This window comes from Heterocephalus glaber, unplaced genomic scaffold (assembly GCF_053883595.1).
Source record: "Heterocephalus glaber isolate CG9 unplaced genomic scaffold, H.glaber_assembly_v1.0 deba00000331, whole genome shotgun sequence".
Lineage (NCBI taxonomy): Eukaryota > Metazoa > Chordata > Mammalia > Rodentia > Bathyergidae > Heterocephalus > Heterocephalus glaber.
In genome coordinates, this window is record NW_028258142.1 from 8,491,369 (window position 1) to 8,635,547 (window position 144,179).

The 144,179-nt window shown below is 34.8% G+C and overlaps 1 long non-coding RNA gene and 1 pseudogene across 1 annotated transcript; both read left to right on the forward strand.

Moving 5' to 3' along the window:
• The first annotated feature begins 815 nt into the window (after positions 1-815).
• LOC147830022 (uncharacterized) lies at positions 816-82,491 on the forward strand. The gene is made up of 3 exons (XR_015442552.1): positions 816-884; positions 1,034-1,104; positions 82,355-82,491. It is a non-coding gene; the product is annotated as an uncharacterized LOC147830022 (long non-coding RNA).
• On the forward strand, positions 47,404-48,411 carry LOC101714947 (L-lactate dehydrogenase A chain pseudogene; annotated as a pseudogene).
• Positions 82,492-144,179: the final 61,688 nt, after the last annotated feature.

Below are 144,179 nucleotides of genomic sequence, written 5' to 3' on the forward strand. Positions count from 1 at the left end.
CAGTTTGAGGTGGTCATGTTCCAAGTTCTGAACAGCAAGATGAAATTTCTGCATGTTGTCTCAAATTCTAATGGTGCATGGTGGTATCTGAGGAAGTTATGTCTTGCTACCCCCTCTTCTGTGTTACTTTCTTTCATATTCTACCATCTGATCCATGAATGGGAAAATGGATAATATGCTATTGAATGTTACTATTTCTAGGACACTAATCCATCTTCTGCACATCTTTGTGAGGCCTAAAACCTATACTGTACTCTTCCAATATTATTGCTGAATGCATATGTATAGGGATCAAGTACAACATTATTAGTTGGGAAATTCTCTATTAATTGTATTTGAATAACAAAAGTTTTCCTGAACATTAAAGGTGGATACCTTACAGGAATGTAATGGATACCACTGAAAACTCTTCCCTCTCAATATCATAGATATTATAAAGCTAAACTAATCACTTTATGATTTGTGCGTAACCACTCTGAGTTTGCACAGTTTTTAAAGACCCTACTCATAGATGACATGGGGTGTTATTCAGAAGCTGGACTGCAATCACCACTGCAATTTTTAAATACACCATATTTCTATGTTTGCAAGATCAGTTCCAAAGGTGGCCAGTATCTATTTCTTTCCTCCTTGTATGTGGAATTTATCTCTCTTTCCCTTGAACTTGAAGTGGCCTTGTGATTTGGTTCTGCCAATGCACTGCATTGGAAATATTGATCTCCTTATTTTTATCTGTTAAGAGGTCTGAGTGCTTCCTTCTTATGAGAAGCCATCTACAATTAAAGAAATCCAAATACCTGGTGATGTTTATGCTATGAGGAAGTCCAAGTTTTCCCTTTGAAGGAAAAACCAGAGTATGAAGGAAAAGCAGCAGAAACAAGAAGGTGAGCAAAAGCATGAGTAGCTTGGGAAATACAACCATTTCTGTAGGGCGGGGGCATTTCTGCCAGCAGAGTGACCAGAGATAAAGCTGAAAATGACAGCAGTGGAGAATTTGAAATGAGTTATAAAATCATACTAATTGTCTCAACAGATCCTTATTGGATTTCAGGAGCTGTAGAAAATATTGAAGTTATGACCTGATAATGCAGGTTTCCTTTTCTTGTGAGTATAAAGTAAAGATAACATATGAGGTTTTATAGCCCAAACTGTTAAACATAAAAATATCCTATGCCTTATGATATGACTATGGCTATGTATACTGTTGACATTTCCATTCTGGGCACAGAATGTTGGTTTAGAGTGTAAATATTATTCATTTTCTCATGTAATGCATATAAAATGATAATAGTGAATTATCTATGCAATGCTGTGGTAGAGAGTCTTATTTTTTCTGTAAGTCATTAAAGGGGAAAATCATATCTTTAATATGATAAAAAAATTTACATGTGCCTTCACTTTCTTAAGAAAAGACTATGATTACTAATTGCAATCATGTTTTTGTGCCAATCATTATTTTTTCTTCTTTGATAGTAGAAAGAGATGCAAGGACTACACACTAAGGCACACTTGTCCCAGATAATAACCAATGATGTGATTTTCACTGAAGCACTTATTCCCTGATATGGTAAAAGTTATTTGTCATGTGCTAAAACACTGTCCTGCATTTGCATATGATTCTATATCCATGACTGATAACTTCCATGGTAAATAGCAAACTGGGCTAAAAGCACCATTTGTCAGACTCAACATGGTTCACATTATCCTTGTTTCTTTTTCTACTTTTTGACTTTAGAAATAACAGCATCATTTTTATAAGCTTCCACATTAACCTCAATATAAATGTCTTCATTAAGTGAGGAAACAAAAGGCACTGTACAGTACTTGAATCACACTGTGATCTAGTAATGTTGGCAATATTACTTATGTTCTTTTCAAAAGCTCTCATTTTTTTCAACTTTTTACTAATGTCAGCAAGAGAACAGTAAAATTAGACAACTTAGAAATTCAGATTCATCTTAGCCTAATAGAGTTTTTGATTAAGAACCATTACATAGAAAGATATATTTCTTCCCCTGAAAGAAGAAAGTTTGTACTTGATTCACATAAGCCCTTAAAAGAGAAATACTGTCCAACTTAGTTTTCATTTCTCTGTTATATTTCACAGCATTTTCTCAATTGATTTTCCTATTGATTACTTACCTAACCTTTAAAATTCATTGTGGAGTAGAATTTTTCCATAATACCATATATTTTTGTCGTTTGACATAAATGTAAGCTGCTTGATGCTTAACTTGGTCATCTTCATTTATAAATACTTAGGTCTATTTAAATATGCATTTAAAACTTTATGCAAATAGTAATTTTCCATTTATATTTAAGAATTCAGGCATTTTGTTTCTCTCATTTTGCCATATTAATAAGGTCATATTTCTCACAGAAAAATCAAAGTCTTTATATATTTATACAGCACAGTTTTTATAGGGGCATATTGATGCTACTCTGATAATTTTATAAATATTTTATGTTTGCAAGTGTTGTATAATTTAGAAAATATTTAAAGTGATACTAAGTTGTGATTCCAAGCTATACAAAATAATATTAATACTAAAATTCAAAATAGAATACATTTATAAAACTATAAAAGATTTTAATAGTGCAGTGAATTGCAATATTATTTCAATCATATGTATCTGCTAAATTGATAATTCCAAAAAGTTGTACACCTCTATCAGATCTATGGCTGATTAAGAAAAATTAGAAACTGTCTAAAACATAATACAGTATTAACATAAAAATACTCCACATAAAACATCAATAATGAATCAAATTTGCAATATGCCTCAAACTCTGAAGCACACTTGATAAGAATCCATCCCTGTATTTTCATCCCAGACCTCTCATGGGGCACACTAAACAACCTTGCAAAGCAAATCTAATAACAATACTTAGGGCTTATTAAAATTCTCATTGAAATTCACTGATTTTCCACAAAGAATATATGCTAACAGAAAAGATAGTATGATATATTCAGACATTATTTGTAAAATAATGAAAAGACAAAGCAAGCTATATTTTAGCATGGAAGGCTAAGGAGCTCTAGATATTTTAATTTCAATGAACAAAAAATGTGTTATTATTGAAGATATTTGAAGATTTAGTAATGTAAGATTATTGCTTTACCTTATATAACAATAATACTGTGGCTGACAATGCAAATATTATAATAGTAAAAGCAGTTATTATAATATCACATTAATAAATAATACCAATGTGTTGGACACTGCATACAACAAAATTATGAGCATACTTTCAGGGGAGGAATTTTTGTTCTAAGTAAAAATAGCTAAATGTTTGTAGGCAAGATGCTATTCTAAGGCTTATACACCTAATCTTGTTTCTTTGTCACAACTCATTTTACATGTGAATAATCCAAAGATATAATAAATGATTTGCTTTGAGTTACATGCCTAATAAGTGGCCAGTAAGAGATGCAATCTTGGGGCAGTGTGGAGTCATCATAATCAGATAAAGAAAATGGCAAAGTAACACCCAATAAAGAAGAAATGGCAAAACAGTGTAAGATTAATGAGTATTATATGGCATTTTGTCTACTTATTAATTACATTAAAAGGTTCTAATTGTCTTAATGAAAAATCTTTGTGAAGCAATAAAGTCAAGTACGTATCAGATGAAAATCTTATATACTACCATATATATGTACATATATATTATATACAGTGTATATGTTACATATGCCCCAACTCACCAGACAATTCTACTCTAGGCTATATGTCACTGCAGATAATAAGCTCCTTTATTTTAACACAATTTAAAAAGCATTTTTTGTTATTTGTAGCCAACAAGCTTCTACTGGATTAAAAAGAAAAAGCTCATAGGATTTGGATCAAGTAAGATATTTTTATATAAGTAAATGAAAAGCAGGCAACAGTTATTAGATGTTCATCTTGTAGAAGGAAGTCAGGGAGGAAGCAGTCTAACACTGGTGGTCGGTGCTGTCACCAGGGTCCTGGGCTTCTCTGCCTTTCTTTCCCACTCACAGCACAAAATCCTGGCTGCTGTCAACTCAAGCCTTGGCCCCTGTATTTATGAGAAAAATAGAGAAGTGAGAACAACCTCTCTGCTTGAGGCTTGATATTTTTGTTAAGGAAGGAAAAACCTTTCCCAGAAGAATTCTCATTATATTTCTTATAGCTCAGGTTGGTCACAGCTTACTCTTTAGAGCTATCTCTGGGAATTAACTACTATACCAGTCTGGGCACAGTCTAGTCATGCTCTGCTAATGACCCTCCCTGGAATCAAAGGATCACCTTTTGCTATGAGAAGAAATTGAACCTTGCTTATCAGGGAAGCAGATGATATATTCTTGCTGGTGGACTACACTGGGGTTGCTTACCAGGGCAACAAAGTACTGGAGAACAGATTTCCTTATAAGAAACAATGGTCTCCACTCGCTATAGGCTTCTTGTAGGATTTTATTTATTTGTGGACAACTCTTAGCACTGTCATATATATATATATATATATATATATATATATATATATATATATGTATGTATGTATATATATGTGTGTGTGTATCTGTGTGTGTATGTGTGATCAGCATCACCATTTACTATGATCACAATCTTAGTATATTCTCAATACTATGATTACCAGGATAATGTATTCTTTCTTTTATTATTTTTTTCCATTAAGTTTATTGGTACATTTTTTTTAACTCAGTGGTTCTGCCACCTGCCTCACAAGCACAAGGTCCCAAGTTTGATCCCCCGTACCAAAAAAGAAAAAAGTAATCCCAATGATGAATGTAACTGTATGATATATTCTTTGATTAATAAAATGAGGCCAATCCTGCTGTCTCCCACTATATTACCTGTTTTCACCTTCATATTGGGATAGTGTGTCTTTCTCTTTTAATTCTACAGAAACTCAAGTAAATGTAACTTTTGCCATTTTTCATAGCTGCTTCCTACCCATGCCTAACTCATTTGGACAATACCTGTTGTAGTTGCCTTTTTGTTGCTGTGACAAAATATCTACGAAAATCTACTTAAAGGAAGTAAAAATTAGTTTGGCCCAAGGGTTCAGAGATTTTAATCCATGATCACTTGAATCCATTGATTTGGGGTCTTTTGTGGGCAGAACTAATTATGGTGGGGAGCACATGGTAGAGCAAAGCTGTTCACCTCATGGTGCCAAGAAGCAGGGAAGTGGAGGGTCCCCATATACCTTTCTCAGGCATGCAAGGAATGCCTGAGTGGATCCCACCTCCTAAATTTTCTACTGATTCCCAAGAATCTCATCAGCTAACAACCAAGTATTCAACACATGAGTTCTTTGGAGACATTTAAGATCCAAATCATAATATACTATTGGCTGGCCCACACCAATATTATTCCAAAAAGGCCAAACAACCTTCTCCAGACAGAGACCTTCTCCTTGTGCAAATGTCCTTATTTCTGGGTCTGTCCTCAAAATGCCATTGGATATATCCAGACTATCTGATTGGAAATTTAGGGTGAGCTGAACTGTGGTTTGCTTGAATATATAAGAAATGTCTTATTATCATGTGTATTTTTTGATAAAGGGGACACAAGCATCTAAGGTGTTTTCACTGTGAAAAATGAATATAGACATGATCCAGTTAATCAGTACTTTAATGTGGGTTACCTTACTGGAACAGTATTGGTACTTTGTCTGGTACAACAATTGCATTTTGCTGGCAGAGGGGAGGCAGAAGCACTTATGGGTTGTGAGCCAATGCAGACTGCTGTGCTGGAGAGCCCTCCATGGCCAAAGGTACACAATCAGAGGACGTGGTCTCTTGCATAGGAGGGATCATGCCACTTGGGATTTTTTTTTTTAATAAATTTTGAAAAAAAATTGTTATCACAGATTTTCCTCTAAAATACTTTTTTCACTTTATGTTGGTTGGTAACTCTCCAATTCATTCCATTTTACTTTGAATAATGGGATTCAGAGATCCTCACAATTCTAAAATGAAATTCATCTAAGGCTGCCCGCTACGGGGATGAATCATGAAAAGGCTTCTGAAACTTTTGAAATGGAAAATGGGGGAAAAAACCTTTGCAGATCAAAATGCACTTTATGTTCAAATTTTCCAAAGAAACAGACTTCCTGAAACTACTTTTCATAAGTTAGTTTTAGATTTTAATTGGTCAGTATAGGGTAATAGAATCAAACAATATAGTGGTTATTGCAGGTTTCAAAAAAGTTATTCTTATCCCAAGAGTTCTAAAATTGTAATCAGCCTTCTGTTGTTATATATTCAATGTGAACTTCATTTAATTTCTCAGTGTTTGAAAGTTAACTATCATTAGTTTGTTTTTGCACACTTCTAAATACACAAGTAATATTTCAAATTATAAAATTAAATGAGATGGTGAAAACAGTATTGTATAAATATGATGAATAGTGTTATGTGTCATCTCAGTTGGTTTATGGAGCAAAGATATGTAATATAGAAAAGCAGTATTATGGATGTTTCTGGAAGGAGGGATTTTGGTTGAGGTTAACGTTTATGTTGGTGCCTTCAGAGGGCGATCACCATGATGTGGGCTGTGCCCGCTAGTCCGTTGAAGGTCTGACTGGATTGAAAGACAGACCTCGTAGAGCAAGAGGCACTTCTGCAGCAGATGCCTTCAGACTTGAACTTCAGGATATGCTCTTTCCCAAGCCTCCAGCCTGATAGCTTCAGACTTGATCTATACACTTTGGACTTGTCAGCCCCTCTGCAATTGCATAACCCAATTCCTTAAAATAAGTTTTTCTGCAATGAAATACACAGACCATGTTTTATATATCTCTGGTAAACCCTGACTAAATATATATGTATGTATATCTGGCTTTGATCTGTACAAGCAAAAAAGGGTTATATTTAGAAACACACATTATTCCTCACATAAAATTGGAACTCAGTTGCATTCATATCTAATACTTGAACTAAAATAATACTTTTTATTTATCAAATTGCTGTATCTCATAAATATATAGACCAGGCATATACCTGAAGGGAATATAAGTTGATAAAATATTCTGGTAGGCCTGTTGCCAATAAGTATTAACATAAAATAACTAAAATTTTTTAACATTTTACTAGGAATTTATATCTAAGAATTTACCTAAGCAAATTTTTAAATTAAGGAAAATTAAGGAATATTACATATTTTTATTATATATTTCCTTATTCAGATGAGTGAAGAAAATGTAATTACTGATTATAGAGTGAGAAAATTTATACAAGTAATAATTGCCATTCTATTTTACTAAAGATAAGCATTTATCAATTAACTGCTAAAATATATTATGAAACAAAATATCTATTTGTAAGGAGCAATTACTTTTGTGTAGTTGAGGTAATGTTTTAGAGTGCTATTTTTCAAGCCACAGTAGTTTTTTCAAACTGGTCTTTAAGCCAAATTGTTTTTTTCTTTTTTTGGAGGCAAAAATAATATTCTGAACATAAAGGATTTTGCTCAGAAATTTTGGTTATACAAATGTTAATTAATCACCAATCATCTTGGTGGAATTTTTACTTAGTAAAAGAATCCTAATTCAACAGTCTGTAATATGATATAAAGTGTCCTATTTTGGAGTCCACTTCAATGCAGCTCAATTAAAAATCTTTTGGTATAGTGCTTTGTATAAGCAAACAACACAGGAAGGTCCAGGAGAAATAAAATGGTTCCAGAGAGTTTTAAAGAGTTTGTTTTATTGTGTTGCCAGGTAGTCAACAATCAGTTACCCAAGAAGTTACTGAATTATGATTTGAGCAACTGTATGAATGGAAGGTTTACAATTGCTGTGAAAATTTGTAAAATGTGGTTGTGGAGGGAGATATTCCTGGAATGATCTACTAGGTCCTAAAGTCAAGAGTTATCTAAACAAAAAGATGGGACATAGCACATTGAAAATCAAGAAATGAGACAAGAGTATAGAGAAAATGGAAAGAGACAGAGCTCAAAAGTCCATTACAGGTCAAATCACACAAAATTAGTCTAATAATTTGGGAAAGTCATTCAAAATCATATTTTAAATCTTTTTCTGATTGTTATATGAAGATAAATGTAAAAAGATCCCGATCTAGTACCTCAAGAGTAAGTTCATTGGTGTGTGTTCAATGTTCATCAACTTTCATTTTATTTATTTCCTTACTTATTGTAGTAAGGATATATAATCGTATATACACACTCTTCACAAATTTTAAAGTGTTTTAAATTTTAATAACAATAAGCAGTATTGTTTGCAGCAGATCTCTAGAACCTAACCATCTTTAATAACTTTATACTGGTTGTGTGGCAAGGGGTTGCAAAGAAGGGGAAATGAGAACCTCTCAGGTCCTTCTGTCCACCATTCTATTTTCTGCTTTTAAAATGTTTTCAGATGAATGGATAAAGAAAGTGTAGTACATACATATAATGGAGTATTATTCATCTTTATAGAAGAAGAAAATCTTGCCATATGCAACATCATTGATAATTCTTGAAGACCTTATGCTATGTGAAGTAAACCAGGCACAGAAGAACAAATAAAAGTAAAATTGACCTTTTCAGTACACTGGGCTATGGATATTGGAAAAACAGTAGATTGACATCCACACAACCAGGATTCAGAACTGCTTCATCTCAAAATGCAGTATTCCCTTTCATTCTCACTTTGTTGTCCCACCATCTCCCATTTTCTAACCTCTGTCAACTACTTGTCCATTTTACTTCATTGTCGTTTTACTTTTTGAGTGTCATCAAAATTGAATGATGTAATATGCAACATTTCAAGATTGGTTTCATTCATTCAGCATAATTATTTGAAGATCCATCCATGTAATATGTGTATCTACAAGCCATTCCTATTTTTGTTGGTTAGTATTATATTATATGGATGTACTGCAGTACTGTTATCCATTCCCTTGTTGAAGAACATTTAAGTTGATTTCAAATTTGGTGGTGATAAATGGATCTGCTATAAAGAATTGTGTACAAGTATTTTTTTTTCTTTTTTTATAGCACAACATGTATTGGTACATTTTAGGCATACATAATGATAACAATTGTGTACAAGTTTTTGTGTGAGCACAAGTTTTGAATTCACTTGTAAATATGCCTGGTTACAGGAACTGATGATTTATATGGTAGTTTATGCTATTTTTATTTTTAAAAAACCTGCTGAGCGATTTTTCAGAGTGGGTATAATATTCTGCATTCTGATCACTACTACAAGAAAGTCTCTTTTGTACCATATCACTGTAGATTTCTTAGTTATTTTAGCCAGTTTAATAGGTTTGTAGAAGTATCTCATCACGATTTTAACTTGCATGTTCTTATTTGTCATCCATACCATCTTTGTTAAAAGGTCAGTTTAAGTCTTTGTCCATATTTAATGCTGCCACTTTCTTAAAATTGAGGTTTTAGTTTATATTTTATGCAAATGCTTTTTTGTTATGTGGTCTGTAAATATTCTTTTCTCAATCTATAGCTCACACTTTCATTCTCTAGTAGTGCCTTTTATAGATCAAAGGTTTTTAATTTTAATGAAATCCCATTTATATTTTTTTCTCTTTTTGGATCACACATTTGTTGTTACATATAAAAATATTTTGCCTAAATTAAGTCTACAATGTTTTATTCTAAAAGTTATACAGTTTTACTCCTATTTTAGGAACTCATTTTGAGATAATTTTTGCCTAAAATGTGTCATTTAGATTGAAGTTATCATTTGTAGGTAGATGACTAATTTTTCTTTTGTGTAACTTAAGTTGAAATATCTGTCTGTTCTTCATTGAAATACTTTTGTCAAATTTCCAGGAGCCTATTGGCCATATTTGTATGGGTCTATTTTGCACTCTATTCTTTTCTATTGATCTATGTGTTCTGTCCTTCACCATTATCACACAAGTTTGATTACAATAGATTCATAAGAAGTGTTCACATTGGGTGATGTGAGCCTGCAAATTAATTCTTCTTTTGAAAATTATTTTGGCTACTTTAATTTCCTTTCCTGCTCTTACAAAATTTAGAAAGAGCATATTTATAGCTACAGAAAAAGCACTCTGATGGAATCATACTTGCAATTGATTAAATCTATCATTTTTGAGGGTGGCTTATATATTTTCTGTTTTGAATCTTAAAATTCATGAATATTGTAGGTTTCACCAATTACATAGATATTCTTATATTTCTTGTATTAGTGTTTTACAGCTTTCTCAACTACAGATCCTGCCCATGATTTATAAGTATGCTGCCTAATTATGCCATTTCTTTTGAAGTATTTGTAAATGATATTGCTTCAAATAATTCGATTTTAAGGACTTATTCCTAATATATAATTGTACAACTGATTTTCTAATTACTGATTTTGTGTCATGCAACCTTGCCAAACTCACTTATTAGTTTCACCATATTTTTATAGATTTCTTATGGTAGTTTATATAAATAATCATGTTGCCTGTGAGTTGGGACAATTTTAATGCTTCCTTTATATGTAATACATCTTCTTTTTTATGCCTTCCTGCTGTAGTTAGGACTTCTATCTAAGGTGGATAGAAATGAAGAGTGAATGAACTTGCCTTACCTGAAGTTCAGGCAAAGCCATCAGCCATTCCTTGTTAAATATTAGACCAGCTGGAGGTTTTGTGATGGGTGCCTGTATTAGTTTGAAGTATTTCTCTTTTGTTCTTTTCTGCTGAAACTGTTATCATTAATAGATACACAATATTCTAAAATCTAATTTTTGATCAATTAATAAGATCATTTACATTTTACTATTAATAAGATAGATCAAATAGATTAATTTTTGAATATTAAATAAGCCTGCATTTCTGAAGTAAACTAATTTATTATGATATATTATTTTCTTAAGTATTGATAGATTTCATTTGTTACTCTATTGAGTTTTTTTGTGTGTTCATGAATTATGTTGGTCTATAGTTTTTCTTTTTTCTCTTTTTTTCTGTAGTTTGTATCACCATATGATTTTTATGTGTGAACTTCATAGGGCTAAAGGATCCCCAGAGATCTGGTAAGACATTATTTCTGTGTGTGTCTTTGAAGATATTTCAGGAAAATATTAGCATTTGCATTGGTAGACTGAGTAAAGAAGATTGATCCTTACCAACAGGACTGGGAATCATCTAAAACTTTGAGAGCCTGAATAAAGAAAAGGTGGACAAAAGACAACTTTTGTCTTCCTAAGCTGGAGCATCCATCTTCTATACTCAGACCATGGAGCTCCTTGTCACCGGTCCTGTGAACTTGGACCGCAGTACAGTCCTGGCTTTCCTGGTTCTCCGTCTAGCAGAGTACGCATGGTGGAGCAGTTCAGTCTCCATATTACATAGTCTATTTTTATTATAAAGCATATATATATCTCCTGTTTTTTTTGAAAATGCTGACTGATATAGAGAATAATGCTCTCTTAGGAAGTGAATTGGGAAATAGTGTATACCCTGTTATCTAGAAGAGATTGCTTAGAGCTGGTAATATTCTTTAAATATTTGCTAGAATTTGCTGGTGGAATTACATAGCTCTGGAGAATTATATTTTGTTTTTTAAATTAATGTTTTGGTACAGTTTAGATATACATAATGATACCTTTCATTATATGGACTCTGTACCTGCACATGATATATCTTAATTATTATTTTTTCCATTCCTCTCCTCTTTTTTCAACCTTTCTTCCCCTCCTTATTTACAAAAACTTTATTTCTATAGCATTTTTCTATTCTCATTTTTCCCTTTTCCTTTACTTCCTTTCCCCTCCCCCTCCCTACTGCCCCTTTTCATTTGAACTTTTTCTTCCTATATCACATTATCTAATATACATTTTAATCCTTTTTTCCACTTTCAGTTTCTCACACCAGAGAAACAATGTAATATTTACACACGTGTGTCCAATTTATTTCACTTACGAGTATAGTCTTTAGGTCCTCCATTTAGCCATAAATGTCTCAAGTTTATCATTCTTTATGGCTGAGTAGTACTCCATTGTACAAAAAAACACATCTTCTTTATCCATTCATTAGTTGATGAACATTTGGATTGTTTCCAAGATTTAGGTATTACAAACTGTGCTACTATGAACATTGGTGTACATATATCACCGTGGCATGATGCTTTTAATTCTTTTGGGAAGATGCCAAGAAAGGAGATAGCTAGATCAAATGGAACCCATAGTCCTCATTTTTTGAGAAATCTCCACACTGATTTTCACAATAGTTGCAACCAAGCTACACTCCCACCAACAATGAAAAAGGGTTCCTTTTTACCACAGCCCACCAGAATCTGTTATTGGTTGATTTCCTGATAATAGCCATTCTTTCTGGAGTGAGACACAATATCAGCATTGTTTTACTTTGGATCTCTTGAATAACCCGAAGTGTTGAACATTTTTTCATATATTTATTTTCCATTTGTACTTCATCTGAGGAGAATATATTCATCTCAGATGCCCATTGTTGGATTGGGTCTTTAACTTTGAGGGGGTTAAATTTTTCAATTCTTTATTCTACATATAAGTCTTTTGTCTGAGGAACAGCTGGCAAAATTTTTTTCACATTCCGTTGGTTTTCTCTTCACCTTGTTAGTGATTTCTTTTGCTGTGCAAAAGATTTTTAATAAGATGAGATCCCAGTTGTTGATTCCTTGCAGTATTTCCCATGGGATTGGGGTTTTGTTCATAAAGTCTTTGGCTATAATTATATCTTCAATAGTTCTACCTATTAGCTCTTTCAGCAGATTTAGAGTTTCTGTTTTAATATTTATTTATCTTTTAATAAATTTTATTTTTATATTTAGATTGTTGATCCATTTTGATTTTAGTTTAGTGCATAGTAAAAGACATAGGTTTAGCTTTAGACTTCAGCATGTGGAAAGCCAGTTTTCCAGCACTAATTATTAAACAGGCTTTTTCCAGTGAAGATAGTTGGCCCCTTTGTCAAAGATAAGGTGGCTGGCTGCTTGTGGAATTGCTTTTGCATATTCTAATCTGTTCCACTGATCCTTAGATCTGGTTTTGTTTTTGTTTCTTTGTTTTTGCCAATACCATGCTGGGCTTTTTTTGTTTTTTTTTAAATCACAGTAGCTCATCACAGTATAATCTCAAGTCAGGGATTCTGATGTCCCTGCCTTACCTTTGTTACCCAGGAATGTTTCTCATTATTTGCAAAATGTACACAGGTAAGTATTTCTCCAAACTGGATCTCAGCTGTTGTTGGCTTCTTCTCTGAATTTGCAATGTGCCAGCGTGGCAGCATCTTACCAGAGGAGGATCAGCTTGCTGTTCCCTCCATGACCACAGGGAAGGTTGACCAAGCCTTGATCCTTATGTTGTTTCCCACAATGACGGGATGCAGAAATTGTTTTGAAAAAGACTTCTCAGGTGCTACTGTGTACAGAACAATATGGCTACATCAGATGGGGTCTGAGGACATCTCTCAAGAGAGGGTACACTGGTACCCAGATTAACTCAGCCCAGGCAGGTTCTTGTTATATCACAGAGAAGCATTTCAGTATTTATCAGAGAGAGGCATAAGCAGATTTATTAGTCAGAGTTAGAAAGTAAGAGGAAATGGGAAAGGAATGTCAGCTTGAGAAGCTGAAGCCGGCACAAGTCTGATGAAAATCAGATTGGTCTCTAATCACCTGATTTTTGTCATTGGCTCTGTTGATACGGTGTATGACATTTATTGATTTGTGTGTGTTGAACCTTGCTTGCCTCAGTGGGATGAATCATACTTGGTGGTGGTATGTAGACTTCACGATTTGCTGCATTCTGTTTGCCAGTGTATTATTGAGGATTTTTACATCTATGTTCACTAGAAGATTGGCCTGTAGTACTTTTTTTGATTGGGTCCTTCTCTAGTTTTGGGATCAGGTTAATGCTTGCTTTCAGGAATGACTTTGGGATATTGCTTCCCTTTTAATTTCATTAAAGAGTTTGAGGAGTAGTGGCACTAGATCTTCTCTAAATGTCTTATAGAATTCAGCAGTGAATCCATCAGAACTTGGGCTTTTCTTTGTTAGTAGGTTTTAAATTATATCTTCAACTCCATTCCAATATTAGGTTATTTAGCATTGTTATATCTTCTTGATTCAGCTTTGGTAATTCATATGTATCCATGAACTTGTCCATTTCTTCTGTGTTTTCCCTCTAATAAGAATAAGTTTTCTCAAAGTGGGTATTGATGATCTTCTGGATTTCTGCAGGATCTGTTGCAATTTCATCACTTTTGTTCCTAATAGCATGGATTTGAGTCTTTTCTTTCCTTTTTTGACAAGTTTGACTAAAGATTTATCAGTTTTATTTAGTCTTTCCAAGAACTCCTAGATTCATTGATTCTTTGTATTGTTTTCTTAGTCATAACTCCATTAATTTATACTATGATCTTTATGATTTCTTCCCCCATATGAGTTGTGGGGTTCACTTGTTCTTCTTTTTCTAGGAGTTTGAGATTAAACACTAGGTTGTTTATTTGAGTTTGCTCTTTTTTCCTGATGTGAAAATTCACCACTACCAATTTCCCTCATAGGATTGTGTTATGGCTTGTGTCTAGATATCCCCTCAAATTCTCATGTGGTCATAGTTATTGGAGGTAGTTGGATCTAGAATGTAGAATGCTGGAATCGGTTCATAGAACAATGCTAGGCCCAAGGCCACTAGGCTTAAGAGCGTGAGTGTTATCTGCCCTAAGTTTTCTGAATAAAAGTTTAAAAAGGAGCAGAAAGATGCGGTTAAATTCTCTTTTTGCTTTGATACTCTCTGTCCCATATGAACTATTGTCTCTCTGCCACCCTCCCTTGGAGCCAGCTGATTATGGACTAAAACCTCTGCAAACTGTAAGCCAAATTAACCTTTCTCCCTTTAACTTTGGGTGTTGGGTATTTTCTCTCAGCAATGAGAGAGAAGTTACTAAGACAGACTGCTTTTGTTTCATCCCATAAGTTCCAGTATGTTGTATTGGTATTATCATTTAATTGTACAAACTAAATTCTTCCTCCATTTCATCTGTGACTCATTTGTTGTTGAGGAGGGTATTATTTAATCCCCATGTGTTTACATAGTTTTTGTTTTTTGTTTTATTTTTGCTATTGATTTCCAATCTCATTGCACTATTGCCTGATAATATAACTGGGATTATTTCTATCTGTTTACATTTGCTTAATCATGTTTTATGAACTAGTATGTAGTCAATACTGGAGACCATCCCACATGGAGCTGAGAAGAATGAGTATTCTGATGCTGTGGGAGTGAAAGACTCTGTACACATCTACTAAGCCAATTCATTCTCAGGTTTGGTTCAGTTCTGTTATTTCTTTAATTTTTTGTCTAATTGATCTGTCGGTTTGTGATAGAGGAGTACTTAGCTTCCTGATAACAATTGTGTTAGTACTAATTTGATTTTTCATTTTTGTTAACATTGATTTTTTATAGTTAGGTGCACAAGTATGTGGTACATATATATTTATGATTGTTTTTCACTAAGTTTGTTGGTACATTTTAGGGTATATAATAGAGTTATATTCAACATTTGGATGTTCTACCTTCACATGATATATCTTGGTTCTTATTTTTTCCCCATTCTCCCACCCTCAATTCACCCCCCCCCTTCCAGATTTTCAAAGATTTTGTTTCCATTTTTTTCTTTTCTTGTAATATTTCTTTTCCCTTCTTTTCTTTCCCCTACCCTTCCCACTTCCCCTACTCCTTTAGACCTTTTCTTCCTATTTCACAATGTCAATTATATATTTTGATCCTTATTTACACTTTTAGTTTTTCACACCAGAGAAACTATTTGGTATTCACACATGTGTGCCCTATTTATTTCACTGAAGAGTATGGCCTCAATGTGCATCCACTTAGGTATAAATGTCTCTAGTTTCTCATTCTTTATGCCTGAGTAGTACTCCATTTTATAGAAAAACCATATCTTCTTTATTGAATCTCCAGTTGATGGGCATGTGGGCTGTTTCTAAGTTATTTTTTTTAATTTTATTTTATTGGTACATTTTAGGTATACAATATAATGACATTCATCATTGGAAATTTGCACATTTACATAATCTCTCTTGGTATTTATGTTTTCCCCCTTCCCCTGCCCTCCCTTCAATCCCTCCATCCCTCCCTATGTAAAAAGGCTTTGTTTCCATTTTTTCATTTTCTCATACTAATTGGATTCCCTTCTTTCATTTCCCCTACCCCTCCCACTTCCCTTTCCCTTTTGCCCCTTTTCTTCCCATTTCACATTATCTATTATACCTTTTAGTCCTTATTTACACTTTCAGTTTCTCACACTAGAGAAACTATTCAGTATTTGCACATGTGGGTCCTACTTATTTCACTTAAGAGTATTGCCTTAATGTGCATCCATTTAGCAATAAATGTCTTTAATTTCTCATTTTTCATGGTTGAGTAGTACTCCATTTTATTAAAAAACCACATTTTCTTGATCCAGTCTCCAGTTGATGGGCATTTGGGCTGTTTCCAAGTTTTAGCTATTACAAACTGTGCTGCTATGAACATGGGTGCACATATATCACTGTGGTATGAATCTTTTAATTCTTTGGGGAAGATCACCAGCAGTGGAATAGCTGGGTCAAACAGGACTTCTAGTCCTAGTTCTTTGAGATCTCTCCATACTGATTTCTACAGTGGTTACATGAGTCTATAATCCCACCAGCAGTGGAGCAGTGTTCCTCTTTCCTCATAGCCCTGCCAGCATTTGTTATTGGTTGATTTCTTGAAAGTAGCCATTCTTTCTGGGGTGAGTTGGAATCTCAGCATTGTTTTCATTTGCATCTCTCAAATGACCAGGGATGTTGTACATGTTTTCATATGTTTATTTGCTATTTCTACTTCTTTGTCTGAGAAACCTCTGTTCATTTCAGATGCCCATTTTTGGATTGAGTCTTTAAATTTGGGTCTGATTTTTTAAAGTTTTTTATAGATTCGAGATAGTAGACCTTTGTCTGAGGGATAGCTGCTGAAAATTTTTTCCCACATTTTAGATTGTCTCTTCACACTGTTGGTTTCTCTTGCTGTACAGAAGCTTTTTAATAAGAAGAGATCCCACTTGTTGATTGTGCTAGTTCATGGGCAACTGAGGTTTTGCTCATAAAATCTTTTCCTACACCAATGTCTTCAAGAGTTCTTCCTAAACTTTCATCCACCCAGTTTAGTTTTTCTGTTTTAATATTTAGATCTTTAATCTATTTAGATTTTAGTTTAGTGCATGTTGAAAGATATAGGTCTAGTTTTAGTCTTTGGCAAGGTGAAACCCAATTTTTCCAACACTATTTATTAAAGAGCCTATCTTTCCTCCAGTGAGAGTGTTTGGCTCCTTTGTTGAAGATGAGGGGCTGAGTATGTCTGGAGTTGTTTCTGCATCTTCTAATCTGTTCCACTGGTCCTCAGGTCTGTTTCTTTACCAGTACCATGCTGTTTTTATCAGAGTATCTTTGTGGCATAGTTTCAAATTGGGAGTTGTGATACCCCCTGCCATGTGTCTGTTAACTAGAATTGCTTTTGCTATTCTGGGTCTCTTCTTGTTCCAAATGAATTTTTGGATTGTTTGCTCAAGGTCCATGAAGTATGCTGTTGGGATTTCAATTGGGATTGCCTTGAATCTACTCAGCAGTTTTGAAAGTACGGCCATTTTCATATGTTGATCCTTTCTACCCAAGAACAGGGGATGGCTTTCAATTTTCTGATAGCATCTTCAATCTCTCTTTTCAGAGTCCTATAGTATTCAGAGAAGCGGTCTTTGATTTCTTTTGTTAGGTTGATTCCTAGGTATTTCAGGTTTTTGGATGCTATTGTGAAAGTAATTGTTTGCCCTATTTCTGTCTCAGTGAGTCTGTTATTCTTGTAGAGGAAATCTGGATTTTTGTGTATTGACCTTGTATGCAGCTACTCTACTGAATTTAGTTATTAAGTCTAGAAGAATTTTGGTGGCATTCTTGGAGTCTTCTATGTAGATTATCATGTCATCTGCAAATAATGACAATTTGACTTCTTCATTTCCTATCTTTATTCCTTTTATTTCTTTCTCTTGTCTAACTGCTGTGGCTAATGTTTCCAAAACTATGTTGTACAAGGGTGGTGATAGTGGACATCTTTGTCTTGTTCCTCATTCTAGTGTGAAGGATTTTAGTTTTTGACCATTTAGTATGATAATAGCCATTGGTTTTTCATAGATGGCTTTTATCAGATTGAGGTAGTGACCATCTTTTCCAATTTTTTGTAGGGTTTTTATTATAAATGAGTGTTGTATTTTGTCAAATGGTTTTTCTAAATCTATGGAGATAATCATATGGTTTTTCTTTTTGGCTTTATTAGTATAGTGTATTGCATTGATTGATTTGTGTATGTTGAACCATCCCTGGATCCCTGGGATGAATCCCACTTGGTCAGTGTGTATGATCTTCTTGATGATCTTCTGCATTCTGTTTGCCATTATCTTATTAAGGATTTTTGCATCTATGTTCATTAGTGAGATTGGCCTATAGTTCTCTTTTTCAGTTGGGTCTTTCTCTGCTTTGGGGATCAAGGTGATGCTTGCTTCCAGGAATGTATTTGGGACTATTGCTTCCCTTTCAATTTCATTGAAGAGTTTGAACAGTAGTGGGAGTAGTTCCTCTCTAAATGTCTTGTAGAATTCAGTGGTGAAGCCATCAGGACCTGGGCTTTTCTTAGTTGGCAAGTTTTTAATTATGTTTTCAATTTCATTGGTTGATATTGGGTTGTTTAGACTTTTTAAGTGTTCTTTGTTAAACTTTGGTAATTCATACATATCTAGGACTCTGTCCATTTCTTCTGTGTTTTCCATCTTATTAGAATATAGGTTCTTGAAGTAGGTATTGATGATCCTCTGGATTTTGGCTGGGTCTGTTATGATTTTACCCTTCTCATTCCTAATTGCATGGATTTGGGCCTTTTCTTTCCTTTTTCTGATAAGGTTGGCTAAGGTTTTTTCAATTTTGTTTATTGTTTCGAAGAACCACCTCTTGGCTTCATTAATTTTTTGTATCATTCTCTTAGTCTCCATTGAATTGATTTTTGCTCTGATCTTTATAATTTCCTCCCTTGTATGAGCTTTGGGTTTTTCCTGCTCTTCTTTTTCTAGAAGCTTGAGATTCAGCATCAGGTTGTTTGATTGGACTCCTTCTGTTTTCCTAATATGCGTATTCAGTGCTATGAACTGCCCTTGTAAGACTGCTTTCATTGTGTCCCATAGATTCCGATATGTTGTATTGTCTTTGTCATTTAATTGAAGGAACTGTCTAATTTCTGCTTTAATTTCCTCTATGACTCATTGATTATTCAGAAGTGAGTTGTTCAATTTCCATGTGTTTATGAAATTCTTGTGGTTTCTTTTGCTATTGATCTCCAATTCCATCACACTACGGTCTGATAATGTACAGGGGATAACTTCAATTCCTTTGCACTTACTTAAACATGTTCTATGTGTGAGTATGTGGTCTGTTTTGGAGAACAACCCATGTTCAGCTCAAAAGAATGTGTATTCTCATTTTGTGGGGTGGAACACTCTGTAAACATCTGTTAAGTTCATTTATTCAAGAGTTCGATTGAGTTTTAGTATTTCATTACTTAGTGAAGGTCCATGAAGTATGCTGCTGGAATTTCAATTGAGATTGCATTGAATTTATATAGCAGTTTTGGAAGTATGGCCATTTTCACTATGCTGATCTTTCCTACACAGTAGCAAGGGATGTCTTTCCATTTTCTGATATCCCCTTCAATATCTTTTTTCAAAGTGCTATAGTTTTCAGAGAAGATGTCTTTGATTTCTTTTGATATTTTATGGATTCCATTTGTTTCCTGTGTTGAGATTCCATCATGTTCCTCAGCTCCTCTATTTTTTTATCTGTGTCCTCTCTAGATTTATTAATCATGTCTTGCACTATGGGCACAATCTCTGCTGTTATGTGAGAAATTATTTCTGATTTCATTTTTTCCAGGTCCTCTTTTGTTGGTATTTCAGGGAGTTCAGTTGGTTGAGTATCAGAGTGTTCCATCTCATTTCCCTTTGGGGTTGCTGTAGGTGATCTGGTAGTCTGGGTCTGAGGCTTATGTAGGTATCTTTACATTTCTACAGGACGGTGGGAGATACTGCTGGCACCCACATGGCTCACCAATTCTTTGCTGGGAGCGGTGGTAGGTTGGCCCAGAAGCCTCCCACTCTGCACTGGGAGGTGTGGCATTTTGATCTAGAAGCTTTCTCCTATGCACTTGGAGCTGTAGCACATTGACCCAGAAGTTTCTTCTCTGCTCGGAGTGGTGGTAGATTGACCCTGGACCCTCCTATTCTCTCCAAGTTTTAGCTGTTACAAACTGTGCCACTATAAAAATGGGTGAGCATATATCACTGTGGTATGATTCTTTTAATTCTTTTGGGAAGATACCTAGTAGAGGAATAATTGGGTCAAGTGGGATCTCTAATCCTAGTTCTTTGAGGTATCTCCATATTGATTTCCACATTGGGTGCACCAGTTTGCAATCTCACCAACAATGAAGAAGGGTTTCTTTCTCCCCACAACCTTGCCAACACTTGTTATTGGCTGATTTCTTGATAGCAGCCATTCTTTCTGGGATGAGGTGGAATTTCAGCGTTGCTTTCAACTGCATCTCTCAAATACCAATGATTTTGAACATTTTTTTCATACGTTTATTTGCTGCTCTTCTTTTTTGGGGGAATGTCTGTTCATTTCAGATGCTCATTTTTGAATTGGGTCTTTATATTTGTGGGGTCTGATTTTTTTGAGTTTTTTTAATATATTCTAGATAGTAGACCTCTGTCTGAGGAACAGCTGGTAAAATTTTTTTCCCACATTGTAGTTTGTCCTTAGCTCTGTTGGTGGTTTCTGTTGCAGTGCAGAAGCTTTTTCATAAGAGGAGATCCCAATTGTTGAATCTTTGTGGTAGTTCCTGTGCAACTGATGATTTGTTCATAAAGTTTTTTCCTATGCCAATGTCTTCAAGAGTTCTACCTAACTTGTTTTCCAGAAAGTTTAGTGTTTCCATTTTAATATTTAGATTTTTAATGCATTTTGATTTTAGTTTAGTGCATAGTGCATTAGGGTTCTAGTTTTAATCTTTTTGGTGAGTTGAAATCCAGTTTTTCCAACAGCATTTATTAAAGAGGCCATATTTCCTCCAGTGAGGATGGTTGAATCCTATGTCAAAGATGAGGTTGCTGGAGCTGTTTCTGTATCTTCTGGTCTATTTCACTGATCATACGGTTTGTTTCTTTGCCAGTACCATACTGTTTTTATCACAGTGGCTTTGTAATTTGGTTTCAAGCTGGGGACTGTGATATCCCCTGCCATGTCTCTGTTGGCCAGAATTACTTTTTCTATTCTACATCTCTTCTGGTTCCAAATGAATTTTTGGATTATTTTCTCTAGATCTGTGAAATATACTGTTGCTATTTCAATCAGGATTGCATTGAATCTGTATAACAGCTTTGTAAGTATGGCCATTTTCACTATACTGGTTCTTCCTACCCAGGAACAGGGGATGTCTTTCCATTTTCTTATATCCTCTTCTATCTCTTTTTTCAGAGTGCTGTAGTTTTCTTTATAGAGGTCTTTTGCTTCCTTTGTTAGATTGATTCCTAGATATTTCATTTTTTGTGATGGTATTGTAAAAGAAGTTTTTCCCTAATTTCTCTCTCAGTGAGTCTTTTGTGTACAAGAAGGCTATTTTTTTTGTTTGATCTTGTAGCCAGCTCCTCTACTGAATCTGTCAATTAAGTCTAGAAGTCTTTTGGCAGAGTTTTTTGGGTCCTCTATATAAAGTGTCATATCGTCAGTTAATGACAGTTTAACTTCTTCCTTTCCGATCTTTGTTCCTTTTATTTCTTTCTCTTGTCTAGGTCCTGTGGCTAATATTTCCAAAACTCTATTGAACAGGAGTGATGATAGTGGACATCCTTGTCTTGTTCCTGATTTTAGTGTGAAGGTTTTCAGTTTTTGACCATTTAGTATGATGTTTGTTGTTGGTTTTTCATAGATAGTCTTAATCAGGTTGAGAAAAAGACCTTCTATTCCAATTTTCTGCAGGGTTTTTATCATGAATAGGTATTGGATTTTGTTGAATGCCTTTTCTGTGTCTATTGAGATGATCATATGTTTTTTTGTCATTGACTCTGTTAATATAATATATTACATTTATTGATTTACATATGTTGAACCATCCTTACATCCCTGGGATAAATTTGACTTGGTCACGGTGTATGATCTTCTTGATGACCCTTTGTATTCTGTTTGCCAGTATCTTATTGAGGATTTTTGCATCAATTTTCATTAGTGAGATTGGCCTGTAGTTCTTTTTTTTGGTTGGATCTTTCTCTTGTTTTGGAAACAAAGCAAAACTTGCTTCCAGGAATGAATTTGGAACAATCGCTTTCCTTTCAATTTCATTGATGAGTTTAAAGAATAATGGCAATAATTCTTCATTAAATATCTTGCAGAATTCAGCAGTGAAGCCATCAGGACCTGAGCTTTTCTTTGTTGGTATAGTTTTAATTACATTTTCAATTTTACTCACTGTAATTGGGATGACTAGAATTTCTGGAACTTCTTCATTTAACTTTGGCAATTCATATGTATCTAGGAATCTGTCCATTTCTTATGTGTTTTCCATTTTATTAGAGTACACATTCTTGAATTACGTATTGATGATCCTCTGGATTTCTACTGGATATGTTGTAACTTTACCTTTTTCATTCTTTATTGCATGCATTTGGGCCTTTTCTTTCCTTTTTTTTTGATAAGGTTGGCTAAGGGTTTATCAATTTTATTTATTCTTCAAAAAAAAGCCAGGTCTTTGATTCGTTGATTTTTTTGTATCATTCTCTTGGTCTCCATTCCACTGATTTTTGCTCTGATCTTTTAAATTTCCTCCCTTGTATGAGCTTTGGCTTTGTCTTGCTCTTCTTTTTGTTGGAGCATAAGATTCAGCATTAGATTATTGATTTGAACTCACTCTGTTTTCCTAGTGTGGACATTCACTGCTATGAATTTCCCTCATAGAACTGCTTTCATTGTGTCCCATAAATTCCTGAATGTTGTACTGGCATTATTACTTATTTGTAAAAACTGTATAATTTCTTCTTTAATTTCCTCTGTGAACCATTGATTGTTCAGGAGAGTGTTATTCAATTTCCATGTGTTTGTGAAGTTCTTGTGGTTTCTTATGCTATTGATCTCCAATTTAATTGCACTATGATCTGATAATATAGACGGGAAAACTTCAATTCCTTTGCATTTACTTAAACATGTTCTATGAACTAGTATGTGCTCTATTTTAGAGAATGACCCATGTACAGCTGAAAAAAATGTGTATTCTGATTTTGTAGGGCGGAACACTCTGTAAACATCTATTAAGTCCATTAGTTCAATAGCTTGGTTCAGTTCTAGAATTTTGTTGCTGATTTTTGTCTAGATCTTCTGTCTGTTTGTGGCATGGGGTATTGAGGTCCCTCACTACAATTGTATTAGTGCTTATTTGGATTTTCATGTCCCTTAATATTTGTTATTTATAGTTGGGGTCATTAGTATTTGGTGGATATATATTTATGATTGTCATCTCTTCCTCTTGGATTGTTCCCTTTGCAAGGATGTAATGACCTTCTTTGTCTCTCTTAATTAGTTTTGGTTTGAAATTTACTTTGTCTGTAAATAAGATAGCTACCCCTGCTTTTTTTCGGGTTCCTGTTGCATGGAAAAGTAATTTGCATGCTTTTACTTTCAGTCTATGAGTTTCTTTTTGAACTAGGTGCATTTCTTGTATACAACATATTGTTGAATTTTGCTTCTTAATCCATTCTGCCAGTCTGTTTCTTTTGATTGGTTAGTTTAGGCCATTAACATGATGGGTATAACTGATATGTATTAACTTATCATTGTCATGTTATTTTCCAGTTGTTGGCTCTTTTTTACTTTTTCTCCCTCTCCCTTTAATGTCTTGCCTTGCCTGATGGATTTACTCTCTTAGGCTTCATGGAGTTGTGACCTTCCTTGTCTTTTTCTAGGATATTGTTTAGAACTGTTTGTAGTGCTGTTTTGGTATTCATGAATTTTCTCCGGTGTTCTTTGTCATGGAAGTATCCTATTCCCCCATCAATTTTGAAATATAATTTTGCAGGATACATCAGTTTAGGTTGGAGGTTGTTTCTGTTTAGGGCTTGAAATATCTCACCCCAGGCTCTCCTTGATTTGAGGGTTTATGTTAAAAGTCTGCTGTGATTTTGATGGGTTTCCTGTGCATGTGATTTGTTTCTTTTCTCTAACTGCTTGTAGTATTTTGTTGTTCCTCTGTGTTTTCACGATCTTGATTATTATATGTCTAGGTGTAGATACTTTTTGATCATGGCTATTTGGAGTCCTATATGCCTCAATTATCTGTATGTTAACTTCTTTTGCTCTTTTTGGGAAATCTTTTGTCATTAATTCTGTAAACAGTTTTTTTATCTCATTCGTATTTTCTCTAGCTTTTTTTCTGGACTCCTATCAGTCTTATATTATTCTTTTTTGCATTATCAAGGAGCTGTTGGATTGATTTCTCATGGTTTGTTACTAGTTTAAAGTGATCTCTCATTTTATGGTCACTGACTGCCATCCTGTCTTCTATATCTGATATTCTGTCTTCAGGTTTACTATCTTTTGTGTTTTAATCTCCTGGATATCTGTTTGCATCTGTTTCATGGATTCCATTTCTTTTTTCTTTTGGGTGTTCATGATTTCCATTTCTTACCTATGCTAGGCATTCATGGTTTCCATCATGGTCCTGAACTCATCTATTTTTTTAAATCTGTTTCTGATCTAGTCTCTAATCTTTTCTTTCATTCTTCTCACCATCTCTGTAGGTATCTGGGAAATTATTTCTGCTTTGAATTTTTCTAGAGCCTCATTCATCTGTTTTGTTACTTCCTATGCTATCAGTTCACAGTTTCCAGGAGGTTGATTATCAGACTTTTCTACCTCATTCCCCCCCAGAATTTGCCTTTGGTGAGCTGGAAGTCTGGGATTGTGCCTTACTTAAACATCATCTCACTTCTATTTTTGTTGTTGGTACTTTCCTTTAGTTCCTGGGTTGATACTTTGATATTGCTTATTGTAGGTATCTTTGATGCTTGTGTTTAGAACCCTTATGGAGTGGTTGCTTCTCAGAGGTGTCTTCCAGGTATAGCTGCTGTTAAGGTTTTAAGTTTTTAATGACTTAGGCAATCTCATTTTCATTATACCAGAAGGATAACTGATTAGATCAATAACACCTTAGCCCGAGTGATATAATTAGCAATAACAATATTATAAAGTTTAGCTTTGAAAATGACAATTTGTGGTAGTTATTAATCCATCACCTTTAACCATGTAAATTAAATCAAAATGGAATACCAGCCCAAAATATGTTTATAGTGAATAAACTCTTCTATGTAGCATCTTTACCCTTCAGAGTGGGGACCTAGAAGAATTTGAGCGGGAGGGATAGATAGGTAGAAGGATAAGGAAAGGTTAGAAGTGAGGCTAGAGGACACAGGAAGATCACATAAACTCTAGGGACTTGTCGATGATAAGAGGAAAACACAGAATAAAAGAACAAAGACAAGAACAGAACAACCTATCAGGAATAGGGAAGCTAGAAACTGTATTCCCTTTCCTTTGAAACTAATGACAATCAGGAGATGGAAAAAGAGAGAAGAAAAGAAAAAGGAAGAAGAAATTTGAATTAGGGTAGATGAAGGGAGATGAAGAACAATGTGAGAGAGTGAGAGTGAGAGAAAGAGAGAAAGAAAACAACAAAAAGAGAAAGAAGAAAGAAAAAATTTGAAAAGAATATAAAAAAACAACTAAAAATTAAACATAAGAGGAAAAAATAATTTTAAAAATAAAAAATAAAACTGAAAGGCCTCTTTTAGGGTATGCCTCTGCTGTCACAGTAGTCAGTTAAAATTTTTTTGATTATATTAGAGATCTCTGCCCTTGGTTTCCCGCCGAGGGTACTATTGATGAGAAGAGATGGAAAAGAGTAGGGGAGGCCCTTAAAGATTACTATGCTACTTGTGGACCAGAAAAGGTCCCGATCACTGCATTTTCTTATTGGAATCTTATTAATGACATTATCTCTCAAAAAACCAAAGATCCGGTGGTGGCTCAAGCCATCCAGGTCGGGGAGATAGCTCTCCAATCGGAGGAAGGGTCGATCACTCTCCCTCAGAGTGAGGAGTTTGTAAATACCCTGCAGGATGCCAAGATGGCGCCGAGGCCCGAGCCCCTGCGGGACGGGACTCCCTCAAAGCATGAAGGAGAAGACTTGATGTCTTTTGATAGCGACGATGACTTAGACAAGAAAAAACAAAATGTTACTGATGAGGGCTTACAGGCGGGCTCTGCCTCTTCCAAGCCTTTTAAAGAAAAGCTTCGGCGCTCCTCAGCTTCCGCCTCCGCTCTTTCAGCCCCTGCCTCTGACCCCGCCCTGCCTGTTAAGGAGGTACCAGCCTTGTATCCTTCCCTCCGACATTTCAGAAACCCCCCCTTTTCACAGAACGGTCCGGGGGAGGCTGACTGGGCCAACCTCGAGGAGGAGGCAACCAGATATCGCAATCCTGATTGGCCACCCGTAGTTCAATGTCCCCCTCCTTATCTTCCAGAACCCAACACTCCCATTGCGCCCGCTCTAGCATGCCCTGTTGTTGATCCCCAAAAGGAACTCCAGGACAAAATAGAATTTCTAAAAGAACAGATAAGGTTAGAAAAGGAACATCAAGAACTTATTACCCAGCTTGAAGGCTTAAGAACAGGCAAAGCCCATGAAAATGTCCGTAGAGAAGACAAATTTAAGCCACGACCCCCCATTAGAGGGGCGGCCCCTAGGGTGCCATCCGGGTCGGGAGTATCCCTGAAACTTAAAAATGCGGAAGCCTTTCCCGTAACTAAAACTACTGATGCACAGGGATAGGCGTGGAGACACCACAGTGGTTTCGATTTTAAGGTCATTAAAAAATTTAAAACGGCCGCACCTCAATAAGGGGCCACTGCACCTTACACAATGGCCATTTTAGAATCGGTGGCAGAAAATTGGCTCAGCCCAATTGATTGGCAGACTCTGGCCCGCGCCACCCTTACAGGAGGTGATTATTTATTATGGAAATCTGAATATGTTGAAAATTGCCGAGATACTGCTAGACGCAAAGCTCAGGCGGGTAATGGTTGGATACTTGATATGCTTCTAGGGGATGGGGCCTATGCTACCAGTGATCAGCAGATGCAATTTGATGCGGGGTTATATGCCCAGATTCAGACCGCAGCCACTAGAGCCTGGAGAAAGCTCCCTTCTAAAGGGGATGTGAGTGCTTCTCTCACCAATATCCCACAGGGGCCTGATGAGCCCTTCGCGGATTTTGTTCACCGCCTGCTCACAGCAGCGGGTCGGATTTTTGGGAGCGCAGAAACCGGGACAGATTTTGTTAAACAGCTTGCTTTTGAAAATGCAAATGCTGCTTGCCAGGCCTCCATCCGCCCTTATAAAAAGAAAACTGATCTCTCAGGTTACATTCGCCTTTGCTCAGAAATTGGGACCTCCTACCAACAGGGACTTGCTATGGCTGCTGCCATGCAGGGTTACACGGTCAAACAGTTTTTGTTGCGCCGCCCAGGCAACAAGTGTTTCCGGTGCGGGACAACGGGTCATTTTGCCAAGGAATGTCAGGCCCCTAGGGCGTTGGCCCCTGGGGCCTCACTTCCGGGGCCTTGCCCTCGATGCATTAGAGGAAGACATTGGGAGAGAGAATGTAGGTACAAGACGGACGCTCAGGGCCGGCCCCTCCTGCTTGTCCATAACCCGGATCAGGGAAATGGGAGAGGGGGCCAGCCCCAGGCCCCTGCACCCAGACAAATTTATGGGGCGCTCAATTTTGCTCCAACAAACAACAATCCATTTCAGACCTCTTCAGAACAACAACGGGAAGTGCCGGACTGGACCTCAGTTCCACCGCCCACACAGTATTGACTCCAAAAATGGGGGTACAGGCCCTTTCAACAGGGGTCTTTGGACCCCTGCCTAAGGAGACCTTTGGGCTTGTAATAGACAGAAACAGCAGCACTATGGATGGGCTGCTGATCTACCCGGGGGTGATTGATAGTGATTATTCCGGAGAGATTAAAGTTATGGTTTCTTCCCCCAAAGTCATTAACACCATTCAATCAGGCCAGAGATTTGCTCAATTGTTACTCCTTCCCCTTCTCCCTACCTCTAATAAGGCTCTTAACAATGCCCAAGGCAGCCAGGGATTCGGCTCATCTGATGTCTACTGGTCGGAGATGCTTTCAGCCCAAAAGCCTCTCATGACCTTGTGGTTGGATGGGAGACAATTTTCTGGATTGGTAGACACTGGTGCTGATGTAACTGTCATCAAGGGAAAAAATTGGCCTCAGGCGTGGCCATTAAAAGACACCCTCACCCATCTCAGGGGTATAGGTCAGAGTCAAAATCCTAAACAAAGTGCCAAAGGTCTGACCTGGAGAGACCAAGATGGTAATCAGGGCACCATTCAACCTTATATCATCTCAGGGTTACCCATTAATCTATGGGGGAGAGACCTATTATCACAAATGGGGATGATTATTTCTAGCCCTAATAAAATTGTCACTATACAGATGTTTAAAAATGGGTACATTCCAGGCAAAGGGCTAGGTAAACACTCTACAGGTATTGTACAGCCCATTGAGCCAGTCCTTTGTAGCTTCAGCTATTCAGGCCGTACGTAAATCTTGGGCCCAAATGTATGTTATACACTATATGGATGTCACACATTACCCTAAATTTGGAAATCTTAAATATATACATGTCAACATTAATACATATAGTGGATTTATATTTGCCACCCTACAGTCCGGGGAAGCTACTAAACATGTAATTGCCCACCTTCTAGTTGCCTTCTCAGTACTTGGATGTCCACAGCAAATTAAGACAGACAATGGTCCAGGCTATGCCAGTTCTGGCTTCTCAAAGTTTTGCAAGCAATTAGAAATAACACACATAATGGGAATCCCATATACTCCACAGGGACAAGGCATTATAGAAAGAGCCAACCTCACACTCAAAATTACATTAGATAAAATAAAAAGAGGGGAATGGTACCCTATCAAGGGGTCACCTAGAAACCTGATATCACATGCACTATTTATTCTTAACTTCTTAAATTTGGATGCCAAAGGTTTATCTGCAGCCAACCGTTTCTGGCAACCAGAGATGCAAAAACAATTTGCCTCTGATGTGGAGAGACCCCCTGGACCACTCATGGCATGGGCCTGACCCCGTACTTGTCTGGGGCCGAGGGTCAGTGTGTGTTTACTCCAAGGAAATGAAGTCAGCCAGGTGGCTTCCAGAACGCTTAGTAAAACAAGTTGATAAGCGTGTTGATGATGCCGATGATCCAACATTGTCCAATTTCAACCAGTTAACAATGGCGTCTACAATTACAATCTAATAATCATAAAGAGAATAGTATAATTCAATTTGGCTAGTTATATTTGGGTGCACCCTAATTTATACACTGTATCATATGTTTGTCTATTGTCTGTTGTTTGTGTTCGTACAGTTGAGCTCAATATGTTCCTTCCTCTTCAAAGGATATTTGCCTATTGTTAAATTGACTTATAGATAAATATTATTAAACTAAAGACATGCTTTTCTTCCCAGGTTGTTAATTGATCTAAGTACCACTGAAATTTATTTTATGAAAGTGACGTGCATTGTCACCCACATGCAACAATCAAATTGCAATTAACAGTTACAAAATAAAAAGATATATATTCTTAATTGTTTGTCAAAACGATTATAGATGGGAACTCCCTTTGATGAATATAGAAGTGGCCACCCAGAAAATGATTATTCTGGTCTTAATTCATTAAAGGGACCCCCTAGTAAATTTTATATTATATAATCTTATGGGAGACATATCACAATGAATATTATCTAAATATGTTATAAATTGATTGTATTGGTTGTCCTTGATATTTAAGCACTGAATATGTTGTTACAAAATGTTTACATTGGTTAAGTTCTGAATATGTTATTGTAATATGTCCACATTGGTTATCTTCAAAAGCTTAATCAGGTTAGCCTAACTCTCTTATCTACAGCCCAGCCTTGTTTACATCGCAGGACGAAATTTTGCTTACAGGTTAAAAAGATGACATCCCTGAATCTGTTGCATGGTCTATTGCTGTTCCTGGCATCGACAACAAAAAGTGGATTTCAACCAGTTAACAAAAAACAATTGCTCATTGCCCTGTATGGTAACCCCTGTGACTGTGCTGGGGTTCTGGCAGGGCTGCACCCACAAGTTACACTCGTAGTACTGATTGCAGTGACAAGATTGCCTACTTAGTTTATGAGGCCGCATTAGTGGGAGGATATAACCAAAACTGGAAATGTGTCACTAAGCCTAAAATCATACCAACTGTCAATGGCAAACCAGGGCCATGCCCTGCCAGTTGTGTCATGGCCTCAGAGATGCATTCTACCTGTTACACTGAAGCCCAACAATGTACATAGTCCAATGGAAAAATATATTTAATTGCTGTTCTACAAAGAACTTACAGGGGCTCCGTCGGAGGTGACTGGGATTTTCCCAGCCCCACTGGATATTCTAAATTTGGCCAAGCCTCTTGCAATGGCGGTCTCGGCAAAGATGTCTGCTGGCCGCCACAGGCCCCAACCCATATATCTGATGGTGGTGGGCCTTCAGATCAGCTCAGGGAAGAGCGAGTGCAAAAACAACTTGAGACTATCATCCAAGAGATGTATCCCTCCCTAAATTATCATCCACTGGTCCTTCCCAAACCTCGAGGCCCAGACCCTGACGCCCAAACCCTGAGTGTCCTAGAGGCCACTTATCATTTGATCAATACATCCAACCCAGCCTTTGCTGCGGATTGTTGGCTATGCTTGACTCTTGACACACCCCTGCCCCTCGCCTTGCCAGTTGTCGACCAAACTAACTATGCCAACAGTTCTAGTTATAATTGCAGTTTTTCTCTGCCCTTCAGGGTCCAGCCAGTACAGTTCAATGCCTCAGTTTGCTATCTAAATACGGGCCACAACAATAGTTTTGATATACGTGTTGGAGTCCAAAATTTCTCTCTGCTCGGTAGTGCTTAATGGCCCTGCCGCCATTTGCCCTGCCCTGGGTCACGTGCTCGTCTGTGGAGGGAGCTTGGCATTCACCTCCCTCCCTACTAATTGGACTGGGCTGTGCGTGGTGGCGACTGTCCTCCCGGACATCTCCCTTATTCCTGGAGATGAGCCAGTGCCCTTGCCCAGCTTTGACTATATCGCTGGGTGACATAAAAGGGCCGTCTCACTGGTCCCCTTGCTCATGGGGCTAGGGGTGTCCGGCGCCCTTGCCACTGGCTCTGCTGGCGTCGGAGTGGCGTTACATTCCTATGCCAAATTATCCAACCAATTGATTAATGATGTTCAAGCTCTCTCCAACACTCTTACAGATATACAAGATCAGATTGATTCTCTGGCTGAGGTGGTCCTTCAAAATAGAAGGGGTCTGGACCTCCTCACGGCAAAACAAGGAGGGATTTGCATAGCCCTAAATGAACATTGTTGTTTCTATGCCAATAAATCTGGGATCATCAGGGGAAAAATTCACGAACTTCAGGAAGATTTAAACAGATGACGACAAAAATTCACTCAAAATCCCCTCTGGATTGGCCTCAATGGTTTCCTCCCTTATCTCCTCCCTTTGCTGGGACCCTTATTGGGTCTACTCTTGCTCATTTCTTTAGGGCCCATACTTTATAACAAAATCATGGCCTTTCTTAGAGCCCAGATAGAGGCAATAAAAACAGCGCCCATACAGGTCTACTATAATAGATTGGCAATGGCTGACCAGGACGAATGTCGGACCATCGATTAGGTCCTTGCTGTGGCGAAGTGTTCTCGCCCCACCTGGTGAGTGGGCTGGCAAGCCAATGACGGGCAACTGAGCAAGCATGCCATGCAATGAGAGAGCCCTTGTGTGCTGCCTAAGACAGGTGCCAGAGCCTTGATTCTCTGGTTAACCGATGACAGGTAAGGTGCACGGTGCAGACATGTATGTTGCTCTGACCCAAGACAGGCTCAGCCCCCGCAGGCTTGGCTCTCCTGACGCCTTTCTTATAATTATAATTTTAAAGGGAGGACCTGTGGGGGGCCTTGCCCCCCCGCTAGAACTCTTGAGTGCCTTTTACGGACATATCCGGGCCTGCTGCAAATCTACCCGGCAACAAGGAAGTAGCCCCAGTACCCTCCTCTTGCTCCTCCCCTCTAGCCCTACGGTATATATGTTGTAGCAGCTTCCGCAATAAACGAGACTTGATCAGAAACCTGTCTTGTCTCCATCTCTCGTGTCCCCTGTCCTTTGTCATTCTCACCCCCCCTCTAGGGTCTCCGTTGACTTACCCGCGGGCTGGGACACATTATCTCTTTCTAAAATAACTTTCAGAGGATTTTGTAGAGCTGTTTTTGTGGTCATGAATTTCTTCAGTTGTTCTTTGTCATGGAAGTACTTTATTTCCCCATTGATTTTGAAAGATAGTTTTGCCAGATAAATCAATCTGGGTTGGAAGTTATTTTCTTTCAGGACTTGAAATACTTCACTCCAAATTCTTCTTGCCTTAAGGGTTTTTGTTGTGAAGTCTGTTGTGATTCCGATGGGCTTTGCTTTATAGGTGATTTGTTTCTTTTCTATAACAGCTTTTAATATTCTGTCCTTGTGGTGAATTTCTGGTATCTTGATTATTATATACCTTAGTACAGATTTACTTTGGTCATGGCTAATTGGAATTCTATATGCTTCATTCATTTTTATGTCAAATTCATTTTCCATGTTTGGAAGGTTTACTGCCATTACTTCTGAGAACAGATTTTTTATGGTGATTGCTTTGTCCTCTGTTTTCTCATTCACTTCAATCTTATGTTCTTTTTTGCATCATCTTGCAGCTGTTGGGTTGATTTTTCATGGTTCCTTGCCATTTTTAGGAAATCTTTCTTTCTGTGGTCATTAACCATAATTCTGTCTTCTAGATCGGATTTTCTGTCCTCACATTGGTTCACTCTGCTGGATATACTTTCAGTATAATTTTTAATCTCCTGGATATCTGTTTCAATCTTCTTCATGGATTCCATTTCTTTCCTATTTTGGGTATTCATGGTTTCCCTTATTCTCCTAAGCTCCTCTTTTTTTATCTTTGTTTACTGTATGTTCACTGAGCAAATCCTTCATTTTGATTGCCATCTCTTTTTTTTTTTTTACTTGAGAAATTATTTCTGATCTGATTTTCTCTTTAGCCTCATGCATCTGATTTTGTTACTTCTGTTGCTATCATTTGAGAAAATTTAGGTAGTTGACTTCTGATTTCCTCTATCTTCTTGTGCCTCGGACTTGTCCTAGGTGGGGTGGAGGTCTGGATATTGCATTTTGGTTCTGCATCTTGTCATTTTCTATTTTTTTATTTTAATGTGTTTTCTGTTTTGATGCTTGTAAATTTCTTATAGTAGATATCTTTATCACTAATATAGAGGTTTCCATAGGAAATGTCTATTCCTCAGAGATATCTTCTTGGTGTAGCTGGCTCTTGGTATTTGTGTCTGTCCCATGATTCTACCTTCCCAATTTATTAGAAATGAGAAGTTGCTATTTGGCTCAGCACCCAGTCCTTTGATGTTGATGGTTATGACTCCAGAGAATCACTGTGTTGTCATACAAGGGAGAATAACTGATTACAACAGGCATGGTATCCTGGTTAAAGTAGTGCAATTAACAATAACAATAGGATGGAGCACAGCCTAGAAACTGACACACTGTGGTATCTATTAATTTGGAGCAAGATCTACAGTTGTATAAAAAATCCAACATAAACCAGGAACTTGTATGCAGTGAGTTTCCTTTTAGTAGAGTAATTTTACCCTGTTGGTGGGGATCTAAGAGAGATAGAGGATAAAACAGAGATAGATAAATAGACTGTCATACAAGCAAGGTTGAAAGACAAAGGATGATCACCCAAGCTTTGGAACATGGGAGAAGAGGACAGTAGAGAAAGAATGAAACAGAAAGCAAAAGAATATCAAAGCAAACCAGAAAGACTAGAGACAATGTTCACTCACATTAAAATATCAAAAAATCAAGGAAGATAATTAAGGAAATAGACAAGATGAACAAAACAAAACAAGCAATAAAAGTAAAAACAGACAACCAAAAAAACCAAAACCAAACCAGACAGATAAATGAAAATGAAGCAAAGAAAGAAAGGAAGGAAGGAAGAAGGAAAGAAAAAAAAGAAAGAAGAAAAAAGAAATCCTTTGGTGTCCACAGTCCTGTGGTTGTGTTTGAGTCAGAGCCCAAGTCTGTGCTGGGAAGTCTGTAGTAGGATTAGTGCAGTAGGGGCTGGTCTTGGCCTCCTGACGTGGAGGCTGGGGCCAGTCTTCTGCCAGCAGCTTTTTGGATGTACCTGGCAGCCCGCCCATGTCTTCTTACCCTGTTTGTCTCTGCATGGCTTTCCTCAGCCACAGAAAGCCCAAGGCTGCTCCTCCTTCTGTGTACAGTAGCACCTCCGGGAGCTTGTGCAGCCTCTTCTCTTCTACTTCATTGGCTCCTTTCGCACTGCTTATACAGGATGGGGAAGTGCTACCTTCTTGCTTGTTGTGTTGTGGGTGGCCCAAGGCTGCTGGAATCCCACTTCTATTCTCCCTATCCTTCTCTAGGGCTGCTGATCACAGGGCGGGATGGGTGTACTCTTCTACTTACTACCCTTGTGGTCCCTAACCTTCTCTTGTCACTAGAGGTTCCAGTTAGCCACTATGTCCCATTACAAAACAATAAAATAAAGTAAAATAAAAACTGGTGGCCCACCAGGGAAGGAGCAGCTTCACGATCACTTGCCTCTGTGTGTGCCAGCAGAATTTGTTGCCAGGATGCAGTGTCTTCTGTTTATAAGAAGGTAAAAAGGTTGAGGGACCTTATATCCCAGATCTATCCTGTGTGATTTGAATTTGCCACACTTCAGCATTTTTTTTTTTGGAAACATCCAGAAGGGTGATTCTTGTTCTGCACATTGCATGCAGGTGGCAGCTCTGCTGGCAGCCCTGTGGGCTGGTACACAGTTTTATGAAGTCCTGTGACTATGTATTTTTGATTTACAAGTCTCTTATTTAAGATTTATTTTGGCATCAGGATGTATGTCCCTCCCTTTCTTCCAATCACCTGTGTTTTTAGTTGATTTTCTCTGAGTAGCTCTAATGTCGCTCCTCCTCTATTCAGCCATGTTCTCCCTGGAGATTTATGCTTTGGAAGATTTTAAACTATGAGTTCAATTTTATTAATAGCTTTAAGACTATTCAAGTTATACACTTAACTTATGTAAATTTTGGGAGTTTGTAGATTTTAAGTTATTGACCTATTGTATGGCCATTGACTATTGAAATTTCTGTACCAGGAATTATTTGTAATGGTTGTTCATTCACTTCTGACTGTAAAATCTTTAGTGAAGCCCTCTGTTTCCTAATATTTAGGTTTTATGTTCTCTGTATTATTCTAAAAAGAGATCTTCCTAATATTTATTAATATTTAAAAATATATTTTCAAAGAACAAACTTTTTATTTATTTTGTCAAATTTTTGCTTTCAGTGATATTTCTTTTAGGTTCTATCTTTATTGCTTTCTTCTATACACTCAGTTTTCACTTTTTACTTTCTTAAGATGAAAGCTTCTACAGTGATGTGAAACCTTTTGTGTTGTCTAATACAAACATTTTGTTTTATATAATTCCCCTGTCAGCTATGCTATGACTTCATTAATATTCATTTATTTCTAATATTGGGCATTGAACTCAGAGACTCACACATGCAGGACAAATGCTCTACCCCTGAGTTATACTATCATGTTTTAAATCACAATTTTTATATGCTGTGTTGTTAAAATTAATTTCCTTGAAACTATCATATAATTCCATTTGTGACTTCTCCTTTGACCTAGGCATTATTCAGAAGGCTAATGTTTAGTGTATAAGTATGTGGAGAATTTTCTTGGTCTCCTAATATTTCAGATTTCCAATTTATTTTCTGTATCACTTGCTCTGGGAGACACTCAAATCTGACATCTTTTCATAACACTTGGTATATGGGCTAGAAAGTTATTCCTGGATGTGTCATATCTTGCTCTCCAAAGCACAGAAAAGCATTACTTTTTCTTGGGCTTGAGGTGCAAGACATAGTAATTTCAGTAATTTCTATTTCACTTGGCAATTATGTTTCAGTCAATGATTAATTGCTGAAATAAAAACTTATGAAAATGACAAGCTATTGAATCTTTGTAGTGCTTAATTCCTACCTTCTAAATGATACAGAACCTTTTAGGGATGAGTTCCCAAACTGTAACCCAAAACCTACTTATTTGATGTAAAATACTAACACTGCAATTAAACCTGAATACTAAGATTTTAGTTTAGAAAAAATAACTTATACATTAACTCATTAATAACATGGGTGCCATAAGTTCACCACCACTGTTCTAGAACATAGGCATCTTACCAAGATCTTTAGTATGCAAGCTGTCTCCTGATTTTCTAATTCAGTACTAATTCAGTATAATGTCCTCAAGATATTGTATCAATATTTGCTTTTTTATTGCAATCTATATGGTAGATGAGAATCAATTTTTATAGATATATAATGGACAACAAAATATATAACCATTTTTTATCTCTTTTGATGAAATTTATCATATGGAAAAACTTTAAGTGTATATTATTTTCTATCCCATGTTTATGCTAATTATTACTGATCACTTCTCATATAGGAGTGTTCAGAATGTATTATTCACGCAATGACCACAAATTTTATGCCTGAGTTCATATTGTTCTGCTTTAGTCAAAATGTCAGATCTGAATAGCAGCTGCAAATCCTGCCTGGATTTGCTTGTATTTGAGCTTGGGTCCATCTATAATTATACAGGAAAACTCATTCAGTTTTCTACAGGCACCAGAATGCTGAATTATTTGAGAGATCTAGACCATTTTTGCAGTCACAAAAGGTTCATGAGAGTACAGGAGCTAAACTGATTGGATATCTGTCCCTCAAATCATAGCCCCTTATTTTTCCAACCAGAGTTCTACATTTGCCATAATAAATTTGATTTGTCAGGGTGTGTAAGGTTCCTCAAGTTCAGTCAATAGTACTAACACCTGGGCTTTGTTTGCTCTTGGCTCTCTTTGCTGTACCCCTATAGGAGATAAGAACTCTAAAAAATGCATCCTCTGGCTTTCAGCACTACTTAACAATTCTTATATTTTTCTCTTTGCCTTTCTTTTATTTATGAAGATTATTACTGATATTTACTGAGAGGAGCCTAAGTCCATTATTTTACATCTACTGTTTTCTTCTTAAAGTTTAAAATCCCTACATAAAACACCTGCTACACAGTTGTTTCTATAGGCATGTCTTCCCAACTCACCATATGTAAGGTTTGAACAGTGGGACTGCTATTCTGGTCTCTGGGAATTTGTGTCCTCTCTACCTCTGGTAAGGATACTCCTCCCTGGTGAGCTTGGCCTCCAGGGATCCAGCCCCAAATTTCAGCCTATAGCTTCTTTCGCAGCCCATGTCAGGTAAATACTGTTGCATTTGGGTTTTTCATAATTAGACATTAAAATTTTGGGATACAATATTTTTATTGTATCAATATTTGTGAGAAGAAAGGAAAGGATACAGGATTAAGGAAAGGCTAAGTCAAACTGCTATGGAATCCTACCCATCTTCTGACACTTTAGAGGGAGCTCTGGACACAAGATTGAATCAAAATGGTGGAATTTTTCCATGGTTGTTTCTCAGAAGATATAACTACACTTGGAAAAGTATTGCTTTGGGCATTCATCTGTCTGCAGCTGATGCTAGTCAGGAATAAACCAAAAAGTAGACAGTACTATGTCTGCTGACTACCGTCTGTGACAGGAGTAAGCTCTTTCTTTAAGGGGATGTGGATGGTACCTTTGTGCTTCAATCAAGATGAGTTATTTTTCAGACATCATAAATGAATAAATTCTTGTTATAAAATCACATAAATTAGATCACCATTATTTTCTATTACTATCATTATTTTTGTTACTATTATTATAGTAAAATGTTCGTATTTAGTATATGGTTTATGCTATTTCTTCACCATTTTTCTTGCACACAGACATTCTGTCAAGATATTTTCCTCTGTGCAAAAATATAATCTTTATAAATTCCTTTCATAAAAAATGCAATTGAAGTAAACTTTCTCAATTTCTCTTCTGGAATTTCTTTATTTCATCTTAACTTTGTAAAGATACTTTCCCTGGTTGAGCAGTTCTAGGTCAGCAGTTGTTTATCTCCCAGATTTTGATGATATCATAACATTTCCATTTGGATTTTATTGCTGTTGCCAAGAAGTGTGTGGTAAACTATTTTTTTCAATGATATTTTTCTCTGATTTCTTTAGAGTTCTTTTTTATATCTTTGGTATTTTATAATTCTGTCACAATATGCTTATGTATATATATTTTTACATATCTGTCCTACTTCAAAATCACTAGCCTTACTAGCCTGTGGATTCTTATGTTCAGGAATTGTTCTAGAACAATTTATTATAATTTCAAGTATTGCTACCCCTCAATCTATATTATCTGTACATTAGAACACTGCTTAACCTCACTTTAGTATTTTACTCATTCTGGAAACATTTTCAGACCTCTTTTGCAGTTCCTTTATTTATTGTTTAACCTATTATTGAACAAATCTACTTTTGAAGTTGCCAATATTATTGTCAGTGTATTTTTTCAATTGCTAGTGTTTTTTATGTTCTTAAATCAGGCTGATAATTTTTCAAACTTACCTTTTTTCTTTACTGTTTTAATTCCAAACATTGGCTATATAGCTATTTATTAACATATATGTGTAGTAATACCCATTTCTATTGTCTTTGTTATATCTTAGTATATTTATAATACAAAAATATTATGTGTTCTTTTGACTTTGTCCATTATAGACTTCTTCCTTATGTTTTTCATAAAGATACATTACAAATTCATATTGATTTTCTTTCAATTTGTGAAATCCTGGAGGCAGAAATAAGGGATGTTTCCATCTAGAAAGGATTTGTGAATATGAATATCCCAAACTACAGGGGGACACCAGCTTGCAGACACTCATGCTTCATGATGAGCGGGGACCTCCATTTATCCAAACAACAGGAAACCTACAAAGCCATCCTCATCGTCACTAAACATTCTTCCCCCTCGTTATCATCCATGGTTCTTCTCAAGATTGTGTGCTTATTGTCAAACTTGATCTCAAGCAGAATTCTTCACCCACACTAGGTCTTTATGCATTGTTGTTCTGTGTATGTCCTTTAATATAAAAATTTTTCTTTTGACAATTTGTATTTGCCAGTCTTTCAGCTCACAATTTTTCTGTAGTGTCTCCTATTGAAAGAAAGATAAGAAAGAAAGAAAGAAAGAGAGAAAGAGAGAAAGAAAGAAAGAGAAAGTCAGTCTCCACTGTACAGCCATTTGGTAACAACATATTGGTTCAATTGTATCTGGCTCCTGTTCTTGCTGACCAAAACTTCACATGTCCATTATTACCAATAAAGCTGTTTTAAGTGCAACACAGACACATTTTTTTCCCCAAAAGATGAGTCCTCATTTCCCTTAATCTTTCAGTGTAGGTCTTAGTTGAGAAGGGCAAACTAACAATTCTCTTTCTTGACACCCTTGATTTGCGTGGTTTCCTTGGGGGACACAGTCACTTGAATATTTCCCCCTGCTATGAATTCTTCTTCACACATTATCTTACTCTACAGACCACACATTCTAAAGAAACTAAGGCCTCCATTGTAGACATCTCCTCTTTTTTAAAATTTCAACGTATTTGAATATATCCATTCTCAGAAGTAACACAAGCCTTTGTGCTCTAGAATAGTCCCCTGGATGACATTCTCTAAGTTTTGATTTAGCACATATCACTGTTGTCTCGTCACCATTTCCATCACAGACTTGGTCAACCTGGCATATACAACCTGCTCCAACTACACGACTTTATAGCTGTTCTGCAAAAGTATGCTCCAACTCAATAAAAGGTATTATTAAAATTTTGGGAGTTTTTGCTCCAAAAAAAAAAAAAATCTAAGAATCATTTTTACTTCATCATTCTAAGCACTATATCCAAATTGCTAAATCCTACAGCTTTCTTCATAAATATGAATAAAAACTTTGTGCTTTGCTTCCTCTCTGTTAGACCACTGTTAATATATTGATTTTTGTTTTGTCTTTTATTTTTACAACTTTACTCTGTATTGTGATTGTTAAAAATGTGTGCTTAATCACGTTTCTTTCCTCTTTAAGACCCTCTAAGGTTTCTAATTCCTGGTAGATGTAATTCATAATTGTAAGCATACCCGAGGCCCTGGTTGAACTTCTCCCTTAGACACCCGAGTTCATTTCATGCTATTCTTTGCTAATCATTTTGCATCTTCACTTAACTATCATATCTTCAGAGATATCTTTTTTCTAGATTGTCTATGTAGCCCAGTTTCCCTAATTTGGATTAATATTTCTTAACCTGGGCACTACTGTTAGTGCGGACTAGATACAGACATTGTTGGGAGGGAGGGGCGCCCTGCATTGCATGATATTGCACAGCATCTCTGGTCTCTGTCCACTAGATGGCACTAGTACCTCCATATCCCCTCCACCTCTGGGCACTCAAACTCCACACACAGCCATTGGGTATCTGGGGAGCCAAATTATCCCTGCTGGGGAACCACTGTCAGATTTTAGCACTGTTCATATTTTCTTCATCAGTACTGCAATAGTTTTACTTATATATCTGTGTGTTAATTTGTTAGAATCTTTGGTGATATGATTTATAAAAGTGTGTGTCATATTTTATTCCATTATTTACTGAGTACGATGACTCTCACATAGAGACAGAGAAAAATATCCTTTTTAGTAAATTCATAAAAGGAAGTACCATTTCGCTAAATACTGAGATGGAAAATCGTCTCAAAATGCTACACAACAGTTAAATGTAATGTTAACAGAACGATTGTAGGCAACAAAAAATGATAGTAGCCCTACTGATTAAATTAAAACAGAAAATGTGCCCATAAGACGGCATGGCGGTAGAGACATGGAGCTAAGGAAAACAGAACTGAAACATAGAGTGTTAATTCAATGTTAAAATGATGATTTTCTATTTGTAAAAGCATTTATATTTCAAATCATTTATTTTAACTTATAATTTAAAATATGACTAAACAATAAAGTACCTCTTCAATTGTTGTAATGATTAATAATATTTTTTGAATGTATGATGCACTCAAATAAGTATCATCGTATATATTTGCTTTTTATGTATCATTATTAACAATATTAAAGAATTAAAACATTAAGATGCTAAAAGCATATGGCATATAAAAGAATATCATTTCAATATTATCATTGTAGAGTAACTAATACCAATATGTCAGTCTTTTTTATTTGTTTATTTATCTATTTATTTATTTATTGGTACCAGGGATTGAACTCGGGTCCTTGCTCTTGCAAGGCAGGCGGTGGAACCACTGAGCTAAATCCCCTGCCCCATGTCAGTCTTTTTTAGCATTTATCTTTAATTGATATTCAATTGTGCCCATTTCATTTCTCTTCCTAATTGTATCTGATAAATCCAAGTTAGTTGCTTTTGTATTAATGATGTCCGTAGAAAGTTGGCAAACATTAAGAGTCAGGATAAAGAGAAAAAGTATTTTTCTTGCAAAACATAAGATAAACACGGTTCTATTTGTCAGTTTTAAACTTTATGGTTTTCTTTCATGTTTTTTTACTGGAATGAATGCTTACCCCACAAAGAAAATAGAATTGTGAATAATTTCAAGAATTTACTAAATTTGGACCTTTTCTTCCTATTTCACATTATCTATTATATATTTTGATCCCCATTTACACTTTCACACCAGAGAAACTAGGGAAGTGGGAGGGGTAGGGGAAAGGAAAGTAAAAAATATGAGAAAAAGAAAAAACAGAAACAAAGTCTTTATAAATAGGGAGAGGAGGAGGGGTTGAAGGGAGGGGAGGGGAATGGGAAAAAAATAAGAACCAGGGCATATCATGTAAAAGTACAAATTCCTAATGACGAATGTCAATATATTGTATACCTAAAATGTACCAATAAACTCACTGATTAGAAAAAGAATTTACTATTTTAATAGAAACATATATTCAGTGTTTTGAATATCCACATATATGTGTTAATCATAAGATTTTTCTGGAATACATATACAATATTATCATTGGATGAATATATCTGCCTTTCTTTGTTTTCTTCCTTTGATTTATTTTTTTAAATAGATGATATTGAAAACTAAAAATGTAGAAAAAACAGTTTAAGACTTTTGTTTGAGCTTTGATAATTCCTGTGATTATAAATCTAATCTCCAATTCCAAATAAATAACTAACATGGTAGGTTGTAGATTTGCTTCAGATTTAAAATGAAACTTAGTGTTTCATTAGGTTGCAATGTCATATTGTTTTCCCAGTAAGTGTAGTTGTTATATAATAGGTTTAGTTATTTTGAAAAGTTCTTTCTAGTGCTAAACATAATGTAGCATACATAGCATACACACACTCATGCACATAAGTATATATGTATGTGAATTATTCAATGAATTTATAAGAAGAGTTTGATTAGAAAACTGTACTATTGGTCTGAGACTAATCACTACAAGTGTTTGGTGTAATCCCACTCCTTTCTAACTACTTCCTTATTATTTCTTGTTATTGTTGTTTGTTACCACTTTCCTGTAGAATTACAAAGGAACAGATTTGCAGTGGTTCTGTAAAATGTTCTCTGCTTCCCCAAAGATGCCTGTGGATGTAGCCTTTTGTGGCCTTAAGCAGATCTCTCATAAATATGTTTATTCCAGCAGTTTAGCTGCTGGAATATAACTGAACAAATCATGTGCTAAATATACTTAGTTTTCACTTTAAAATATTTCTAGGAAAATATGCTTATTCAGTCTGGATTGATTAGTATAAATAAATTTGACTTTTGTGGATTTATGGGGTATAAGTATCAGAAGAAATGACTCTATATGTATAATCTGTAGCTACCCAGCTATTAAGTTATAAAACCATAAAGACCCCCAAATTAAGTCACTTCTTTGTACCAACCTCTGCTCTGAAAAAGTAATTTTAGAAAACTGCAACTGATATTTTCAGAGTGTACATCTTCACTGTTCTTTACCTTCATTAATAAATTTTACTCTTGGATGAGAACTATAGCCTGATATGATTAGTCTGGCAATGTGGGCCTTTGTAGTAGTGCAAAACTACTTTTAAATATTAATCCAAGAATGATACCTTAGAAAGAACACAGACACACACAGATACACACACACACACACACACACACACACAGTTGTTGGGTGTAGAATTTGATCTCTACCAGCATGGAGCTTTCTTTTTTTATGAACCACATTCTATAATATCAATAACATCAGTATCAATAATACAGCCTCTTATTTTTCATCAGGAATATTAAACTTTTTGGTAATTGAGGAAAGAAATGTGAGCATCCTTGTTTTAGGTTTATTTCCTAGTATTTTTTATTATTTCCTACTTGAATCTATTGTTGAACACATTATTGGATAGTAATGAGTAGGAGTCTATATTTTGCTACAGTTATTAAACTTACACCATTCCATTATCAGTTATTGAATATTATATTTTAGATCCATCAATAATCACAATAACACTGGGAAATATGAGAATATTGTCTTGCAAAAGAGAATAATAATGACAGTTTTCAGCTGTGTTAGCACTTTTCTCTAAATTGCTGTTGTATTTTACTTTTTAATATTCTTAAATTAAATATTGTTATGTGAAGAAGCAGCATTTAATCTTTAGCAGTAATAAACATAATGAAAGCAGAATTATTCTGGGTATGTGAAATGAAGTTGTAAGTGGTTTTGTTTATGAAGGTAAACATTTCCTTATATTCTCTGGTATTAATAGATTAAAAATATTTTCTTCTTGAACAAAAATGACACAAGTTAATTAAAACTGTACAGTCCTACACTTTATTACTTAATGGTGGTAAGTAACATTCTTATTTCTGATGAAAAAATGATGTTAGTTCTATGTGTGATTTTGTCATACTGGTTAGAATCTTGTGGTAAATGCCAATAATCAAGTATGTAATTTAAAAGTATTACATACTAGAGTCCCATATGTCTTAGAATTAGGCATAATTTCTTCAGAAAAGTTTTGACATTTAATGTGAGCATTAAAGAACAATCATAAGTTCACCATATATAAATAGAGTGAGATTTCTAGAGATAGTGGGTAGAAGTTTTAAATTTACAAGTGGCTTCTGAGGATAATCCATTTTTGGAAAGATTTTTGCTTTGCAATATGAACAAAACCACATTTTTAACAAGAAAGAAATGCAGTATAATGCATAAACAAAAATTTTTACAAGATTTCTGGGTCTTATTCTTAGCTGTACAACTCCTATATAAGATATCTCTTAAGCATATGTCTTTTTCAAAAGTTGTTGTTTGTTCTTGCTCAAGGGTATTGGTGAAAAGTGCTATTTAGGTACAAAGGAAAGAGTCAGAATCATATAAAATATATTTTTCATAAAGTACAAAAGATAGACCAGAGAAAGTAGTTTAACCATTTAAAAATAGAATGGTTCTTTCTGTCATTGAGTATAGGTGAAACTACTGTGTAATTCTGTGTAAAATAAGAGAAAATATTACTATGGAATGTCTTTAAATTCTCTCCTCCAACAGTGTTCATGTACTAAAATGATCCATGAAAACTTAGGTGCCATTATGTCTTTCCTTGAAAATAGTTCAGTCCATTTCCATAAGTATTTGACTAGGTTGATAAATTTGAATTCTAGCACCAGTGGAACATTTGCATCTTCACTGGCCCCTCTAACATGCTGCTCAGTTGCTCTTTTATTGTGAGTCACAAATGTGGGTACATGCATGTGAGATTTGTATTCTTATAAGGTACATTCTCCAATTCTGTTAAATAATTACTGAAAACAAATGAAAAATATAAATGAAAATGACCACTGTATTATTACAAAGAGAAAATTGATGCAAACTATAAACACTTTGCAGCCACCATATGTAATATTTTTGACATTTTGATTTCATTTCTAAATTTATTCTATCTTTGTACAATTTTTAACTTTAGTTATAATACATATCCTACCTACTACTAAGATGGATGGAATGTATATGACTATATGTGTATATATTTGTATGGAAGTTCAAGTATCAAAATATGTGGCTCAATAAAAACTATGCAAAAATATTTTAAATGACTAAAGAGACTTCCAAATATACATTGTTTCTTTATCATCTTGACCGCAATATTCAAAAAGTAATATTCTTAGACTATGTATCTTTCATTGAAAGATATGCCATGTCTTGAAGAGAACAAAATTTACTTTTGGCACCGAATTCTAGAAAAGATTGAGCATATATATCCTTATGTTGTAGAAAACACACTATGACAAAACTCTTTAAAATCCTAATAAGCTTTTGGTTTTGGCATTTGGCAAACTAATTCTAAAATGTATGCTTAAAGACAAATAATTTGGAATAGCCAGTGCAATACTGTAAAAAATTGGAGAACTGTTAGTACATAGTTTCTAGCCTTACTACAAGGCTACAGAAAACACATGGCAGATATTGGGGAAAGAATGGCACAGAAATCTGTGGGTCAGAATACACAGCCCACATGCATATGTATAATCAGCTGATATTTGACAGAGGCACAGGCAGTTCAATAAAAACACAGTCTTTTGAGCAAATTCTGCTGATGTAATTGGAAGTTTACATGCAAAATAAATAAATAAACTTAGCAGGGGCATTACACCTTCCACAAATCTTGAAAAGATCTATATTTAAATATAATACAGCCTTAGTAATGATAAAAGTTCTAAAAAGAAACCAAAAACAATATATATGACCTTCAAATATCTGATGAGTTAGATACCATAGAAAAATCATGTTGCAAGAAAAAGAAAATAGTGGTAATTTGGAAGGTATTAATATGAAAAAATCTCTCTGAAATTTCCTCTTAAGAGCATGGAAGGATAAGTTACAGATTAAGAGGTAAAGTAAAAAAAAAAAACATGATAAAATATTTGAATTGGAAATATATAAAGAATTTTTTAACTCAATGGTAAAAACAAGTAACAGTACTTAAAAATAAGCAAAAACAGACATTTTACCAGTGAGATGCATTGTTTAAAAATATGCTTATGAAAGGTGTTCAGAGTATTTGTCGTTTTAGTAAAATCATATTAGAGTAAGGGTGAGTTATCACTATACACATGCTGAAATGGCTATATTTAAAAAAATGGCCATACCAATCACTGGAGAGTTGTAGGGTAATAGGAACATCCCTTAACTGCCGATGGGAATGGAAAATAGTGCAGGAACTTTGGAGCAGAGTTTGGAGGTTTCATATAAAACTGAATACAACATTTATTCCACTACTCAAAACAGACCAGCAGTCATGTTAATATGTGTTCACCCATCTAACTTGTAAAAGGCTCACATACCGACTAGTATGCAAATATTTATAATAGTTTTATTCATAATTGACAAAACTTGAAGTAATCGATGTGCCCTTCAATAAATGAATAAACAAATTATTGTACATCCATAAAATCAATGCTATTCCATGAGCTGTCTCCTGACACAGACATGGGAATCTTAAATGTTTGTTGTTAAGTGAAAATGCCAGTCTGAAAGGCTACACCATTTCATTTTGATGATATTCTAATAAGGTGACACTGCAGCAATGACAGAACAATGGGAGCCAGGGATTCAGGGATAGAGGAGCAGAATGTGGACAGATACAGGACAGGGCAGGTGAAACTCTTCTGTAGGGTACTGTGACAATAGGTATGTGATACTGTGAAAATATCAAAGCATATAGAACAAAGCCAGGTGTGGAAGTGCACACCTGTAATCGCAGTACTCTGAAAGGCTGAGGCAAGAGAATCACAAATTCAGACACAGCCTGGGAAACTTAGTAACTTACGGAGACCCTGTCTCAAACAAACAAACAAAAAAAATTAAAAAGGGTTAAAAAAACGTGGGTTCGTGTGCATACTCTTATTTCTTGCTCTTTCAGCTAAGGTCTACAGGCAATGAATAGCACTCCAAAAGTGATTTGCACTCTCAGTCTAGACTTTGTTTTCTAGTTGTATTCTTCGGTGGAGTGCTCTCGAGCTGCTGCCACAGAGTCCAGACCTTGCAACAACATCCCCTGACATGCGCCCAAGGTGCACTCCCGGTTCCTTTTGGTTCTAAGTCCAAGATGGCCAGTCTCAAAGGTCAGGTGACTGTGAATCTCCTTAAGGAAGAGCAGGTCCCCCAGAATAAGATTACAGTTGTTGGAGTTGGTGCTGTGGCCATGGCATGCGCCATCAGTATCTTAATGAAAGACTTGCCAGATGAACTTGCTTTTGTTGATGTTATGGAAGACAAATTGAAGGGAGAGATGATGGATCTCCAACGCAGCAGCCTTTGCCTTAGAACACCAAAAATTTACTCTGGCAAAGACTATAATGTAACTGCCAACTCCAAGCTGGTTATTATCACAGCTGGGGTATGTCAGCAAGAGGGAAAAAGCTGTCTTAATTTGGTCCAGCGTAGTGTGAACATCTTTAAGTTCATCATTGCTAATGTTGTAAAGAGCAGCTCAAATTGCAAGTTGCTAGTTGTTTCCAATCCAGTGGATGGCTTAACCTATGTGGCTTGGAAGATAAGTGGGTTTCCCAAAAAGCATGTCGGAAGTGGTTGCAATCTGCATTCAGCCTGGTTCCATTACCTGATGGAGAAAGGCTGGGAGTTCACCCACTAAGCTGCCATGGATGAATCCTCTGGGAGCATGGAGACTGCAGTGTGCCTGTGTGGAGTGGAGTGAGTATCACTGTCATCTCCCTGAAGAATCTGCACCCTGAGTTAGGAACTGATGGGGATCTGAGCATTGGAAAGAAGTTCACAAATGGGGTTGACAGTGCTTATGAAGCAATCAAACTCAGGCTACACATCCTGGGTCATTGGACTGTCTGTGGCAGATTTGGCAGAAAGTATAATGAAGAATCTCAGGAGAGTGCTTCCAATTTCTACGATGATTAAGGGTCTCTATGGAATAAAGGATGATGTCTTCCTTAGTGTTCCTTGTGTCTTGGGACAAAATGGGGTCTCAGATGTTGTGAAGGTGACCCTGACTCCTGAGGAAGAGGCCCATTTGAAGAAGAGTGCAGATACCCTTTGGGTGATCCCTAAAGACATGCAGTTTTAGTCTTCCAGTGTCACACCACTTTGCTGTCTGTGCTACAAGATGATTTAGTTAGAGGTTGTGCATGTTGTCCTTTTCATCTGTTCTGTGGTTGAATCAGTGGTATTAAGATGGCTTGGGAAAAACATCAGTTTCCCTAAGTCATAAGTAGAAATGGTTCAGAAAACCCCAGAGTTCTATCATGATGCTGGATTGTATAGTCCTAACCTGGTTAATATAAAGTAGCCCCAATGTCTCTAAGATACTACACCCAATATTACAAAGGCTCCAATTGCCCTTGCTCTGTTATATAACTTCACCAACCAGGCCTAGTCTTTCTTCCCAGTTGGTCATGCCCTGGGATGCAGTGTACAAATCCAACACTGCATGTCTTATGCATAACTTTTAAAGGATTTTATTTTGTTTATTATATATATGTCTCAATAGTGTACATTGCCATATAATGTAAAAAGGAAAGATCTACCTGTGAGCAATGTAACCAATTGTCAAACCAACTGTAATGCCAAATAAACCTTGAACAGTAAAAAAAAAATTATATTCTGTGGTGAAAGCAACCAGGATTATTGGAAACATGGCTGATTTTTGGCTTAAGGCAGGAAATATGCTAGACAAACTTGGGGCATCTTGTAATCTTTCATTGTCTAAAAGTTAAGATACTAAAAATATTGGAGGAGGTTTTGAACAAATTCAGGAGATAGGTGAAGCTGTTCCAAATGACCACACCTGAAAAATGTTAAAGAACAAAATAAATAAAGTAGTACTGGATTATAATTAAAAGCATAAACCTAATAACCCTGTGCATATACTGTTATAAATAAGCTATTGAGTAAATTAAGAAATGAAGAGTAACAGGCAAATATCCTGTTAAAGGAATTGCAAATAATTAACATAAATTACCTTCCCTCAAGGACATGGAACACACAACTTTTGAGGGAGAGAAGGTTACTGGGGATGGAACCCAGGGCCTTCACATTGAGCTCCATCCCTAGTCCTTTTTAATTTTTTTAAATTTTGAGACAAGATCTGTTGCTAAGTCACTACATTTCCCAGGCTGTGCTTGACTTGCCGTCCTCCTGTCTCAGACTCCCAGAGTGCTGTGAGTACAGCTGTGCACAACCGTGCCCAGCTACTTTCGTACTCCTTAACCATGAGTTGCTCACAGTGATAGTTTTCTAAGGAGTACAGTCTGGAAGAAGAGGACAATACAAGTTTACTACTCACAAATGAAAAACTCTGAGTCTGGTGACAGAGGTGACCTGGTGGCGACCATGTGTACCCTTGTTATGCTGTGCTGAAAATGGCAAATTTCCTCTGCCCACTTACCCTGGACAACCCATAATAGGAGCAAATATCAAAGAAATCTCAACTGAGAGACATTACCCAAAATAATAGGTGCTTTTCAAAACTGTCAACATTATTAAAAATATCTTCTTAACACAAAAGTGATGAGTATGTGAGGGAATATTAGATTCATTTTACATACAAATACTTCAAAAATCATTCTGTGCATAACAAATGTATACAACTTTATAGCAATTTCAATAATAATGATAATGGTAATAAAGATTGTCCAGAACAAGGAACATCTCAGAAGCATTCATAGTCATATTTTGGGTTTCTTATGTAAGAAACTGTGCAATATTTAAACTTGTGTGTCTGATTTATTTCACTTAATATTACAGTCTCAAGGTGCATCCATTTTCCTAAAAGTGACTCAAGTTTATCCTTCTGTATGGCAGAGTAGTGCTCCATTGTGCATCAATACCACATTTTATTCATCCATGTATCTGTTGATGGAGACTAGGGAGGGGAGAGGAAGGGGATAAAAATGACTGAGATGTGTTACATACCTGTACCACCTCCACATGAGGGATGGGATCATCATGCAATGCAAATGTACTCATAAAAAATTAAATTTAAAAAACAAGGTACAGTCATTGTCTAAATGAGCCTAAGAAATATGAGAATTAAATAACATGTGGTAGAGGACTGTGATATTGATTGTGCTCAAAGGAAGCTGTAAAGAGTTAACCCCACAGTTGGCTTGTTTATAGAAGTGAGCCTGGCTGAAGCCTACATGCCAAGGTCAAAGTAACTCACACCCAAATTCCATTGCCACAAGTAAAACCTTCTGACTAGAAGGACAATGTTCTAATTACAACCGTATATTTTGTCTATTCTGTTCCTAATTCAAGAACGCTTTTTCTTGTCCTTTCTGAGCCTTGTTTGTGTTAATTTCCATAGAAACCACATGTAGCTTGCCTTTACCCCAAATGATTACCAATAAAAATCAGTGCTTGGGACTGGTCAGTGCCTTTGCTAGCTGCATGGGCACTTGGTCATCCTGGCACCATGCTTTCTCTCTTTGAATTTTGTCTCTTAGTGTATTTTTTTCTCAGGTCTGTGTTGTATACTGGGCAGGGTACTGGAACCTAACTGCAGGGGTTTCCAGTAAAAACATGTAATATCAGAATGGAAACCTGAAGGCAAAAAGGATGTTAAATGAAAAACAAAGATAATTTGAAAAGAAACTAGGAGCTTTAGTTGATAGCAGTCTATCATTACTGATTCATTTATTTGACAAAAATATACTAATGCAAGATGTTGACAACAAATCAAACTCCACATATAAAATTCTAGGATCTCTGAAAATTTTAATAATGTAAATCTTATTTTGTCAAAATATTAAGCAGAAATGTTATTGTACTAAATAATAAAATGATAAATTTGTTGAATGGCATTAACATATTTGGTATATTATTTTGTAAGTCCCTGTGAGAGGAGTAGGTAGATAATACTAAAATTAAGAAACCTCTCTATTGTTCGTTCACATTAAGCAAAGTTTGTTTTTGTGTGGTAATAATGTAAAAACTGTAAGAAAATCTCAAGCTTTTACATTTTTAATGAGTTTGAAAAAGAATACCAAAATATGCATTAGACTACATGGCCTGTACATCCTAAAATATTTATTTTTTGACCTATAACAGCAACTGTGTACCCTTAACCTGGAGACTTGTTTTCATTTTGCTCATAAAGAACTGTAAATTCAGGGACATTAAAAATAAAACTGGGCTTGTTAGTTACTTTTCTGTCATTGCTGAGACAAAATACCTGACATACAAAGTCAAAGGGGAAAAGTTAGCTCACAGTTTGTAGAAGTTTCAGTCTATAACCTGTTGGCTCCAAGGCAGGGTGGCATCTCAGAGGAGAAACGGTTCATGGGAGCAGAAGACAGCAAAAGCAAGCAAACAAGGGAACTTAGCAGTGTCTTTCTGCCCCTTTTATCTTATCCAGACTACTTAGGGTGGGTACCACTCATATCCTTACACCTTTAATCCTAGTCCCCTCGAGCCTAGAGCCTAGCGTTGCACTGTGAATCAATCACACACTCTAAATTTAGCCACCTCTGAAAAAGCCCCACCTATGGCCGCATGAGTGAGGCTTTGGGGGGACATCTAGACAACAAGCCATAACACTGGGTATAGTTTAAGGTGATAAATTCATAAAGGACATTCATTGGGTGTTGTTGTTTAGATCTCAAATTTCCCCCCAAAGTTCATGTGTGAAGGGTGTGTGGTACTAAATGTGTCCACTGGTTGGAATTAGCATAGTTCTGGGTGTGGATAATGGGAAGGACCATCATGGGTGTGGGTGGAACTACCCAAAATGATTGTAGCCTGGTTGAGATAAAAAGGAACAGGAGGCTTGTTGCTTGGTACCTCCACCTGCTCTGCCATCAACTATTTTTCCTGTGTGATGCCCCTCTGCCATGCCACCCTGCCTTGGAACCAGCTGACTATGAACTGAAACCTCTAAAAACTGTGACCTGAAGTAAAACTTTCCTCCTTTAACCTGTGTGTGTCCAGTATTTTGTCTCAGCAATGAGAAAGCTAAGACACATGGTGTGGCATGGATAAATTTTGAAAATATTATGTTGAGTAAAATAAATCAGATAAAAACTTATTCTACTATTACTTTTATATGAAATGTCCAGAAAAGGCAAATCTATAAAACAAAACATTGATTTATAGTTGCCTAGAGTTTTCAGGGGGCATGGGGATTAGAAAGGGGCAGGCATGTTTGAAGTTAGAAAACTAGAGGCATTGCTAAAATGTAGTTTTTCTTTTCTGGATGATGAAATGTTCCACAGTTGATTGTGGTAATGACTGTACTACTCTTTGAATATACTAAACATCACTGGACTGGACATGAAATGCATTAATTGTATGGTATGTGATTTATATTTCATTAAAAACATTAAACAATAATTACTAGTGGAAATTTTGTGGACTCTTTGAAAAACCAAGACCAAAAAGTGTATTCTGGTTTTATTAGGAGCTAGAACTTGGTTAGGCTGAGTTAGAATACTAACTTGAATCTATAAAATTTATATCTAGTCATTATGAAGAACCAGGGTACTTTAACGATATTCTTTTCTTTTGTGTATTTCATTGTTTTCAAATTGGCTTTCTTTGCTTGCGTCAAACTTGGCTTAACAACCTTCTGCATTTCAGCTACTTCAAGTGCAATCAGAGACCAACCATAATAATATCTATCATGTGAGTTCCAATTTTCTGGAAAGAGGAACTAATTAGAACATATAAGAGTTTCTTTGAACTAATTCACCGTTAGTCAAGGAACAAGATTATAATTTACATTGCTTATTTCAGTTGGACTAACTGAAAAAGGGTGAGTATATGATAGATTCATTGGGTAGTGTATGTAATCTATATCATCTGTATCTCTACCTATCCCAAAGTAGATGGGGAGATTTGTGTGTGTGTGTGTGTTGTGACAGGCACTAACATCAGTTTTGGATTCAGTCTTTGTGATTGACATGAGTTACTTGGTTTAAGATGCTTGCTCTACAAATTTAGGTGCTCTATGTTCTGCAAAGTATTACTCAAGATCACCTTATGAAGAGGATTGGAATTCATCACTCTCCAAAATTTTGTCGTAGAACACTAGGTATTTTCATATTAGCATTGGGTTTCAGGAGGATTTTAGCTCTGCAATTTTGTGAAGGATGATTTGAGTCGGCCGTAGAGCACTGGTATCCAGTTCAGAATGGTATGATTTCTGCACAAGCATAAGGGATTGCCCAACAGTTTCTCTTAGGACTATTTGGAACATTCTAGATTCAGAAAGGAAAAGTATGCAACAAGCATGATATGTTACTATTTAGTAACCTCTAGAAAACAAATATACAAAATTTAAAGCACCTCTATCAGGAAAACCATTAGAACCAGAGATTCATTTTATTATTAATTTTATTTTTAACAACTACATAAAAACATAGAAAGTGTACCTTTGAGGTTCTTTGTGATATTATGAAGTTGTTCCTCCAAGTGGTGAGCTACAACAACAGGGAAGGAGCCATGGCACACTGGGTGCATTAGAAAGAGTGACACGGAGAGCAGACCAGTGATTTCACAGAAGTCAGAGTGGAAGCAGGAGATGGAGGTGGGAGGAAGAAGGTCCTTCTATTTTTAGATAAATTTTAATTAATTAATTTAACATGTTTGCTTAATTCAATTTGTGGTCCTTGGTTAACCAAGGTAAATCTACTTTTGAAATCAGGTCAAAAATATAAGAAAAATAAAGTTTAAGTCAAAATTTAATTCAATAGTAAATCTTAACATATATCTTAAATACTGTTACAGTTACTGTGAGACTTAGGGAACAAAATAATTTTACAAGTTCTCAAATTTTGCTTTCTGATAGGGAAATACACTTATATTGGGTCAGACTTGTCATTCAATATTTTTAAGAAAATATTGACTCTAAAACAGATGAGCAGTAACAAATTTCAAAAGATATGTAATGAGAGAAAATTCATGAATTGGAGTACAGGATGAAAATAATATGAAAAAATTAAAGCACAAAGGATTCTTTGGATAAATCATAATCAGTCTTTTTTGAAATAAATGGTACTGTTCTTCCTCAAGTACAGGGATAAAGAAATAATCCTCTAAGTTTTTAATCATATAAAGGATGGAATTTTTAAAAATCACACCTGAGACTTCTTTTAAATATTAAACAAAGTTACAAAGTTGAAGGAACACATTTGTAATCCAATAAAGATTTGATCATTAGAATCATCATACAGAGGGAATAGTTCAGGGGCATTATTACCCATATTAAGATGATATACCCAGTCATGAGCACATTATCCTATTTTCTCCCTCAAAAAATGTTTTCTTTTAAATTTTATGTATACATTGATAACTTTATTATCTTATATATTTAGAATTTAAATTTCTGTAACATATGATGAGATAAAAATTCATTTTCTGATAACTTCAGTACCATTTACTAAAAATTTCTTTTCTCCAATTGAATATTATGTCAGTCTTGGTAAAAAATTAAATATCTATTCCTGAACTTCCCATTCTGTTACTTTGTTCCTCCTGGTTATCCTCATGCTATTACATTTGTTCATAAATACCATACCTTTGTCATAAATATTAGAATTATGTATTTTTTTACATTTTTTGTTTTTTAAGATTATCTGGTTCTTATTCATTTTACATAACATGCCAATTTTAGAGTAATGTTATTAATTTCAACAACTCTTGGGATTTTAACTAGAATTAGATCAAATCTATAAATCAATTTGATCCTCTTCAATTTAAACTACAATGAGAATGAACAAATGGTAACTATAAACAACACATGGATGAATCTTTTAAACCTATCATTGAATACAATCTGTCAGATACAAAAGGGTACATGCTCTTTTTATAGGTCAGTTGAGGGGTTCTTATTTGGACAAAGGTAAAGAGGTTAAACAGATGAATTGATTTAATTTAGCCAGGGATGTAGCTAAGGGGCAATGCTTCTGCCTTGCAAGTGCAAGGTCCTGAGTTTGTTTCCTGTTACCACCTCTTCCCCTGAGTGCACAAGTAAATTTCATTTAGATGCATTTTTGTGTAGCCACTTTTGTACGCTTACTAACCTTAAAAAACTTTTAATTTAAAGAAAGATTTTCTTAAAGGCTTTGAAAGTCTGACAACCATATTTTCTTCTGAATGAGACAAAAAAAAAAGCAAAACACTGAAAAAAATTATGTAGCTAATATACAGGGTGTAACTTTTATTCTTTTACATTTACTTAGACATGTCCTATGAGCTAGCATATGGTCTATTCTGGAGAATGACCCGTGTGCAGCTGAAGAATGTGTATTCTGATTTTGTGGGGTGGAACACTCTGTACACATCTATTAAGTCCATTTGTTCAATAGCTTGGTTCAGTTCTAGAATTTCCTTGTTAACTTTTTGTCTAGATGATCTATCTATTTGTGATAGTGGGGTATTGAGGTCCCTCACTACAACTGTGTGTTTATTTGGTTTTTCATGTCTATTAATATTTGTTTTGTATAGTTGGGGGCATTCATATTTGGTGCATATATATTTAAGATTGTCATCTCTTCCTCTTGGATTGGTCCCTTCACAAGGATGTAGTGACCATCTTTGTCTCTCTTAATTAGTTTTGGTTTGAAATCTACTTTGTCTGCAAATAAGATTGCTACCCTTGCTTTCTTCTGGGTTCCTGTGGTGTGGAGAACTGTTTTCCATCCTTTTACTTTCAGACTATGAGTTTCTTTTTGAGTTAGGTGTGTTTCTTGTATACAGTATATTGTTGCATTTTCCTTTTTAATCCATTCTGCCACTCTATTTCTTTTGATTGGTGAATTGAGGCCATTAATTGAGGGTTATAATTGATAGATATTGATTTATCCTTGTCATGATGTTTTACTTTTGCTGGTTCTTTTATTTCTTATTTTTCCCCCTTTCCCTTTAGTGTCTTACCTTGCCCCATGGCTTCCCTCTGTTGGGACTCATGGAGTTGTGGCCTTCATTGCTTTTTTCTAGGATATTGTTTAGAATTGCTTGTAGTGCTGGTTTGGTGTTCATGTAATTTGTCAAGTGTTCTTTATCGTGGAAGTATCTAATTTCCCCATTGATTTTGAAAGATAATTTTGTGTAAGTAGGGAAGGGCACACAGATAATAGGGAAAAAATAAGAACCAAGATATATCATGTACAGGTACAAGCACCCAATGATAAATGTAAACGAATTATATACCTGAAATGTACCAATAAAATGTACCAATAAGATTAATTTAAAAATAAAAAAGAAATAATGTAGAAACAAAGGAAGGGGGTCAAGAGTTGGAGGACAGAGAGGGAAAGAGCTGAAAAAAGGGAACTGAAATGTGTTATGTATGTGTACCAGCTTCCCACAACATTGTCAACATTGTGCACTACACACATGTACTAACAAACTAAATGAAAATAAGAGGAAAAAAAAGAAATTACTCCAGGTAATCAATTTTATATGAAATTACAGGACTCAAGAAAAAATGAATTGTGGTATAAAATAATTGATTATAAACACTAAAGCAATTTAAATAAAATAAAACAATTATAGAAAGAGGTAGAACACTGAATGGAAATATAAAACTTAATATAAAGATAAAAATTATAAATATGCAATAGCAATAATTAACTATATACATAATCACATAAAATAACAATTTAAGTTATAAAAACAGAAAAATTTAATTTTAAGTGTGTTTATATATCCAAATTTTAAGGAAGGAAATTTAGATTTCTGTATTTTTATTTTTGAAAACATACTGATCAATTACCATGAGAATATAGTAATCAAAACAAAATTTTTATTTTATTTTATTTTATTTTATTTTATTTTATTTTATTTTATTTTTGGAAGACCTCCTCCATTGGAAGGACTTGGGACCCCACAGGCAGTGCTGGGGAGTGGGTCTTCCTTACAAAAATATATGTTTTAAAAATAATTACTATCTGCTCATGGGTAAGAGGTGACTCACAGCCATAGTCAGCTGTGATGTTAAATAAGGACTGCTGATTATCTTCTGCAGTTGTCCTGGTGAAAGGCTTTTTACCATGAGTAAGCTCTGAGTCAGATCAAATGAAGGGAAGTCTGTGAATAAGAATTTTCAGGAAGCTGTGCTAATCACACCTGATGCCAATTGACTGGGCATGGGACTTTGGAGAACTCCTGTCCTGAGCTGACTCTTTGGGTGGCCAGGAGGCTGCCAATTCATCAAATGATTGTGAGACTAAGGACTTTCACGCTGCCATTGCACTGGGGAGACTGGGATGGAAACAGAGCAATTTGAACTGCCACAAAACTTGCTGTTCTTACAAGACTTAGTCATTTCTTCTTGAGTAAAGGATACCCAGATTTTTTGCAAATCTTTTATAAACTTTTTAAAGCATTTAGTTAATTTTAAGCATTTTGACAATGCTGATTTTTCCCCACTTTTACTAACATTTGTTACTTTTATATGGAAGAGTATTTTTGCAGATAGTACTTCTCTATCCTTGTGGGCAACGCAGAAGTAATTATCTTAAAGTACACATGCTTGTGATGAGTGAAAGAAAGATATTTGCAGGTGTAAAGTTTGAAAATAACAGTATTTTTGAACGTTGCCAAACAACACTGAATGAAATAGAAAATGCTGATTTTAACATTTTCTTGAATATTTTATGTGTGAAACTGAAATTAAAAGTCAGATTTTCTTGAAGTAGAGTCTTGCAATGTATTTTATAAAGAAAATTATTAAAATGTATAATTATGTGGCACTGACAAATATCTAAGACCACATATTAATACAGTGGAAAGAGTAACAATAATAAAATATTAACAAATTGCTCTATTTCTGGTGATAATTTTGTTTCGGCTTTATTTTTTAGCAGCTTGCACATCCCTGAGCTGTAGAAGAAATAATTTTACATGTTTCTGTGCTCGTTCAGGCAGCACATACACTAAAAATTTCCATGTTTCACATGCACATGAGTTATGTAGATTCTAAACCTAGAAATAAGTTTATATTTCCAGGGGCTTGACTTTATTTAAAGTTGGTAAAAATGTGTATTTTCACAAACAAAAAAAAAAAGAGAAGGAGCAATAGATGAAGAGAAAGAGGGACAGGAGAATGGAAAGAAAAAGAGAAAGAAAGAAAGAAAGAAAGAAAGAAAGAAAGAAAGAAAGAAAGAAAGAAAGAAAGAAAGAAAGGAGAAAGGAAGGAAGGAAGGAAGGAAGAGAGAAAGAAAGAAAGAGAGAAAGAAAGAAAAAGAGAAAGAAAGAGAGGCAGGCAGGCACTATGGGAAAACCAAATTCTTACTATCTGAACTGCTGAAAAATGTGATAACTGCTCTTTTGAAAGGTATTCAGACTACATACACCACCTGCTTAGCAGCTCAGCATTTCATAAGGATTAGGGAAAAAAAGAACATGGAGCACTGGAGGAGAGTGAAGACAACACCCTCTACAAGGTGAAATGTGGATAAAAGGTGAAGGAAGATGTTGTCTAAAATAAAACATTTTGCTTTGATAAAGGCCAATCCCCAGTTGCACATTATCTGATAATTTATTCAAAAGATTCAAGTCATCTTCTGTGCTTTGTGTTTATTAGAAATTTAAGTAATAGACACAACTTCTAGGCCAAGTAACAGATATGTAAAATAAATTTTAAAAGCTTGAAAAGTGAAAGAATGAATGTATTCTCTTGCTCTCAGTAATGACCACTTCTCTGGACAAAGTCCAGCAAGTCATGCTGAAGACTCAGGGATAGCCATATCATAACTTGGAATTCAAAAGTCTAGTCACTGATGAAATAGCATTTTTGAGTGTCAACCAGCTAACAGTGATTATGTTAAGATGCACCAATTAAACCATATAAGAAAAACATGCTTTAAACTCTGCATAACTCTACCCATGGGGCTGATACTTATTAGAGGTTAGTGTGGCCTAACCAACTGTTGATATATTGTTTGTTCTTAATTGTCAAAATAAATATGTTTTTAAAAAATTAAACACTTTACATTTTGATTACTAGTATGTACATTATCATACTTGCCTACATTAGTTTATAAATTATTTACATGAAAAGAATTTTTTAAATTAAGAATTTAAGAACTATAAGCATAAAAGAGTCCCTTAAATGCATATGAATTGCTTCTAAATGAAAATACAAAACTCACCACTGGATCTTTCCCTTAATATATGGTCTAACTATGTGCCAACTAGGTACAAACTACTTGTCCTTAAAATCTCTAGTCTGATATTGCTAAGTAATATTTGACTTAACGGTCAAAGTGTTACTCTTTGTCCTTTTTCCTCTTAATTCTTCTGTCTCCTCCAGACTGGCAGCATCATCTGCAGTGCACAGCCTCAAGTGAGGGGTATAGAAAAGTGTCCTGAGAGGATGACTCTCTACACTTTTCCCAAGCACAACCCCATTGATAAAGGTAGATTTTCCAGAGAGGCAGATTGGCTTTCACAATAGAAAGAATATTTCCAGGATGCAAGGGTAGAAGGGAAACTGGGCAACAGACCTGGCTCAAGCTCTTTGCAGACACTTGTTCAACATTTTGAAAACTCCTCCGTACAAGGAAAAACCCCCAAAAGGAAGACATTCTAGGAAAATGAGTCAAAAATCACTCTCATCCTAGAAGAAAAAATACTTTTCCCTAAGCATCTAGAGTCTAGCTGTAATAGAAGCCTTTATACTCAAGGAAATCACCATGTATACATCAAGACTTGAAGTTTATCAGTGTTCAAGGAAGCCTGTTTTGTATAACCCCAGAATGGGAGCAACTTAAATGTCTATAATTAAGTGAATAGATAGGCAAAGTGTGACACTTTCATTCAACAATGAAACACTACTCAGTAATAAGAAGGAATTAATTACTGATTCACACAACACTGATGAGTCTCAGTAAATTTCTTAATCTACTATGAAAACATTGGTAATTTGTAGGTTTGGATTATATGTTAAGCAGCTCTGCTTTTAATTCTTCTACCTATGTTAGCTTATTCATTTGATGTTCACTTAACATGAAATTATCATTGTGTACCAAATGCAGTTTGTTTGTTTTTTTGTTACCAGGAATCAAACTCAGGACCTTTCACTTGCGAGGTAGGAGCAGTGCCACTGAGCTAAATCCCCGGCTGCAAAATGCAGTTCTGTTGTTCCAGTTTAGCTAAGATATGACTGGTAATGTAAGTTGGCCTCAACGTGATCATAGGCACAGGAGTGCAAAGAGAATAGGATCAAGACTCACTATTAATTTGTGTATCAGTTCTAAAATATTTGGTGGTCATTCCTATGGTCCAGGATATGCTTAATCAGTTTTAAATCAAAACAAGAGCATAAATTTTTTAAAAATGATCATACAGAACTCTTAGAAGAGAAATTGTGCATCCTTAAAATACAATTTTAAATTCTTCTCAGAAGAGCATGGATATAGTCACATGTGTTTACAAAGTGTTTATATTCTTTGAGAATTGTTATCCTTATCTGTTATGTATTATTTATCTCATAGAACTTTACTGTGAATTGTATTAAATATCTTACATCTTCAGCTTAGTATTGAACACAGTAAATGTGCAATAAGTGTCAATATATTATTTTATTTTCTATGACACACAACATAAAATTTATACTTTTTAAGTTGTTTTAAAGTTGTACAGTTAGTCATTTTTAGAGCTAAAACGTTTTTTAGGATCCAATTTACTAAAATGTGTGTTAACACTATAAACTATAATTTATTTGTAAAATTATATATTTAGTTAAACTACTATACTTTGGAAAATTTTGTAATTATGGTACAATGGTTTACCTAGAACTATGACTATATTTTGTGATTTCTTAATATTTCATATTTTGAAATTAAGAGTACAGTTATAATTTCAAAATCAGAATTTACTTTTTTTGTACTTTTCATCTTTAAAAATGCAAGTAAGTTTACTTTCTTTTATTCTGAGATATTAATGATATTTTTAGATAAGAGTCAAATTTAGTTTTCTCACTTTTTAGACAATATGTGATATTGTTCAGAAAGTATAATATTTTAAAATTTTAATAATTTTATTCATTGGCATGAATTAAATAAAGTGTTTTACAAAACACAAAGTAAGTGTTTTACTCTCATTTTGTGTGTGTGATAACATATACAAGACAGAATCATTTATAGAGAAAAGTAGACAGCTCCTAGAACATTAACATAATTGTGTCATTTAGTATGTGGATTTTGCTTTTGAAAGCAGAAATGGACTTTGAAATGGATACTAAACTCCATGGGAAAACATTGAAGCTAGAGGCAATTTATCATTGATTGGTTGGGCAGAGGAGGAAATGTTGAAAGAATCTAAGTGTCCTGTAATTATGATTTGGTATAATTGTTTTTAAATATACCAAATTGCTTGCTTAACACTATTGCTTATTTAACATTATTGATATATGTATCAGGATTTCTGAAAGTATATACATGAAAACTTCTTAAATGAAAAATTCAATGCATGCATTGAATTGTTTATTTAAATAAAATGGACTGGGTACTTAAGATAAATATATTCAAGGGGTTAAGAAAGAAGAAGTTCCTATTCTTTAGGATTTGTATAAGAAAGAAGACAGCACCGAAAGTACCTAAATTTCTCAAGAAATTTCTATTAAGCTTGGCAGTGGCACATTGATGACTTGATTATTGGAATTCTTCAAATAACTCTTGATACTTTAATAGTAACCATTTGTCCCCCTGAAAGATGATGTGAACATCCCTCTCAGCTTTAGGACAGAACTTACTTTTTACCTACAGTAATATTTTGTTAATTACAGATTTAAAGAAAATGAAAGTTAAATTCATCTAGTTTGTGGTAGCCTATAGGTATGGAAAATTCATCTACCCTCTCCAGAATATTTTGTTTTTCTTTTAGCCCTTCATTTTTCTCCCTTCCTTCCTTCCTTCCTCTCTTTTACCCATGCCTGTGTGAAATAAAATGATGTTTATAATATTTTGGAAGAGTAAGAATTCTTTTTTTCTTTTGGTACCAGGCATTGAACTTGGGACCTTGCACTTGCAAGACAGGTGCTGGAACCACTGAGTTAAATCCCCAGGTGCAAGGGTAAGAATTCTGAACCATAGTGATACTGCAATATGAGTCCGGATAAGCTAAGCAACATACATAGAGATGGAATTCAATTTGTAAGAAATACCTTTAAAGATACACCATGATATGGGACAGGGAGGGAAATGGGAGATGTGCAAGGGCTGACAGGCTGTGATGCTGGTCTGACCTGTGTGTAGGGGATTATACTTCTAATACATTTCTAGTGAAATCTTGGCAAGACCAACAGAGGGCCCTTGAACACAAGTTCCATGTCAGGGGAAACTTCTGTCTCCAAGGAAGTGTTTGTCTTAGTATCCCTGATGTGCTCAGTCACTAGCTAGGAGCAGCCCAGGAAAAGCACAACCTTGAGGTGAATAACTGCCAGACCACAGTAGCTGGGGCTGTTAATTATGCCCCACACAGTAGAAAAATTAGAAGTATATTTTAAAATGTGAACAGTGTGCAAGGATTTTTAAAACTAAATTATAGGTTAAATGTGCTAATTCACCTATAAAAACTTGAAAAATTCTATATAGGTATCGATCTATATTTATTATAAGTTAGAGTCTTTAGTTACTTATTGAAAGATTGTTAATGTAGACAATATTTACTCCTGTTTATCCAAATACTCATTTGAAATCAGTACAAATGTGGTACATATGCACATTGGAACAACGTACAGCCACAAAGAAGAATGTGGAATCCGGTCATTTGTGACAACATGGATGGAACTGGAGATCATTATTTAATCAAATAAGTCAGACACAGAGAGACCAGTAACACATGATCTAATTCATCTGTGAAATGTAGAAAATTGATCTCAGAAAAGTGAAGAGTAGAGTGGGAGATCCTAGAGCCTGAGGACGTTGGGGGAAGAAGAACATGAGGAGAGGATGGTCAAAGGATCTGTAATGTGGCCGGGGGTTTAGCTCATTGGTGCCGCACCTGCCTCGCAAATGAAAGGTCCCGAGTTTGATCCCCAGTACCAGAAAAACAAAAGCAAAGGATCTGGTTTTAACTGTTATCACCAGAAAAACAATAACTTTGTAAAGTGACATATTTGTTAGCTAACTTGATCTTACTATCCCACAATGTAAATACAATTAAAAACATTAAATTGTGCATGAGAAATGCATATAGTTATATCTGCCAGTCAATAAAAATTATATTTGGAAAACATGAGGTTTAACCTGATGAAAATGATCAATAAGGTTATATATTAATTACAAATATAAAATTTTAAAATCCTTCAGTTCACTAAATTCTTAATGAAGAGATAGAATTTATGATATAGGTTTCAGGTAATGAATTCCTAGTTAGATATTTGCATATTTTATTTAAAATATAATGTCCGTCTTACACCAAGTTTTCATCTCAATTATATTATTGGAATTCATTGGCACATTAGCAGGGATCATCGGGCCCTCTTCTTTAAAACTGTTGTCATAGTTGAGCATTAGAAATATGGGACATTTTATTGCCCAATATATTTTTTTGATGATTTGGATAAAAATGAATTGAATAAAGAAGATTAGGACTTTTTATTAACCAAAGTGTCAAAAAGTAAATGCAAAATATTGTACAGTAATTTTTGCAGGTTTTTCAAAATACTATTTCATCATCTTGTAACTCTTCTTCATAAAATCTTAGAAAACATTTTTATTGTTTTATTCATTAACCATGTACAACAAATGTGATTTGACCTTGACCACAAATTAGTTAACACTGGTATTTTTATTTGAATCGACCTGCTTTTTATAAACAGCTGATTTGACCTATATTAATGAGGAAGTTATCAATCATATAACTTCAGGAAAATTATGGTTCCTTGTAATATTCTGACAATAATGTGTACTTATTAAATAGTCTTATAATATGATTAATTTTGTTTTTAATACATTAGATTTTGAAGTACAAGGTATATAACACTGCATTATGAGTATAAATAATATGAGTGATGTTGTTTTTTTGGAGAGGATTAGAAATTTCCCCATTGACTATTACATAAAAGAATATTTCACACACTTTTACAATTTATATATTAAGCAATAACTTGTTATATTTTACATGATATATAATGATATTTTGTTAATATCAGATAATTTGTGTTAGTTTTTAGATAGCACTTTGGTAAGCACTATAACGACACTTTTCTTTAAAATTTCCTATGATCAGTTTATTTTCCCCTATTTTTCACATATTTCTTCATCCACTCAAATCATCCACATTTCTTTTACACATCTGATTTCAGTAAGCTGTTTTTAAACCTTCATGTATATAAAGCCAATAGTAATTTTAACCTATATCTAAATTAATTGTAAAATAGGCACCCATAGTTCCTTCACTTAGATTTTGCATTTTTATTTTTATTTTTTTAATTTTATTTTTTAATTTTTTAATTTATATATTAATTGGTACATTTTAGGTATACAATACATTTACATTTATCATTGGGTGTTTGTATTTTTAAAATTTGTTTTAATAATTTAGTTGATCAATTTATCTTTTGCTTTTGATGTTGAGTAATGTGAAAGAACATCAAGAGTTCTTCAAAAGGAAAGGTCCAAAGGGGAAGGGGAAGGAGAAATAGAAGGGGAAGGGTAAAAGAAAGAAGGGAAAGGGAAAAATATGAGTAAAGCAAAAAATGGGAACAAAGTCTTTGTAAATAGGGAGGTGTGGAGGGTTGACTGGAAGGCAGGGAATGGGGAAAAATATAAAAACCAAGATATGTCATGTTAAGGCACAAATTTCTGGTGATGAATCTCATCATATTGTATACCTAAAGTATACTAATAAACTTAATGAATTGTAAAAAAGGGTACACCTCGGTGACTGTTTTGGGCACTGTCCCGAGTCTCCAAGTAGCCCACCAGGTATGTAGATGGCATCTTGCATTATATGTAGGCAGGTATACACCTTTATCTTTGTAGCCAACACCTATCCTCTGGACTCCAATTCTTGTCTTTATCCCACTCAAATCCACCTTTTCTGAGGTGGCATTCATGGAGTGCTCCACAACCTGAGTCAGTATAATGTTTTCACTCTGTCACTTTTGTCCATTCTGTCGCATTAGCTTTCTCCCTGTTCTTGCCACATCCAATCTATTACTGAGTGTTGTTAACTTCCGTTCATAATTTTTAAAAATCATTCTCAATTTCTCTGGAAGGCAGACTTTTTCTCAAAGGATGAGATGATGCTTCATTTGAGAATGGAAAGTAAGTCTTGAGACTGAAGGAAGAGAGGCATGAATTAAGGAAAGGTGAGACAAAACATCAGTTTTATATTACCATGCTGAACACTACCCAAGATTAAGCCTTCAAAGACACAGGTTGCTTGGCAAGTGTTAATTTTCTGGAGGGCTCTGGACAGGCTATATCAGGACATATTCTATGACACACAAGAATTGGGGACTTGGTATCAGCAGTTGCCTTCAATCACTTACTTTTGCTTTTTAATTTTGAATTATGTATTTTTAGCTCCTTTACAAATAAAAGATGCATTATGGTTCACTTTTATTTATTTATTTATTTTTAAAAATTTTTTTCTTAAATTGTTTTATTGGTACATTTTAGGTATACAATACATTTACATTTGTCATTGGGAACTTGTACCTTTACATAATCCATCTTGGTTCTTATTTTTTCCCCATTCACTTGCTCTCCCTTCAAAGCCTCCACCCCTCCCTATTTGCACAGACTTTGTTTCCAATTTTTCCTTCTCTCACATTTTTTCCTTTCCCTACCCCTCCCAATTCCCCTACCAGCTTGGATCCTTTCTGCCTATTTCACGTTATCAATTATTCATTTTAATCCTCATTTACACTTTCAGTTTTTCATACCACAGAAACTATTTGGTATTTACACATTTGTGTCCTATTTATTTCACTTAAGCGTATGTCCTCTGGCTGGAGATTTAGCTCAGTGGTTCTGGCGTCTGCCTCACAAGTGCAAGGTCCCAAGCTCGATCCCAGGTACCAAAAAAATAAATAAATAAAAGGAAAAAAGAGTATGTCCTCAATGTGTGTCCATTTAGCTATAAATGTCTCTAATTTTTCATTCTTTATGACTAAGTAGTATTCCATTTTATTTTTTTAAAAATCACATTTTCTTTATCCAGCATCCAGTTGATAGGCACTTGTGCTGTTTCCAAGCTTTAGCTATTACAAACTGTGCCTCTGTAAACATGGGTGGGCATATATCATAGTGACATGATTCTTTTAATTCTTTTTTTTTCCTTTGTCTGAGGAACAGCTGATAAAAATTTTTTCCCACATTGTAGGCTATCTCTTAGCTCTGTTGGTGGTTTCTCTTACAGTGCAAAAGCTTTTTAATGAGATGAGATTCCAGTTGTTGACTTTTGTGCTAGTTGCCATTCTAGTGAGGTTTTGTTCATAAAGTCTTTTCCTATGCCAATGTCTTCAAGAGTTCTACCTAATTTATCTTCCAGCAGGTTTAGTGTTTTTGTTTTAATATTTAGATCTTTAATGCATTTTGATTTTATTTTAGTGCATTGTGATAGATATGGGGCTAGTATTAATCTTTGGAAGGTTGAAATCCAGTTTTTCCAACACCATTTATTCAATAAGGGACCTTTCCTCCAGTGAGGATGGTTGGCTCCTTTGTCAAAGATGAGATGATTGAGTATGTCTGCAGTTATTTTTGCATCATCTAATCTATTCCATTGACCCTCATGTCTGTTTCTTTGCCAGTACCATGCTGTTTTTATTACAGTGGCTTTGTAGTATAATTTCAAGTTGGGGATTGTGATACCCCTTGCCATGTCTCTGTTGCCTAGAACTGCTTTTGCTATTCTAGGTCTCTTCTTGTTCCAAGCGAATTTTTGGATTGTTTTCTCTAGTTCTGTGAAATATACTGTTGGGATTTCAATCAGGATTGCATTAAATTTATATAGCAGTTTTGGAAGTATGGCAATTTTCACTATATTGATTCTTGCTACTGAGGAACACGGGTTGTCTTTCCATTTTCTTATATTCTCTTCTATCTCTTTCTTCAGAGTGTTGTAGTTTTCAATGTAGTGATCTTTTGCTCCTTTGTTAGATTGATCCCTAGATATTTCATTTTTGGGTGCTAATGTGAAAGGAATTGTTTACCTAATTTTTCTCTCAGTGAGTCTGTTATTTGTGTAGAAGAGGGCTATTGATTTTTTTTTTTTTTTAGTAAGGGGGACCAAACTCAAGTCCTTGTGCTTGTGAGGCAGGCAGTGGAACCACTGAACTAAATTTCAGGCCCTGCTATAGAATTTTTAGTGTTGACCTTGTAGCCAGCTCCTCTAGTGCATCTGTCAATTAAAGTCTAGAAGTCATTTGGTGGAGTTTTTGGGGTCTTCTATATAGAGTATCATATCATCAGCAAATAATGACAGTTTAAATTCTTCCTTTCCTATCTTTATTCCTTTTATTTCTTTCTCTTCTCTAATTGCTGTGGCTAACGTTTCTAGGACTATATTGAACAGGAGTGATGATAGTGGGCATCCTTGTCTTGTTCCAGATTTTAGCATGAAAATTTTAAGTTTTTGACCATTTAGTTTGATGTTGGCTGTTGGGTTTCCATAAATAGTCTTAATTAGGTTGAGATAAAGACCTTCTGTTCCATTTTCTGTAGGGTTTTTGTCATGAATGGGTGTTGTATTTTGTCAAATGCCTTTTCTCCATCTATTGAGATGATCATCTGGTTTTTGTCCTTGACTCTGTTAATATAGTGTATTACATTTATTGATTTATGAATGTTGAACCATCCTTGCATCCCTGGGATAAATCAGACTTGGTCAGCTTGTATGGTCTTCTTGATGACACTCTGTATTCTTGTTGCCAGTATCTTGTTCAGGATTTTTTCATCTATGTTCATTAGGGAGGTTGGTGTATAGTTCTCTTTTTTGATTGGTTCATTCCTTGGTTTTGGAATCAAAGTAACACTTGGTTCCAGGAAGAAGTTTGGGAGTATTGCTTCCTTTTCAATTTCATTGAAGAGTTTAAAGACTAGTGGCAGTAGATCTTCTCTAAATGACTTTTAGAATTCAGTAGTGAAGCCATCAGGACCTGAGCTTTGCTTTGTTGGTAAATTTTTAATTACCTTTTCAATTTCCTTGCTTGAAATTGGGGTGTTTTGAATATTTGTATCTTCTTCGCTCAACTTTGGTAATATGTATCTAGGAATCTGTCCATTTCTTCTATTTTTTCCATTTTATTAGAGTACAAGTTCTCGAAGTAGGTATTGATGATCCTCTGGATTTCTGCTGGATTTGTTGTGATTTCACCTTTTTCATTCCTAATTGTATGGATTTGAGCCTTTTCTTTCCTTTATTTTTTGGATAAGTTTGGCTAAGGATTTGTCAACTTTATTTATTTTTTTGAAAAACCAACTCTTTGATTCATTGATTTTTTGTATCATTCTCTTAGTCTCCATTGCATTGATTTCTGATCTTTATGAACTTCCTCCCTTTTATGAGCTTTGAGTTTGTCTTGCTCTTCTTTTTTAGGAGTTTGAGGTTCAGCATTAGGTTGTTTATTTGAGCTTTGTCTGTTTTCCTAGTGTGGGCATTCACTGCTATGAATTCCCTTGTAGAACTGCTTTCATTGTATCACATAGATTCCTGTATGTTGTATTGAATTATCATTTAATTGCAGAAACTGTATTCTTTCTTCTTTAATTTCCTCTGTGAGCCATTGGTTGTTAAGTAGAGTGTTATTCAATTTCCATATGTTTGTGAGGTTCTTGTGGTTTCTTTTCCTATTGATCTCCAATTTTATTACACTATGGTCTGATGATATAGAGGGGATAATTTCAGTTCATTTTCATTTACTTAAGCATGTCTTATGAGCTAGCATGTAGTTTATTTTGGAGAATGATATGCATGCAGCCAAAAAGAATGTATATACTGATTTTGTGTGGTGGAACACTCTGTAGACATCTGTTAAGCCCATGTGTTCAAAAGTTTGGTTCAGCTCTATTATTTCTTTGTTGATTTTCTGTCTAGATCATCTGTCTATTTGTGACAGTGGAGTATTGAGGTCTCCCACTACAATTGTATTAGTGCTTATTTGGTTTATCATTTCCATTAATATTTGTTTTGTATAGTTGTGAGCACTAGTATTTGGTGCATATATATTTATAATTATCATCTCTCTTTTTTGCACTGTTCCCTTTACAAGGATGTAGTGACCATTTTTTTCCCTCTTAATTAGTTTTGGTTTGAAATCTACCTTTTGCAAATAAAATAGCCACCCTTGCTTTTTATTGGGTTCCTGTCACATGGAGAGATTTTTCCATCCTTTTACTTTCAGTCTATGAATTTCTTTTTAAATTAAGTGTGTTCCTTACATACAGCATATTGTTGGATTTTGCTTTTAAATCAATTCTGCCAGTCTATTTCTTTTGATTGGTTAGTTGAGGTCATCAACATTGATGGTTATAAATCATATGTATTGACTCATCGTTGTCATGATATTTTACTGTAGTTGGGTATTTTATTATTTATTTTCCCTCCTTCCCTTTAATTTCTTGCCTTGCCTGATTTTGCTCTGTTGGTACTTGTGGAGTTGTAACCTTTATTGTCTTTTACTAGGATATTGTTTAGAATTGTTTGCAGTGCTGGTTTGGTGTTCATGAAGTTGCTCAGGTGTTTTTTGTTGTGAAAGTATCTAATTACCCCATCAATTTGAAAGATAATTTTGCAGAATACAAGAGTCTAGGTTGGAAGTTATTTTCTTTTAGGGCTTGAAGTACTTCACTCCAGGCTCTCCTTGACTTGAGGGTTTGTGTTGAAAAGTCCACTGTGATTCTGATGGGTTTTCCTTTGTATGCAATTTGTTTCTTTTTTCTAACTGCTTGTAGGATTTTGTTCTTCTGTTGGTTTTCTTGGATCTTGACTATTATATGTCTAGATGAACATTTTTTTTTTTTATCATGGCTAGTTGTAGTTTTACATACCTCTTATCTGTATGTCAAATTCTTGTCCTCTGTTTGAGAAGTTTTCTTCTATCACTTCTGTGAACAATTTTTTTATGTCATTTGTACTTTCTCCTGTTTCTTCTTTGACTTCAATCAGTCTTATGTTATTCTTCTTGCAGGTGCTGGATCAATTTCTAATGATCCTTTACTATTTTTAAGAAATATCTCTTTTTATGGTCACTAACTGCAATTCTGTCTTCTATATCTGATATTCTATCTTCACATTTGCTCAATCTGCTGTGAATACTTTCAATGGAGTTTTCAATCTCCTGGATGTCTGTTTCCATCTGTTTCATGGTTTCCATTTCTTTTCTGTGTTGGGCATTCATGATTTCCATTTCTTTTCTATGCTGGTCATTCATGGCTTCCATCATGGTCCTGAGCTCATCTTTTTTGTTTTTTTTAATTTGTTTCTGTTCTAGAGTCTCTAATCACGTCTTTCATTCTGCTCACCATCTCTGTAGTTATCTGGGAAATTATTTCTGTCTTGAATTTTTCTAGAGCCTTATTCATCTGTTTTGTTATTTCCTGTGCTATCAGTGCAGGGTGTCCAGGTAGTTGATTATCAGCTGTTTTCCACCTCTTTTCCCCCAAAATTGCCTTTGGTTAGCTGGAAGTCTGGATTTAAGTTTTGCTTAGGTGTCTTCTCATTTCTAATTTTGTTGTTGGTGCTGTTTTTTGGTTTAATTCCTGCACTGATACTTCAATGTTCCTTTATTGTGAGTATCTTTATTACTTGCGTTTAGAGCCCTTATGGAGTGATTGCTTCTCAGAGATATCTTCCAGGTATAGCTGGTCTTTTTAGACTTTGAGTCTCTAACGACTCTTAGGCAATCTCATTTTCAGTATACCAGAGAGGACAACTGATTAGATCAATTGCAACACCTTAGCCAAATCGCTACAATCAGTATCAACAATAGCATCAAACACAGCTTAGAAAAGGACGATTTGTGGTAGCAATTAATCTGTTACCTCTAATTGCATAAGCTAGATCAAAGTTGAGGACCAGCCCAAAATATGTTTGTAGTATATAAACCCTTCAATATAGTAAATTTACCCTTCAGAATAAGGATTTAAAGGGGTTAGAGAGGTAGGGATAGAGAGATAGAATGAGAGGAAAAGGTTAGAAATGAGGCTAGAGGACACAGGAAGATTATGCAAATTTTGGGAGACTGTTGAAGCCAAGAGGAAAAGATAGAGCAAAGGAACATAGACAAGGATTGAACAAACTAACAGCCATAGGGAAGCTAGAAACTGTATTCACCTTCCTATAAGAATAGTGATAGTCGAGAGAAGGGAAAAGAGAGAAAAACAATCTGAAATAGGACAGGAACAGGAACAAAGAGGGAGGGAAATGCAGAACAAGAAGATTGAGAGAGAGAAAAAGACAACAAAATTTTATATAAGGACCTCTCTCAAAGTATGTCTCTGTTGTCCTCGTAGACAATGTGGACAGCAGTGTGCAAATCTAAGTCTATTAGTCCTGGTAAGCCAGCTGTAGTTCACTGAGATTCAGGGTGATTTCTGGATATAAGGTCCAAGTTGAGGTTCCTGACCTCTTGCAGGACTGAACTCTGCAACGTTCTACTGCAGGATCTAGCTGTCCTTCCCCCAAGTGAGCCCAGGTTTCTATGGGAGGTGCTGATCCCACCAATTTATCAACCATGGTGGTCCAGTGTGCCTTTATTGCAGAGATTTTCTTCACTTTCCCAGTAGGGTTCAATTTTCAGGAGGAGCCTGAAAATTGAGGAGTCTCAGAGAAGCCCACTCTCTGTCTCTCACTTCTGCTCTATCTTCTGGAGCTCATAACCATGGCCTTTGTGGCCTCTCAGTGCCTCTACATTGCAGATTGAGATACCATGTGACCCATGTGGCAAGCTCCGGGGACTCTGGCATGGGTGGGCCGGAGGTTTCAGGTGGGAGGCGGTGGCTTTAGTGGGACCTGGTTCACTTTTTAGAGCTACTTAAAGCTGAATGTCATGGACAACCATTAGTTTCAGATGCAAAGTGGCCTATTTGGGGTGTGTGATTATTGTCCTGAATAACTGCCAGTCAAGGAAGACCCAGCCCTACACCAAAGGTTGCTGACATATTTTGCACATGGCTATTGTACTAATCTTTTCAAAACTTAGATCTGATTATGACAAAACTCTGTAATACCCATTATTCTTTGACTAGAAAGCAAATGATCTTAGTCTCCATTGGCTTACTCATACCACTAGTGTGTCAGTGTTTTCTCAGAGCACATCCAATCTATCTTTTTGATGGTCTGCTTGTTATATTCCAGGACCTGTGTTCTTTAGACTATCTTATCCTGAAGCAATTCATGTCTTATTTGCCTAGTTGCCTCCTTTTTAATCTCAGCACTCTCATGGTCACTGTCTCAGAGAAGTATTGCTCTAAATTTTCTTATATGCAGTACACATAGTTTCATCATATGGTCTTATAGCAGAGCATAATTTTCTGTGATACTATTTTCTGGGTTTATTTGTATCATTGTCCAATGGGTTACTTTCTCTGCTTATTTCTTTCATAATTAAAGAGGTTAAATCTATCCATCATTTTAACTTTTCTGTGAAAGCCAACTTTGTAGTCCTATAGCACAACACATATTACATATTACTATAATCCAGTATGTGTTTGAATGAATAAATAAATGATATTTTCAACTTAGGGAACAAAAAGTGAGATACTTGAAACTGCCTGAAAGTATAAACTTTGATGAAATCTCTTTCACCATTATTTATTCAAACCACCAAATAACTAATCAGAATATTTTGTTTTTTGCCAAATTTTGCAATCCATAAAAGACAATATCAGGATATAAATGAGTCAACTATTAAGAAATCAAGGTAATTTCAGTTATTTTAGCCATTTGTTTAGAGCAGTGTAAGTAGTACTGTATTTTGATTCCCTCTTCACAGAGTAAGTATATCCAGCTATGAATTTAATTGAAACTGGTAGTTGGTCAAACAATCCGAGCAAAATTTATTTTTTCCTTTGACTTCAAAAGAAGAATATACCAGAGCACAGAGGTGATTTTTAATGAAATTGTTGTATAACTGGTGATGGTTGTTGATTTTTCCTAGCAAAATACCAGTATATGAACTGGCATAATTTGAAGCAATTGTACTGTATAGTGTTCTCCATAAGTCCTCTTATTCTGTTTAAATAGACATTAGCAACAAGAAAACAATCTTTGAAAAAATCATATTCAGAAATATATTCAAAATTTGATAATATTTTGCACCAACGTTGTTCATCTTGGTTCTGACCATTACTGTATCTGCCCTTCCCTAATTATAGCTATATTTTCTCCACCAAAACTGGCATTTAATTCACTTAAAATAATAATGGCTTTAAAAATAAAAGGAATGTATGCGAAATATTTCTTTTTGAAAATTAAACATTTGGAAAAATTCATGATTACTTCTGTAATAAATTCAGTAAAGAATGAATGTATTTATTATATTAATACAGTAGAAAAATACGCATTTAGGGTTTTGTATTAAGCCATAGTTTGAACCAGAATCTTGAACTGGATAGTTTGTACTTTCTTGCTATCTGTCATTCGATATCTTAAATTGAAACTTAAACTACATGTGCAATATTTAAAAATTATTCTAAAGAAAATATTTTATCATAATTTACTATTCAACTTTAAAAACTTTATAAAAAATTAATACTTTTGCAAAGATACATTGTTTTGGGAAGTCAGAATTAACTGTATGAATAATATTGATATTGCATATATTAATATTGATATTAATATATTGATATTGATATAAATGTGGTTACCTCATATATTTTACTATTCATAGGGTTACATGGGATATTTTTTCCTGTTTTATATCTCTTATACATTTTATTGTAATTAGAAACACAAAGATGTACTACTTTACCCTCACATCTACATTTATTAAATATGTTCCATGTAGAATGATGAGAAATCATAGCTACACTGCAATTTTCATGAAACATGAATATGGAGCAAACTTACACAGATAAAATACTATTGGAAAAGAAAAATCTCAGTCATCTGAAGAAATGATTTTTTCACATCGTGAGATTCTCAGTCATCATTATTATCATTAGGACACAAATGTCACAGTTGTGACCCTGAATTATTAGCATATGCTGTGCTTTAAGTAAGCTTTAAAAGAATATGCTTTGCTGGGAAGTTAATAAGTTCATATATTTTTATTCATTTGTTCTATATAATATCCAGAAATATATTCATCCTGTCTGGTGAAGTTATTTAATGATATAGAGTTTCATCCTGAAGAATCTGATGACAACATTAAAATCACTGAATTTTGTTCAGACTCAACATGGGCCCTTCTTTTCTTGTCTTCACATTGTTGTCGCATTTGGTCACTGTGCTCAATCAGTGTTCTAATTTCATGCCATTCTGATTGGATCAGATTTGGAGTTTTAGATTTTGAGTATTTAATTCTTCACGTTTATTTAAAAATCATCTTCATTTATTTCCTACTTGTGGAATATTTATTAGATGCCCAATAGGTTCCACCCACATTTATCAATCTGCAAAAGACCACAAGTTTCCACTTAGTTCTGCATGTAGCCATTTACCTTCATCCTTCTTCATCATGAGACTTTTTAGCTCTGAACTTTGTGCTACTTTGTGTTCTTTTTAGCATGTGCAGGCAAGCAGAATGTATCAAAGTCCGAACAGAAAGTGATAACTCTCTACCACACTTATAATTCCCCAAGAAGTACTTTTTATGAAAAACTTCCTGTGGATTACATAAGTAATTTGACAATGGATTAATTATACTGATCTTTATTATGCTACTGTGAAAATTATTTGCTCAAGTCTTTAGTATAATAATTCCTAAATGCTCCATTTCTATCATTGTATTGCACATAGCTTTCAGTCACTGGGATATACAATTATAGTTAATTGGGGGTTGAGGTAACACTTTTAGAATTCATGGGTCCTGTTACCTAGCACATCTTGGTAAGTGCTGGTCTCAATTCCCAGACACAATCTGAAAGCCATTATTAAGATTTTTGAAAACCCAAACTACCATATTCTTGAAGTCTAAAATCCAAGAAATCAAAACCTTGAAAGATGAAAATACTGAAAGATGAATACATAAATTTGAAATCTCTCCAACTGCAATTTCAATGGAAAAAAACTTTAAGGGGTAAAGGAAGCCAAATTCTAAAGAAGAAATTGGTCATGCCATACAGCAATGGGGGGAGAGCTCAGTTTAAAAATACATCATTTATCTGGATTTCATGCCTTCTAGCTGATCAAAGTCCAAAAGTCTGTGTTGAATTCAAGCCACTTTTTCCTGAAAAAAAAAGAAACTTACAGAACAAATTAAGAATAATTATATGCATGACAAGATGATGCTTAATACAATTACTTCACTCTTTATCAATATTGTTCCACCAACTATGTGGTCTGTATAAGTGTGTATGCAGATTGAATTTGTGTGTACCCAAAACAAAGTAGAAATGTGCCATAGAAAATGGAAAATTTTAATGGGAAATGATGATGTTGTATATATAGAATCGTAGAATAATTTCAAAAAAGTAGCATCACATAGAAAATGAATGTGAATTTATTCTCCAAGGAAAGCCTTTCTCTGGAAGTATAAAAGCAGCCAGCCACCATGATACAAGACTGGAAAGTATATTTAATGATTGTTACAGTCAGCCAAGTCTTATGGATTCCTTCTGTGCAATTACCCACAGTGTAACCCAATTCATATGCCCAATTCTTTTAGTTTTGTACTTTTTTCTTTTTAAATTTTTATCATTTAAATTATTTGCATTATGTTTTTATAATGTACTATGCTCTATATTTCATCTTCATATATTTTCCAATACTGGACTTATACATTGTGTGAAGATTTTTTAAAGGGTTCTAATTTGATGTAGGTTTTGCAAATTTAATTTTTAAAAAGTGCACTCTCAAAAGGTTGGGTTTGTGTCATCATTGTTCTTGCACATGAAATGCTAAACTTCCTCAATAAAATGATGACATGTCTTCTTTATATATCTACATTTGTAAAACGTAAAATTTCTTGAGATCTCAGTTCTTTGGGTAACTGCATATGCTCTGGTGACCCTTGATAATTTTTTACCTGTCTTATCTACAGCTATATATTGTTCACAATGGTAAATCAGATAAATGCAGTTATAATGCTGGGTACACACAATTACAAACCATAATGATATTCATTTATAAATTATACTTTTTGACCCTTTTCTTGATGAATACAGGTCTTCTGCTCATAGTCACTTTTTCGATGTGGTGATTAGTATATCTTTTCCTCTTAAAATATTTTATGCTTGAAAAAAATATGGATCTTATCATTTCCTATTTTACTGTGAAATATTTTACTGTGTAAAATGGATGCATCTTTATATGCTTTTCAAATAAATCCCCTTTATAAAAGCACATAAATGCCTTAAGTAATTATTTTATTATTTTTCTAGAATTATATTTTCAGGATTTTTATCTTTTAGAATTTAGAATTTAGAAATTTTACTCCTTTAAGATTTCAACATTTATTGTTGTAGCAATGGAGAGTGTGCCTTTTGTCTTTTGTATCTTAGCTTACATGAAAAATAAGAAAGAAAAATCTGCAGGAAAAATTTTAATGAATATAAGCTAAGATTTTTCTATGGCTGAGTGAGATAAAATAAAAACAAAATGGGGAATGGAAAGTGAATAAAGTTGAGAAGAGATGAAAAATGTTTATAATGGACATCATATATTTTTCTGATTGGAATTAATGACAGGTGATCAGCATTGGTTTAGAGCATATACCAGCTGCCTTCCAATAAGTGTTTTCTTAAATGTTAGAGGGGAAAAAAACCTTGAAGCAAATAACTAGACACCCTCTACCTGAGCTATACAGGCCCTGGTCTTTGATATTTTTCATGAGTGGTAAGATTTAATATTTAAATATATGTAATCAGCGTTAATTATGTATTTAAATGTTCTTTAATTGCCATTTCACGAAATTTTAATTACAGTTTAGTTAACCTAAATTCAAAAATATAAAGGAATATTTAAAAATGTATCAACATCTATTCTCAACAAAGAATTGAGTTTTGGTTTTTCTCCAGTTTAGACCTGCCCAATGGGCCAAAGCTAACTTGTCCTCTTATACTGTGTCTCTGTTTTCTGTTACTTTGTATGTCTAGCACTTTATGTGAATTCACTGTATTTTATGATTTCTTTTTGAAGAATGATTCTCTTAATTCTCAGTTCTCTCATCATTCTTTTTTATTTTTTGGTAATCTGCTCACTTTGAAGTGGTCCTGTCAAAACCAGGGAAGTTAAACAAGTTCTCCATTTTCAAATATTACACAGAAAAACTGGGTATTCTTTCCCATTTCCCATGTTTGAGACTCCACTCCTCAGCATCTGAGTGAATAATGACAGGACTGGACAAAGCAATGATAAAGATAAGGAGGAATCTTGATGGTAGAAAAATAATTTTAGCATCACCATGATTTTCTATGACTTGAAGCTTTCATGCACTAAAATCTTTTATTACAAGTAATAAAGAGAGATGATCCAAAGAAAATTTTAATGTACTGATTCTGGATAATTGTATTCACATTTCCACAGAGACCTTGATTCCTCACAAAAAAGCATTCAATTTTATTTGCACTGACATTAACTTTAGTACTTTGCTTGAGAAAATCTAAATTGCTTAATGTGGTGCTTTTTTACTTTAACACTTTTAGCTTTAAAAATTACTTAATTATAATTTGAAGGGTGCTGTTTTGATAATCTCTTCTTTAATGTAAATTTTAGCCATGATATTAATAAAATTACTAACATCTTTTAGTTACTAAGCATTTTTAGCTTTTAGTTTAGAGCCATTGTATTAATCCTAAATGAAATTACTGTTTAACAATCCTATTATCTCCTTTTTGAAATAAAGAAAACAAAATTGACTAAAGTGAAACCCATAGACATTTAGTTAAGGAAAGTAGGATTATAAAATAGGAAGCTGTCAGCCTAACTTGAGTGTGACTTCAAAGTTTATGTCCTAACAATGCCTTCTCTGAATGTCTCCAACTGCTTTTCAGGTCTTCTCTTCAACTTAGAAATTGTAGAACATCAGATCAAAGACAGCAAATGACATGTTCTTACTTGACTCCTCTTTTTCATTGTTCCAAGCTTTTCTTTATGGCCATGTCGGACCTCTTTAGCACTTTGAGTCTTTTATTAAAGGGGCAGTTCATACTTTCCTATGGGCTCAGCACATTTTCCCAGATGTATTTCAGGCCACGGGAGCAAATAATGAAATAAAAAAAAAATCGTATCTAGAATCTTTTCCTTTGTTATACATACATAGGTAATTCTGTCTTATGGTAATAAAAGAAGTTATCTGAATTTTGTTTCAAAATGTTTTCTTTTCTTTTGAAAGGAACTCATAAGCAACTACATGTATTTTCAGGTTCTCCAAGGAATGGTAGAATTTTCAAACTGTAATCTCTCCTTTCTTTCAGAACAAACACTTTCTGGAAGGGGGAGGCTATTTTTCACTGACACTGTTACAAATTATGATTGTTTCTTTTTATGTCAATACTCAAAAGAAACATTGAAAATTATAGCTTTATACTTTTAGAAAATAATGAATAGAGCCACCAAGTGAGGAATCCCATGGGTGATGATAACTCACTTTAATGATGATATTTGACAACAGTTTTTGTTTAGTATGAGGTTTCCCTAGCAACTCTTTTATTGGGAAGCTGAAAATGGTAGAAAACATGGAAGTAGGCAGCTTTATAAGGGATATTGGTGATCTTTTTGTTTCTTTTGTCAATAGGATAAAATTATTGAAGATGATTAGTCACTAATATATTTTTGTGAATCATAGCCATATTTTGAAGGAATGGATTGATTCAGGAAATGATTTGGTTTTTTGTAAATTTATTTTAAATGCCTGATTCTTCCTTAGCATTTGAGATGTCACATTAAACTTGGAATGTCATACTGTTCTTACTTCCAAGTGTGATAATACAGAGATTTTTTTTTCTTCATTGACTGGATATGTGTTCTAAATAATAACTGTGACTTGTATATGTGTTAAAGAAAAGCTGGCATTTTCTTTGAACACTGGACCACTGTGATGAATTGGTTTTCATACTAAGAAACAAAAGGTGAAAATGATTAATGAGCAATTGAAACAAGTATTGCAGCAAAAATGTTGTCAATTTTTTAATACTTGTGTTAATTCAGTATTTAATAGCACTTTAAATAATAGAATAGAACATTTGTCAGTTATATTTTATTCACATTTCTTGATGACATCTTAAATTTGCATGTAAAATAAGGGTTCTGATCCATAAGAAAGACTGACCACCTACAACACATGGAGGACTCTCATAAGTTCACATATTCTAAACCAAATAGTTCAGTTACTACATTACTAAGATTCAACTTCATCGGTTCAAAACCAGATTATGTCAGCTGAGTTTGTTATTATTACTTTGAAATTGAATTGAATATTTTATAAGGTTATTAGCTATGCATGCAAGAAAATATAATTGTTTCTGTGAAAATTAAGTAGAAAATGTTGGAAAAATCAGTCAACATAAAACTATTAAAAAGACATCTTGGGCTGGGGATTTAGCTCAGTGGTTTCATCGCCTGCTGCACAAGTGCAAGGACCTGAGTTCAATCCCTGGTACAAAAAAAAAAAAAAAGACATCTCAAAGATCTTCAAATTTCTTGAAGAAAAATATAGAATGGATTACACACAGACTGTTTTTCTTGGTTCTCATTTATTTTAATTATTTATGAGACTTCATTGCACTACAGTTGACATTGTAGGCACACACACACATATCAGTGAAACATCCTCACATTCAAGTAGCAAGATTCATCACCCAGATGATTCTTCGTGCCCTGTGTGTAGTTTTGGCTCTTCCACCCTCTGCCTCAAAAATAAGTCTGTTACTACAAATTATTTTTTGCATTAAAGTTTTTATTTGAATGGAATTGTATTGGTCACATTTTTCTTTTGCCTCGTTTATGGAGCAAAATTATTTTGAGATTCACACATGATGTTGACTATAACAATAATTTATTTGCTCTTGATTCTAAATTCCATTTTGTTGAATAGGCTTATCACAATCAAGTTACATGCTTACATTTTGTGGGTGATTTGTACGTTGTTACCACAAATAAGCTGGATGGAACACTTTTGCACCAGTCTTGACAGAGCATGTACTTTCATTAGGGTTAGGTTCAGAGGACAGGAGCCCCTAGTTCACAGCATCTGGCTGTCTTGCTTTTTAAAGAAATTGTCAAAATGTTTTTCAAAGAAGTCATTATATTTTATATTATCATGGGCAATATACAAATTTCAGTTCTTTCATATCCTTGTCAACATTTGTTCTGTCCTTAACTATTCTAATTTAGATTTAATGGTATCTGTTATGGTTTTAATTTGCATTATTTTAGTTAGTAACATGTTTAGAAATTTTTCATATCCTTATTCGTTAACCTTGTGTACTTGGTAAAATACATGTTATATTTCTTACCTGTTTTATAATTGGGTTCTCTTTTATTACTGAACTTTACACATTAAAGAATCATCTTTTTTGTAAACTTATATATAACATAAATTTCTCTTCCATTCCTCTTGGGTCTTTTCATTACCTTTTGAAAAGCTGAAGTTTCTACTTTTGATAGAGTTCAATTTATTATTCTTTTTCATTAGGAATCATGTTTTAGTATTACACTATTAGACATATTTTTCTACCCTTGGGCTGTTGGTTTTCTTTTAAAAATATTCTTAAATTTTAAATTTACATTTGAGTGTATAATATTCTTTGATTAAATTTATATAATATTATATGGATCTATCTATATATCTATCTATCTGTCATCTATATTTCAGTTTCTCAGCAATATTCATTGAATATAGTATTTTTTATTTATAGACTTGCATTTGTACTTGGTACAAAATGAATTGTTCATATATGTGTAACTCAAGGTTCAGAAACTCTGTTGTGTTTCATTCATTTATTGGTAAATAATTCAATACCTCATGATTCTGATGATTATAGCTTTTGTTAGTGTTGAAATAAAAATCATTTTAAATGTTCAATTTTTTCTTCAATTGTTTTGGCTATTATAGGCCTGTTTCATATGAACTGTAGAATTATATTGTAAATTTCTCCCCCCCCCAATCATTACTTATTCGTTTTATTTTGGCACTACACTGAATCTACAGTTATATTTGTATAGAATTCATATTTTAGAAATATTAAATCATCCCATATATCTTCATAGTGAGATACTTCTTTTTCTTCATTCACTTCTACTTTAAAATTTTCATAGCAATGTTCTATAATATTTTTCTACTGTATTTTTTGATTCATTAAGTTTATTGGTACATTTTAGGTATACAATATGATGACATTCATTACTGGGAGTTTGTACCTGTAAATGATATATCTTGGTTCCTATTTTTTTCCCCATTACACAGCCCTCCCTTCAACCCCTCCACCAAATATCTTACTCTTCATCTCATGTCAGATTTATCCCTAGAGATTGTTTTAAAATTTTGAAAAGGTAAAATTCTCATCTGCAAAAAAATTCTTATGCCTAGGTGAAACTCATGATTTGCATGGAGTAAAACATAATTGTAAGAGTCATTGTTAGATTTTCTTTTTGAAACATTGAAAACACAGACTTGTCTCTTTGCCCTTTTAAAGAATGCTACATAGCTTCATGCCTCGTTACTAGACCTACCTGAAGATAGTGAAACTGTCTGTGACTTGAAAGACCAGATATATCCCACATAGGACTTCTTTTCAACTTTTTTTCATGAGTAGTGTACCAATAAAATATTTGAAGAAAATAAAGTATTTGCTAAAGAAGGTTCAGGACCTAGACTAAAGGTAACAGCAAAAGCTAGGAAACAATATTAAAATGACTTCCATGGATGGTTAACATACTACTTGTGTGGCAGAGTCCTCCAGTTATGTGATTCTAGTAACAACATATTATTTGTGTGTTCTATCAAGGGAATCAACTAAGCAAGAACCAGCAATCAAGAAGTTCCAGCTCTAAGCTGCAACCGGCCAGGAGAGACAAGCACCTTGAAGCTCCGCGGCAGTCCCGGGCCACGCCCACTGCACGGTGAGGTCCACTTAGCCGCGTGGGTGCCTCCAATGCCCAGTCCTGCCCCCTCTCCCGGTGGGCCGCCTATCTTCTAGCTTTTCTGCTACCTGGTCCCACACTACAGAGGCACCGGATATTATAAAGACCCTTGTCCTGAGCACCACAAAATAGAGAAGTTAGTAACAGAAAGAGGGCTTCTCAGGCTCCTCGATAAAAACTGAAGCTCAGCAGAAAAGTAAAGAGAATCTCTACAATAAAGGCACATCAGACCACTGTACTTGGTCTGCTGCTGGCTTGCTGAGACTCATTGACTTATATATGCACAAGGATTCCTACGTTGCCTACTGTGACAGCAGAGACATACCCTGAAGGAGGCCCATAATTTCTACTGCTATTTACAAAAAAGAAAAAAAATTTTTTTCCTCTTATTTTTAATTCTTAATTTTTACTTTTTTTCTACTCTTCAAAGTTTTACTTTTCTTTCTTTTATCTTTTCTTTCTCTCTCTCTCTCACTCATTCTCTCGCTGTCCCACATTGCTCCATATCTCCCCATTTGTTCCTTTCTGCACTGAATTCAGATTTGTCCCTTATTGTTTTTTTCTTCTCTTTTTCCTTCTCTTGATTATCATTAGGTTTAAAGGAAAGTAAATTTGGTATCTAGCCTCCCTGTTGCTGTTAGATGATTCTATTCACATCTTTGTTCTTTTTTCTCCCTTTTTCTCTTGCCTTTAGCAACTTTTAAGAGTTTGTGTGATCTTTCCATGTCTTCTGTCCTCACCACTAATCTTACGTGATCTTTCTACCTGTCCCTGCCTCCCCAACTCCTTTTAACTCCCAACCCCGAAGGGGAAGGAGGTTATATTGAAGAGTTTATTCATTATAAACTTATGATAGGTTGGTCCTTGGTTTTAATTTAACTCACATAGTTAAATTAAAATTGATAGATTAATAACTACCATAAATTGTCATTTTCTAAGTTGTGCTTGATGCTATGGTATTGCTGACTATGTCATTTGGGCTAACATGTTGTGATTGATCTAATTAGTTTTCCTTCCTGGTATAAGAAAAATAAAATAGCTTCAGAGTCATTAGAGTCTCACAACCCAAACACAAGTTATATCTGGAAGACACCTCTGAAAAGCAGTCATTTCACAAGGGTTTCAAACAAAAGCAACAAAGATACCTACATTAAGCAATTTTGAAATATCAACCCAGGAATGAAACCAAGGACAGTACCAAAAACAAAAATGAGAAGACACTTAAGCAAGGCACAAATGCAGGCTTCCATGCCACAAAAAGGAAATTCTGGGGGGAAATGAGGTGGAAAAGTCCAATAAGCAACCACTTGGACACCCTGAACTGATAGCACAGGAAGTAACAAAGCAGAAGCATGAGGCTCTAGAAAATTTCAAAACAGAAATAATCTCCCAGATAAACACAGACATGGTGAGCAGAGTGAAAGACATGATTAGAAGCTCTAGAGCAGAAACAGATAAAAAAATAGATGAGATCAGAAACATGCTGGAAGCCATGAATGCCCAGCATAAGAAAGAAATGGAAAACATGATCTCCCAACATAAGAAAGAAATGGAATCCATGAAACAGATTCAAACAGATATTCAGGAGATTAAAAACTACATTGAAACCATGCAGAGCAGACTAAGAGAATCAGAAGACAGAAGATCAGATATAGAAGACAGGATAGCAGTTTAGGACCATGAAATCAGAGATTTCTTAAAGATAATAAGGGAGCATGAGAAATCAATCCAACAGCTGCAAGATGATGCAAAGAAGAATAATGTAAGACTCATAGGAGTCTATGAAAAAACAGGAGAAAGTAAAATTGATGTAAAAAAAACTGTTCACAGAAGTAATAGTAGAAAACTTCCCAGACAGAGGTAGAGAATTGGATGTACAGATAAGTGAGGCATACAGAACTCCAACCAGCCATGACCAAAAAAATCTACTAGACATATAATAGTTAAGATCCCAGAAACCCAACAGAAGAACAAAATTCTACAGGCAGTTAGAGAAAAGAAACAAATCACCCACAAAGGAAAGCACATCAGAATAACGGCAGATTTCCCAACACAAAACCTCAAATCAAGGAGGGCCTGGAGTGATGTAATTCAGTCCCTAAAAGAAAATAACTTCCAACCTAGACTGTTGTATCTGGCAAAATTATCTTTCAAAATCAATGGGGAAATTAGATACTTCCATGACAAAGAACACCTGAGAAATTTCATGAACACCAAACCAGCACTCCAAACAATTTTAAGCAATATCCTAGAAAAAGACAATGAAGGTCACAACTCCATGAGGCCCAGCAGAGAGAAGGCACCATGCAAGGTAAGACACTAAAGTGAAAGGAGGGAAAATAAAATATAAAAGAGCCAACAAGAGTAAAACATCATGACAAGGATGAGTCATTATCTGTCAATTATAACTATCAATGTTAATGGCCTCAATTCACCAATTAAAAGAAATAGATTGGTAGAATGGATTAAGAAGCAGAACCCAGCAATATGCTGTATACAAGAAACACACCTAACTCAAAAGGAAATTAATAAACTGAAAGTAAAAGGATGGAAAACAGTTTTCCACATGACAGGAACCCAGAAAAAAGCAGCCGTAGCAATCTTATTTCCAGACAAAGTAGATTTCAAACCAAAACTAATTAAGAGAGACAAAAATGGCCACTACATCCTTGTGAAATCCAAGAGGAAGAGACGGCAATCCTAAATATATATGCACCAAATACAAATGCCACCAACAATACAAAACAAATATTAATGGACATGAAAAACCAAATAAGCACAAATACAAGTGTAGTGGGGGGGCCTCAACACCCCTCTATCAGAAATAGACAGATCATCTAGAAAAACAATTAACTATGAAATTCTAGAGCTGAACCAAGCTATGGAACAAATGAACTTAATAGATGTTTGCAGAGTGTTCCACCCCACAAAATCAGAATACACATTCTTTTCAGCTGCACATGGGTCATTCTCCAAAATAGATCACATGCTAGCTCATAGGACATGTCTAAGTAAATGTAAAAGAATCAAAGTTATCCCCTGTATATTATCAGACCATAGTGCAATACAATTGGAGATCAATAACATAAGAAACCGCAGACACATGGAAATTGAACAACACCCTCCTGAACAACCAATGGGTGACAGAGGAAATTAAAGCAGAAATTAGACAGTTTCTACAAGTAAGTGATAATGGCAGTACAACATACAGGAACTGGTGGTACACAATGAAAGCAGTTCTACATGGGAAATTCATAGCAGTGAATGCCCATATTAGGAAATCAGAGAGAACTCAGTTAGATAACCTAATGCAGAACCTCAAGCTCCTAGAAAAAGAAGAGCATAACAAACCCAAACCTCATACAAGAAAGGAAATTATAAAGATCTAAGCAGAAATCAGTGCAATGGAGACTAAGAGAATGATACAATAAATCAATGAATCAAAGAGTTGGTTTTTTGAAAGAATAAATAAAATCGATAAACTTTTAGCCAACCTTATAAAAAAAAAGGAAAGAAAAGGCTCAAATCCATGCAATTAAGAATGAAAAAGGGGAAGCCACAACAGATCCACCAGAAATCCAGAGGATCATCAACACCTACTTTGAGAACCTGCACTCTAATAAAATGGAAAACACAGAAGAAATGGACAGATTCCTAGATACATACTAATTGCCAAAATTAAATGAAGAAGATATAGAATTTCTAAACACCCCAATAACAATGAGTGAAATTGAAAATGTAATAAAAAACTTACCAACATAGAAAAGCCCAGGTCCTGATGAGTTCACTGCTGAATTCTACAAGACATTTAATGAAGAACTATCACCATTACTCTTTAAACTCATCAAGGAAATTGAAATGGAAGTAAGCCTTCCAAATTCTTACCTGAAAACAAGTGTTACTTTGATTCCAAAATCAGAGAAAGACCCAACCCAAAAAGAGAACTCCAGACCAATCTCCCTAATGAACATAGACGCAAAAAATCCTCAACAAGTTACTGGCAAACAGAATACAGAGTGTCGTCAAGAAGATCATACACCCTGACCAAGTTGGATTTATTCCAGGGATGCAAGGATGGTTCAACATTCATAAATAAATAATTGTGATACACTATATTAACAGAGTCAAGGACAAAAACCACATGATCATCTCAATAGATGCAGAAAAAGCATTTGACAAAATCCAACATCCATTCATGATAAAAACGCTACAGAAAATTGGAATAGAAGGCCTTTATCTCAACCTGATTAAGGATATCTATGAAAAACCAAGAGCCAATGTCATACTAAATGCTCAAAAATTGAAAACTTTCACGCTAAAATCAGGAACAAGACAAGGATCCCCACTATGACCACTCCTGTTCAATATAGTTCTGGAAACATTAGCCATAGCAATTAGAAAAGAGAAAGAAATAAAAGGAATAAAGATAGGAAAGGAAGAAGTGAAACTGTCATTATTTGCTGATGATATGATACTTTACATAGAAGACCCAAAAAACTCAGTCAAAAGTCTTCTAGGCCTAATTGACAGATTCAATAGAGTAGCTGGATAGAAGGTCAACAGTCAAAAAACAATAGCCTTTTTATACACAAATAGCAGACCCATTGAGAAAGAATTTCGGGAAATAACTCCTTTTACAATAGCATCTAAAAAAATGAAATATCTAGGAATCAACCTAACAAAGGAAGCAAAAGACCTCTACACTGAAAACTACAGCACTCTGAAGAAGGAGATTGAAGAGGATATAAGAAAATGGAAAGATATCCCTTGTTTCTGAGTAGGAAGAACCAATATAGTGAAAATGGCCATACTTCCAAAACTACTACATAGATTCAATGCAATGCCAATTGAAATTCCAACAACATACTTCACAGAACTAGAGAAAATAATCCAAAAATTGACTTGGAAGCAGAAGAAAGCTAGAATAGCAAGAGCAATTCTAGGCAACAGAGACATGGCTGGGTTTTCACAATCCCTAACTTGAAACTATACTTCAAAGCTACTGTGATAAAAACAGCATGGTACTGGCAGAGAAACAGACCCGAAGATCAGTGGAATAGATTAGAAGATGCAGAAACAACTCCAGACACACTCATTCACCTCATCTTTGACAAAGGAGCCAACCACCCTCACTGGAGGAAAGATAGCCTATTTAATAAATGGTGTTGGAAAAACTGGATTTCAACCTGTCAGAGATTAAAACTAGACCTACACCTATCATCGCACATTAAACTAAGATCGAAGTGGATTAAAGATCTAAATATTAAGTCAGAAACACTAAACTTACTGGAAGATAAGTTAGGTAGAACTCTTGATGACATTGGCATAGGAAAAGACTTCATGAACAAAACCTCAGCAGCACGGGAACTAGCAGAAAGAATCAACAACTAGGATCTCATCTTATTAAAAAGCTTCTACACTGCAAGAGAAACTACCAACAGAGCTAAGAGACAACCTACAATGTGGGAAGAAATATTTAGCAGCTGTAGCTCAGAAAAAGGTCTACTATCGAGAATATATAAAGAACAGAAAAAAATCAGGCCCTCCAAATTCAAAGACGCAATTCAAAAATGAGCTTCTGAAATGAACAGACATTTCTCAGACAAAGAAGTAAAAACAGCAAATAAATATATAGAAAAATGTTCACCATCACTGGTCATTGGAGAGATGCAGATGAAAAGAACATTGAGATTCCACCTCACCCCACAAAGAATGGGTGCTATCAAGAAATCAACCAATAACAAATGCTGGTGGGGGTGTGGAGAGATAGGAGCCCTTCTTCATTGTTGGTTGGAATGTATTGGTGTGACCACTGTGGAAATCAGTATGGAGATACCTCATTGAACTAGGACTACAGGTCCCATTTGACCCAGTTATTCCCTCACTGGGAATCTTCCCCAAAGAATTAAAAGAATCACACCACAGCGATATATGTGCACCTGTGTTTATAGCAGCACAGTTTGTAGTAGGGAAAGCTTGGAAACAGCCCAAGTGCCCATCAACTGGAAACTGGATAAATAAGATGTGTTTTTTTAAAAATAAAATGGAGTACTACTCAGCCACAAAGAATGAGAAACTAGAGACATTTATAGCTAAATGGATGCATATTGAGACCATACTTTTAAGTGAAATAAATAGGACACACATGTAAATACCGAATAGTTTCTCTAGTGTAAGAAATTGAAAGTGTGAATAAGGATGAAAATGATTAAAATGAATAATTGATAATTTGAAATAAGAAAACATCCAAGGGTTTGGGGATGGTGCAAGGGGAAGTGAAAAGGGAAGAAGGGAAAGGAAAAACTATGAGAAAAAAAATGGAATCAACCTCTGTGCAAATAGGGAAAGATGGAGGGGGTGAAGGGTGCACAGGTAATAGGAGGAAAAATAAGAACTAAGATACATCATGTTGTGGTACAAACACCCAATGGTGAATATAAATGTATTTTGTACCTAAAATGTACCAATAAATATATATATGAATAAAAAACAGAAGTTCCAAATGTTCTGGGGATCATGAGAGAACTTGAGATCTAGAGAGTAGGAAGAAAACTTTCTAGAACTCAAGGCCTTACTATGTTCTTGAAGATATTAGCAGTTCAGCAGAACAGCACAGTGATTCCTCCTGATTAAAGGAGCACTTATTTGTGGCTATTAAGACAGGTACATTCTTAGTAGGCCAATTTGAGTTATGAAATAACATTTCTTTACTTGTAAATATTTATTCATGAATTTTTGAGGTAACAGTGGAAGGTTCTACTTTTGAAAAGAGACGAAGAAAGCCATCTTCAACAAGTTCAACCACTATGGAAATCAGTACAAAGAGCCCTTAAAAAGCTAAAAACAGAAATTTCATTAAACCCAACTATTCTCCTTCTAGATATCTTCCCAAGGCAGTTATAGACATCATATTAGAGTGATTTATACATGTCCATGTTTATAGCAGCACAATTCATAATAACTAAATCTTGGAAGTGACCCATATGTTCATCAACAGGTGAATGGATTAAAAAATATGTGGTATTTCCACATTACAGAGGATTACTTTACCACAAATAAGGAAAAATTTGAGTCATTTGTAAGAAAATGGATGCACTTTGAGACCATAATATTAAGTGAAATAAATCAGACACACAAGCTTAAATATGTATATTTCTCTTATATGAGAAACCCAACATATAAGTAAATTAAAGAGCATAATAAAAGATAGATAAGAAGAAATTGAGAAACAGACCTTTTGCAAAACAGAAGGGAAACAAGAGGTGGAAAGGGGAGGTAGTGGAGGTGAAGAGGATGAAAAAAGAATTAAGATGTGTTATGTACATATACCAAGAGCTCAGGATAAATGTAATCATTATGTATTACAAACATGTTCTTTTAAAAAAAGTGCAAGGTGAAGTAAGTAATCAGATGAGAGACACAAGGGTACAGTATTATCTGTGATTAAAAAGATGCCTGTATGAGTCACTTTCCCATCTCTGGTACTAAATACTTAACACTCACAGTTTAAAGGAGGAGAGCTTTATTTGGCTCAGTTTCCAGTGCATCAGTCCAAAGTTGACTGGCTCCAAGGCAGAAATGCATAACAGAGGGCATGGGAAAGAAAAGCTGCTCATTCCGTGGCACTCAAGAAGCAAAGAAAGGAGGAGCCAGGGATAAGAATATATCCTTCTCACCAACCTCCAGCCAGGCCCTACCATTTAATAGTACATACATCTAATAATCTCGTGGCTGAATGTGCTGATGAGTATAGCACTCCCATGATCTAGTCACTTTCCAAACACATGAGTCGTTGGGGAACATTTTTTATTGACTTATTAATAACAATTGCAGTACATAATGATCACATTCATTGTAGGGAATTGGTACATGTACATAACACTTTTCAATTCCCTTCTTTTTGCCTTCTCCCTGTATTTCCTTTTTATTTTTCTAACATCAGGTTCATTTTCTTATAAGATTTTATAAAGTTAATTATCATATATACACACTGAAAACCAGACTAATAGGCCAAAGAAAATATAAAACATGTATGATAATTGTACTAAGTCAAGGTACACTTTTAGATACATTGTCCATGCTAGATTACAATAATTTTTTTTTCTTTTTTCTTATTATCATTTATTTTGTATTCTATATATGTTGAGTTTTTCATATAAAAGAAACCATGCTATATTTAAGCTTGTGTGTCTGAGTTACTTCACTTAATATTATGGTCTCAAGGTGCATCTATTTTCCTATAAATGACTCAAGTTTATCCTTTATGGCAGAATGGTACTAAATTGTGTATAAATATCACATTTTTCAATCTATTCATCTGCTGATGGATGCACAGACTGTTTCCAAAATTTAGCTCTTGTGAATTATGCTGCTATATACATGGGTATGTATATACCACTGTGGTATGATGTCTTCAACCTTAACTGTTTTCTAGGATTAAGGGTGGTACACAATTGGTTCTTATGTTAATACCTAGTTTGTCTTGAGCAATTCTATTATAGCTATTTCACTTGATGTTAACAGGTTCACATAATTGTTGCTATTTCTCTGCAAGCCAAAACTCTGATTGTCTTTGTGATATTAATAATACTAGTGTACATTCCCAGAAAACTTGGTAACCACACTGCATGCTCCTTTCCTAAAATAACCAAGGTGGTCAAATGTTGGGACTGTGTCAAAGGATTATAGTTAGCCATGCCCAAAGTACATCACTGAAAAGCAGCTAAAGAGATCTCTATACTATCAAAGTATTTAGACTATGAGCATTTACAAAACTCAGAACAAAACAAAGCATACAAACAAAAGCAATAGAAACTGGAAAGGAAAGGAAGCCAAACATCTCCCCAAACCCTTGAATCTTGCAAAGCCAATCCACAGGGCACCAAGGGGCAGAATGGAATAAGTCATACACCAGAATTACTTGAAAGCATAGCAGAGGAGGTAAGAAAACTGTATAAAATGATACTCAATAGAATGAGAGAAGATGTACGGTGATAGTTTGGTTTGTGAACTTAATTTATTCCATGATTCTGGAAAAGATGGCCATGTTTATAGTCATACAAGAAAGTTGACTGTGGTCATATTCATAGCACAATGCAGAGTTCTCAAGCAAAAACAAAGTTTTGCCAAAAGCTTCTGTTTGTGAACCAAACTGTTTACAAACAGAAGCATTCACAAACTGAGGTACCACTGGAATTAAACAGATAATGGAAGTAATAATCAAAAAGATGCAGGAACTCTCAGAAGACATTAATAGAAAGCTCAGTGAGCTAAACAAAATGATACATAATATGAATGACCAGTTCACCAAAGAATTAGAGTCCATGAGAAGGTTTCAATCAGAAATCTAGGAAATGAAAATCATATTGAAAGTATGGGCAGCAGGATGAACCAATATGAGGAAAGAATTTCAGAACTAGAAAACAACAACCAAGTACTGAAAGACACTTTAAAAACAACAAAGAAAATGAAAAATTGACCCAACAACAGCTAGATGATACAAAGAAGACTAATATAAGAATAATTGGGATAAGTGAAAAATTAGAAGACAATATCAATAGTATATAAAAAAAAACTATTCACAGAAATAATGGCAGAAAATTCCCCAAATAGAAGGAAAGCAATAAATATACAGATAAATGAGGCATGTACCAAAGAACCATGATCAAGGAGAACCTCTCCGCACTACATTATACTCAAAATTCCAGAAGTGCATCACAAGGACAAAATCTACTGCAATCTAAAGACAATGAATCGTGTACAAAGGTACAACCATTAGAATCATAGCAGACTTTTCTACACAAACCTTCAAGGACAGGAGGTCTTGGAATGAAGTGTTTCAAGCCCTAAAATATAACAACTTCCAACCTCGTATGTGTACTGCAAAAATTTCCTTCAAAATTAACAAAGAAATAAGGTATTTTCATGACAAGGAGCACATCCAAAAATCCATAACCACCAAATGAGCATTACAAAAAATACTCAAGGATATCCTAGAAAGGGAAGATGAAACCAACAATGTGTTGACAAAATAGTCAAAAATAGTGAATACACCTCATGGGATGATCAGCTAAGCAAAAGGGAAAAATAACAAAATCAGAAACAGGAAAATAATGCAATGTCAGGAATAAGTTAATATTTCTCAATAATAACTCTCAATGTGAATGGTCTCTATTCCCCATTGAAAAGACATAGATTGGCAGAATGGATCAAGAATGAAAACTCAATGATAAACGGTATACAAGAAATATATTTAATTTAAAAAGATGCAGATTAAAAATAAAAGGGTGGAAAACAATATTCCATGCAACAAGATCCTGGAAATAAATCAAGAGGTGCTGTCCTAATACAATATCAGACGAAGTGAATTTCAAGCTCAGACTGATCAGAAGAGACAAAGAAGGTCACTACATATTAGTTAAGGGAACAATTCAATGGGAAGAGTTAAAAATTATAAACATATGCATAAATATCGGTGCACAGAACTTCATAAAACAAAGACTAATGAATGAACATGAAAAATAATGAAAACAGCAATACAATAGTAACAGGGGACCTTAATATCCCACTGTCACAAATTGGCATATCAACTAGACAAAAAAATATCAACAACAACAAAAAAGTTGAACCAAATCTTTAAATAAATGAATATAATAGATATCTATTATATACAAAGTATGCCTTCCAATAATAACAAAGCGTTCCTTCCAACAATAACAGAATACACATTCTTCTCAGAAACACTTGGAACTTTCTCCAAAACAGACCACATACTAGCCAATAAGGTATGTTTAAGTAAATGCTAAAAAATTGAAATTATCCAATACATATGTAATCAGAACATATTTCACTGAAACTATAATTCAATGGTAAAAGACACCACAGAAACTATGCAAACACATGGAAATTAAATAATACCTTCTGAGTAATCAATAGGTCACAGATGAAATTAAAAAAGAAATTAGAGAATTTTTACAAACGAAAAATAATGCCAGTATGACATACTAGAACCTGTGGGATACAATAATAGCAGTCTTAAGAGGGAGGTTCATGGCAGTGAACTTACATCAGAAAAACAGAATGTGCTCCAATAAATAACCTAATGATGCACTTCAAGGTCCTCAAAAATAAGAACAGTCCAAATCTAAAGCTAAAACAAGGAAGAAAAATTTAAAGAGCTGAGCAGAAATTAATAAAATTGAGACAAAAAAGACAATACAAAGAATCAATGAATCAGAGTTGGTTCTTGAAAGACTACATAAAATAGACAGACCCTTAGCCAATCTTATCAAAATAAGGAAAGACTGAGATCCATGCAATTAGAAATGAAAAAGCTGAAATCACAGCCGATTCTGCAGAAATCTAGATTATCAGTAACTACTTTGAGAAGCAGTACTCAAATAAAATGGAAAATTCAGAGGAAATGGAAAAATATCTGGATACATATGAACTACCAAAGCTGAACCAAGAAGAAACAAAAATTCAGAATAAGCCAGTATCAGTCAATGAAATTAAAGAAGTAATTAAAAAATTACCAACTAATAAAAGCCCAAGTCCTGACAGGTTCACTACCGAATTCTATGGGAATATACTAGGTAAATAAAAAATGACAGATGGAGTTGGTGGCAAGTGAAAGTAGAATTAAAAGGTACCTTCAGAAACTGAATTAAGGCCATTCCATTTTTAAAACCCAGCAGTTCTGAACTGACTCTGGGCCCTGTTAAAATTAGGGCATAACCACAAGACACTCTGATCTCTGAACATCAGTTGCCCAACATGTGCTGGCCTCTGCCAAATCTATCTAGCCATGGGTTGACCATTGAACAGGTTCCTACAGAATCAACTGACAAGAGAGAAAAGTGACATACCAAGTTCTTGATTAATCGACTTAAAAGAGAGTAGGAAATGCCAACACTGAAGGTGTTGCTACATTGAATATATTGTAGCAAAATTTATAATTTATGTATATATTGTGGTTATTAAGTACTCTTTTCCTACTAAAATGTAAGAGACACAGATGTTGTAGAATTCATCTTATTTATTGAGAAACTAACATATAAAGACTACTCAACACATTTTTATTCACTGAGGCTCAATGCAGGTATATATAATATGAACTAACATTTTACACCTATTTAAATAATTCAAATTGTTAGTCAAGTGGATGTAGGGAAAATATCTTTGTCGTTAATGACATAGAGTTAAACACATCTATCTAAGGAAAGAATCCATTATTCCCCATTATTGTACAGATAAAGAAACAAATTTTTAAAGTCTCTCCAGAATGAAGTACTGTAATTAACAGTAGAATAAGATGAAGAGTCACATATTTTTGAATATAAAGACCTAGCGTTAGATATGTTGCTGATATTAAACTAATTAAAATGGTCCACATACTAAAATATGATGGGTTATAATAATTTTGCTTACCATATTGGTGACAATAAAATGAAAATTTTGATACTTTCTTTTTTTACATTAGTAGCCACTTGAGAAGAAAATGAAGAGTGCTAATATTGTATATGCATCAGTTTAATGTGGGTCCCACAATTTGTGTAATAATCTTCAGGTCTCTTAATCAGAGGCATTTGCTTTACTTTTACTTTCCTCTGGAAATATGCTAACATGAACCTAATGTGCATATGCACTAATAATTTATTACAGAATACTGAAAGCAGTGACTAATCTCATATGTAGAGCTTAAGGTGCCAGAAGCAACAGAATGCAAATTAAAACAATTATTTCCTCCTTATTCTGCATTAACAGGAGAAGGCAAGTAAACCTCCTGTTATATTGAGCCAATGGGTGTTATACGACTGAGAGAGAAGTTCATTTATGATTTTAAAATAATACATCATTTTCTGAGTAACTATTTCAAATTTAAATTCTATATTTCTTTAAAATTTTGTTGCAATTGATAAGAATAGTGCAACCCAAGTCATATGAGGCTTCTGGTTAGGAAATTCAAAATTTACAGAAAGTGTTTTTTCTATTGTTCATCAGTTTTGACCCAAACTAACTAATAACAAATAATCGTTAATTAGCTATTTTACTGAAGGACTAACCTGAAAAATTATGGCATATGATGAAACATGGAACAGTTACTTCATTTCTGGAAGGGAAAAATCTGTTTTTCTGATCCTTTCTTCAATAAAAATCCCTTCGTTTATTTTGAGTAGAAGCTCATTGTGAAAGAAAGAGTACCTGATCATTAGAATATTTTTCTTTATTACAAAACTCTCTAAATTAACATTTTTGCATGATGTACTACAAAAATAAAAGAAAACATTCTAACTTGAATATTTCACAATAAAACAGAATCTATAATTTTCACAATCAGAAGTATTTCTGATACAGCCATAATTTACTGCCAGTCTCTACTGTAAACAATCACTGATTTTATGCTTTGAAAAATCAAACGAGCAGGTGGTAGGACTGACAGAAAACCTTGAGAAGGGTCATTATTTTTCTTCTGAATTGTAAAGACTGCTCCACAAGGGTGGTCTAGGAGTCCCAAAGACAGAAAGTGTAGAGTCTACTCAGAAGGAAACCAAGCTTCACCTGCTTTTGTACAATTTTTTTTTATAAACTCTTGATTGCACCCCCAGAGCTCCACACAACACAGAGTAGAGAGGATGTGGCTCTAGAAAAATATGGAAGTGAGTGCCAGCAACAATGCACACAAGTCCTGCACAAGCAAAACAACACTCCAAATTCCCTGATCCTGAGAAGGGAGGCTCCTGCTGTATCTGCCCAGAGAAGTAGCTAGAAGAGGAGCCACAATGTGAGGAAAGGCACCATGTGGGTGCAGCTAGGCCTCATCAGTCACCTGCATTTGCATTCTGGACTAATTCGTCAAATTTCTTGAAGCATTGGTTGAAAATAAAATTATGATCAATATCATGGTGAACTCACTGAAATGTACTGGCTTCAAAGTTAAAACAGTTATTTTAATTGTTTAGTTCAGGGAGAAAAGCTGTTATATGATTCCCTTCTCTTGTCACCCCTAACAGTTAATTACTCAAGTGTAATTACTCGGAATGTATCTAATTTTGTAGACCAGTGCTCTTAGTCTATCCATAGTTAGCTGGGTCTGAGAAAATAAAAACACCAATAAAAATAATTAAAACAATTTGAATAATCTTCATTCAGCTGAACATATAATCTCTCTAATTTAATTAACAATTTGGTTAAGTATTGAGCATAGGAGTGTGGCTAGTCATCTTTGAGGGTACCCTAGTCCTCAAGGGTAGGGCCAGAACACTTGTAGTAACAGCTAGCGAGGCTTAGGATGCTTCATCTACTTGGCTCCAAAACCCAAATTATTGGTGGTAATTTCCAAATGTTAACTACTTTAATGTAAAGAAATAAATGCACAGAGGCTAATCAATACATTGACCCAAAGTTGTAGAATTGTATATCTTTGACTTATTGTGATTTATATTGATCACAAATTGCCAATACTTAAAGGACACAGTTTTATAATCTATTTCTGATCTCCCACACCTCAATGGCACACTACTTTTGTCCACTAGAAACATTATGTGTGTTATTTTGTGTGTGTGTGTGTGTGTGTGTGTATCAATAATTTGGAATAAAGTAAGTCAACTTGCCCCTTCAAACTTCCTCTGTAGTATGGAATAGGGAGTTTGACTCTTCAACATTTTTCCTGCTGACAATGAGCTACAATATTTCATTCACAATAATTTTTATTTTATTTTATTTTGCTTAGTCATTCACAGTAACTTTTGAGACAGGGACTTTTATGGAGTTCAGGCTGGCCTTGAGCTCAGTAAGTCATCCAGGCTGGCCTTGAACTCTTGGGGATCCTCTTGCCTCTGCCTCTCAAGTGCTAGGATTATAGGCATGTACCATCATGCCTGGTTATTAATAGTAAATTTTTAAAAAATTGTTTTGTTCATCATGTGCCAAGGTGTACTGGTTACAAGTGCAAGAACCTTGTGTATTGGACACCCTGTTCCCATTTGACAAGGGCAAAATTTAGATTTGTGAATGATTTGCTTATTGTTTATGTTTATTAAACAGGGGAGAGCTCTTAATGGAGTCCTTACTTCCCCCACAGCTTCTGGTCTTATCTTTTCAATTTCTGCATTGTGTCTATAGAGAAGTACTATATTCTGAGAGATTTAAAACAAAATTTTCATTTGGGGAAGTATAAATATTTTCTGAAAACACGAAAAAATTAACTTCATTTTAAACTATTTGAGCACAATGAGCGAGCTTCTATTTTAAGCAAATGTACATTTTTGTCTTAGAGAATATGGAACTGGACTATTAAGCTCAAGGTATTTTGCACTGTGTTTCTAGGTTCTAGTATTCCTGAAGGCAGTTCATGGAGAATTTTTGCAGCTTTAAGAGCATGAGCAAAATGAAGCATAAGATTAAAAAAATGCTTACAATTTTAATAAAAGTATGTCATGAAAATACCATATGAATTTTATAGCTCCCAACAGGTTAAAAATATTTTAAAAATGAAAGAAGGAAAGAAAGGAAGGAGAGAGAAAGACGTAGGGAGGGAGGAGGGGAGAGGATTTCTTTTAGTGATCTGGAATGTACTGGTTTTGCAGGATGAAAAATTGATTTCATACCTTCTAAAATCAGGGATTTAGCTCAGTGTTTCTGCCATTTGCCTCACAAGTGAAAGGACCTGAGTTCGATCCCTGGTACCAAATAAATAAATAAATAAATCACTTCTTATTATAGCAAAATATTTATTGGCATATTTTAGATGTACGCAATGACAACCCTCATCACAGGGTATTTGCACCTGTACATGATACTTCCCATGTCTTTTTTCCATTTCCCCCTCCCCTCCCTAAGTACAAAAGCTTTGTTTCCACTTTTTCCTTCTGTTTTCACCTTTTTCTTTTCTCTTTCTTCCTTTCTCTCTCCCAGCTTTGTTCCCCTTCCCATCTGAACATTTTCTTCCCTGGGAAAGGTCGTGCCTCCTGTAAACCTAGCACTCTGAGGATGAAGGAGGATGATCACAAGTTTGAGTCCTTCCTGGACAATTAAGCAAATTATCAAGATTTTGTCTCAGAATAAACAAAATGGAGTTGGAGGTGTAGATAAGGGCAAAGGAGCTGGGTTCAATCCCAGTACACACACACACACACACACACACACACACACACACTCACTTCTGAAATGGGAGAATCCTTACATTCTCTGTCCTCATTAGTTTCTCTTGTGTGAGAAACTGAAAGTGTAAATGAGGATGAGGATCAACCTGTAAAATACATATGTAAAATAGGAAGCAAAGGTCTAAAGGGAAAGAGAAAGGGGACATCGGAGGGATAGAGGAAAGGAAAGAAGGGAAAGAAAAAATATGAGAAAAAGAAAAAAACAGAAACAAAATCTTTGTAAGTAGGGAGGGTTGGAAGAGTTGAAGGGAGAATAGGGGAATGGGGAAAAAATAAGAACCAAGATATATCATGTAAAGGTATAAATTCCCGGTGATGAATGTCATCATATTGTATACCTAAAATGTACCAATAAACTTAATGAATTTTAAAAAAAGAAAGAAATGAAGAGGGGAAAAATAACTCGGCCACTTTATATTTTCTCTTAACTGCTGTGAAATGTTATCACTTTCTTCTGCTTTTCAAGCCACTGTTTATTTTCCTCTTTCTTTTGCTCAACCATTCTTCCTAATATTTTCCCCTTCCTGTGACTCTTTTTTTCCTTAACTGTGGAAGAGGATGATGAAAAGGATGAAGAAATTAGACAACTGAGAGAGGACAAAAGAGTGGTTTAATAGATTCTCTAAAAAAGTGCAAAATTAAATGTGATAATGCTTCACATTCTTACATATAATCTTCTTGACTATCGCACTTTTACTGTAAATATCTCTGGAAATCATTGTAAACTAAGTCATTATACTTTGAATGATCAAGAGTAATTTAGGCTTTTATGGCTGGCACATGCAGGTGCAGAATTTGTATGTTTCTTTATTTGACATGAGTCAGCTATCACCTGGAGCTTTCAGTGCATTCGCATAATCTGAAAATCTTATTTCCAGACTTGTCTATAACTTTCAGCTATGACAGGCTATCTTTATCAAGAGTGCTAGATTTCCCACAGGATGTTCTGAAAGCTGAAGTACATTGATTAGGAAGTGTCAAGACATTTCATACTCAGAAATTCTAGGGTTTTCCAGTTCTTTGTTCAATACACTTTAAAAACAGAAGGCTGCAAACTCAGCATCTTTAAGAGCACCCAATTAAGAGAAGGCCTTAAGGAAACCCTAAGGAAAATAGAATCATAGCATTGAAGCAAACTACTGTACTTCTTTAGCAAGTTTCAAAATTGATTATATTTTCAGTCTAGAGAGAATCTTTAAAGGGACAATAGGTAGTGATAACTATATTAATAAATTCTATTTAGAAAGTTACATTAGAAATTTTAAAAGATTGATTCAGAGGGAACACAGTATGTCTAATCATTCTGCTACACTAAACTGTAAAACTAGACTCTGGTTCAATTAGGAATAGGTTGCCAAAAGGACTATAAAGTGAAAAAATTATGTGGATTTGATAAATTTTGATAAAAAACATTTTTTCCTGAAGAAAGAGACCTCCAAGTCTTTTTCAATGAGGACAAAATATAGTTTAATGTCGATCAAATTCTTGAATATTTCAGTACTATTTCTTGTCACTATTCTTTCAATGTTGCACGGTGTATTTCAGAAAGAATAGTAAATACAAAAGAGGGAAAATTGATCATTTTATTGGCAAAATAAATCCATGCAATTTTCTTTGATTTGATATTAGATTGAGATAATCTTTTTAAATATTGGTTCCCTTAATATGGCAGTGTGAAGATTGACTGTACAAAAGTTAAGATATTTTTGTAGAACCATAATGTCTTGATTTTGTCTCACTTATTAAGTTACTAGCTTTATAAATTCATATTTATTTTTCTTCTGAACTACTATTTTAATTTACTTCTGGGTTTCACATAAGGTACAAAGACTTCTCACTCTAAACTAACGTTTGTTTCTAATTTTTTATCCTGTCTCACATGTATCAAACCATGTTATCCTTTCTTAACCATTTTTACTTGCCATCAAGACTTAGTCATTCATATTCATCAACAACCTTTGTGTCTTTTTAAAAGATTTATCTCTTTCCAGATGGGTTTTAATCACTTTTGTCAATAGAAATTAGATCATTTTTTACAAAGAATCTCAAACGCATGCTTTGTCAAAATGCATATATATTTTGTTGTTTGAATATTTCAAAATTCAACTTTTTAAAGTAATCTTACATTCATAGAAAAGTTGCAGAGTTCAGTGCATTCCTATTGACACATCACCTAACTTCTGCTAATGTTAACATCTTTAATATCCAGGATGCATTTATCTAAATTGAGAAGTTAAAAATTGACATTACTATAATACTATAAATAAGCTACAGATTTTACCCCAATTTCACTAGTTTTTCATGAATGTCCTTTTTTGGTCCCAGGATCCAATTACTTAGTTGTCTTGTTATGTCCATAGTTCTTAATCTACTCCGATTTGTAACAATTTCTCAGTATTGCTTTATCTTCTATTTTCTTAGTGTTCTTGAAAAGTAGTGAACAGTGATTTTTGTAGACTGTCCATCAGTATGAATTTGTCTTATGGCTTCCCATGATTTTGCTGGAATTGAGGGTTTGGTGATGAGTACTATAGAAGAGAAAGACCCTTCCTATCCCATCAGATCAAGGGTACAAATGTTATTATGACTTTTTCTGATAAAGTTCACTTTGACCTGTTGGTTGTGACATATGCCATATTTTGTACTCCAAGGTTACTTCTATCTTTCAGGTATTTGAATAATGCATACCTCTGTGTATGTGTATGTTTGTGTATGTGTCCATGTTCATTTTGCAAATTTACCATGCTTGTTTTTCTCAAGGACCTTTAGATATGTACTTTATTACAATTTTGACAAATTCTAAACTATACTGTCTTCAAATATGTTTTCGGTACCCTTTCCTGTCATCTTCTGTGATCCCAAATTATACATTAAGTAATTTAATATTGTTCCGTATTTTATTAATTGCTGCATTTCCTATACATATTTTTGCTTTTTTCACATTTTGGAATTTCAGCTTTGAAAATATCTATTGATTTAGTTTCAAATGCACTGAATCTTTCTCTGGGTGTCAAGTCTACTAATGGTATCTATTCATCTCTTTTACTCAGTATTCTTTTTTAAATTTGTTTTTATTTCTAGCATTTCCATTCTATGTTTTCTAAAAAATGCCTTACCTCTGCCAAAATAACTCATCTGATCTTTTATGATGACAACTTTTTATTAGATCTTTTTACATTTTAATTATACTTGTTTTAAACTTTCTGACAGGGGCATCATCTGTGTCATATGAGAGCCTCATTCTGATAATTGCTTTGTCTCTTCAGATTATTTGTTCTTGTCCTTTTCTGTGTTACATAATTTTTGGAACAAAGCCAACAGATATTGAAGTAAATACATTTTTATTTGAAATAAAGGTAGCCTTTCTTTTGTTAGCCTTTTAATATGAGAATTTGTGATAATATGGTTAGAAGATTTGCTAAAAATAGAAGCTGTCACTCCTGAAATCTTTCTTAGGTTGCCAAAGGAGCTATATTTCAAATTTATCTAGTGATAACTTGTAGCCTTCTCTCCTAGAGAATTTCTCCAAATTCCCATTCCATACTTGGTTCTTCCTTTCATCTCCAGCTTCCTATGAACTATTCTACAGAGAAAATCAGAATTTTTATGTACTCTCAACTGTGGTGGTGTGGGGAAGGAGGACATTCACATATTTTTCTGATTAAGTATAAATCTAAAAAGGCACTATGCCCCTGATCTCAGGTTTGTGTACCTGAGTTTAAAGTATGTGCATTGGGTCTCAGGTGTGTGGCTTCCCAAATGCTCCTCTTCCTTTTCCAGCTTCAGTACTTGACCTAGTATTCATTCTGCCTCTGCCATGTGTGGAGTTTTAGTATTGAGGTCTTGTATGTTGGTATGTTGCAGCCTGGTATGTTTCCATTTGTGCCCAAAATAACAGTTTTAAAACTTCCAATAACCTCTTTTTCCTTAAGAAAGATAGAGGACATGGGTCTGTGGAGCGACTAAACAGTGGATGCTTTTCTTCTGTACTAGTGCTCTAAGAAGAGCTTTCTAGAGTGCCTTCCTCCAGAACACTTTTCTCAAACACCTTCATCTACTGTGTTTTTTTCTAGAGCACTTTTATAGAGCATTCTTCTCTACATACAGTTTTTAGAGATCCTTGCTTTAGAGACCCTTTCTAGAGTGATTTCTTTGAGCCCCTTTCTAGGACAGCTTCCTTTGGAGCACTTTCTTAGAAAGGCACTACCCTTCACAGTAAGATCTTGTTTACATTCATGTTAGAAAAGCTTGCAAGATGGTAGGAACCACTTTAAGTCTGTGGCTTCAAGGAGTTTCACCTCTCACACTAACCAGCACTCAGCATACTTTGTATTTTAAAGATATCAAGCTCCTTATCAGCTTCTATAGGATCTTTGTCTAATTTGCTATTAAGAACATCTGAGGCAAACTGATTTATTAAAAATTATTTATCACAGTTGTGGAGGACGGGAAGTCAAGATCACTTGTGATAAGTTTGCCGTCTCTTGACAGCCTGCTGCATAGATGGCATCTTCTCACTGTGGTATCTTCTATGATAGAAGGCACAGGGGCCAATGTTTTAACATTGTGTCCTAATGTAGCAGAAGATCAGAACAGCAGAGAGTAAATAGAGCCTAGGCTACTTCACTTCACTCTTGTGAATGTACTGATCCTTTAGGGAAAAAAAGAATTTCCTATATGTCATCACTTCTCCAAAGGCTCTGACTTTTAATATCATCCCAATGGGGGTAAAGTTACCACTCATGAACTTTGAGGGACATTCAGACATGTAATCTAGTAGTTTGTGAGGAATACTGAAACAAAATACTATACATTGGCTGATAGTTCTGCAGGTCAAAAGTCTGAAATTGAGATGTCCATGAAAAGTTAGTTCCTACTCTATTCTATTGATCCTCAGATCCAGATTTTTTTGCCAGTATCATGTTTTTTTATCACAATAGTTCTGTAGTATAATTTCAGGTAAGGGATTGTGATGTCCCTGCCTTGACTTTGTTGTCCAGAATTGTTTTTGCTATTCTAGATCTCTTCTGGTTCCAAATGAATGTTAGGAATGTTTTCTCTAGCTCTGTGAGGGATGCTATTTGTATTTTGATTGGGATTGTATTAAATCTGAACAAGAATTTTTGGAGTCTGGCCATTTTTACTATGTTGATTCTTCCTATCCATGAGTAAGGGGTACCTTTCTATTTTAAAATATCCTCTTTGTTCTCCTTTTCCAGAGTACTATAGTTTTCAAAGTAAAGATATTTTACCTCTTTTGCTAGATTGATTCCTAAGTATTTCAATTTTTTGATGCTATTGTGAAAGGCGTGGTTTCCCTAATTTCTCTCTTAGTAAGTTTATTATTCGTGTACAGGAATACTTTTGTTTTCTGAGTGTTGATTTTGTACCTTACCTATACAATTGAATTTGATTATTAAATCTAGAAGACTTTTGGTGGAGTTTGTGGTTCTTCTATATAGAGTATGCAGAAATGACTCCAGACACAATCAGCCATCTAATCTTTGACAAAGGGGCCAAACAACTTCACTGGAAGAAAGATAGCCTCTTTAATAAATGATGCTGGAAAAACTAGCTTTCCGCATTCTGAAGACTAAAACTGGACCCATGTCTGTCACCATGCACTAAAAATAAAATCAAAATGGATTAAATATCTAATTAGGAAAACAGAAACACTAAATCAAGTTGAAGAGAGAATAGGTGTAACCCTTGAAGACATAGGCATAGGCAAAGACTTCATGAACAAAACCTCAATTGCACAGGAAAAATTACAAAGAATCAACAACTGAGATCATATCATATTAAAAAGCTTTTGCACATCAAAAGAAATCATCAACAGAGTAAAGAGTTAAACAATGCAGTGGGAAAGAATTTTTGCCAGCTGTTCCTCAGACAAAAGACTAATATCTAGAATATATGGAGAACTGAAAAAAATCAACCCCCCAAATTTCAAGACCCAATACAAACATGGGCATCTGAGATGAATATGTACTTCTCACTTGAAGAAGTACAAATGGCAAATAAATATATGAAAAATGTTCAACACCACTGGTTAATGGAGAGATGCAAATTAAAACAATGCTAGGATTCCATCTCATTACAGAAAGAATGAATATTATCAAGAAATCAACCAATAACAAATGCTGGAAGGGCTGTGGGGAAAAAGGAACCCTTCTCCACTCTTGGTGGGAGTGTAGACTGGTGCATCTACTGTGGAAATCAGTGTGGTGAGTCCTCAAAAAGCAAGGACTAGAGGTTCTACTTGACCTACCTATCCTTCTTCTCAGTATCTTCTCAAAAGAATTAAAAGCATCATACCACAGCAATATTTGCACACCCTTTTTCAAAGCAGTACAGTTTGTAATAGCTAAATCTTGGAAACAACCCAAATACTCAAGAACTGATGGATGGTAAAGAAGTGTGGTTTCTTATGCAATGAAGTACTATGCAGCCATAAAGAGTGATAAACTTGAGACTTTTATAGCTAAATGAAGCACTTAGAGACTATAATCTTAAGTGAAATAAATTGGATACTGATGTGTAAATATTATGTTGTATCTCTGGCGTGAGAACCAGAAAGTATAAAAAAGGACAAAAATGTACAATAGTTATTATGAAATAGAAAGAAAATTTTCAAATGGAAGGGACACAAGAGAGGGGGGAGAGGGGAAGCGAGGAGAAAGCAAAAAAAGAGAAAAGAAAAGTAAAATGGAAACAAAGCTCTTGTAAATAATAATAAGAAGAAGGTAGAAGAGCAGGGAGGAGAATGGGAAAAATATCAATCAAGATATATCATGTACAGGTACAAATTCTATATACTGAATATGACAATTATGTCTGTCTAAATCGAACCAATAAACTTAATTAATTATCTTAAAAGAGTTGGTACCTTGTGAGAGTTTTGAGAAAGAATCTTTTCCACACCCCTCTCCTAGCTCTGAGTGGGGGAGGGTTTGCTGGAAATCCTTAAGTGTTCTTTGGTTTATTAAAAGCAAAATTCCAGTCTTCACATGATATTCTTGTGTGTGTGTGTGTGTGTGTGTGTGTGTGTCCAAAATAATGTGCCTTTTAAGCTATGACGCTCATTATACTGGATTGAAGGCCTACTTTACTCAAGCATGACTTCCTCTAAACCACTACTATCATCTGCAAGGACTCTATTTCCAAATGAGTTCATCTTCTGAAGTCCTGGGAGATAAGATTTCAATCTGGATCTTCAAGGTTCAAAGTCCAATTCCTAACATGACATTTGTAAACATCTCTCCCATCCAACCACTTTCCTTGCAGATCTATCTCTGTCCACAGAATGTACAACAGAAGGTCATCCTGAGACATCAGCTCTTGGAGGGACTCAAAAGCCACTTTTTAAGAAATTTGTAGTTGGACCTTTTCTTTCTATTTCTGGGAGGGGTAGGGGAATGGAAAGCGTGAAAAGGAATAAATATGAGAAAAGGAAAGAATGGAAACAAAGTCTTTGTAAATAGGGAGGGGTGGAGAGGTTAAAAGGAGGGTAGGGGAATAGGAAAAAAATAAGAAAAATATATGTCATGCAAAAGTATAAATTACCAATGATGAATGTCATCGTATTGTATACCTAAAATATACCAATAAACAATAAAAAAATTTGTAGTTCGACCACTTTTTTCTTGTTACAAGTGTGAGTTCCATGCTATTTTTTTTTAGCTCTGTGTTTCTAAGGAGATATAGGACTAACGTGTTATACTTCACTATAAATGTGTTGTGATTCTGAGAATGTTTATATAAATTATATTTTACTATTCAATATTATAAAATTTAGAATAAATCTTACATTGTTAATGCTATTTAACTTATTTTAAACCTTAAAATTTATGCTGTGTAATGAAAGAAATGTTGTATAAAATGTCCTGGAATTCTCCTAGATCAAATAGCATCCAGTGGGTGTTCAATAAACATATCATAAATAGCATGAATTCAAGGCATACACAGTAACAAAATGAAATAACAACAATAAAAATTACATTTGTTCTGCTTCAGTGTGAAATTACTTGATTATATATTGCCATGGATAATTTAGAAATAGGATTGGATTATTTAGTTTGTACTAATATAAATTACTTTGCAAAAGTAAAGATCAAAACAGAAAAAGGTAGGCTACTTTTCAGAAATTTTAGAATAACTTGGCCAGCAAAGCCATGGAACTTTCATTCTTTTTCAAAGAAAACATTTTAAACCTTTGGAAAAAATATGCCTCATTTTAAAAACACAGGATTTGTGCATTCTAAAAACAGGGCATTGGCTGATATTTTATATAAAATTGGTAAGTGTGAATGACTTTAAGTGCCTCAATTACTGTAATGTTACACAGGTTTGAGAGAGGCCTTGACATAGTTCATCATATGCTCAGTGATTTACTTCTCCAGCAGGCATTGTGATTAACTGCCACCATCAGCTGGAGCAAACTTCTCAGTACCCAGAACACAGTGCCCTTGGACATCTTTCCCAGAAATGCCAGCACCAGCAAACATCTCTCTTCAAACACTCAAACATTATTGTGGAAGCTCCCCACAGAGCTACTTTCCAAATTGTCTGACCAAGTATAGTTAAAATGAGTGCAAAGAATAAAGGTTTTTCTGATTCTTATGGTTGGCAAGGAGAAAGACTTGATTGTTAGAAGGTAAGTGATGCAAAGCAGAAAGGAAATCATCTTCATTTATTATATGATTTTTTATATGACTTTAGCAAGATTTATTTTGTACATTTCTCTCATTGGACTTTTAGAGTCCTCATTTCTCATATCAGTATAATTAGAGATCTTACTACAGCGAGAACTATTATTTTAAAGATTAAATGCTTTTATTTTATAAGCTTTGTGCAAGAGAGATATTTGCTGAGTTTTTTTAATCTCTGTAGGTTAAAGCACTGATCTAATTCTGAAGTCTCAGTTTCTATAAAGGAACTCTGAAGTATTTAGAGTTACATATGGATTCTACTACATGTACTAACATATGAATTGAGGTATTCTGTACCATTATGAGTATCTCTGCTTGCAGTGGTCAAATTCTGTATAATGAATTGTAATTAGTGTTATCCAAATAGATGCATAAATTGCTGAATAAAGGAGACAACTAAACATCAGAAGCACAAGTGTTCATGGAGCAAGAGGTTTGCAGTGTTCAGTTCATCTCCATTCTTGATTTCTCTTTGAATCTCTCTTTATTGAAATCAACAAGAGAGGATGTAGTTGTTACTTTATGTAATCAAAATCAACAGTAAAATTGAAATCTTAACTTCAGTCAAAGTGTCTTCAGAAAATATTTACATAATTATTAGACATTCTATGGTATTTATTTCTATAGTCTGAGGTAGATGAGACAGATTTGTCCTGTCAGAAAAAGAAGATGTCAGTCATTTCTCAGTGTATCTTCTTCAGTATAATTTAGGGAACATAAAACCCAGAGAGATGAAGTGTATCACTTAGGTCATACATAGAGTGAGTGGAAATACTAAAAGTATTGTGTAATTTTGCAAATAAAAGAATCTGAATAGAGTTTCAGGACATTAAAACCTTTGGGTCCATGTTTCAGAATCATCCTCCTATTGACTTTACCCATTCTTAGCCTTGTCTATTCCTCTAAGCATTTACCTCCTTCATGGTGAGAAGTTTATTTAAAAGTAGAGGAGAAAGAAAGGAAACCTAATTAAAAGCATTGAGAAAAGTAACACCATGTATTTTACTTCAGAAAAAGGATTATCAAGTGGGAATATGAAAAAGGGGTGAGATAAAACTGTAATGTTTGATTTGAATTGGAAGTTATAGTATATTCCTAGATGTTTAAACTAGATTGGATTATATTTACATCTATAATTTCAGAAAGTTATATATATATATACATATACTTCTGTATTTATATGTATATTTGCATATTTATGACTATGTACCTTAGTAAATCCTGCTGAGAACAGCTAACGAAACATACCCTAGTAATAGATACTCAAGTTTTGGTTTATACGCATTTTTAAAATAAAAACAATGAAGTCTACTCAAAGAAATGGCTCTTCTTTGGGTTTAGGATGGAACAATAAAAAATAAATCTAGATATGCATCCATTTAGCTAAAGATGTTCCTAGTTTCACATTCTTTATGGCAGAGTCGTATGGTTAAATGGATACACACTGAGGCTATACTATTAAGTCACATAAATAGGAACATATGTGTAAATACAAAATAGTTTCTCTGGTGTGAGAAACTGAAAGTGTAAATAAGGATCAAAATGTATAATTGATAATGTGAAATAAGAAGAAAAGGTCCGAAGGGGAAGGGGGAGGGGACGGAGAGGGAAAAGAAAAAAAGGGAAAGGAATAAATATGAGAAAAGGAAAAAAATGGAAACAAAGTCTTTGTAAATAGGGAGGGATGGAGGGGTTGAAGGGAGGGCAGGGGAATGGGGAAAAACAAGAACCAAGATATATCATGTATAGGTACAAATTCCCAATGATGAATGTCATCATATTGCATACCTAAAATGTACCAATAAAATTAATGAATAAAAAATAAATCTAGAACACCTTGTGCCAAAAATAAATAAGAATAGTTAGCACATATCCATAAGATACAAGAACCAGATTAAAGAGTCCCATGTGAGAATGTCTGATATAATTTGAACATCAAAATTTTAAAAAATTATATATGATAAGATGAAATGGAAATTTATACCTATGTACTGAAAAAATAAATTAAATGAATAGATGAGAGAAATTTCTACTTATAGTACAGTACCAACCAATAAATACAGAATGATGAGAATTAGAAAATCCCCACTTGACAACATCCTAACAATCAATTGAGACAAATATCATCAACAATGCTAAAACTTGTTGGTGAAAGTTTGATTAGAATCAGAACAATTTCATATTTTAATGTATTTCCCCACAAAATACATACTAACCCATTATTCACTAGTTTAACATTGCTGTTAATGTATTCTCTATAGTGAAAAACATGACATATTATGAAAGATAAACTCTGCCTCCTCAGCAAGTCATTACGGTGTGTCTCAGATATGAATCAAGAAGAGCACATCATTAATTTCCTGGTACTATGGCTTGGTGTGTAACTCTTGAAGAATTATCGAATAAATCTGGATTTTTTCCTGGAACTAAACATGTTATCATATCCTGAACCTGACCTGTAAATGTGTGAAATGAAGTTGGTTTCTGCATACTAAATAGTAATGGTAGGTTGGCACTATTTAACGTAAACGAGAAATTGATCTCCTGTTATATAAGTGATTGCTCTTAGAAAACACACACTGAAGGATTGGGGAGTTAGCTCAGTGGTTCCACCTCCTTCCTCACAAGTGAAAGGTCCTGAGTACGATCCCTGGTAGCAAAAAAAAAAAGAAAAAAGAAAATACACACTGAAGTATAAAGTGATAGGAGTACAACATTCATTAACAAATTATCAGACAGTTTTAAAGCAGTTCTGTGTAGTATTCCTGCACCTTTTATACAAATTTGAAACATTTTAAAGTTAAAACATTAGAAAAGAGAAATAGCATTTCTAATTGGGATATTATAAACACAGAAATGGAGGAGTGCTGGCTGGATATCTGTTTGTTACTTTTGGTACGCTTTTTTCTTGAATAATAATTATCCGAAGTGCTTTTCATTTAGTCAGCAATATCAGATCCCTGTAGAGTGCTGTTAGTACCTGTAATTTTCCAATAGTGCTAAATAAAAATATCTAAAACAAAAGGCTGAATTTAGAATACATTGGCTAAAACAATCTGCATGATATTCAGAATATGGTTTGATTTCTCTGGTAATCCTGAAACTCTGACACAGATAATATGGAAAATAAATGAATTTCAATGTGTATTATTTACATAGATCCTAAAAATATTTGCCTGGTAATGAGCTTATTTACAGAATAAGCTTATTTAAGGAGAATCTGCATGCCGAGGACTTTAACTGTGAGTTATTTAAATTATGATACTTACAGCACCCGAGTGAGATTCTATTAGTAGTTTCTGACATCTGCACTGTTCTCACACAGGATTGTTCCCTCCTTACTATAACTCTCTTTACATTTTTAAGGCAATTAGTAGAAGTCACATAGGACTTTCCAGGTTCTTCTCAGCCAGATCCATTCATCTAATCCATACACTTTCTATTTTCACAGTATGCAGGGTGCAGGTATGCTATTAATTCTGTCACTATACAATGAGGTTCAGTGTATCTCCTGCCTCAAGTAACACCTTCTTAAAGTTTTCTAGAATCCTCTGATGTTCCCACAATATAAACACTACATACACATTTCTCAGCCCAGCACAAACATTTGAAGTATCAAATGTTATTCCAGTTGTTCATTGTTGCATCACACATTATGTTGTATATTAGTGGCTGAAAATTTAAAAAAATAACTTTATTCTGTATCATTGACAGGTAGCCCAGCAGTTTGGCCAGGGATGAAGGGAGCAATTATTCTGCCCCTTATAATGTTACCAAGAAGTGACTTACAGTTGGATTTGTAAGCATCAATATGGTTTTACTCACAATCTTACTTCCTGGTGAGGAAATGAAGAAGTCTTGGGTTGACCGAACCACTCTGTCTTCCTGCATGTTTTGGTCATTACAGTCGCTGGCTTCTCATATGGCTGCTCAAGCTTTGGAGAGTGAGGATTATCACATATGAATGAAGATGCTGCTCATGTCTTAGCAATAGGGACCAAAAAGAGGAATGGTGATACTTCCACTGCAGCATGTATATACAGTTAGTTAATTTTCAAAGATGAATAAATGTATTGGGAAAATAAAACTATAGAAATATAGAAAAATTAAGCCTAAATCTCATCTTTACATATACAAAAATTAAAGTAGATAATGTATCAATACCAAAAATTCAAATCATTACATCTCTAAGAAACACATTACATATGTATTTGTGATCTTAGGGTAGGAAAACATTTATTTAAATGTCACAAAAATTTCCATAAAGGATGAAAATCAGACATGGAGTTTAAAAGTTTGAAATCTTTATTCAGAATTTTCAACATGGTTGATAGAAGAGGAGTCATATTGGAAAGACACAGAGAAAACTAGCTAAAAACATGGGTAATTGGAAGAAGGGGAGGGACATACATCCTGAGGCAAAAAATCAGTTTGAAAGAAGAGAACTGTAGATGAAATGAAACATACATGGAGTTTAGAAGAGGTAAAGCAGCCTAACAGAGCTGCCAGCAGGGCCTCAGCCCATGCCCAACACAGGAACTGACATTCCAAGAAATCCTCAAATAGCTGGCATAATCCAAGTAGTATGGCATAGTCAAGCCATACAGAATAGACTTGGTGTATATGGCCCCCTCGCCTCATTGTCTCCCCTCCAAACAGAGGACATTGGAGCCTGACAGGACTTTTTGCTGGCACACATCATGCTCAAGTGACCAGGGAGCTGCCTTCTCCCCCAACATCCCCATTCCTTTTCAGACTCTGGACAGATTAACAAGTGACAACTTTCTGTGTTGGGAGTCTTCAGTATTGGACCCTGAGCACACCTGAGTAACTACTAGGAGCCTGCAGTTTATCCGAAGCAAACTACTACTTCATCCAGAACAGAGTTAACACTGGTCCAATTTGAGCCCATACTCAGCACCCAGGCTCCCTTGAACCTACACTGAGCTCTCACTGCCCTACTCCAATCCTCAACTTGCCAGAGACTCTCTGACATCTAGCACCAGTCCCCAAGCAATCAGGATTTACATGGGGTTTTCCAAGCATCCTGGGTACAGCAGAGTCTCTACCCTAGAGTTAACAGTGGGTTACTCTTGTGCAGCATCTGAGGACACAGTTGCATGGAGAAGAAGCTAGTGGGGATGCTATTGTAGGACAGGGCTGGACGTTTGACACTTCATCATAGAACAGTCCCGTGGTGTTTCACATTGCCAAGTACCCAGAGTGAATGAGGGAAGGACAGACATAGGAGACTGCTGGCAGTGTGAGAGCAGCCTGGAAAGAATCCTGTTGAGAGGTAGGGCTGGGTGATCACAGACTCGACCCCTGTGGTGGTACGCCAGTTTTAGCCTGAACTGCACAAGACTGGAAGCTCGCAATGACACAGACCTCTATACCTAGAACTGTTCTGGGAGCAGACTGCCACCTCAGACTTCCTGCATGAGCAAGTACATGCCCAGCCTAAAGCTGTGCTCCTTTACATGAGCTTGAGAAAAGGAGTCATGTGTCCAAAACAATTGAAAATTTTCTTGTATTATTCTTTACATGGTTGTATTATTTTATTGTACTTTAAAAGTTTTTAATTTTTTTTGTTCTTTACTTTTTGTTGCTTTCCTCTTTGTATAATTTCCCCTCACACTTTTATCCCATTATTCTACATTATTCTCTTTTACAAGAGTGTCTGTGTATCTGTGTTTTGCCTACTCTTATTTTATATATATATTTTTTACCAGGATAGTTCATAGAGGGTAAAGGAATTCCTTCCCATCCATTTATATCCCCAGCTACTTTATCCGCATCTCTTTACCTGGCCTCTTTCTCTGTGCTTTATTTATTCTCAGGTTTACTTTTCCCTCCTTAGACTTTTTATCTAATGTTTATATCAATCAAAGAATCTTTCCCTATCCCCATTTATCACTACCAATTTTGTACAGTTTTTCTTGTTATTCATTTTCAAATATATAACAACACACTCTTAATCAATAGGACACTTTGCCCCATTCCTACTTCTTCCTTCCTATACCACAGAGCAGAGGACTTAAACTTTTTTTATTTTTCCCCTTTCTATCTATTTCTCTTCTTTTCCTCCCTCTGGCATTACCTGATCCTCCAACCCCTGGGCTTTAGATCAGTGAATGTATAAAATTACTGTTGAATTATGTTTTTCACTAGGAGGAGCGACACAGCCATCACATTTAGTGCACATTAGTGGTGGGTCAAGACTTGAGTTGTTATAATGTTCACACTATAGTATTAGTGTGCATTTCTTTTATAGGCTAAAGAGAGATCCCAAACAGGGTCTTAGGATATGCTACTTCGCAATTAGTTCTGACAGATTACACAGCAATGGAGTAGCCTGTTACCACTGTAATTGAATTGATTTCATAGGAATAATTCTGACTCAGTGGACAATTGAGTGCCTGTGAACTTGTCTGTCAAATCCACCATCATACATAGGGAGAGAGACAGCAAGCGTTCCTAACCCAAGAACCTGGATTTGATCAGACTCTGCACGATTGCCTGCAACCTGGAAGAAAGTGGTACTGAGTCTGAGTTAATTTCAGGATTGCAGTGGAGAGATCAAAGGTATCATTGGGGTAAGCACTCAAGACTCCCTGGCAAAGAAGCTACTTGGGCATCACATATGCAGTATCTCATTGGAATATGTATTCTGTGTTCCCGTCAGATATCTTACTGGTTTAAATTTTTGTATGTTTCTCGATTTATTCCGTAACATAGGGTTTTAGGATTTCATACGTTTATTAGGTTGTTATGCCTATATATTTGTTTGTTCTTTGGCTCTAATTTGATAGGTGTCTCGGTTCTCCTCCTTGCTCAGCTTTTTATCTAGTTTCCTCTCCTTAAACCCTCGAGAAAATACTATTTATATGTTTCCTTATTCTTTTTCTAAACATGTAAATTCCTCCTCTCAATTTCTTAAATCTACCACACTTAACTCCCTCAGTCAATCCTATCCTCACTAGCACAATTCTTGATCCTTCCCATCCTAAGCCTTTCATCCTCTTTTTCTTACCTATCATATTGTCCTCCCTATAAACTAATTCTGAGAACTTTCCTTAATCACAAACTGAACCTCTTTTCTTCCATATCTTGCACTTGTCCCCACAGGATATCCTGTGAAAACCCTCACTACTAAACCTTTGACTCAAAGTACTCCAATAAATTCAGAACCTATATCAATATTTTCTTCTCATTTATCACTATTCTCCCCTTCAAACTTTCCCCTTATCATCATACTACCTCCTATTCTCCCCATTCACCTCACCTACTACATCACAAGGCATCCACAAAATAAACAGTCATAGTGTGCATACAGAATAGACAAAGAGGGGGAAGAATACGTGCAAGGATTATCATATAGAAGTATTATAACATTAAATCTGCAGATGTTGTAATAAATAGAAGCATTTCTTCCAGTAGAGCCTAGGGACAGAGACAATATCAGTTAAAATAAATAACAGAAGGAGTATTTTCTAAGCTGTACTTGATGCTATTGTGTTGCTGATTGTATCTTTTGGGCTAAGGTTTTGTGATTGCCTTCCTGGTATAATGAAAATGAGACAGCCTCAGAGTCATTACAGACCCAAAACCTAAAGGCCAGCTATAACTGGAAGACACCTCTGAAAAATAATCATTCCACAAGGGTTCTAGACACAAGCGACAAATATACTTACAATAAGCAATTTTGAAGTATCAACCCAGGAATTAAACCAAAGACAGTACCAAAAACAAAAATGAGAAGACATCTGAGCAAGGCACAAACTCAGAATTCCACCCAAAAAAAGGCAAATTCTGGGGGAAACCAGGTAGAAAAATATGATAATCAACCACCTGGACACCTTGAACTGATAGCACAGGAAGTAACACATACTACAGTGATACTTGCAAACCAATGTTTATAGAAGAATAGTTCATAATAGCTAAATCCTGGAAACAGCTTGTATACCCATCAACAGATGATTGGATAAAGAAAATGTGGTATCTATATATAATTGAATACTATTTGGCTGTAATGAATGACAAATTTGAGACATTTGTAGAAAAATGATGCACCCAGAAAATATAATATTTAATGAAAGAAATCAGACACATAGGCTTAAATACTGTATAGCATATCTCATCTGAGTGAGGCAAAGTAAAAACAAAAAAAAATGACATTGGACGTATGGAAAGGGACAAGAGGATAGATGTCTTGTAATGAGAAAGTGGTTCAAAGGAACTAGGAAGAGGGGTGTGGAGTAGGAGAAAGGAAAATAATAAGAAAGATATAACCTAATAACCTCAATTAATGTAAACGCTGTATGCCCTAACACGAACTAAGACAAATAATATCAAGTAGATAGCAGATAGGATAACCAGTAAGGGAGGATGGAGAAGTAGGGAAGGGGGAGAGAAAAATAAAAAAAAGAAACAAGCTCTAATATGTACATAAAACCACTATCAATATGATTATAATCTGCATGAGTTGCAAACATGTACTAATTGAAACTGAAGAAAATCTTTGTTCATAAGTTGACAAAAATAGAAAAACAATTTCAAAAATTACAGTAAATATTTTATAAGACGCATCTAGAATGTAAATAATATAAAATCAATAATATGAGAAAATAAGAAAAAACATAAGAAAAAAACTTGAAAGGACATCATAAATGCATACATTTGAAGAACTAGTAATGGCATTGAAAGAGAATCAAACATCATTGATTATCAGAGAAATCAAGGATAAAATTACAATGGGATATTTCTTTACACTAAATAGGATAGTGAAAATTAAAATGACTGAAAAGGAGAGGGAGGAGGGGTATTTAACACAGTGATGCCCCAGCCTGGCTCACAAGCTCAAGGTCCTGAGTTCGATCCCAGGTAATAACAAAAAAAAAAAAAAAGAAAGAAAAAAGAAAGAGAATTAAAACAGCAGAAAACAATTAATAAAATATTACGGCAAAAGTCAAAGAATCCAAAACTAAGAAATCAACAGATAAAAAATCACCAAAACTATCTTTTCAGCTATTCTTCCAAAAAGATGCATAAAACTGGTGAGCATATAGCCAGGGTAATAAAGAATACAGATGGAAGAAACAAATTACTAATATCAAAATGATAAAAGCCCCTGTCTATAGGTCCCATGGAGATGAAGAAGATAAGAAAGGAATATTCTAAAAAACTCTAACCCCATGTTTGCCAACCTAGATGAGGTGGACCAATTGCTTGAAAGACACTATCAAAACCCATAAAACACTGCTGCCTGCCTCACAAGTACAAGGACCCGAGTTCGATACCAGGTACCAAAAAAAAAAAAAAAAGAAAGAAAGAAAGAAAACCCATAAAACAAGAAATATATTTATTAACCAATAATACATTTATTAACCAATAAGCAATGACTTTCCAAAATGGGGAGAACCAGGTAGTAGGTTATTCAGTGAATTTTCCCAAACATTTAAAGTTAAAATTATTCCAGTTTTCTACAATGTCAAAAAATGAAACATAGGGCCTATTTTATAAATTATTCTCTGAGGTCATAACTACTTTAGTACTGAGACAAGACAAAGTCCCTATGAGAAAAGAAAACTACAGATCAGTGTATAAATACAATGCAAAGTCAATCAATGAAATATTGGCAAATTGAGTCCAAGAATGTATGCCAAACCGTACATTACAACAAAGTGCAACTTTTATCCTATATGGAACGCTTGGTCAATAATCAAAACTCAAAGTAATTACTCCCATCAGCAGGCTAACAAAATAATCACATCAACAAATAAAAAAAAATGTTTGACAAACTGCAGCACTTATTCATGGTTAAAAAACAAAAATTAGAAAGAGAGGAAAATTTCAAAATCTGTAAAGATCCTATAGTTATCATCACACTTAGTGAGAAAGTCAGTTTTTTGTTAAGATCACAGTGAGGCTCTTAAGGCCCTCCTTTCACTATTGTACTGAAAGTCCCAGATAATGCAATAAGAAAAGAAAAGAAAAGAAATGGTATACCTATAGGAAAGAAAAAAGAAGACTGTCTTTTTCTCAAAAGATGTGATTATCTAAGTAGAAAATTCAAAAGTGCCATTAAGAGAGAAATTTCTCAGACTATTAAACAATTATGCAAAGTTTGCAGTAAGTATAGATACATTAATATTAAAAAGTCAGTTGCTTTCCTGCGTCCAAGCAACGGAAACATTTAACATGAAGTTACAAACACATTACTGTTTATTTTAGAACCTAAAAATGAAAAAACAGAATATGTATATGATCTGACAAAATGTGTATATATCTAAAAAATGTGTGTAAGATCTACAAAGAGAAGATACAAAATTCTAATAAAAAATCCCCAAGAACAAATACATAAGTGGAGATATTATATATTTATGGGTAGAAATATCTAGTACTTTCAAGATATTTGCTTTTGTCAAATTAATGCATAGATTCAATTCAATCCTAGTCAAATATCAGTAAGTTATTTTGTGAATATTGACAAAATATTTTGAATGCTTGTTCCAATAGGAAAAGATTTGGAATAATCATCTCAATAGAAATAAAGAGCAAGATTGGAAGACTGAAATGACCCAATTTTTAACTTACTATAAGTTCAGAGAAATCAATAAAGCATAGTATTGGCAATCAATGGAAAAAAATAAATCTGGACACAGAAAATATTCTTCTCACAAAAATTAGCTCAAAATGGCTCAAAAGCCTAAAATTACCATGCAAAATTGCAAAACTTCTATAACAAATGAAAAAAACCTCAAGATACCTTAAGAATAGTGACTACTTTTAAAATACAAAGAGCATTATACATAAAAGAAATAAGATAAATATCATAAAAATTAAAAAATGTCTGCTATATGAAAGACACAACCACAAAGAAAGCTACAGATAGGGAGAATATCTGGGTAGAAGACATATCTAATGAAGGACTGTTATAAAAATTTACAGATAACTCTTAAAACTACACAATAACACAAACATCTCAAACTTGAACAGACACATCACCTATGAAGATATATAGATGGCAAAATAGCATATGGAATGGTGTTCAAGTCATATTTCTTTAGGATATTGCAAGTTAAAATGATACTGAGATATTATTACACAGCTGCAAGGATGGCAGAATCTCAAATACTGGAAACAGCATTTGCTGGCAAGGATAAGGGACAATAGGAACACAGACAATAGGAATACAAAATGGTAAAACCACTTGAAGAAGTTTGTTTCTGATCAAATTAAGCATACTCATGTCATACAATTCCACAATTAACACTCTGTTATACATTCAAAAGAATTGAAAATTTCTGTCTACAAAAATCCAAATTTTGACAATAATAAAACTATTCTGTCAAAATTTGGGAAAAAACCAAAGTGTTCTTCAAATGTTGAATAAATACACAAACTGTATGTCCATATAATTAAATATTTTGCAGTGATAAGGAGATATGAGTTATGAATCTGTGAAGACACAAGGAGGGAATATATGAATATTTCCAAGTAGAAGAAGTCCATCTGAGGAGGCTACATTTTATATGATTCCAAACATACGTCATTCTTGAAAAGACTGAACAATGGAGATAGAAAAAAGATCTTTGTTTGTCAAAGGTTATAATGGAGAGAGATACAAGTAGCAAACTTGAAAGTATCTAGACTGTTGAAAGGAATCAGGAGGGAAGTGTGATGTCTTTCACCTGCTGTTTCTTCTGCATGGAATGTTCTCAGAGATTTCAATGTCATTAATTCTTTCACTTTCCTCCAGTATTTTTCCTTGATCTATCCTTCTCAAAAGGGAATCCTATCAAACTCCTTTAGGTTTTATTATCCTTCCCCTTGTGGAATGCTTTACCTTCTTTCAAAAACATAAAATTCTCAACTGTTTTTATGTTTTTCTCTGAAATACTAAAAGTCTCTTGAATGCATACTTTTTCATTCAAATGCTTCCGTAGGAGAGCATTCAAACTGAAGATACACATGAAGTCATCTTCCTGTTTCAATCCTGAATTGTGGTCCAGGGGTACTCTTTCTCTGGATCAATTCTCTCTCTCTGTCTCTCTGTCTCTCTCCTTTCTTACTTTGTTGTTTATTCTTCATTTTTTTCAGCTTTGACTTCATCCCATTGCTCTCATGGCTTCAAATATCCCCTATTTCAAAATTTACCCTATTTTTCTATCTTTTCATCCCTATAGATCATCCTGAGCCGCCAGTGTACCTGGTCCTTTCCCATATCAATTTCTTTTGATTGATTCCCAAATTATTTCTTAACTATGTATCAGTGATTGTATTGCTTCAGTTGTGGAGAAAATAAAACAGCAAACATCTAAGATAATAGAATCATTAATGAGAAAATATTAACAGACTAAATTATACTTGTTCTTTGGTAACTCAGTGTCATAGTTCCCCCAAAGAAACTCTTTGCTTTAGATGTTACAATAAATTTATTATTCTTAAACCAAGCATGACAAGCAGATTTGCTATTATAACAATATGTCTTAATATATTTGCTGTAAGAATTGTTTTTCTTTTCTATAAGTGTACAGAGACCTCTAACAACCAGACAACCCCTTGTTCATATGCTATCTGTACTTTGCATTTGGGAGGAAGTGCTGCTGGTTTTATATAAGTCTTGCTGCAGATTCAAACTGATTTTCACAAGATGTAGTTTAAAAGCAATAGTCAGTATCTATATTACAGTATCTCTCTTTTTTCTTCTCGTCTTTTTTTTTTTTTTTTTTGCAGTCCTATCCCTCTGAGTTTGTGCTCATCAATCATACTGGGAAGCTGACTTATATTCTCCACACTTCACCCCTAACTGGATTACAGAGCTGAAAAACTTACTCAAAGTTTAAAATGTGATAAACGTAATCAAATTGCTCTAGTCAAATTCTAACAGTGGTGAATAGATGACACTAATTACCTTTTCTTATTATGCTACAAATGTGGTTTACTCCATCTTTATTCATGAAGAAATATCATGCAGCCCACTAAGGGGACTGCAGCAGGATGTAATATTGGCTTATTTGTTTCCTTGGTTTAACTTCTTTTTTTTGCCAGCATCCAAGAGATGTAATTTTCAGCTGCAATATATTTATATGCAGTGGATTTTTTCTATCCACTCTGGGAGATAATTGTTACCCACTGCAAAGCTTCATATTTTATATAAACAAGTGTTTTAAAAACTCTAGTAGAATGACATAAGCTCTTTTTTGGTTGAAGTTTATTTTTGTTTTGGAAGAAGTGAAATTGTTTCAAATCAGTTAAAACAAAACAAATGGGGCACATGCTAGAAAAGTGCAGGAAGATGCGAGAAATTGTACCATTCTTTTCAGAAAAAATATGGAAAAACAACACTTTTAAAATATATTCTTCATTTTTATGTGGGAGAATTTGAGTAATTTACTTTGAAATCATTTATATAAAATAACTACTTAAACTTGCAAACACACTATCTGGTTTAAATAACTTGCATTCTATTTCCAGTGGCCATAATAGAGGTAGATTTATGGTCTTCTCACCCAATGGCTACATATTCATCATCCACATCAGATGTTATACTAAGGAAAATTATCTGTAAAGTTTCTGTCTCTATTCATCAAATGACAGGAATGTACTCCATTTTTATGCTTGCAAGAATAAGCTAAACAGGATTCTACAAGAGTCCATAACATTTAAATTAGGATATTAAAACAATAAACTGAAATATATCTGCAATGTCATAAGTATAATAGAGTATTTATTAATTTTAGAATCTTAGAGTTTTAAAATTTCCAGTTGAAAGTATACCCGAAACTCAAAGAAAATGATGTATATAAAAAGAGGGGCATGAAAGCTAACATATGTAGAAATTAAATCAATGAGTGTTTTGTCATTTCAGAAATAAGATAGAAAAACAAGATATGAACCAAAAAACAAAACATTAGCTGTGAAACAATGTTCAGTGCTAAGAACATATTTACCAAGTATATTTAGGACAATCAAGTTTTATCCCAGTTATTTTCATTTAATTATTCATAATATTTCCTTTTAGTTTTAAGAGTGTTCTGGTTAGGATACTGGTCTACTTACAGGCTATTATGATAGAATTATATATTTTTTATTCAGGCCAAATGAAGCCTTAGAAGGATTAAATAGAGGGATTACCTGACATAATTCACATTATGCAATCACTTGACTTGATATTGGTTGGAAAATAGTTTGGAAGGAGCGGAAAATAGTTTGGAAGGAGCAGAAAATAGAATGAGTGCAACAGTGTCCCTAGCATAATGGGAAATAGAGAAAATTTTAGGAATTAAATTCTGTGGTTGAAAAGATCCAAATCTCAAAACTTTTTTCCTACTTTTTAACTTTTTATTAGTATGTATTTGCAGTACATAATGATTACATTCCCTGGAGGGAGTTGGTACACGTACCTAACACATCATAATTCTTTTTTTCCTCCTGTTCCACTCCCCTTGATCCCCACTCACTCTATTTAGATCTTATATTAGTCAGTGTTGAGCAGAGTCAGATGTAGAAGAGTGCAAAATGTCTGTCTGCACACTAGAGGTTTGAAGAATCCAGCCAAGGCCCTGGATCCCATGGCAAAGTCCAGAATGAATCCAACTGAAGTGCTAAAACCCATGGCAGTGTACTCCAGGAGTCCAGATGGAGCCCTAGAGCCCACAGCCATGTCTCATGCAAGTCCATATCAAGGATCTGCACCAGGAAGGCCCAAACGCCAGTGGTAGAAGCTAGAAAGTCTGCACCAGTTGGGTGAAGGATCTGTGCCAGAAGGCTGAGACATCTGCAGTGGAACCAGGAAACAATACTCAAAGTGAAGACCGAAGAGAACAGCATCTATTCTCAGTGACAGCAAGAACCAGAGATCCTCCAATGAGAACAGCCAAGTTAATATCAGGAAAATCAGTCGTGGTAAACTGGAAAATCAACAGCATACAATCTTCCCCTCCCAGTTTCCTTTTATGTCATTTTGGCAACAAAAATTGAGGTGGATCTTCCACAGCCTGAACCACACTGCTTCAGTTCAGCTGGGTGTTTCCACTTAAATTGACTGTTAATTAATCTACCACAGATCTTTAATTTTTATAACCATAGTAAGAAGTCTGGGTTATTCTCTCCTATCCACCCAAAAGTGAAATTTTGTAATGCATCCATTATCATAATTCCAGTACTAAATTTATATTTTTCTTTTTTATTTTTGGATGATATTGTAGTGGTATAATCACAGAAGCACAGAGAGCAGTTAGAACTGATTGGATCCAAGAAGAATGAAGGCTTATATTGAGGTAGTGATAACCAAATATCACGGGTGAGTTGGGAATGTGTGTTAGACACATAGTAATCGAGACAAATACTACTGGATTCAGTGTGATATATGAGGGAACTGGTCTCAAAGATGACTTCCAGATTAATTGATTGAACGGTAAGATGGGTATTATTTAAAGGGTTAAGCCTATGTAGGATTAAGAGAAAATCTATTTTGTGTGCAATACAAATTTGGGAAGTTTTGAAACATCCAAATCACAAAGGTCAATTCCGTATGCAATCCTAGCAATTGTAGAATTCTGGTATAATGTTATAACTTTTGAGATTATTAGTATATAACAGATAAAGTGACTATTTGCCCTTACATTACAATATGCAGCACCTTTTAAAAAATCACTATGATAAACTTTCTGATATCAGTTGGTTTTAATACCACGTGGTATTTGTTTATGAATGTGAATTACTCAAAGCATTTGCAATTCTTGTACCATACTATTCTTCTCTCAAAATTAGGAGTTTTTGCTTTACTGTCTTCTGACATCTATGCTCTTGAGAAAGCATTGATATCAACCAGGCTCTGCATAGGTTACATCATAATTCTTTCTCGAAATCAATGCACTTTTTTCTTTATTGTCAAATTTCAATAACTTAATCTATGCTTTATAGATGATTAAATACAAATAATTGAGTCAGCATGGAGTGTCCTCTTTGAATCTGAAGATACAGATCTCTTAATCAAAATGACTTTTCTGTAAATTTAAATGTGTTTCCTTTTAATGCATTATACTCTCTTTAGTAAAGTTAATATTCCATATGCTTGCTCTCTGAAATTAATGTTTATTTATCTAGACCTTAGGTCTATTTGGCTTAATCTTTTGTACTTTTCCTTGTACTTTAGGAAAATTTTCCTTCAATTCAAATCATTATGTCAAGGATTTGGTTTTAACCAGGCTTTCTTTTCTTTTAAAATTATTTTTAACTGATACATAAAGCATAAAAGTTATGCTTATTTGTATGGTAGTGTTTCAATACATGTATACATTGTGTAATAATTGAATCATGTTAAACATATTTATACCCTCAAATATCATTTCTGTAAAGTGAAAACTTTCAAAATCTTTCCTTCTAGCTTTTTGCAATGCATGCTGCATTATTGTTTTCTACAGCCATCCTACTCTGCAGGAGTGCATCAAAGCTTCTTACTCCACTCTCACTGTAGCATACTGCTTACTGAGACATACTGCTGACTGATTAACCTTTGAGTTTTCTTCTCTCTCTCTCTCTGGTACCAGGAATTGAACTCAGAGCATTGCACTTGCCAGGCAGGTGTTGTGCTGCTGAGCTACATTCCTAGCCCTCAACTACTTTTAGGTACTATGGTGTAATTAAGTACATATTTTTATTAGTGATGTGAATGTTTGATTTTTAAATTCTCTTTTCTTTTCCATTCAGTATTCAGTTGATTCTTAATATCTATGTCTCCATTGATGTATTGGTGTTCTTCACAGGACAAAGGATATATTTAGTATATTTTTTAAAATAAATGGAATAAGTATCATTTAGATGAATGTTCTGTGTTTGTTTTTGTTATATTTTAACCATACATTGTATGTACATATATCTAATTTTAACACCATTATCATACTTCCAAAATACTTAATGTTAATTCATATTTGCTTCAAAACATTATGATAGATTTTTCCTTAGCTACTTTCTTTATATTCTTCTTCAATCACTAGAAATTCGGTTTGCTGACAAATTATATTATCTATTGAGTCATTCTTCTAATTCAGGAAATGAGGATACACCACAAATCTTAAATACCTTCCTAAATATCTTTGAACCCATGAAAATCTACCATTGCTAATGCATGGATAAATCTTGCCTATTTGAAAAGTGCACCTTATGTGTAAATTTTTCCTTTTACAAAGATGGAATGTAAAATGTTGAAAATTAGTACTCTCGTGAATCGTATCTTCTAATTGGAGAGAAACATATAGTTGCATTTTATGTATAAGGGCTGATCAAAAAATAATGTGTTTTTAAATAAAAATATGGTGAATTCTTTTAGCAAGTGCTAAAGGCAGGCTCATGTAAACATTAACGTTTGTCCTTACTACTTCATTCACCAGATCTAGCACAATGTGACTTCTAACTGTTCCCCAAAGATAAAATGACCATGAAATGTAAATATTTTTATCAATTCAATATATTGAAGCAGCCATGACAGTACAACTAATGACACTCAGAAAAAAAGGACATCCAGAATTGCTTTAGAAAGTGGCAAGAGTGTTCAAAGTAAGAGGGAGTGTTTTGAGGGTGATTAAGGGCAATGTATTTTAGCTGTAATAATTTAAAAAGCACAATATTCATTGTATGTTTTAAAATGACTTTATATCTAACATGACATTAAATAGCTAAAAGTGACTCTCACCATCCAAAAGGTCATGAAAAAATAGGCATTTCTATAGAGTGTGCATGAAAATTCATACTTTAACTGCCTTCTTACAGAGATGCATCTATAATTTGAATACCTTATATGTTCTCCTTTCATTTTTTTATTCTCTTATTGGTACATTTTAGGTATTCAGTACATTCACATTTATCATTGGGTGCTTGTATCTGTACACAGTGTATCTTGGTTCTTATTTTTTTCCCCATTACCAGTGCGCCCTTCACCCTGTCCACCCTTCCCTATTTACATAGATTTCGTTTCCATTTTTTTCTTTTCTCATAATTTTTCCTTTCCCTTCTTTCCTTTCCCCTTCACCTCCCACCACCTCTACACCTTTGGACATTTTCCTATTTCAAATTATCAGTTATTCATTTTAATCCTTATTTACACTTTCAGTTTCTCACACTAGAGAAACTGGTTTTGACACGTGTGTCCTACTTTTTTCACTTAAGAGTATGGCCTCAATATGCATCCATTTAGCTATAAATGTCTCTAGTTTCTCATTCTTTATTGCTGAGTAGTACTCCATTTTATATAAAAACCACATCTTCTTTATCCAGTTTCCACTTGATGGGCACTTGGGCTGTTTCTAAGCTTTAGCTATTACAAACTGTGCTGCTCTAAACATTGGTGCACGTATATGGCTGTGGTGTGATTCTTTTAATTCTTTTGGGAAGATGCCCAGAACCCCAGAAAGAATGGCTGCTATCAAGAAATCAACCAATAACAAATGCTGCCACGGGTGTGGGGAGAAAGGAACCCTTCTCCATTGTTGGTGGGAGTGCAGACTGGTGCAGCCACTGTGGAAATCAGTATGGAGATACCTCAAAGAACTAGGACTGGAAGTCCCATTTGACCCAGCTATTCTCTTTTCATTTTTGAGACTTTATATTCAAGCTTGTACTTCCAAATTAGAAAGTTCATTTTAAAATAAATATTACTAATTCATTTCCACCAAACTGAACACATGGCTAATTTCCTCTTTCAAAAACTTTTGTTTTTATATTTCATTCACTTTTTTATAACATTTCCCAAATTTTTTGGTACTGGATGGAAACCATCGATTTTTATTGATACAGTCAAATGTCACTTAAATATGAGAATACCTTCTTATAAAGTCATCCTTTGTCCATTTTATGGTTTTGTAGACATCCGTTACCTCCACAAACTAAGTTTATTGTATCATTACACAATGTGATCTTTTGAGACCACCATTATATTAGTGCCCTATTTTTTAACAAAACTTCATTATATGGTGAATGTCTGTATTTATTTTGACACATTTTAGTTGAATTTATTTTGGTCACTTTTATAAAGGCAATGGTTGTAGTTTTGCAGATTTTAGGCATTTTTTCATAGAAGCCTTTTCTAGTGGATTTAGGTAATTTTAAGATAAAGGAAATAATAACTACCTAGAAAACTTTTAAAAAATGCTGTTTTTGGTCATTTAAGCAGGCTGGGGATGGTGGTGCACACTTATAATCCCAGCACTCTGGGAGGCTGAGACAGGAGGCTCTCAAGGCCAAAACAAGAAAAAAAGACAGCAACAACAAGAAAAAGACATTCACATCTGTAATCCTAGCCCTCCAGGGAGTGAGATAAGAGGATTGCAAGCTTGAGGACACCCTGGGGTACATATTAAGTTCAAGTTTAGTTTGAATACATAGCAAGACCCTGGTTCAAAAGTCCAAAAAGTAAAAGTAAGTTTACTATAAGTATTAAGAGCCTACGTGTTGCATCACACTGTATACTTCAGATGATAGTCTATATAGAACAGTTTTGTAGATTTAAACAGATAATAGATTTTTATTTTTTCTATAAAACACATATAAATATTACATAATAAAAAGATAAAATTATTGTACAAAACAAAATAAGTAATAGTTCATCAACTCAAATGTGCCAGCCTCAAGTTATATCTGGTTAGAAGTTTTCAAATTTTTAACATTTGAGTAAGTTCCAGCTGAGCATGTTAGGAGTAACATGTTAACTCTCAAGGAAAGTTCACACATCTCTCTATCAAACTCCAAGATTTGCTACAGGAAATTCAATAGTGTATCATTAGGAATTACAAAAAAGAAGTAAAACACCAACTTTTGGAGTTGGTTACATAGGAAAATAACCACTGACAAACCATGGAAAAATCTTAGATGACAAAGTATGAAATTTCTGAGTTGACCTTAGACTGTTATTTTGAAATATAGTTTATATTAGTATTTTCCAGAATTCTCTTATTATTTCCACAAACAACCTGGGAAACCCCTACAGTACAAACTGGCTCCTGAGGTGCTGAAATCTGTGCAGAGATTTCTCTTTAGGAAGGCCCCACTGGGGATGTCCTGAGCAGGGGCAGTGAGTAAACTCTTGGGCTGGCTGGTTCTCTACCAGGGTCCCCCAACCCAGAGAAAGTTTGTATAAATACTGAGAGTAACTGTCTAGATGAAGCAGCTGATCTGCATCAGGCAGTTATATCACACTACTCTGTCGAGATTCTTGAGAAGTTGCAAGAAACTGAGAATTTAATGTCATACTGCTTTATCTTTGCCAGTTTGCTATGAAGGAAGGATACCCAATCACGTCCTCGCTGTTTCTTGGTTGTGTGGGCAGTGTACAGAAAGTTGAGACCCAGAAAGCCTATGTCTATATTTATTTATAAACAAGGTTAAATGTATTTCTCATACATAACATGATGTTTTAAGTTAATATATACTGTAGAATAATTAAATTGAGAAAATTAAAATATGCATTACCTCAAATAGTCATAATTTTGTGGTGAAAACCCTTACTGTCCACCTCTCATCATGTATCTACTAAAAGTACCAGGCTCGAGCTGGGGATTTAGCTCAGTGGTTCCACTGCCTGCCTTGCAAGCTCAAGGACCCAAGTTCGATGCCCAGTACAAAAAAAAAAAAAAAAAAGTACCAGGCTCAAAGGACATTTTAAAACTGTTATCACAAAATTAACTCTCTGGTGGAAAGGTGTCTTTTAAATTCATTTTTCAGATATAATAAAAATGTTGTAAAGACATTGTAGAATAATTTCTAAGGAATTTTGCCCACAATTTTCACTAACAATGCATTCCAAGAGAGGTATACAAAAATTACTCAAAAAAGTGAAGAAATATAACACTATTCAAGTTTAACCATTTATGTTTACCTAACAAAAAGTATGGATATTAAAAAATAAATTATTCTTTATGTACAGCAACATTTTATAAAATCTCATGACTTTGTCAGAGCAATATTTTGCAAATTAGCTGTGGTTGTGAAAGAACACAAATAATTTAAATGTGCAGAGTAAAATACCATGATGTGTATCAGGTACTGTTCCTACCATTCCAAATCATCCACGCTTTCTCTTTCTTATGTTCATAAAATCACTTTTTTATCATATAGTGAAGAACTGATAAATGGGTAAAATGATAACATTATATACTATGACCAAATGAGAAGCACAGATTTTCAGTTTATGTCCCATAGCAAATGTGTAAAGGAAAACAAGAAGTGCAGCAAATGGTACAATAAGATATATTTCTGATGATTCTTTCCCTCTTGAGAGAGTAATAGGTTGACAATTCAAAAAAGCAAGAAATTGCCAAAATGTTTCCTAGAGATAATAGATACTAATGCTCAGAAGATATCTGCTCAAGGGCTCTGTCCCATTTTTATTGTTGAACAGAATAACTCTGCAAGTAAAAATGAGCTTAGAGTCTGCTCAAATTCTCCTGTGAAATATAAGATGGAAGGAAACAGGAGCCTTTTCCCTCACCATGGCATGTAAACTTTTGTAACTTCAAGTGTTAGCATATAGCACAAAGAGGAGCTGTGGCAGGGATTAGGCATAGCTGTTTCCCTGCCCCTGTGGTCACAGGCAAATGCCTCTCTCCCATACCTTGTTTGAACACTGACATATTCTATCTCTACCAGTATTGTTGTCTCTCTTTTCTCAATAATGAAGTGGAAAGTATCATATTTGACGGAAAGAGATGAAGAGCACCTTTCTCTCTGGAAATGCCTATTGCTGGGTTGTTGATTGGCTTTCTTGGTCAAATACTAGTTATTATCTAATTATAAAGAGTCCAAAAATGACATCATGACTAGTAACCACAATATAATAGCTGACTAAAATTTTTGAATCAACAACAAAAAATGTTTATTTTTGTTATGCCAGAAATGTAAACTATAGTAACTTTATGCTAACTTTGAATCTTTATGTGAATTTACACCTGTAGTTCAGTTTGCTTTCAAGTGAGCAGCACCAGAGCAATGTTATGAGTGTGGTTCACTTTGCGATATAAAAGATGATCAAAACATACAATGAATCTTTAAAGTTTAAAAATTAAATACAGTAAAAGAGGTACAGCCATTAATCCCCCTCAAATTACTCCCCTTTACTTGGAACACACTTCTACTATTATTCTTTCATGAATGTCTTTACAAAGTGTGATAAAGATGTGGTAAATGCTGGTTCCAACTTCCATCCAATGGAAAGACAGTCTCCTAAAAATAATATTGTGTCCTCATCCACCTTACTCATTGGATCTGTCACTGTGCAATTTCTGACTCTTCCCCAAAATGAAAATGATCATGGAAGTAAACTTTTTGAATTGATTGAGGATATTGAAGCAGCCATGAATAGACGCTTATGAAAGAGAGCTCTAGAACTGCTCCAGAAAGTGGCAAAAAAATGGGATGTGTGTTTAAAGTGAGAGGGAATATTTAGGAGAGGATTAATGGCAAAATATCTGTCACTGTAATATTTCTTTTTCTTTAAACATACATCATATTTTTAAATCACACCTTATGTTACTTTGACTATCATATGTGGTATAAAGCCACAAAGCCAAAAATATTTTCCTCTGTCTCATTTTTCTTTTTCTTCCTTCATATATTGAACCACATCACCATCCAAGGAAGCAGTTGCCAGCTGTAGGCTCAAGGTACTGAAGAAGAAAGAACTTTAACATGCATAAAGAAGAAAGGACTGAAATATATTTTTACTAAACAGTTTAATTTCTGAAATGAATTTTTTTATTGAAATAAATATGAGGTTTTTTTATTGCATTTATCATCAAAAAGTTCTTGGTGCTCCTCCAAGTTTATTCAAAGATGTTAGATTGTCTATTAAATATATTTTACGAAGTCAATTCAAGAAAAAAAAAACATTTGGTTTTAATAATAGTATGAGTTGTAACCACTGCTTGAGACAGTGTTTTCATGTGACAGAGGATTATAATAATGAACCAGTGAGAAGTTTGTAATTTGAAGATTATTTAAAGAAAATATTATATGTGGGGAGAATGGAGGGTAGGTAAAATACATACAGATTCTTCTTAAGTTTTATTTGTAACTGACATAAAATAAAGGTACTTATTCAAAAAGAACAATGATATTTTGAGATATACACACATATAGTATAATATTAATTTGGAGTAATTAGAAAATATATCACATTAAACATTTATAATTGAAAGTTTCTTCTAGCTATCTTGAAATATACAGAACATTGTCATTAGCAATATTCGCTCTACTGTGTAGTAGAAAACAAAAATGTATTCTTCTTTTTTACTTATAACTTTGTATCCATATCCCCCACACCTCCCTTACTTATTGCTATATTGTATAGTTAGAAACTTTTCAAAAGGAAATTATATTTGAAAATAGTAATGTTAACTGTGTATAACATATTACTATATTGTGTAGTTAGAACTTTTCAAAAAAGAATTGTATTTGAAAACAGTACTGTTAAATGTGTATAATAAGAACAGCATTCGCAAAATTACATTTTATAAAAGGATTCCCCTGTTAAAATTCTCCTGTTTCTTCCTTTTAAGAAAAATTTTTTCCTGTAAATTCAAGATTTTATTAAATTTTCAACATTACATTTTTTATTAGTACATTTTTGAAGTACATTCAGTTTTCAATCTTCTTGAGGATGTGGTACATTTACTTTTTAAAAATCCCTTCCCTACCCTCTTCCCTCTCTTCCTCTAATACTTCTTTCCTCTTTTCATTCTTGTTGATGTTATTTATCTTTGTTCATGTTTATGGCATGTAATATCTACATTCATTAAGATTATTAGGACCTTGTATGCAGCACATCTTTGTCTACCTATTTTCCCATCCCATCCTTCTCCCCCTCCTCTTTGGTTCTCTGGACCCCTTCCCATCTGCAAGAGATCCATTCCCTTCTCTCCTTTTATCCTTTATTTTTTTTATTATATACTTTGTGTTGCTTAGATGAGAGATACCATACAGTACTCAAGGTTGTGTGCCTGCTTTATTTCATCTAACATATTTTCCAGGTATATCCACTTTTCAACAATATTTCAAATTTGTCTATCTTTATAGCCAAATAGTAGAGTATTCCATTATATAGAGATACCAAATTTTCTTTATTCAAAAAACAAAAAAAAATTTCTTTATTCAAAGGTCTGTTGATGGGCATACAGTCTGTTTCCAGAATTTAGCTGTCATGAATTGTGCTGCTATAAACATTGCTATGCATGTACTGTTTTGTATTGTATTTTAAGCTCCTGGGAGAATACATCTAGAAAGAGGATATCTGGGTCATATGGAATTTCTAATTTTAATTCTTTGAGAAATCTCCATACCAATTTCCAAAATGGTTGTACTATTTTATATTCCCACCAACAAAGTAGAAGCATTTCTTTTTCCCTACAGCCATGCCATCATTTGTTATTGTCTGAATTCTTGATGACTGTTATGCTTTCTAGAGTAAGATATAATCGCAGCATTGTTTTAATTTGCATCTAATAGCCACAGAAGTTGAACATTTTCTCATATATTTGTTGTCCATTAACACTTCTTCAAAATTACATTAAACCCATAAATATTCTAATATATCAGAGAATTATACACACAAAACTTTTTCTCCTTTCTCATAAATTTCATTCACTAATTCCACTCATATTGTGTAAAAAAGCAAATTTGAAGGGTGATTTCTAAGACTACCCTCTATATTGGTACTAGTCAAGGTAGACATCAGATGCCATACATTGTGTGTGTACGTGCATGTGTGTATATTTTTGGATTTATTTATTTATTTATTTGCTTACTTTTGTTTTTTTCTTTTTGGTCACTTTTATTGTTCAAAAACTGAGTGTATTCAGTTAAGATTATTTCAGCATATTTTTAGCACCTTCCAGCACATTTTTAGACATATTGATCTAAACATAAACATTTATTGGAGCTCTCTAACATAGTATTTGAAACTTTTTAGTGTTATTTCATGTAATTCTTGCAACTTTGTGATAAATGTATTATAATTTCTAAATTTATGTTGCAAAAATTGATCCTGAAATTCAGTGATCTGAATTGGAGGAAAAACTATTGAATCCAAATTCTCCTCATTTAATCCTTGTAGATCCATAAAGAAATATGTTTAACACATAATTTTACAATAAAAGTGGCAAAGATATATCATAAGACAAAATCTGATGTATAGCTAAATATGCTAACATTCACATGAATTTACTGTACTTGAAAACAAATTATCTTAAGTATAGTAACATATTTTGTAACAAATGAAAATTTCAGTGATTATTGCAAAAATGACCCTGCAGAATATGAGTTACAACAATTGTGTCTTCGATCTAAGAAACTTTTAGGGATAGCATAACATTTAGGAACAGAAGATAAAAAAAGAAAGCACAGGTTTGTATTTATTTCGTACAGCTGCTCTCCCTCTAAAAGTAAGACAGAGCAATGTGGGACAGACCAGAACTCCCAGGAAGAACTGGAAAGGTCACCTAAACTCCCTGGCCTCTCCCTTTGTTAGCATTGTCTGGCTGTAGAGAGATCAATGATGCTAGGGTTTGGGTGAGTGAGGAACCTGTAGGAGATAAACTAAATTCTTCTTGTATTTTAACTTACAAATTCTGAACCTGGTTAGGAGATGAAGAATCATGACAGCAATAACTTGGCTGGGAACTGCTTCTGAGCAAAAGGAAACCAGCAGCATGTTTGGCAAAGATGGGGTTGGTCTTAGCATGAAAGAAGTCACTGTTATGGAAATTTTAAGGAGTTTGTGAGCTCTTTGCCCACATGCATGTAGTCCTATGCATGTGCATATTTTAAAGCCTCTGGAACTAAAAGCATCTGAAATGCAGAATTCTAAATAATTTCCAAACAGAATACATCTACTGAGCTGTAGCTGGGACTCCAGTGATCATTGCCCATTAGATTAGATTGGATAGAACAAATCTGATGATGAATTCAATGTCTCTGTCAAGGGAGAAGGAGGTATACATAGACATTTACTTGAGAAATATGTGTGAAAGCCAGAGGAAGTATTTGAGATAAATTATAAGGACTGCAGAGTTGAACTTCCTAAACTGGGTGAATCTGTGAAATAACCCAGGGCAACTATCAATGCATTGGTTGAACTTTGGAAAAGTCATAAACATCAGTGGTGGAAACTGAAAATGAATCAGGGTCTTATTAGTAGCATACAATGAGTTATATCCATGGGGAGGGAGACTACTTAGAGACAGAGAGAGCTGGACCAGGAATGATTTTGGAGGAATGTAGTGTTTGTGTATGAAGAAGAAAAAGACACTCTTACTTTTAAGCTTTGGAACACAGGATGCTGGTAGGGGGAATGATTTGTAGTTGTAGATAAGCTTTGCGGCTGTGGAAGCGATTTGAAATGATTTCAATGTACTGAATTTATATATACATATTAATGTTTAAAACAATTGCTTGGTATTAAGATCTTTTACATGCAAATATAACACATTTTAAAGCAGTTTTACCAAATGGCTGGGAAATGCAGATCAAGTTAGAAATGTAGGAATAGTACAAAACTAAGTAGAGAAAGTGAAAAGTTATGAAAATAATGTCAACTTAATGAGAAATCTTTTCTAAACTTTAAATTCAATTAGATTTATCCACTCTTTAACATTAGAGTATTAAGGAAAAAATTCTCTGTAATTGCAAAAGTTTGGTAATAATTTTCAGACTGTTGCTGTGTGCTCCTTTGACTTACTGAACTCTTATTATCTGGAGGGGCAAAGCATCAGCTTAAAAATTGAATTAATTAACAGCAACAACAATAATAATAAAGACAAACATTCCTTGGCAATAAGAGCAACAGCAAGAAGTATGTGGGAATAAGTTATAAATACATAAGTCTTTGGGCAATCTCCGAGGGACAATCTGACTGAAGCTCTTGCTGCCCTATGTGGGGTGGGAGGAGTGCTAAGCCCTGAAGTTGAGGATAACTCCAGAGGCCAGCAGAGTGCAAAGCCGAGTGGTTCCCTGTTTATGGTGTCTGTATGGATTTGCACCAGCCACAGCTACCTTCTTGTGGCCTTCTTATCCTGAGAAATCTAAAACTTTAACACCATCTTGCTTAAGCCACTAATTTTCTGAACTTTGTTTTAATTCCTAACTAAAATATTTACTTTTTGTCTCTGTGATTTTGGGCAAATTATTTAAGCACTGTGTGACTCAAAGGATCATCAGGGTTATTAATATCTGCTATCAATATTTCCAAGGTTGTAAACTGGGACAGTGAATTTGAAATTTCTAGTACTGGATTAGCCTGAGTGAGGGTTCCAGTATTAAAATGTGCTATTAAAAATTACAGGAGATTGATAGAGTTCTCTACCAGATAAAATGGCCCCAATGATCCTACATTCTAAAATGGCTCCCATTCCTAAAATGGTTCCCACTTACAGAAATGAGCCACTTGAGAAAAGTGAAACTTACCCCCTCTGGAAAAGCAAAACCTAACCTGTTGCTCCACTCTGCTACCAACATGATCCTCCCCTTCGAATCACCCAGCATCCTATTGCTCAACTCTCAGGATACTCTCCCTGCTGCACTGCCCTATATAAACTTCACCCCCAGTTAGTCTCGCCCTCTCTCACCATTGTTCAAGGTAGCCTGGCAGCTCCTTCCCCAATAAAGCCTTGCCTCATTCCTGTTTAGGCTAGTTTCCTTTCATTCTGGTGCCAAAACTTGGGAAGGCAATGGTTGGCATTTTGCCACAATCCCCCACTGGTTGGAGTTGATTGGCCTCCCTACTGTCCTTTCCAGACCCTGCCAGACGAACACCCTACTAGTGGTCTTCATATTTGCCATTGCTGACACCCTGAATCCACACTGGTCCCTAATCTCTGGGTGAGTACTCAGATCAGACTCTTTCTCTCGGGTCCTCTCCCTCTCCCTCTCTCTCTCTCCCTCTCTCTCTCTCCCCCTCTCTCTCTCTCTCTCTGTCTCTCTCTCAAAATCCCAGCACCAGGTCAATGGACTCCTGGGCCTGTGGCCAGCACCGCCACCCCTGGGGTATGCCCCATCAGCCCTGCTCCTCTGGTTCTCTCCAGAAAACGTCAAAGGGGACAAGGACGCTCCTCCCTTTTCCCTTTCTCCTAGGAAGCTATATAGTACTCACCCTCCATATCTGGCCCTCCCTCAACATGGGAGTTACACAATCCAAACCTCCCCAGTCAACACCGCTGGGATGTTTGCTAGCTAATCTCAAAACTCTAGGGCTCACAGGCCACATTAAGCCCCAATACCTTATAGTTTTTTTTACTGCACTAAGGGCCCAATATAAATTAAACAATGATTACCACTGACCAGAAAATGGAACATTCAACCCAAGCATTTTACAGGATCTTCACAACCTTTGTCAATGCAATGGCAAATGGTCCGAAGTCCCGTATGTGCAAGCTTCCTCCTCCCTGCATACCCGTCCCTCCCGCTGTCAATCTTGCACCACCTCTCAGATTCTCCTGGCCCAGCCACGTCACCCATGACCCCTGGTCCCTGCCCAGCTCCCTTCCCAGACCCCAACATGTCTGTCCTTGACCAGGCAGATCACTCCCCTCTCACTCCACCTCAAGCCTAAGACCCCACCTCTGCCTCTTCCTAGGCACTGTTGGCCCCTTGCTCATGCTCTCCCTCCCCAGAGCAATCTCACTCACCACACCCAAAGGCACCCAGGCCCCTACTCCACCACACACCTGCTCTCTCCCTGCTCCTCCAGCCCCTCCCAAACAGGAGAGTGAGTTAACACCCCTGCCTCCTCAGATGCGATGGCAACTCTCTGCCTCTGTTTCTTTTGATCCTCTATTGCCAAGTTACACGAAAGGCTGAAAAGATGGATGAGACTTTCAAGGTGTCTACATCCACTCCTCTGTCTGCTCTCTTCATCTCAGCTTCCCCTGCGAAGAGAGGGAAGCAAGACTCTACAAAAAAAAGTAAAATTCTCTCCTGGCTCTGCCTATTTACATATCAACAACTTGTTTGGCAGGCTACATTACTGAGAAATTTCATTGCGCCCTATTGTCTCCTACATAAATATTGGAAAATCTTGCCCTTCTCTCTACTTTCTGTTTACAGACTTCTGACAACAACTATAACACAAGATTATGCTACTGTTGTAAAGCACTTTCATTCCTTCTGATTCTAATTATAAGAGATCTGTTAATTGACCTACAAAAGTTTGGACTAGCCTTAATTAAAAGCGATGTTCAAATTCAATTGGCTAAATATATTTGAGTGCACTCTAGTTTCATAAATTGTCTTATATGTTTGTCTGTGTCTGTCCAATTGTTTGTTTGTGTTTGTCCAATAGTATTTTTGATAAATGTTATTAAAGGCATGCCTTCCTTTTCTCCCAGGTTGCCAGCTCATTAAAATGACATCAAAGATTAATTTTGATTGTAATGCATATTGCTGTCTACATTCTCTCTCTCTCTCTCTCTCTCTCTCTATATATATATATATGTATGTATATATTTGTTATTGGTTACATATAAATTGTTACAATCTGGTTTATATCAGGTCATATAAAAAGGAAATTTTTGAGATAAAAACAGGTTTGGGGAGATGGCTGGATGATCGGACTCCCCTTGATGTATAAAGAAGGAGCTTCTCAGAAAAAAGTTACTTCTGGTCTTTGTTCACTAATGGGAGCCCCCAAATTTTTCATAGCCTTATGGGAAGACACCCCCCCAATTAACATTGCTTAAATATATTATTGTAATATGTTTATATTGGTTATCTTCAAAACACAAAATTTTTGGTTCGATAAACAAGGTGTTATTAAAACATCCTTTTGGTACCAAGCTACATTATAGGACATAAGGTTTCATATAACTGTAATAATTATTATTACTATTTTTCTGGTGTACAAAATGTATTCATGCTTTTTGACTATACAGGCTTTCTAATATATTGTTTATATTAATAACCTTTTGATCCAGGCATTCACTCTTTTCTTCTCCAGCTACTCATGATAACAGGTACATTGATAGGCCCATACATTTTCCTTAGATGGCATCCTATCAAAAGGTAATAACTTAAGAGTTTCCTGTTTTTTACTTGTTTTTGAAAGGTAGTGAGTGCATTTAAAAACAGCTATCTTATACTAACATATCTAAGTTTGTTACAAAGACAATGACATCATGATTGTCATGCTAAAGTATCATTATTATTATGTGTGGCACCTGATTCAAAGTTTTTTCTGTTAATATTCTACAGGAAATCAAGTACTAGAACAACCACGATTGATAAAAATAATAGTCATCTAACTATATTTTAGATTCCAAGATGCTTGCTATTGGGGCCTGGGATTTAGCTCAGTGGTTCTGCCAGCTGCCTTGCAAGCGGAAGGTCCTGAGTTCAATTCCCAGTACCAAAAATTAAAAAAATAAAATAAACATTTCCTCAAAATGCTTGTTATCCATGTAAAATTATAATAGTTAAGCTCACTGCTCCTACTGCACTACTAATGTCACTGATCTTCTCTTCTGGGTGTTCAACAACTAAAGTTTGGAGAACAAAACTAGCACTGTAACTGGGCTAAGAGGACTGCCAATTATTTTGGCCCTAGTTCCTCAAGGTCAACAAAGAATTCAGGACATGAGGGAATCTTTTCTATGGGATCCTACATCTTTGGTAAGTCATCCAACCTCCTGAGCAGGGAGATTTCTGGACACTAGTGAACAAATGTACTGTGTGCCAAAGGAGGGTCACAAAAAGGGAAAAATCTCCCATTCTTTCACTGAAAGCAACATGGTCAAGCAGGTCTTGACCCATCCTGACAGCTGACACTGACAGAGGAGCTGAGAGGCTCTATGCATGGTTCCAAAATAATGCCTGAAGAGACTTAAATGACCTTGATAGACAGCAAGCTTTCTCACTTTAACTTGGTCTTAAACACCCAGCAGAAAAGAATAACGAAAAGAGGTGTAAAATAATGCCATAGTAATAAAACCAGATATAAAACAGTGCTTCAATTGTTGACCCCTTCTGGCAGTTTCCAGCTCTGCCAGTAGCTGACCATGGTTATGGATAGTTAAGAAAAACTATGGTAAAATCTATAAGAGCTCAGCTAGAGTTAAATTTCTTAGTGAGATTTGTTCTTCAAATTGTCTCTTCTTACAGCTAAAACTAGAGAGACTTATGACAAAGTATCAGACTTACAGATAACCTTTATCAGTGAAAGAATCTAAGAGCCAACAGGTTACAATCACTCACTATTTCATTATCTAAGTGTGACTTTCTCCCCGACCTGCCTTTCCATTCTAGTGTGCTCTTGATTAGATTTTTCATGCTCTAATTTCTTTAAAAATCTTGTTTATTCTTGCCTATAGGCTGCCAAATTCAAAGTGATCATACAGATAATATTAACAAAAAATGTTCTAGACACTTTTTTTTTAACCAATATCCACCATTTTAACAAGCGTGCCCTTCCTGTACTCCCTTTCCTAAGGGGAGGTGGAGTTCTGGCAGGAATGGGCATAGCAGTTGTAAAATTTTCACTATCAACACACTTCTATTACTCCCTATCTCAGAAGCTAAATGAGGATATAGAAAAGGTGGCAGACTCCTTGGTCACCCTACAATCACAGATCAATTCACTGGCAGCCATGGTACTTCAAAACAGGCATGCTCTGGACATAATCACAGCAGAAAGAGGGGGGACCTGTCTCTTGCTGGGAGAAAATGCTAGTACTTTGTAAATCAGTCAGGCATCATAGGTGACAAGGCTAGAGAACTGAGGGAACACATAGAAAAGTGCAGTTGAGATCTAGAAACCCAACATCCTTTGTCAGGATATTTTAACCAGCGCTACCACCTTTCTTAGGACCTTTCACTATTAAATGCATGACCTTGCTTTTCGGACCCTGCCTGTTCCATCGTATTCAAAATTTCTTACAAGAATGCATGCGGGCCTTTCCCAACCAGTCAGCAAACTCATCATGGCTGGTTACCAGCCCCTCACTATGCTGGCTCCACCTAATGAGACCACACCTCGGCCATTTAAAGCCCCCACCCAACAATGCTCCTTTGCCATCAGGAAGCAGCCACAGAAAAAGAGAACTTCACCCCTATTCCGTAATAACAAGAGTCTGCAGTGATAGAGTTCTCTACCAGACAAAATGGCCCCAAGGGTCCTACATTCTAAAATGACTCCAATTCTTAAAATGGTTCCCGCTTACAGAAATGAACCACTTCAGAAAAGTGAAGCCTACCTCCTCTGGAGAAGCAAAACCTAACCTGTTGCTCCACCCTGCTACCCACATGATCCTCCCCTTCCAATCACCCAGCAACCAGTTGCTCAATTCTCACGATACTCTCCCTGCTGCACCGCCCTATATAAACCTCACCCCCAGTTAGTCTTGCTCTCTCTCACCATTGTTCAAGGTAGCCTGGCAGCTCCTCCCCCTATAAAGCCTTGGCTCACGTGCTTCTGTTTTGGCTCATTTTCTTTCAGAGATGACAAAAGTGTTACTGTCATTTTTTGAAAAGATTTTATACAAATAAGAGAGTATAAATAAAGTTTAAAAACAAACCAGCATGGGAAAAGTTATTTCTAATCAATATGACAAACTGTAGGTTAGAATTTTATGCATTGCCTATTAATGAAGGGTGAAATTTCAAGCACAATAGGTAAAAGAGCAGCAAATAGAATAAATTTATCCTATTTTTAAAATATATCTTTTGCAAATATGTCAAACATTAAAATTTTATTCAGCTGGATTATAGTCACATTAGTCTTGTCTCTCATATCTTTATTTGACAAAAAACTTAAATAAAATTTATAATTTTAAATGGAAAGAAAAATAAGGATTTTTTTCCAAATATGAACAATACTGATAACATCTGGGCTTTGTCACGTGCCTGTGTGGTAGGGTAATCCATGTCTTCCCAGTATTCCCTTAAGATGCCTAGTTCCTGGATCCCATGAATATGTTCCTTTATTAGGTTAAAAGATCGTTGCACATATGATTAGATTAAGGATTTGAGATGGGGAAGTAACCTTGGATTATCTGTCTCGGGGGACACAATATCAACTTAAGTGTCTTTATGAGAGAAAAGCAGGAGGATCGATGTCAGAGCAAGATGATGTCAGGATGGGAACAAAGGTCACAGAGCAGAGACAGCAGTGTACCCAGTTTTGAAGATGTAGGGAGAGACCGTGAGCCAAAGAATGTGGATATCAGTAGAAACTGGAAAAAGGCAAGGAAAGGGACTTTCCTTTGGCAACCTCTGAAGGAACCAACCATACCAACTCCTTGACATTGGTCCAATAAAGCTGAGTTTGGACTTCTGACCTGCAAAACTATAAGATGTTAAGTTTATTTTGCTGTTAGCCATGAAGTTTCTGTTAATTTGTTACAGCAGAAACAGAAAATTAACAGAGCCTCCTCCAATTTCTATAGCACATGCTTGGTTATCTATTCATATACTGTAACTAGTGGAAGCTAGCTTCTCATCTCTTTTGTTACATCAAACTTGATACATTTCAAAGCACTTATGGATGCAGGATATATCTATTTCATATCATCTCTCATGAGGATGAAATGAGGATGCTGATTAGAGATATTTAACAGTTAGGCTTTTAATTTATTCTTTAAATGTGTTCATTGGCACCATTTACTTCCAAGAATCCTTTTCTCTGACAATAAGGCTGAAACCTGGATCCCATAACAAAAATGACAGTGATTAGCTTACAATGTGACAGCTGATTTTCCTTGAATCTTAATAAATAATAATATTAAAGTTTGAAGCTTTTTACAGAAACATAGACTTTACATAGAACAAAAAGGAGTTTGAAACTTCATTGCCATTGATTTAACTTTAAGTAGCTTGGCACAAAAGGATAGAAAGAGTGTGGGAGTAGCCTCAGGAAGGACACTGTGGTTTTTGAACAGAGAAGCTTAATGTGGTTCTATCTCCACACCACAAATAAGTCCCCAAGTGCAGAGATCCAGTGAATTGCATGGATAGAGACCTGTCAGACATCTGGAATGGGCTGGTTCAGCTGCAGTAGAGAAAGGGGGCTATGAGTCAGCTCTTCACACTGCCTACCTGTGGTACACACACATTACCACAGACATCCATACAGTTTAAAGAACTATAGAAATGATCCCTGAAAGCATAGCCTTTCATACAGGACATTTCATTGAGCAGACAGAAAAATACCAGCCACACTGCCGCAGAGAAGAGCAACCATTTGGAGCTATGTTGCTCCAAATTCTTTTCTCCTCATACCAGTAGAATGTGGAAGCTGATACTATTTTCAGAAAAGATGGAGGGAGAAAGCCTTAAAACAAAAATTAAACATACAAAAATAATATTTGCAATGAAAATTTCTGCTGGACATACTTGGATGTCTTGTAGGTATAGAAAAGATATGTCACAAAATTAGTCTGCTGTTAGAGAATTTTCTCATCTTCTCCACACCATTCTTGCAATATACATTTTACCTTACCTTTCATGTATTTAGTGCCATTTCAATACATTCTGTCCTCCAGCACTGAAAAAATAATGATCAGAAACCACTCTCTCCATCCATCAATCAGATCATCTCAAAATTCTTCTTTAGCTGCCTCCTTCCCTTCTTCCTCTGGAGCCAAACTCTAGCCTTTAGCTCCCACCATCTCATGACTAGATCCTTTTGTATGACCCTTGAAATGACAGTCTTTTACATGTCATGGTAAAGTCCCCATCTTCTGCTGTTTTTAGAAATGCAAAGTAGTTCTTTTCTAAAGTGAGCTGTGGTGTGTCACACAACAGCATACTCATCACTTTTTGAATGACAATAGGGAATTTTCTTCCTGTCTCTATCAAGTTCAAGATTCCTATGATTAAACATACTGTGAAAAGTATAAAGAAGAAAAAGTATTGACAAAATATGAAAGAAATGTTCAGTGAGGAGTAAAGACTAAATAATGTTAAATTTCTAGATTCAATTTATCTTTTCAAAAAGTAGCCATATAGGGCCGAGGATTTAGCTCAGTGGTTTTGCCACCTGCTGTGCAAGCACAAGGACCCGAGTTCGATCCCTGGTACCAAAAAAAAAAGAGAAAGTAACCATATGTTAGAGAGTTCCATAGCATGCAAACACATTTGTATCCTGAATAATATATTTTGTTCCCCTAGAAAAAAATATGAAGGTAAAAGCATAACAAGCATGTCATTTTCTTGAACAAAGACATTAGTAGAGAGAATTACCTAGAAAAAAATTTGTTTGCAAATAAGATGATTTTCATATTTTTGTAATAAATGCAAACTTACTTTAAAAAGTAGTTATCTACCTTCTTCATAGATATTTTACCTTAGACCTGATATTTAAAATTTCTCAGAATACCAAGGTATTACTTTGTATTTAACTCTATTATAATCTTTTTTTCATCTGTACACGGGGAAGATAGATGTCATTGATTTTGTGTCTGGAGTACAGTTCCTCACATGGCTCTTTATAATGACATCTGTCCTTGAGCAGGTAGGAAACCCACTCAAGAGTAAAATATTCTTAATTAACTTGCAAACACTTCTCAAGGCCATCTTCAAATGCTTGTACTTCACTGCTAGACAGAGAAAAGATAATTAATAAAAGAGTCTCTCTAGGAAAGAAATTAGTCAGAAACAAATCTTTGTTAAAATTTCTGGCACTGACGACATCCAGTGTGACAGAACATAGTGGCTTCGTCTGTTGTGAGTCTCAAGATCTGCTCCCAAGACACTCTGAAATTGCTGTGCTCCTTCCAGCCAAGTAAAAAAAGCAGCAATCTACAACTCCACTGAGTAAAGAGGAGTGTGAATGGCATAGGATATGCATGAATAATTGAATAAAGTAGTTCTTTGAGCCTGCCTCTCCTTTTTCTTTTGTGTTTCATAATTTACATCTAAGGCTGATAAAGGCAGTATATTTACCCAGTGATTGCTACATTGGATTTCAATTGCTCTTTTTATTTTATTAGAAGAGGAAAAAATGTGTTCACACTTAAAGACTATCTAACTCATTAATTTAGCTCCTATGATGAGAAAATTCTGTTAGCTCATTAATGAATCATTGCTTATCAGGAGGCATAAGATTTAAAGTCACACTAACTATGATTTACTTGAAGCTCCAAGAAAAATGTAAGGCTCATGTTTTACTGTGTTCTGAATTGGTTTTAAGTCTATTTTCTATAGAAGAATAGTTATTGCTTCTAAAGTTGTACGAAAGTCCTAGTTTTCTCCCTAATCCTATATTCCAATAAATGCATACACACATAATACTTTTCAACTACCTTGGATATAATAATACAAACAAAAGAATGGAAATGTAAAGATGACCATCTATATAAATTGGATATCTAGAGATTAATAATTTACCATGAAGTCATGATGAATAAATGGTCTTCTTTTATAATTCTAATGCTAAATATTATTGTATATATCAACAAGAAAATTAGGAGTTCTAGAGATATAGAGGAAATCCAATTTTCATCATCTATTGTGACTTAACTGTTTGCATTACATGATGAAAAGACAAATAGGCCTAAGGGCCTTGGCATCATGACTCTTGAGTCTTGGAATTATTAATGGAACAATGTACCACTCAATCCAAAATGTACTGCCATAGTAACTTATCTAAGGAGATATTCTGTTTACTTACAAGAAATACACGTTGGATAAAGGAGAGAAGTTAGGGAAATGGTAAAATGGCTTGCTATAACTCATATAACTGGGGCATTTACATCCAAGTCAAAGGAGAGTATGATGGAAGAAGTCCTTGAATACATAGTTTAGTTTTTAATTTTTTTTTTAGTACATGTTTGTCGCCT